The sequence below is a fragment of the Electrona antarctica genome, assembly GCF_951216825.1.
Source record: "Electrona antarctica genome assembly, chromosome: 22".
Classification (NCBI taxonomy): Eukaryota; Metazoa; Chordata; class Actinopteri; order Myctophiformes; family Myctophidae; genus Electrona; species Electrona antarctica.
This window is the reverse complement of record NC_136805.1, coordinates 39,543,849-39,646,415: the sequence shown is the minus strand read 5'-3', so window position 1 is coordinate 39,646,415 and position 102,567 is coordinate 39,543,849. Positions and strand designations below refer to the sequence as shown.

Genomic DNA, 102,567 nt, shown 5'->3' with positions numbered 1-102,567 from the left:
GCTGCTTGCCTGGGGCCGGCCCTGCCGCCCTGCACTGCCTGCAGTGGCCATGACCATGGTCCATGACCGACAGACACACACACACGGGCCTACACGTAACACACCCCACAAAATACCTAATGTATGCATGCCATCGAGTAGGACGGCGTCGCGCGCCGAAAATAGCCGATCTGCAAGCTCACAGCGCGTCGCTGATGCCACGCGCTGTGAGCTTGCAGATCGGCTATTTCCCCCGGTCGTACCACCCACCCCGCCACTGATCACTGAGCAAGGAGGATCCGCTTTTAAGCCCTCCGAAGTTCTGCCTCCGCCCACCACCGCGAACACGTTATTTATTGTGTCTTCGAGGCAAAGAAAGAGGCAACGGACATCACAGTCAGTCACACGACACGGATCGCTTGCTGTGTAGCCTAGTAATACATATGTGTTGACCAGGCTGACCATGGATGGATGCAGCATGCGGGCGTCGTTGAGGCGGAGGAGACACGTTTAACGACGGATAATCATTTATGGAAATGGTCACACACATAACAAAAGGTGAGGGAATTTTAACTGTACTACAGTAGTAGTAGTAGTAGCAGCCAGCCTCATATAATTATGTGAATGATGGTTTCTGCCGTTTCCTGTTTTGTTCTGTTTGAGTGTTTTCCCTCTAGCGCTGATATTTGATCATCACAGTAGTTCAGAATAGATCTCTAACACACACCGTTGTGTGGTGTTATGTTTATGTTTTACAAAGCTATACGAAAAACAGACGCAATTAAGTAAAACTATAGCGAAACAGAGTGTTCACTGAGCGAACTATTTTATGTGTATATACAGTAGGTTTTACCGTTTTACTATTTTCCATTCGGGGTCCTCCTGGACCTCCTCCCTCCATACTGTACATGTTTCTCCCTTCTTTTTTTTTTAACTTTCTTTTCATAGAAGTGTATATTTGTACGTCTTTAAATGTTCTGATGAATTGAAAATGGAGGACCCTGATGTATAAACAAGTCTTAATTAGTTAATCATGGTTTCGTCCTCCTCAAAGTAGCAGTTTTTGTATTGACTTGTGCTTTTCGTTTGATATGTACCGGTACCCATTCTGCACACTGTCTGTCTCTGAAATAAAAATGTTCAATCAATCAATCAATCCGGGGCTATAGTGGGCTTGGTTCATACTGTCCATTGACAAGTATTGCAAGTATTGCATATAAGTCAGTGGTTCCCAAACATTTTCATGTCAAGGACCCCCAAATTGACACTAATTATCCCACGGACCCCCATTTGAAAAGATAGCCTATGCCAGGGAGTGATGACATGCATCAGTCTACGGACCCCCCATTTAATGGCATTTCTATCTCTGGGACCCTTATTCGAGAGATGACTTCCGCACACCCGGCTCAATAGGTCCTGGCAGAACAGCAAACGTTTTAAAGGAGGAGAGACCCACACACCGACACTTGCTGGTTCAAGAGGTTTATTTTGATAAGAGTCGTAGCGGCCTTTCGGCCTTCTTCAGGCATCTTATCTCTGGGACCCCAATTTATACTGTAAAATCAATGGTTCCATTTGTACACTCTCAGAGTTACAGACCCATGGCCTGGGCCGTGGCTCAGCGGTCCAGGCACCTTGGCTGGTAATCCAGTCTGGCAGCAAAGCTGCCAGACTGGATTATCCTGACAGCCTTTACTGCCACTGTCACCCCCCGTCTCTCTCCCCATTTCCTGCCAGCCTACTGTCTATCCCTCCAGAAAAAACATAAAATAAAAAGGCGAAAGCAAAAAAAGAAAAAAACATAAAAAAAGAGTTACAGACCCATACGGGTCCATTTGGTTCCAAACTATCATTTAGCATGGGAACTTCCTCAAGGACCCCTGGGGGTCCCCGGAACCCCTGGCCTAAGTGCTTGTGGTAATGTGGCAATATTTATTTAATGGCAGGTCCAGTGTGGATCTGACAGGTGAAAATAGGAGAGTAGAACAGCCCTAGCAGGCTGTTCTGGTCATGTCACTGTGTTGACCAATATGCTGCTGAAAAGATTCCAGACTCCACACAGAGGGCCATTCATTTCAGGACTTTCCCAAGTACTTGCAAGTTTCATACTAGACAAGTACTGTATTATTATTACACTCCTCTATAGTCTTGAGTCAGAGCCAGGCAGAAACAGACTAAGAGATACACCTGTAGGCTAACCCAAGATTTAAACTCTCAGAAGATGTATAGAACAAAGAGGAGATCCGGGCACACTTAATGTTAAAAGGAGGAAAACTTTATTGAACCGACATGTTTCTCAGAACCGACATGTATTAATTCAGGTCGTTTTTTATAAATTAAATCCAAAATAGTTTATAATATTTGGTAGTTGACATCAAGCAAGTATGAGAAATCAGGTGAACAACCCATTTAGGCCTGATGTCGAAATAAATAAAAAGTCTTCTGAAAGAATATATATTCAAAGATTTGTGCCACATTTTCACGATTTTTCAAAAATAGCAGACCTACACGCTCGTAGCGCGCCACTCGGTGGCGCACTATGAGTTTGTAGATCTGCTATTTTTCAATAGCTAAAGTATAACATAATGCTTAGTTAAAACACCAAAACGGGTTCCCGTCCAGAATGGGTTAAGAAAGATTCCATGGCACTCGGCTCAGTTAAGTATTAAGAAAGTCATGGCTTTCAGATTCAGCTTGGCAAAGAGAGCCTTCATCAGGGTCCAATGACATGACATTGGACCCTGATGAAGGCTCTTGAAATACGTTGGTCGTTTTTTTCTTTTTTTACTTTGCCAAGCTAAAAGCTTTTTAATACTCAACTGAGCCTATACTACTACAAGGGAAGGAACTTAAATGTGTTTACCTACTTTTGAACCCTCTACAATGAGCACCTGTTTTTCAAATTCTGATCACTACGGACCCATGCAGTGAATCCTCAATGCAATGTAAATAATATTTGTTAGTTGAGTTGATTATGTCCTCTTTTTTTGTCACGTTTTGTTGAAGGTTACAGAAGTCAATAAGGTGACATGGATATCAGTGACTGTAGTGCCACTACAGGGACTTGAGCGGAAAATGACCTGTAGGAATGGGCACCGAGGGACAAGTGACTACTGCTTCCAGATGGACCCCACCACCACCACCAGGGTCCCTGAGCAGGCGAATGGTGTGGAGATGGTGGCAGAAGCCATCAGCTATGACTGTGAGGAGGGGCCAAAGTGCAACCATGAGACCAGAGACTCAGTGCCCATGCAGGGGGCAGTCACGGCACCCGATGGGGGCTGGGGCTGGGTGGTGCTGGTTGCCAACATCCTTGTAATGGCTCTGACCCTCGCCTTCCCCTCCTGTGTGGGGATCTTCTACACAGATCTCCAGAATGAATTCCAGGCCACCAATAGCGAGACGTCCTGGGTGCCTTCCATTATGACATCGGTGCTTCATGCCGGAGGTACTGTACTTCCTAAGTGGGTCTAAGAACACATTTTTCCCCTTGAGAATGGTTGGCGCTTGAGCAGGCGCGTCACCCCCATTAACTGTGAGTACGTCGGTCGTGACACCCCCACTCTCACAGATAGCGGATTTCATCCCCCCACTTTTGTTCAGTGTTGGGCAGTAACTAGTTACTAGTAATATATTACTGTAATATTATTACTTTTCCCAGTAACGAGTAAAGTAAGGTATTACTCTGACAAAACGGTAATATATTCACTTTGTAAAATTAGCACATATTACATATTACTTTAATGTTTTTTGTTTTGTTGGCTGTTGGCTTGAAAACATTTTATTTAAAAGGTCGAGAGAGATTGCTGCTTTATTTTATAACCTTTTAGGGTGATTTGTGACTTCTTCTTAATAGTATTGTTCAAAACAATTGGATTCAGTTCTAAAAGAAGCTGACTAAACAGATTGTGTTGTTGTACATCCCTTTTTTGCGGGTGTGGGGGGCGCAAAAGTAATATGTAATATAATATAATATGTAATATATTAGTCTTGATTCCAAGTAATAAGTAATGTTATATAACTTTTTCTAAGGAGTAATAAGTAATATAATATCGCCAAACGGACGTCAGCAACAACTCCGTTTCCCCTCTTGGCCCATTTTAACGTTGACTGTGCCATTTTTGGCTGTGGCTTGATGGCCTGTTGCCTAATGCCTCACACTTGCACAACGTCTTGAATCAGCCAAATGAGTTCTACCCTAAGCAGTAAAGCTGAGACTTTGTCATATAAGATTTATTGGAGAATCATGAGTGTTGCCTGATGAAGGTCTGACGACCGAAACATGGCTCAATAAATCTAACTCAAGTGAAGACAATGTGCGGGATTCCTTTTTCTCTACTTCTCAGTTCCAGTTATCCGACGCACCTGTCCATTGTAGGTGTGCAGAAGGACTTTTTCTTATAGAATCATGAGTACAAAATAAAAGTTAGAAATCTCCAGGTTTTCATACAGAATAGCATAAAACACCAATGAACAACAGAAAAAACTGATTTATTTTTCTCTTTTCTTTTTTTCCCCAACTGCCTCTTTAGTTGTCCTGTCAGAGCTCGTTTACCAATAGTGCGCAATGAGGACGTTTGGAACTAAACGTCCTGAACAATAATATGATGCAGTGATGAAATGCGAGGCAAACCACAGTTTGATTTGTTGAGCAAACATCTGAGACTTAAGTGCATTTTAACAAGAGTTAATGGATTAAAACAAGCACACGTCATGACTCATGTGTGCATAGACATTCCACACACACCGTGATCCGCAAACTCAAACCTTTGTTCAATAACAGCTATACCTTGAACCTAATTGCGAGTATTTCTGTTACTGTAATAGTGTGTAGCTCTTTGTCCTCTAATGTGTATTTAACTAAAGCCCGTGTCATTATCTACAGGTCCTTTCTGCAGTGTGCTGGTGGAAAGGTTTGGTTGCCGAGCAACAGTTATGATGGGCGGAGTCTTGAGTGGATTTGGAATGATCGCTAGCTCATTCACCCATTCCATCATGCAGCTCTACGTCACCGCTGGGATCATTACAGGTCAGAGACCTTTGACAGAGATGCCATCAAAACACAGCTGATTGACTTGTTTGTTTTGTTTTTGTTCGCTAGAACAACAGTTACAGTATGCCAGTCTGGCTGATGTATCAGCCATTATTTGACCAGTATCAATCAACCTGGTGTCCCTGACGTCGCCTGACGTCGAAATTAAAAAAAGAAAAAAAGTTTTCTAAATCATGAAAAATTTCGGAAAGATTTGAGGCACATTTGAACGATTTTTCAAAAAATAGCAGACCTACAAGTTCATAGCGCGCCACTCGGTGGCGCGCTATGAGCTTGTAGATCTGCTATTTTTCAATAGCTAATAGCCAAAAGGGGTTCCCGACCAGAATGGGTTAAAATAGCAGCTCACAACACCTTACAACGTGTTTGGGTTGTGACGTGTTGCTATATATCTTTGAATAGGGCTTAAGTGGTAAAATAACCAAGTTGTTTTATCTATCAAAAAGATTTTTATTAGAATCTTTTGCTAATATTGCTCCCAAATACAAACTTTGATTGAGTCAAATACGTTTTTCAAATTGATTAGAAAACATTGCACTTGTAGTGGCCAAATCATCAATAATTGGTGGTCAAGGTCTTTCCAAAATCAGGATCAGCATCGGTCGGGCTCCCGGGTTCAATGTTAGAAAGGAGGTGCTCCAACATCTCAAGGAGGTGCTGTATTTTACTCTGGGCCTTTAAAAGAAGCAAATTATAATTTCCACTATTCTGAATGGTATAACACATTTTCACAGTATGACGTAAGAGCAAAATGGCCTCCAGGTGAATGTGGTCAATTGTCCATTGTGTCAGTTAGTTACTTGTCACTCTCATTATTCCAGGTCTGGGGTTCTGCTTCAGCTTCCAGCCCGCTGCGACCATTATTGGACATTACTTTGTACGTCGGCGCACGTTCGCCAATGCCATGTCCTCCACGGGCACGGCTCTCGGCCTGTGCACGCTGCCAATCCTGGGTAACTACCTCCACGCAGAACTGGGTTGGCGCGGAAGCTTCCTGGTCCTGGGCGCCCTCCTACTCAACTGCTGCGTCTGCGGAGCCCTGATGAGACCCCTGGAGCCCCCCAAGCGCCGCGGCCGGCCCCTGATGATGAACCACGACCCCCCTAAGCTCGAGGAAAAGGAGAAGGTTGGAGCGACGACAATGTCGAGCTACGTTTTGACCGTCCTGAACAAGCACATGGCCTTCGACTTGTTCCGCAAGAACCTGCGGTACCGCGCATTCACCATTGGCATCACCTGGATGATGCTGGGATTCGTGGTGCCACTGATATACCTAGTGCCGTACGCCACGGCCTATGGCATGTCGCAGGGCCAGGCTGCGCTGCTCCTCTCCATCCTGGGCGTCGTCAACATCGTGGTGAGGCCGCCCGTCGGCATCCTCTTCAACCTGCCCTTCTTCAAGGGCTGTCACGTCTACGTGTTTTCCGCGGCCCTGCTGGTGAACGGGCTCAGCAACTGCATCTGCTGCATCGGGCCCAGCTTCCCCGTACTGCTGGGCTACGTGGTGACATACGGACTGTCCATGAGCCTGGTGGGCTCGCTGTTGTTTACCGTGCTCATGGAAACGGTGGAGATGAGCCGCTTCCCCGCAGCGCTGGGCCTGATGGCCATCATGGAGAGCGTCACGCTGCTCATTGGCCCCCCACTGGCAGGTACTGTAAACACATCTTAGGGGCTTTAATAGAGTCAGATCAAGTGCACAGTCACACACATTCCCTGAATAGAGCGGACTTTGAAGTAGCGCTATTTTAAAGTCCTCCAGTCAAAAAAAACGTGTAGACCATTCTCCCTCCAGACCCCTAAAGCTGTGGATTGACCTCCCCTCAGGACTGCAGTCACCTCCCCAGAGTCCAGACTCCACCTCACCCCATAGCACTTTAGTTGTCTTACTATACTAGTTTGCACTCAATTGTTTTGACTGTGCGCTCCATTCTCATGACCTTTTATCATGTTGTTTATACCATGTAAGTCACTCATAATAATCATTATCGTCCTTTAAGCATTTAGCTAAATGCTTAAAGGACGATTTCACCACTTTTCAACCTATCTTTATATAATTGGTACTCACTAATGTTAATGATAAAATTGCAGTAGGTATTGGATGGAGCCCGCACACCATGGGTATAAGAAAGACGTTCTTTATTGAAAATTCTGACAACGTTTCGATCTATTTGATCTTCATCAGGTCATCAATGATAAAATTGCAAAAAACATTCCTACTCTGCCTGTGTCTCATAGGAGGGCTGTGGACAGTTCAGAAACCCGTCATCCAGTGACATCATCGTTAGGCAGATTTATTTTTTAAACAAGATTATTATCGCAAGAATGATGGCTTCCATTATAGCATGGTAACCTTTCAGGAATAGAAAGCCTGCAGTTTCTATTAGCTTGGATTCCCCATCGATGTTGTCACTGGAAGATGGGTTTCTGAACAGTCCACAGCAGTCCTATTGGCTCCGTTTGGAACCTCAATATCTACACTGCTACGCTTAACGCTTTAGCTCCGAGATGAGGTTCCGTCCCGTGATATCCCTGCCCAGGTCGAAATGGGGTCTGGCTGGGTCAAGCCCGTCCACAAACAGTGAATTAAACCACTTTGTTTCCAAAAAGTAAACGTATCAGAACCGAGATACAGTTGATAAACTTAGGGCCGGCACGTAAAATCTTTAGTCAGGGGTGAAACAACTGCTTAAATCAGGCTTTAAATAAAAAATAACACCCGTGTGAACTGAGTGGTGCAAGGTCTTATATAGACTGATCAGCTGTGGTCTGACGTAATGTCAGTGACCATAGTAACCATGCTAATTTTTTTGGTACGAACACGGGTACACGGGTACAAAGCCAGTTGTTGGAGTGGTTTGCACCACTCAAAAATGTAGTCCAGTCAACCCCCGTTCCCATGCGCAGTACTTCTTCCGTAAGATTGCATTGGGAAAACCGGGGAAAACATGGTACTGGCTGACAAACAACCGTTTTGTAAGCCTTCAAATTTTACATGCCAGCCTTACGTGTATCAACTGATATGTTTACCTTTTGGAAACAATACTGCGAAAAGGGTTTAATCCACTCTTTGTGGACGGCTCGACCCCATTTCGACCTGTGCAGGGATATCACGGGACGGAACCTCATCTTGGAGCTAAAGCGTAGCAGCGTAGATATTGAGCTACAGTCCTGTGAGACACAGAGTGAGGAGACAGAAATGGTGCTATTTTATCATGAACATTAGTGTGGACCAATTATATGAAGATAGGTTGAAAAGTTGTTCCTTTAAATTGTACATGGAAGTCAATGTGGAAGTCAATATACAGTCCTCGTCAGCAAAATAAAATGTGCACACTGCACAGGAATTTGCTGTGCACATAAAAGGCTGCACAAGAAGTCTAGAGTGTTCAGCAGTCCGCTCAGGGGAACAACTGAACTGGGTCTGAAGGGGGGCAGGGCTGGGGCGGTATTAGTTGCATTCAAAAGGGCAGACTCTCCTGTTTCACTGCAAATGTCATCTGTGCTTCCCTCACGTTCACACGGCCCATAAGAGTTCACGTATCGACCGCACAACAGTGCTTCAAGTCACAGTGTGATATTCATGTATTGTATGCTATTTGAATCATGGCACTTTTTGTTTGAGTAATTCCAAAAGTGGTAAAGGGGAAATGTTGAAAACGGGTGAGACACAGATGAAGAAGGGAACAGCGATTCTCCCTTGCGTGTGACTTTCTTTTCTACTGTTGTTACTAGTAATATTAATGAGCCCTGTGGTTGTTTTTTTTTAGGTGTCCTGGTGGACAGGACAGGGGAGTACTTCCATATGTTCGCAGTCTGCGGCGCCGTCGTGGCCTCGTCTGCCGTGTTCCTCATGGTGTCATTTTACTGGCTGGACAAGAGGGAAAAGCAGGCTTCGGAGCAGGGCGAGCCCGCGGCCCTGACCGAACCCTCGAAACCTGCAGCCGACACTGCTTCACACTGCGAGTACAGCAGTGTGCCCACAGAGGGAGACAAAGAGCAGGACTCTCGTGCGGAGCACGTCACCAGCAGCAGCATCTGAACGTGATCATCTTATATTACCTCACCTACCACGCCTACCACGCCGCATCAGACCTGAATCAAACACTGTTACCAAGCTGTTCACTTCATGCGTGTTTCAACTCCCTTCACACACACACACCATAAGGATGGAGCTCGGTACAACGTACGTACACTGTAGCACGTGTAGTACTGTACTGTATGCAAGCGTTTGAACGTTTGAGTATCTCTTGTGATTAGGGTGACCAGGTGTCCAGGACCAGGACAGTCCCTCATGTCCAAGACTTTTCAGGTGTCCCACAAATTGAGCCCCTGTCCCACATTGTGACCGGCAGGCATCAGTGTTCAAATAGTGCCCTAATAGTTAGTCCCCTAATAGTTGGCTTTCTGTTGTAAAGCTCCCTCAATTGTCTCTTTTCCTGAAGATGTGTTTGTAAGCCTATACATGAGAATAGGCTACAGTACCAAGTTGGCCATACCACCCATGGCCAAAATTAACATTTTAAATCAAAATGAAAGACACCAGAGGGGTTTAATAACAAAATTATAGGCAATACTAGACATAGGGTCGAATATGACATACGGCATTTTTTATAGCAACTTAAGTAATACGTTGCTATAACACCGACCTGTCCCACTTATCCCACACAAGCGATACTTCTGTCCCTCAAATGAACAGTTTGACTCTGGTCACCCTACTTGTGAATGACAACATAGTACCAGAAGAATTGTCCCCCATCCCTGGCCATTTGGTACTCCAAAGATGTTGAAACAAATGCTGCAAGTATAATTATAAATCTGAGACACACCAACACTACACACCAAAACAAACAGCGCTGTACGTTATAGTACGATATATATAGTACTGTATCATAATATGCTGCTAACCATGTGGATATGATGTCACAGTCCATTATCGAGTAGAACCAGCAATGTCTGTCTGTCTGTCCCTATGTTTAGGCTACCAACAGGGGGCGTTGTTGCACCACACACTTCAGACAAGGTCTGATATATACTACACACACACACACACACATACACTGTATGAAACGAAGCCATATCTTTAATTCAGTCACTCAACCGAACCGAGGAAAATAAGTCTACTTTCCTCTGACTTTAACCAATAAGCTGAACATGGTATTGTGTTTACAAGTTGCACCCAGTATAAGTGGGCAGTTTTAACAGTAACTCGTACACTGTAGTAACTCATACACTGTAGAGCAGATGATGTAAGAAAAGGAATGTCTACACTATACTGTAAACTAAACATACATGTTTATCAATCTGCATGCTTCTCTCATCCTTTCATGACAGTGCCTTTTTCTGTTATACCCCCTTATGAGTTGCGTTTGTACTTGAAAACAATCATTGGATAGGTTGTATTACTCAGAACCTCTGCATTTGTGTTTAAATAAGCATAAATGTTGTCATATTGCAATACAGTTTACATAGGGTTTGACCCATATTTCACGGTATTCTGCGCTTGCTTTTCGATGTGACATATGACTGAAAACTGAACATACAATATATACCTGTGTTTTAGCTGGTATGCCTGCGTATTCCAGGTAGGCCTATAAGTGAATATTACAATGATTAAAGGACCACTTCACCACTTTTCAACATCTCTTTATATAATTGGTCCTCACTAATGTTCATGATAAAATACCACAATTCTTTTCTACTCAGTCTGTGTCTCATAGGAGGGGCTGTGGGCAGTTCAGAAACCCGTCCACCAGTGACATCATTAGGCAGATTGTTTTAAACAAATATTTAGATTTGTCCACCAGTGACATCGATGATGTCACTGGTGGACGGGTTTCTGAACTGCCCACAGCCCTCCCATGAGACACAGACCGAGTAGAAAAAAATAATTGTGGCATTTTATCATGAACATTAGTGAGGACCAATTATATGAAGGAGTGTTGAAAAGTGGTGAAGTGGTCCTTTAAGGAGGAATACAATTCCTCATTATGAAATGACATTGAAAGTACATGATGGTGTGACAGTGTCTTCTCTGCAATTAAGTATTTTTGTAAGGGCTAGTATTACTTGGGCCAAATTATACCTTTCATATGAATGCATTATTTATACACTATGGGAAAATAAAGTAAATGCGTTTATAAAACATGTTTTCTTTGCATCACCAATTCACCATGCATTATGTTACGTGAGCTTTTCATCATTATGATCTAGTGCAGCGGTTCCCAAAGTGGGGTCCGGGGACCCCCAGGGGTCCTTGAGGGAGTTCCAGGGGGTTCCCAGCTAAATTATAATTAGGAACCAAATGGACCCTTATGGGTCTGTAACTCTGAGTGCACATTTTGTACAGTCTGAGTTAAATTAACATTGATTTTACAATATAAATTGGGGTCTCAGAGATAGAAATGCCATTAAAGATGGTTCAGTTCAGTAGCCTAATGCAGGTCAAACTGGGGGTCCTTAAAATTTGAGAATCACTGCTAAGCCGTAAAAATATTCTCTTATTGGGGTCCCTGGCACATCTTTTCAAATGGGGACCTATACTCAACATTTCTAACATAAAACGTTGGTGTACTCAACATGTCCAGGTTCACAATGGCAAGTAGACTAATATGAGGCAAAGTCCACTACTGCTTGGGAAAAGCTGTGAATGTCAGTCTATATTTTTATATTTGGGTCGATCTGGATTACATTAAAGTGACAATTTAACAACTTTTAATTCTTTGAAAAATAAAGAAATAATTTAGAAAAATAGATAAAGTGCACCTCGGTGTACATGCAGGTCTCCACCAGGGCAGGTCAGGTTGTGGCCTCCTGGTGGCGCTATAATAGGCCAATGTGAAAAGGGTGCCATTTCTACTTGCGCCTTGGATGGCAATTATTTGAGACATTTTGTTCCAAAAATGGGTTTTGCAAAAGTCCACCTGTAGGTGGCGCTATAACAGGCCAATGTGAAAAGGGTGGGCCTAGTAGGAAAGTCTGTGAAAGACTTCACGTAAATGGCACGCTGCTTTTTGTTCAAAACGGGCCAATCCTGCAAACTTTGAAAGCCAATGTTAGCCAATTAGGATGGAATATGAAATATCGGACAGATCCATCTTGAACACATGACTATATATATATAATCTTTATTTCAGACAGTAGTCCATATCACATAAGATCAATGTACAAAAAACAAAAAGACAAACATGGGAAAAGGATAAAAGCGAGCAATTAATACAATACAAGTACAGTAGTGCATATAAAAGTACTGACCTGCCTAATCAGCAGCAGGCTGCTGAGCCAGTGCTTACGCAGCCTGGTCGTGACCCGGTAACAGCTCTTCATAGGGTTCGTTAGTGCCACTATGATGCTGTTACAAGACACCTCCAGACGTTGCATAAAATTGTACATCAGTTTTCTTAACAAAGCATCACATGTGGGCACACCAACAGAAGTAAACAACTGACTGGCACTGTGCCACCTAGGAACATGTAGCAGTAACCTCATGGCATCGTTATGCCACTCTGAGCCGTTGCATGTTTTTTATTCTGTACGAGGACCATAGATGGTCTGTGTACAGAGGGGTGACATACGATCTAAACAGGGCACATTTTACGTCTACTGAGCACATAGAACATTTTCTTAAAAGCATATTGGCCTGAGCATGTATTTTGCGACACTGTCGCTGGATGTCACTGTCATCCCTGAGATCCTCAGAGAGGATATGTCCAAGGTATTTTAATTCCTTGGACACAGCTAGAGTGGCATCTGAGAGACAGAATGCTGGAAAGGTGGATTTCCTGTCCTCTCTAGATCGAACAATCATAATACAACTTTTTTTGGCATTATAAGTAATATCATGCTCTTTCAATAACTGTTGTAACCCTGCAGTATATGGGCTAAGTATAACCAGATCATCTGCGTACATGAGATGATTAATAACACTTTCCCCAACAATACAACCTGTTTTACAAGCATTTAACTGCCTTGATAGGTCATCCATATAAACATTAAATAGAAACGGGGATAGAATCCCACCTTGACGGACCCCATTGCCCACGTGAAATGGGATGGAGACCGCATTATCACATTTTACCTGGAAGGTTTGCTGGGCATACCAATAAATAAGAATTCTGACTATGTACATTTTAAAGTAGGAGTAAAAAACTTTTACTTTTGAACAACAGTAATGCATTACGCCGGGGCTCCACCGGGCGCGTCGCGTCACACGTGCGTGCGTCAAAAAACGAACCGGGGCAATTTTAATGCAGTCACGCAACGCAATTATGATCATTATTAATTAAACATTATTGTGATTTGTGATGAATGATTATGGACCAATTGTGACAGACATACCTGGCACTGGCCCATCTTGCAACTCTGCAAGCAATCTGTCAATTCCCGCACGAGCCTCCCTTCTTGCTTTTTTGCTCAGGCCAGTTAGAGCAGGGACTATACTCATGGAGTAGTAATACATCTCGTCTTCTTCTTTTGGGATATGTGGTTTTGGGTCAGCTGATTTTGGGTTTGAGCCTGGTGTGTCAAGTATAGACACACCAGACAAGTATAGGTGGTCAATACCAGATTGTGAGAACACTGACCCAGTTGACCGTAACCTCTTCTTTTTGGTTTGATTAGCGGTTACAAAGAGGCTGTACTCTGGGCCAGCATCTTCCGCCGCTGGGATGCGAGTGGTGGAGGTGGGATCCACTGGCCTGCTCTGTTCTGGCCTTGTTGAGGGGTTGTTGAGGGGCCTTGTTGAGGAGTCTTGTTGAGGGGCTGCTGTTGGCCTGTTCTGGCCTTGTTCTGGCCTTGTTGAGCGGACTGACTTCGACTTCTTTGATTTGTTCCGTGAAATCATCTCTAGGCTCAGGCTGTCATCTTCTTCCACTGGGATAGGAGTTGGGGTGTTGGATGTATGTTCTGACCTGCTTCCATGTGGGGAAACTCGTATCCCAGCAGAGGACGCTGATAGGGAATCGGGTGATTCCATATCAACTTCCTCTGCTGGAGTTGTAGATGTATGGTCAGGGGAAAAGGGACTTGATTCCAAGGTCAATAAAACTTCCTCTGCCTCTCTCAGCAACGTCTCTTCTGGACTTTGCTGAACTGATGGGTGGCTGCGCAGACTATTTATGGATCTGTGATATAAAAGAAACAAATAATTCACAATGTTACAATGCACACAAAAAGGATATCAAAACAAGTGGGCTGTGCACATCTGACAAAAGCATTAAAAACCACATGGCTACAGCATTTCGAGGACTTATAGTCCAGGAGCTAGGCCCAGCCCTCAAACTATTTTTTGATACCTTTTTTTCACTATTATTTCCTGTTAGCATATACCTTGGGGAAACTTTGACAGGAAAAGACTCGCTCACCGTATAGAAAATAGAAGTAAAACTCCTTAAACTGAGACTTAGGAAAATATTTTTTCTTTATTTTAACATGCTCATAAAGTGCTCGTGCTCAAAGTGCTCAAATAAAGAAAAAATATTTTCCTAAGTCTCAGTTTAAGGAGTTTTACTTCTATTTTCTATACGGTGAGCCAGTCTTTTCCTGTCAAAGTTTCCCTTATGTTTTTGAGACCACCGCTACCGTAGTCAAGTTTGGAAAGAAAAAGGACGAAGAAAGGCGCAACAGTTTTCTCAGTGCTTCAGCATATACCTTGGGCCATCTCAAAATGAAGGGACCACCCCCAACTCAGGCCGTTTGGTTTCAGGGGCTCTCAAAAACCCCTTTTTTGGTATATGTCTCTGGCAAAATTGTGTAATGGCAAATATTAATTCACTAAAATTACATAAATACACATGGAAGTGTGACATTTGGCATGAAGTATCCTGGCACATAGGGGTAAGTAGCAGAATAGGATTTTGGGGTTATGTTTCATTCCTTCCTGACTGCCAGTAGGCAGTAAACAATAGTGGAATATGCCTCTCGCGCTCCGCGCAGGTCGAGTCTTAATATAAACAAAGTAATGTGACGTGTAGGCTGCCCGAGTGCCCGTCAAGGGGCCAGTGAGGCTATTCAACATTGAAGCTCTGGGCCCTAGTGGTAGGAGGAGGGACGACAGGCGGACCTGTGGATTCATGACCGGGAAACCCCGTGCAGCTGGGCTTTAACATTGTGTCGTGACGTAGGACCATCACTCCAACGTCACTCAAATTTGAGGTCCGGAGGAGGGACTTCCGGCAGTCTTCCGGGTGCTTCAAAACGCCACTGAGCAACTTCCACTGACATGAATAGCTGGGGGGGCGGAGCTTCGCGCCAGTTCAGTCTCTATCCTTTTATATACTCTATGGTGCCCGTGCGTCCCGGCCTCTTTGAACTTCTCGCTACCTGACGTGAGTATCGTAGTACTTGTACGGTATTACCCGGCTGAGGATCGAACCCCCGGCCTTCCAGTCTCAGGGCGGACACTCTAACTACAAGGCCACTGAGCTGTTGATGATATCCAGGGCCCCTTACGGGTGTGCAACTTTGAGTGTACAAAATGGAACCAAATAGACCCATAACCATAAGGATTATGGGGGTCCTTGAAATTAAAACATTTTAGAGCCACTGTACTACACTATGTGGAACAGATCCTTAATTAGTATAGTTGGAACCAATTCATCTGTCTGCTGTATGGACAGAGTCGTGCGCCAAGTTACATCGGAAAAGGGTGACATGACAAACTCACTAACAAATGAAAAATCACACCCGTGTGAACTGAGTGGTGCGAGGTCTTATATAGCCTGATCAGCTGTGGTCTGATGTAATGTCAGTGACCATAGTAACCATGCTCATTTTTTGGGTCCCACGTACAGGTACACACACGTACAGGTACACACATACATAGACACAGACAAAGCTGGTTGTTGGAGTGGTTTGCACCACTCAAAAACTGACAAATCAGACATATGACAAACTCACTTCTAAATCTAAAGTTGACCTGACTCGCCTTCCTCCACGCTACTCTGCTCTGAAAAGAACCACCATTTATAACTTATACAAGCGAGCTGATGAATTCTGGAAAAAACAAAACCCTATGATGAAGGGCAGGGATGGTTGAAAACGAACAGGGTTTTGAATCGAGTGTGGTCCTCCTGCAGTCCAGTCCTACCAACCTCACTGGTTGATCTCCTTGTCACTGGAGAGCATCATGGACAAGAAGCGAGTTCTATATGAACATGATGCCTGATTGATGTGACTGTGCATTTTGTTCTGCATGGTGCAGGCTGGTCACAGGTCTGTACACTGTTGCCTGTGAGTACTCACTTGCCTGTGAGTGTGTACAGGGTGGAATACTGTAATGGATTGTGACTGTGTGTATTTTGTACTGTATAGTGCAGGCCATTCTATAATGTGTATACTGCCGTATACCATTGTTCATTACTGAAATTGTGTAGATTTCTTGTAAATTAAATAATGCAGATGTTTAACAATAATTTAAATCTTGGTCCATTTGGTTTCATTTTATTCTCTCAAGAGTTAAAGCTCTAATAAGGGTCCATTTGGTTACCAACTCTCCATCATTTAGCTTGGTACGTTAACTTGATCCAAACAAATATTTGTATATTATAGTATTTATATTATATTATAGTATTTACATTATATATAAATATAAAAAAATATACTTTTTACAGTATAAAGACTGTACAAACGTGAAGTAAACGTTCAAAACCACTGCTTTATAGTCTCTCTCCCTCCCTCTCTCTCTCCCCCTCCCTCCCTCTCTCCGTCTCTCTCTCTCCCGAGTGGTTAGCACCACTCAAAAATATAGCCACATATAGCCCTTTTGTGATGTACTTACTTTTTGCTCTTCGTATTTGAAGTCAGGAAACTTAGTTCTTTGTACCATTTTGGTGGGTTTCCTTTCTCTGCAGCACCTGATCCACTGGGCGTGGGCAGGTTCTTGTACCTGACAAAGGCGTCCCGTATTGACTTCCACCTGTCTCTACATTGCTTTTCTGTAATTAGAAAGGGGGGGTCAAAAACATGCCGTTTCAAATTAACACTTGACTGTGCTTATTTCTATCTCATTCTTTACAGATTCTTGGCAACTGGACACGACTTCGCAAGTCTGGCATTCAACTACCGTCTGGGCAGGCTAACTGTGGCAAACTGTGTCCACCAAACATGTCAAGCCTTTGTCAAGAGGATGATGCCAACACAGATGCCTACACCTACAGAGGACACATGGCTGCAGATGGCAGAAAGATTTGAACAGCGCTGGAACTTCCCACACTGTATTGGTGCATTAGATGGGAAGCATGTCCACATTCATGCACCCTATAATTCTGGAAGCATGTTTTTTAATTATAAAAAAACATTCTCCATCGTTTTGCTGGCCCTTGTCGATGCTGAGTGACTACCGTTTCCGCTATGTTCAAGTAGGAGATTATGGAAAAGGAAGTGATGGCGGCATCTACAAGAATTCTCCACTTGGGATGGGGATGCAGGCAGCAAGCATGTTCCTGCTGATGCCCCTTTGCCAGGGTTTGTAGATAGGCCTATGCCATACGTGATTGTGGGTGATGCGGCCTTTCCCCTGAAACCGCACCTAATATATAGGTAAAATATAGACCGCCAGAAGAGAATATATAACTACAGGTTGTCTCGGGCACGTATGGTGGTGGAGTGTGCCTTTGGCATACTTGCGGTGAGGTGGAGAGTATTCCACACCAAAATACACATGAAGCCTAACAACGTAGATCAGGTCATCCTTGCTGCATGCCTCCTCCACAACTATCTCACCCACCCCCGTGAGATCCGGGCCTTCATGAGGGAGGTGGAGGAGAGAGGATTGGCCCTCCAACAAGCCACCAACATTAGTGTATGTAGGGAATAGAAATTCAAGAGAGGCCTTAGAAGTTAGGGACGATTTCTGTCTCTACTTTAACCCTGCAGAGGGCAGTGTGCCATGGCAGGAGAGAATGGCGTGCCAGGAATACTAGGCAACCTTTGGAATTAATTGGAAGGAAGGAATTTGGAACTAATTATTGACATATGACTACATTGGGGTGAACAAGGTTCAAATTAAAAAGCAAACTAGATAAAGTGCCCCTCGGTGCACATGTCTCCACAAGGATTATAGCGTTTGTGATATTGTGAAGCAGACAGGTCCGTATTGATCACATGACTGTAGAGATAGTGTGTAACTATTTGCGTGATGTATGGATAAAATCTGTATGAGTAATATAAAGAAATGTGTTTTGCAAAAATCAGCCTCATGGTTGCGCTACAGGCCATTGTGGAAAATTTGGGGAAGGGTCCATTTGGTTCCAAACTATCATTTACCTGGAACTCCCTCTAAGGACCCCTGGGGGTAGCTGGACCCCACTTTGGAACCACTGCTGCATTAGGAGATGAGAATCTGTGCACTTCACATGGGTGTGATTTTTTTTTCACCCGGCCTGACTGTCATTCTAATCAATGACGATTTGTAAATAGTTGTAAATAATGTTGTAAATGGTTAGAAATGCAACATATTTTGTTTATGTTTAATGAAATGAGTGCACTCAAGTTAAGTAGTTAACAGAAAGTTAATAAAAGTGTGCTTGTCACAAACAAGTTTGTGGTGATAATATAATTTCACTTTTGTGTACAGTTGAATGGACAAGTTGTTGGTCACTGTTGTTCATGTAGGCTATGAGATCAAATGACAGAAAAATAAATAATCGTAGGCCTATGTTCATTGGATACACCAAGTAAGTAACTAATAATGCTAGTGCATTTATATTGTTTGTAGAAATGTGTTTAAACTTTGTCAACATACCTGTGTGGCCGAGCAAAACCGCAATGGCAGCAAACGACTCTGAAGTAATCTTCCTGTACATAGGATGTCTGAAATCATATAAATGAGGCCTTTTCTCGACCTCATAAATTAAACGATACTCATCGATTTCCAATTTCGGCAATTTCGGTAATTTCCCCATAGCTGCAGAGTAGCGAGCAACAACCATAAACAACGTGACATAAACTTTAGAATGGTACTAGGACCCAAGAGGTGTCCAAACGGTTCCTGAAGAAATATATTGATTTTATTATTAGCTTGCAGAAAAAAAACACATAAAAGCAGGTTTCAATGCAAGGTCTACGAAGAGTATTTAAAAGCCTGTGGCTTGTTTCCATTGGGGTCCACAATATTTTAGATATTCACATTTAGCATTTTTAATTGATTACAAGAGGACCCCAAAGTAAAAATACTCTATATGGAGGCAATATACGCGCGTATGGGGCATACGCACGTAAAAAAAATAGAACCGATCCTATTTTTAGAGCACGCGTAGGATGGCCCGCGGTATTCCGTGCGTCTGGCGTAGCTGGTATCATTGACATATATTGGTCCTATCCAAACGCGCTGTACGCGCGCAGTAAACGCATACACTGAATTGAAGAGGTGTCGAGCAAGGCCTTATAAAACATTAATGGCCCTATCTTGGGCGCCTTACCCTTTATCCCTAAACTTCTTTGCCATACTGTAGCCTACTATCTTGAAAAACATTTTGATGAATTGAACATGGTGGACCCTCTTGTAAACAAGTGTAATGCTTAATTGGGTCGTCCACTCACAGTTAAACTCTTAGCCTGCCGCCATTAATTAATCCCTCGATTGCGTATTGCCATGGTTTAATCACGCGTGACACTTACTTTGAAGAGCCAAATATCCGTAATCGCATTTTACTATGAAACCATTCCGTGTGTGTTGACGAAGCTGGTGCTCGTTCTCTCGGTCGGTGGTGGAAAAAGTGGACCGCGAGTATCACAGCGCCTGCTACAGGCCGTTGAAAACGCTTGTCTGGGACAAAGCGTCCTCTGCAATGTCGCTTCTGTGCATAGAGTATATATATAATAGAGACTGAACTGGCGCGAAGCTCCGCCCCCCCAGCTATTCATGTCAGTGGAAGTTGCTCAGTGGCGTTTTGAAGCACCCGGAAGACTGCCGGAAGTCCCTCCCAGGACCTCAACTTTGAGGTCCTGAGTGACGTAGGGCAACTGAGCGCTCAACGTTAAAGCCCAGCTGCACGGGGTTTCCCGGTCATGAATCCACGGGTCCGCCTGTAGTCCCTCCTCCTACCACTAGGACCCAGAGCTTCAACGTTGGAAAGTCTGCCTGCCCCCTTGCTTCTGTGAGATAAAGCCGTCTGAAAACAGAGCCGACAATGTTAGTGGATGCGCGCGCATTTTCAAAATGGCCGCGCCCATTGTGTCAGAAGCATAACAAAGCTAACTGACGGTAGATTTCGATACGATCGTATTAAAACATGCATTAATGAATACATCGCTGTTAAAACGGCTTTTCCGTTTGTGGCAGGCTACAAGATTCTACGTTTTAAAATTCCTATGTTCCTGGCGGGTAAACGATTAACAGTCTTTGTATTGAGTTTGTGCTTGAAATGTACTGTAATTCTGCAAACTGTTAATAAATATTTCAATCAATCAATCAATTTCAAAATGAAATAGTTCAACTAGCTGATCTACATCAACACATTGTGAGCCGATTGGCTATTTGAACTATTAAAAAAAAAAAATGCAAATGTACACTATTCTCTGAACTATTTGCCTCTGACTGCTCTTTTTTCCCAACTCCCCTTTGATTGATTGATTGAAATATGTATTAACAGTTTGCAGAATTACAGTACATTTCAAGCACAAACTCAATACGAAGACTGTTAACTGAGTGGACGACCCAATTAAGCATTACACTTGTTTACAAGAGGGTCCACCTTGTTCAATTCATCAAAATTGAACACCCTTAGACACCAGCACTAGCTTCAGTGTTCAAATCTCATCCAGTCATGGCTGACTCAGTCTGGGAAGCTACTTTAGTTTCAAGCTACATACATTTGAGCTGAAGTTGGCCTCTCCTGTAGGAGATCCCATATATACATTTACCGCTCTTGTGTGTTGAGTCGAAAACTCTTGTTAAGCACTTTTTAACCCATTCAGGCCTGACGTCGAAATTAAAAAAAAAAAGTTTTCTAAATCATGACAATTTTCGGAAAGATTTGAGGCACATTTTAACGATTTTTCAAAAATAGCAGACCTACAAGTTCATAGCGCGCCACTCGGTGGCGCGCTATGAGCTTGTAGATCTGTTAGGGTCCATGCTTTTACCTTTAACCTACAAGTAGTCTCCCCCTAATGGAATGAAAATAAATGTGAGCCCTGTTCACACTTAGGCTAGCGTAATGATTAATGCATTCAGTACAAGTATAGTGTTCAGACCAGACCACAGTACAGTAGCTCAGAGACCTAATGCCATCATTCCAATTGTATAAATTATATTTAGTTTACTTGCTTAAAACCTCTTGAGCCCCAATCCCCCGTCGGTGGGAGCAGAGGCTTTCCACCTCATGAACAGCTCTCAGTGGGTAAATGGGGCTGGTCAAGGTCTTTGGTTCCAACTCCGATATTTTTGATTTTCCCTCCTGGACCCCCTGGGGTTTAAGAGGTTAAATAACATGCTCTATAAAGATTTTAATTAGTACATTGAATAGGCTACTATTACTCCAATACTATAGTAATCCAGCACTTTAACTCAAGTACAAATTTGACTGAGCAACTGTCACTTGTAGTTTTGCTGCTGGGGTTGAGTAGCCTATACTTTGTCCACCACTAATAACAGATAGAACAGGCTAAGATGATAATAACCGAAACAAACAAATTCCTTGGGCCAGGTATTAAAACTTTTAATATACAGTATATCTACTGGTATCTGTATTTTCTTTCAGTATGGTTTGTGTACAACAGCGTCGCCCTCCGTGCATGTCTATGTGTATGTGAGTGTAAGCAAAACAAGACTCAGCAGCAGGTAGAGTAGGCTGGCAGAATGTGTTATGCTGGCAGAAGGTGCTGTTGAATTCTGCGCAGCAGTTTGCGCAGCAGTTTGCGCAGCAGTTGTCGTAGTTGTAGTTGTTGTCGTAGTTGTAGTTGTTGTCGTCTTAGAGTTGCACTTATCCCGTTCACAACAGCTTGGTTCGTAGCCAAGAGCTGGGAGTTCCCAGAGCGAATAAAATACACTACTGCTGCGGGCTAGGGTCCCAAGAAGTTTGTCGAGTTGGATAGCACACAGGTTTGCAGATGCACAGCCAAAAAGGCCTATAGGGCTGTGTGGCACTACAGTTAAACAAAAAAGAAAAACGTTTTCACGTTCACATTAGCACAATCTTTATCAAACTTTAAGTTTAAGTCCATTTGTTGATGCATGAGTTTCAGTTTATTTCCCATTCCTTCAACATTCCCTGCAAACTACTCAGATCTTGATGTTGCTTTCAACAGTCATGTATTTAATGCATAAGTCAGAGTACTGTTATTTTGTAAGTACCAACTGTTTATGTCAGTACATCATAAAACTGACCAAAATGTTTATATTTCTGGGAGAATAATTTCTGAGTTATTAGTTATAACACAGCATGGATCTTGAAGTGAGAGCTCAACACAACTTGAGTCTGTCCCTGTTACACTTTCCCTGTTTATTCAGGTTGTCTGAAATAATAATCTGTGTACTAATAAGCCTTACCGGAGGACATACACCGGTCCTCAATTCCCACACATTGTACTATGTTGTAGCATTCAGTGTCGCTCTGGCTGTCACAGGAGTAGCATTTCAGCCCATTATTCTGTGGAGTAGGAACTGAAAAGCGAGCAGATCATTATTCTATATATTTATTTTAGACTGAGATTAAATATGCACTGTGCAAATCAACTGTTGATTAATCCAGGCTGCTGACAGTTTAAAATTATTTAAAAGATTTAAATTTATTTAATAGATTTAAAAAAGTTAAAAAGATTATTTGCGTTGATAATATGTATGCGTACGTACATTTAATACATCTGGATTTAAACATACATGTGTTGCAGCATGATTTTAATTCAGTCTCAACTTTGTAAAGGCGGTAAACTGTACAATAAAGCTGAAATGAATAAATATGGAAATCAGACCTAGTTCTAACCTCTTTTTCACACATAATTTTTTTTGATTGCAATGATAGTGTGAACAAATTTACATACCAGTCAATGTCTCAGAATTACAGCCATCTTTATCACAACAGAAAACGGATGCAAATCCAGCCCCCCATCCCAGGTTAGCTGAAACATGTGTGATGCCAGTCTCGCAGGTGTCAGCTGTTACACATTGCTTGAATGTATGGTTATTAACTGGGCTGTCCGTCCCTGTCATTTCTGATACACAAAACGAAGCCAATATTTAATAATGTAATAATGTAAGTCATGCATGTCATTATAAAAAATCACACCCGTGTGAAGTGGTGCAACTCCGTGTGGGGGTCCCTGGGGGGGGGGGTTCCCACAGGAACGACCCAGGGTGCTGGCCGGATTCCGGCGAGCCACCCCGTCTGAAACGGTTGAGAAATGAGAGTTACCGTGTGGGGGTCCCTCTACTGTACCCTCCACTGTACTGTACTGTACTGGCACACCCGAAATCACCATATATATATATATATATACAGTTAATATGTGCGTACGTTTGTGTTTGTGTTGAAAAACAACCATGCTGTTTTCGTGCTCAGACGCACCCACCCAGCCACCCACACACACAGTCACTTAAGGAAGTGTTTGCACCACTTAATAAAAATAACAGAAAAAAAAATAAAAGTTAAATATTACCTTCTAGAGTAGCTGATAGACAAAGCTGGTTAGCAGCAGAACAGTTTACCAAGACTTCGTTTCTGCACTCGGCGTCAGTGCAGTTGTAACATTGCAGTGCATCAGCTGCATTGAGGAACATTAGATTCATAATATGTACAATGCTAACAACTTGAACTGCTAAGTTTATTACCTTGTAATATTTGAATTAATTTTCATAGTTTTTCACAGCACAAAATGTCATTAATATTGTCAAATAAATGTAAGAAATTGCACTTGTAGTTGTAGTTGTAGTTGTTGTCGTAGTTGTAGTTGTTGTCGTCTTAGAGTTGCACTTATCCCGTTCACAACAGCTTAGTTCGTAGCCAAGAGCTGGGAGTTCCCAGAGCGAATAAAATACACTACTGCTGGGGGCTAGGGTCCCAAGAAGTTTGTCGAGTTGGCTAGTAATAGCACACAGGTTTGCAGATGCACAGCCAAATTGGCCTACAGGGCTGCGTGGCACTACAGTTAAACAAAAAAGAAAAACACATTAGCACAATCTTTATCAAACTTTTCAAGTTTAAGTCCATCTGTTGATGCATGAGTTTCAGTTCATTTCCCATCCCTTCAACATTCCCTGCAAACTACTCAGATCTTGATGTTGCTTTCAACAGTCATGTATTTAATGCATAATTCAGAGTACTGTTATTTTGTAAGTACCAACTGTTTATGTCAGTACATCATAAAACTGACCAAAATGTTTATATTTCTGGGAGAATAATTTCTGAGTTATTAGTTATAACACAGCATGGATCTTGAAGTGAGAGATCAACACAACTTGAGTCTGTCCCTGTTACACTTTCCCTGTTTATTCAGGTTGTCTGAAATAATAATCTGTGTACTAATAAGCCTTACCGGAGGACATACACCGGTCCTCAATTCCCACACATTGTACTATGTTGTTGCATTCAGTGTCGCTCTGGCTGTCACAGGAGTAGCATTTCAGCCCATTATTCTGTGGAGTAGGAACTGAAAAAGCGAGCAGATCATTATTATATATATTTAGCTTAGACTGAGATTAAATATGCACTGTGCAAATCAACTCTGTTGATTAATCTTGGCTGCTGACAGTTTAAAATTATTTAAAAGATTATTTAAATGTATGTAATAGATTTTAAAAAGTTAAAAAGATTATTTGCGTTGATAATACATTTGTGTATGCGTACGTACATTTAATAAATCTGGATTTAAACATACATGTGTTGCAGCATGATTTTAATTCAGTCTCAACTTTGTAAAGGCGGTAAACTTTGTACAATAAAGCTGAAATGAATAAATATGGAAATCAGACCTAGTTCTAACCTCTTTTTCACACATACATTTTTTTGTGTGAACAAATTTACATACCAGTCAATGTCTCAGAATTACAGCCATCTTTATCACAACAGAAAACGGATGCAACTCCAACCCCATGGTATAGGTGAGCTGAAACATGTGTGATGCCAGTCTCGCAGGTGTCAGCTGTTACACATTGCTTGAATGTATGGTTATTAACTGGGCTGTCCGTCCCTGTCATTTGTGATACACAAAACGAAGCCACTATTTAATAATGTAATAATGTAAAAGTCATGCATGTCATTATAAAAAAATCACACAGTGTTGGAATGCTGTGTGCGCACGCACACACCAAAGCGCCGGGAGCTGGCACTTTGGTGTAGGCAGGCACAGATAACAAGGAAGTAATACAACATTTTAAAATGTATAATTTGCCTCTGTCTGGTATAGCTGCTGAAGCTAATCCAACAAAAATGAGGATGCAGCGAAGGTGCAACAAAAATGAGGATGCAGCGAAGGACACACACACACACACACACACACACACACACACACACACACACACACACACACACACACACACACACACACACACACACACACACACACACACACACACACACACACACACACACACACACACACACACACACACACACACACACACACACACACACACACACACACACACACACACGATAAAGGGCACAGGTCTCCACCAGGGCAGGGTGCCGGCCGGATTCCGGCGAGCCACCCCGCGTCTGAAACAGTTGAGAAATGACAGTTACCGTCCCTCTACTGTACCCTCCACTGTAGCCTACTGTACTGTACTGGCACACCCAAAATCACCATATATACAGTTAATATGTGCGTGTGTTTGTGTGTGTGTTAGGTTGCGCACAGGTGGTGAAAAACAACCATGCTGTTTTCGTGCTCAGACGCACCCAGCCACCCACACACTAAGGCTGTCCCCAAACATTCAAGGTTCGAATGTTCGCTCGTTAGGGTTGGCACTCGAATCTTAATTAATGGGCTTGAACCATTCGTTTTTTTATCGTGTTAACAAATTTACATACCAGTCAATGTCTCAGAATTACAGCCATCTTTATCACAACAGAAAACGGATAAAACTCCAACCCCATGGTATAGGTGAGCTGAAACATGTGTGATGCCAGTCTCGCAGGTGTCAGCTGTTACACATTGCTTGAATGTATGGTTAACTGGGCTGTCCGTCCCTGTCATTTCTGATACACAAAACGAAGCCACTATTTAATAATGTAATAATGTAAAAGTCATGCATGTCATTATAAAAAATCACACCCGTGTGAAGTAAGTGGTGCAACTCCGTGTGGGGGTCCCTGGGGGGGGGGGGGTCCCACAGGAACGCACCCAGGGTGCCGGCCGGGAGCCACCCCGCGTCTGAAACGGTTGAGAAATGAGTTACCGTGTGGGGGTCCCCCTACTGTACCCTCCACTGTACTGTACTGTACTGTACTGGCACACCCAAAATCACCATATATATACAGTTAATATGTGCGTATGTTTGTGTTTGTGTTGAAAAACAACCATGCTGTTTTCGAGCTCAGACGCACCAACCCAGCCACACACACACCCACACACCCACCCACACGCACAGAGTCACTTAAGGAAGTGGTTGCACCACTTAATAAAAATAACAGAAAAAAAAGTTAAATATTACCTTCTAGAGTAGCTGATAGACAAAGCTGGTTAGCAGCAGAACAGTTTACCAAGACTTCGTTTCTGCACTCAGTGTCAGCGCAGTTGTAACATTGCAGTGCATCAGCTGCATTGAGGAACATTAGATTCATAATATGTACAATGCTAACAACTTGAACTGCTAAGTTTATTACCTTGTAATATTTTAATTAATTTTCATAGTTTTTCACAGCACAAAATGTCATTAATATTGTCAAATAAATGTAAGAAATTGCACTAGAAGGATGAATATTGTCCAATTTATTTTAATGTCAAATAAATGTAAGAGATTGCACTAGATGACTAGAAGGATGTTAACCAAATAGAACCAAATGTGACACAATTGATATCTAGTCGATTTACCTGCATAGAAGAGGCTCCAGGTGAGACACAGCGTCCCCAACAGCTTCATTTTGAAGGAAAGGATGTTAGATCAGTGATGGTGCTACTAGTGTCTACACCTCCAGTCCACATATGATGTGGCTGTTGTAAGGATCTAATGCGTGATTTAGTGATTTAGAATTGGATATTTGCCTAAACCGACTGTAATGGAAAGCACCTAATTTTTTTGGATTAGCGTCAGCAGCTACACCCTGGGTAATTAGTGTGTCACACACACACACACACACACAAAGTCAAAGTCATACGATTTGTTGGAATGCTGTGTGCGCACGCACACACCAAAGCGCCGGGAGCTGGCACTTTGGTGTAGGCAGGCACAGATAACAAGGAAGTATTACAACATTTTAAAATGTATAATTTGCCTCTGTCTGGTATAGCTGCTGAAGCTAATCCAACAAAAATGAGGATGCAGCGAAGGTGCAACAAAAATGAGGATGCAGCGAAGGACACACACACACACACACACACACACACACACACACACACACACACACACACACACACACACACACACACACACACACACACACACACACACACACACACACACACACCCTAACCTATACATCTAAAACTTCGATTCCCGCGTGTTACAATGGTGACATGGATCGGATTTCCCCATGGCAGGAGGTGGGGTGTGTGTGTGTGTGTGTATGTGTGTCGGGGGGGTAGCAGAGTGGCTCACAGCCTCAACCTGATAGCCTCAAGCGTCTAATATCTCCCCCGAGTCATAGGCATATCATATCCCTTTGGCTTAGTGGTTAAGATGTTCGCTTTCCACACGGGAGTGTTACATAATACATATGCAAACAGGAGGGGTAGACGACGAGGGTCAGATCTTCATCCTTCAGCTGGTATTCCGGGCATTACTGAAGCATCCACTACTACTCGGGACAAGCTGTGAATGTCAAGACTACACTCGTGCCCGACTGTGATGCCCGACCGTTTGTACCGTAGCTGCCAAACCTGCGCATGGCTGACAGCAGCAGGGAGTGGTTCCCCATCACCATGTCTAAGGTCTTCATCATGTCTAAGGCTCCTCCTTGAAGTCCTTCATTGTTCAGCACCGTTTCCTTAAACTTCTCTATGGTGGAGCAGAACTTTTCTCTGCCAAAAACATCTGGGGAAAAAAAGCAAACAATAATTGAATACAGTATATACTTACCGTATGCATTTTTTTGTAGTTAGTCATTAAATTGACCTGATGCTTTAGTAACCTCAAGCCCTTCAGTAGCTGCCTTGGTTGAACTCGACAACGTTTGCAACTGGACTGTAATTCAATTACAAAGAAAGCCATATGCATGTTAAACTTTTGCTCATCCCGGTCTCCAATAAACAAAAAGTGAGAACAATCCCTCATTAAACTGACCCGTTGTTTCAGCATCCTCAAACACTTCAGAGTCGCTCTCCAGAGGTTCAAACATTTCAGAGTCGCTCTCCAGAGGTTCAAACATTTCAGAGTCACTCTCCAGAGGGGCGAACAACATTCCATTTCCTTCTGCGCTGCCACACTCAGCCTTGGATATCTTATCATACAATCTGTGAAAATATGACATATCACCACTAAAACCTCAAACAATCAAACTCAGATAATGTAAGGACTGAAGGTGCGTTCAGACTTGAATTTAAATATTCGCCTCGGTTCGTCCCGTTTGTGCTGCGCCAGGTCGCGCCGCACCCGTTCGCGGCGCTCGCGCAACTTCTTGTCTTTGCATTAACTTTGATGTAATCGCGCCGCTCTAACCATCCAAGTCTGAACGCACCTTAAGGGCTTACTTTCCAAGACATGTTATAACGGCAAGATATCTTGGTTTCAGAGATATTAAAATGATTATATACAGCTGTATATCTATATTTTGTGTGTGCGCCCGTGGGCCGCATGCGGCTCCTGCTTAATGTATCTGCGGCCCGTCATGGTCAGACCAATACAAATATAATTAGTTATTTTCATTGTTTTGAACAAGATTGTAGGTATTGTATTGTTTGTTCCAAGAGAAAGTGATATGGTCTGATGTCGCTGATCAGAAACATATTTTCCATGAGTTTTTCACTAACCTTTGAAGAATCACCCGGTCGCTTTAAAAAAAGCACGTCGTTTCTCATAATGTCGAGACATATTCCAAAACCGCCATCCAAAACAAGAAGCGAGAACAGAGCGACCCGGAGGCTGCCATGATTCACCATAGGATTGCATTGTGACTCCATTACCCAGAAGCCCTGAGAAGCGAGTGCCGGTTATTGTTTTCCGGTCACGTGATCCAAGCGTGTGACGTACCCGCGGAAAACCTTGTATGTCTTAAAAGTTATCAAAATCTCGTTGTTGGGAGGGAAAGAGGTCTTTATCAATTAGGTCGGGTAACTCGTGTTTGGGGGTCAAAGTGTTACCACTTACATATTGTTTTACCTGTGATAATCTGTTCAATATTTTCTCTTCACGTTTTGTGAATGAAGTCACATTTTGTAATTTCATCATTAATCGCAATGTTTGTGTTCATTGATGTTTGGCCTTATAGATGGAAATGTGACTTTTTACTGTGTGTTTCCTTATTTTTTAGACTAGTCGTGTAGTCTGTTACAAATTAAATTTGTAAACGTTTCAATATAATACTGACATTTTTTAGCTTGTGGCCCTTGAACTTTTGCAATTTTGCTGAGTGGTTCCTGAGCCATCTTAAGTTGAGTGGCCCTGGCGTAGAGCCACGCCACGCCAAAGTGGCACCGCCACTGTGTGTGTGACTTGCAATGTGTTTGTTGAGAGGTAGGGCATTCATTATTTATTAACCAAAATCCATAGACCAAAACAATGGACAGGCAAATATATTTCCAGAGCAATTGATACAATCCAAACCTGTGTGTGTGTGTGTGTGTGTGTGTGTGTGTGTGTGTGTGTGTGTGTGTGTGTGTGTGTGTGACTGGTGTGCGCAAGGGGCCATTTATTCTTTGGGCTTTCTGCTGAGAGGTAGGGCATTCATGAATAGATTTTTGGTATTCAACGTTAAATACCTAAAAGTAGTCGAATAGTCGATTATTCGCTGGTGAAATATGTTTTTCATCCAAATGTCATTTATCATAAAAAGCTGTCTTGCAAGCTTTGGACGTCACGACACGTCTCCAATCTAACTTGCTTGTGTTCCATGAATTCCATCTTCCTGTCCTGCTGTATACGCTGTACAAACCTCACGACAACTGGACTGGTTGTGGCTTGTTGTTGTTTGTTTTTTTTTATTTAAATTTTATCCCACGATTTTGCAACCCAGTTTTTTCACCCAGTGCCAATTATCTAATTATCCTGGGCGCTACACTTCCTCTGCCAACCTGGGGGGGGGGGGGGGGCAGCGGGGGGGCAGCAGCCTCCTTCTATGCATGAGGAGTCCAAGCTGCTTCTTTTCACCTGACAGATGGAACACATTATTCCGACCAGTTCCTTTCCCCTCCATCAGTCTCCGTGGCTGGCCAGGGGGAGGTAGTTTTAGAGACCAGGATTACTGCATGTTTTTGTGAGGGTACCTACCCTAGGGGACACGGGGAGAACATGCAAACTCCACACAGAAAGGCCCTTTCGCCAACCCCACCTCGGGTATGGGCACTGATGACGCGGAGGAGGGAACACGCCCCCAGCGCCCACAGCACAGTGCCCACAGCGGGAATCGAACGTGTGTGGCTTGTTGGTTGACTTGCTCCACTGTTGACACTTTAGTTGCACATACAGTATGTATACCTCACAATGGTGAAGAGTACCCCTAATGGCAGACTACCAGCAGAAACACCCTGCACTACTCGTTCTCATTCACACCACCAAATGGAGGGTCAACTAAACTCACAACAGAGTGCTTTTAGAAATGGATATAATCTTACTTATAATTGTTTATAGGATGTGTACCGTTTTGTCTGTTTTTGTCTGCCTTTTATTTTTCAACTTTTATTGATCCTGTATTTAAGGTTTGTTTGTTTGTCTTGTTTTCTGTTGTCTTTTTTCTTTGGGGTGAAAATTCAATGTCTTTATTCTTGTACGTTATACTTGTGGGGTTTATTAAGAGAAGCTGTTAATGCCACCATTTATTATTTTCCAACTCCAGTATTTCAATAATGCTTCTGTGAAAAAAACAATAAACAAAGAAATGGATATAATCTTCATCTTTTAATGCAATATGCTTACCGCTGGCAATATGCTTACCGCTGGCAGAATCGAAGGTCAGGGCAGGTGGCTCGGTCAGCAGTAACATATACATAGTCGTCACTGTACTTCGCTTGAAGGTCACTTTGGAGGACTGTCAGGGCCGAACGTGGAGTGTGCCCACTTTCAAAAAGTTTTGTTAAAGTCTCAATAGCCTTTTGACCAACGTCTCTGTGTTTCAAAGAGCCAGCCGAATATATGTCATGGTTGTGGATGTTCTGGAGAGTTATCACAGTTGGATACTGTGGCATGTGTAGGTCCTTACTCCTGAGACAAACGGCACAAAATATGTTAGCCTTACATTTGTGGAATAGTTATGGAATGACGACACTTATTGGGAATAAACTCACTCTGACTTTCTGCCGTCTCCTCCAGTGACATGCTTGACGGTCAGAGTCATTTTAGCTGGACAGTCAGTGTTTTTTGACGTCCTTCTGGTGGTTGACGTGTCTGATCTCACATTCACATGGTGCTGACATTTGTAGACCATCTGAAACATATATAGATATTATATCAACCCATTGTACTACAATAATAATGTTTAATTGTTTATTGAATGGATCCCCATTAGCTGATGCCGGGGCGACAGCTAATCTTCCTGGGGTCCATATAAAATACATACAAAAAGTACATAAATACATAATTACAATTTATTCTATAAAATTAAATGCAACATAAGAATAACGGTTGTTGTTTCTCAGCTGTAATTAGTTAGGTAGTCATGATGGTTTACTTTATTACCTTACAGAGAACCTTTTTTCCTGTACATGTTTTTTTGCAGGTGACCCTCCATGTCATGGGGGTGCAGCGTGTCCTCAGAACCCACTCTTTTGCTTCTTCATCGGTCTTCAATGTGAGACGTATGGTAGCACTAACTGCAGTATGGTCAAATTCTGTCTGCGTCTCCTCAACGGAGCACACATGATAGTCAAATCCTGGTGGCAAGCATTTCTATCAAATATAAATTGAATGATGTTATACAAGGTTTTATCTTGAAACAAAGTTCATGCAGCAGTGGCATCCCAAGGCAAAAGCCAGTTCCCCCAGTCAGTACAATTAATGTGAAAACGATGGGAATACTGTAGGTGCCAATGGTCTGAAAACCATGGAATGTTAGGTGCGAATGGTCAGTGTTTTCCATCTCTCTTCAGTTCCCCCAGCCTGCCCTTCACTGAATAGAGAGTATGCGCATGCTTAAAGTGAATGGCACATCGAGTGGCAAATCGAGTGGCAAAGCAACATGCCAAGTGAGTTTAACATTGTTTAACGTTGTTTAATGCAATCAGATATGACTTTTCTGTGTGGATGGCTGGGCTGTCAAGGCCAGAAAGTAGTTTTTTGCCACTCAGTAGGCGTTCCTGCATAACTTCCTGGTTTGATGATGATGTCACGCGCATACCCTCTATATCAAAACCATATGAAATGTACGTGGCTTAACCTTGATGGAAAGCAAACAGCATTTCTAACTAAAACTACTAAACCTACCTACAAATAAATCAAATGTAAACCGAAATGAATAAACCCAGTAATGCACGTTGTGACTGACCTGTAGGGCAGGACATTGAGAAAGATCAACATCTCCACATGGAGTTGTGCTTTCTGAAATGGTACTGTGAAGACAGACGAGAAACACATTGTTATGATGCTTAAACTAAAAAAGAAAGTTGTGTCTCCATTTGTTGAAGCTTCACACAGTAGCCTACATTTAACTAAAGAGATTCAAAACAAGCCGCTGGATTTTTATTGCATTATATAAACATAATATTAATACATTATTATACATTATATAGCCTACAAAAGAGCTTTGTGAGACATTTGATTTTCATAATTATAGAACTTCAGCTGATGAAGTACATTTAACTAAAGAGATTCAAAGGACCGCAATGGAAACAAGAACTGCACTCTGTCGAGAGCCTACTTGCGCGTTGCACACAAGTAGGCCATTTAGTGCGCAAGCAGAGCACGCAATTACTGTCGACCGCTACGAACCTTCAAATCTCAGCCTCTCTGTAAGATTGAAATTAAATACTAAAGTCGGGTTAAAACTGGCTGTCAAGGGTGACGTAATTACGATATGTTTCAATATTGGTTGGGTAACAGGTAACGTATGTCTACATGTATTGAAAAGTTTGTTGTTCAGTGAAATTGCTGACCACCCAAAAATGTTCAAATTAAAGAGACTTTTTGGTGTATGTATTTCCACATTTCCAGAAACCATGGTTCTGACAAAACAGGAGAAAAATGGAGCATATCAATACTCAGCATTTAAACAATAGTCAGGTATTGCAATAAATCAATTAACTCAAAACATCTAACTCAAAGCATAATATAAACAATACAATAAAGAAACAAGGGATAACATTTTGATCAGTGACGTATGGCTTGGGTCTGGAGTGGAGAACTGTGTGAGTGAACTGTGTGGAGTGAGTGTTTGTAGGGGAGCACATGGGGTGCGTTCGGAAATGCGCACCGGGAATGTGGTCAGTTTGTTGAGTGTGGTGGGCGGTGACGTCACAGTGTGCCTTATTTACGAACGACCACAGCTGTGACGCATTCACACCGCCGACACCGGACAACCCCAGCTTCAGGGTAGGGTCGCTCAGTGCGGGCACTCGGCACACCCGGTGCGCAGCGCACTGGATGTTCGAACGACAACGCACCAAGTGCACTGAATAAACGAACAACAAGAGAGCACACCAGTGCGTTCAGGGCGCATTTACGAACGCACCCCTGAGCTGACAATGGCAATCAGCCCAGAGTGCTGATGGCAGACACCTGTGGGTGATTGGTGCAATTGTGGTGGTGGAAGGGGAGTTGAGTTGTGAATGGTTTTGTCCACCAGAGGCTGCCATTTGTATTGCCTGAGGAAATTCTCAACAACATCTAAGTTGTAAGTTGAAAGTACTATACTGGTCGGCTGGCTTTTTTATGTGCGTATGCTTGGTAGGTATATCGGGTATGTCGGGTTATAACTGGCACGTGCATCCATACCAGCACGACCACAATACTTGCACGCTCTGCTTGCACAAGTAACAAGACCCCAGCTTTAATGCATTGTACGATAAAAACATAATAGTTACATGATATTTGTATATAATACCTCATTGAAGCCGTTGAATTCAGCATTGATTCCTTCGGTTGTGTGCGTTTTGGCAGCATGAATGAGATGCCTCGGTGGGTGTGATCTTGGCTAGGTCACAGGCACAGGTTCAGACGCGCCTCCTACATACATTTAAAAACATGAGAAACGAAACTTAAAGGTGGTGCAAATTAAGTACTCACATTTTGTATTAACACATTCTGGACGGGAACCCCTTTTGGTGTTATAAGCATTTATGTTGTACTTTAGCTATTGAAAAATAGCAGACCTACAAGCTCATAGCACGGCACCGAGTGCCGCACTACGAGCTTGTAGATCTGCTATTTTTTGAAAAATCGAATCAAATCAAATATTTTGAATATATATTCTTTCACAGTGAACGTTTTTAACTCAAATCTTTGCTTCTGGGGGGTCCCTGGAACAACAAGTTTTCAGATGGGGTCGGCGGCCAATTGCATATAATTTTTGGGGTCCTTGACATGAAAATGTTTGGGAACGACTGACATAGAAACATAGGTTTTTTAAAAAAAAAAACTGGCAGGATTTAGAAGACATTTGTTTAAGTAAAAGTATCAATACTGGAATTCAAAATTGACTTGAGTAAAAGCACAATAGTATTAGTAATAGTATTTGTAAGAATAATCAAAAAGTACAATATTTGCAGAGATGTAGTGGAGTAGCAGTAAAAGTAGGCTACTAAAATACTCCTAAAAGTAAAAGTAGGCTACCTCAAAATTGTACTTATTAAGTACAGTACTTGAATAAATGTACTTAGTTACTTTCCACCACTGGGTACAATGTGACTGATAATGTAATGGAAAAAACGAGTGTTCAATACAGTAGTAGGCTAAATTAATATTAGGGTTAGCACTGCTGCAGTCAGAAACTGAAAACCAGGTTCACTAACATCAACATCAAATCGAACGACATCACTGACACGCTTGATGTGGCCAATTACTTAAACATCTTCTTTACAAACATAGCAACAACTCTGGTTAACAAACTGTCCTCTAAGTAGTGTACTCAAGTACTGTACTTGAGTACAATTTTGAGGTATTTGTACTTTAGAGTATTTCCAATTTTGAATAGCCTACATTTAATTCTACCCCACTACATCTAAGAGGCAAATATTGTAGTTTTACTCCACTACAATTATTTGAAGACTTTAGTTAGGCTAATAGCTACTTTGTAGATTTTGATTATCATTACAACACAGAGAAACCACTTCAGCCCTATATACATTTTGGCGATTTGAAAATAGCCGATTAACAAGCTCATGTGTCGCAATGCAAGCTTGTAGATCTGCCATTTCAAAAGATTTTAAAACCTTTTATAATACCTTGTGAAACGCGACATTCTGCATTAATGAGTACTTTTTACTTTTGAATTCCAGACTTTCACTTGTATTAATAGTAAGTAGGTTGGGAGAGGCTTATTGTCGGTATATCAACCAGTAACACGGAGGAGTCTGTCCCCGTTACAATGCGCTATAGACCCCTGGGAGATTGATACTGGAGGTGGAGCGCCACAGCTACCATCAGTCCATCAGCCCCCAGTATTGTATACGCCGAGTTGGTGGTGCCCGGGATCAAACCCATGACCTTGTCCAAAGGCAAGAGCTCTACCGACTGAGCTACCCGGACACAAACTTGTATTATTTAGTATTATTTTATTTCTTTACTTAAGTAAAAATGTAATAATACCTCTCTAATATTTCTATTTCCTACCAAACAAATAATGACAATCAAAACAAATACAATATAGCCGTTCTTAAAGGGATTGTGGAATATATATATATATTTTTTTGTAATTGTTTTTAGGTTTTCTGAGCTCAATTGCACCCAAAAAACATGAAGTTAACATTATGTAGATTTGCGGTGGTCTGGGGTTTTCTGGCTCAAACAAGTTCTCTGATTTTCCTGCTGTTTGTGATGTAAGAGCCATCAAATCCCATATATGTCAATGGGATTTGCCAGCAGATGTCACGGTTTTCACGGCTTCCAAAACCCCAGAGAAAACTCCAGACCACAGAAAATCCACTGAATGTTCAAAGTTTAGGTGTTTTGGGTGTAATTGAGGTCATAAAACCTAAAAGAAAAACGAAAAATAATGAATACATTTTAATGTCATGAAACCTTTAAATAAGTAACCAAATGAAGACCCCCTAATATTAAGTACTAATATTTCTCAGACCTTTATTCACTAAAACTGTTGATCTTGAATTTCCAAAACTTTACTAACAAAAGTGCTGGGAGGAAACAGAAAATAAAATAAAGCATGTTTAAAAATAAAGCATAACAAAACCATTAGAATGCGTGCTCTACTCAGGGGGAGTCTTGGAGTGTAATCTCTGTAGCTGGGTGCAGATTCTTGAAGATACAAATGAAAAACGTAATATCCGCACTCAGTAGGCTATAGTCTCTTATGAGCTTCTTTATTTTTTCATTATTTTATTTTTATTTTTTATGAACACACAGCAGCAGTCTAGCTAGAGAAACGGACGTTTCGGCACGTCAGCCTTCCTCAGCGTTTCAAACTTATGTCTGACAAAGGTGACAAATATAGTATAGGCTAGGGAAAAAAAGCATACAATGATAACCTTAAATGGGAATATTTGGGTCTGGATTACAGTAAAGTGACAATTTAACAACTTTTAAGACATTTTTAATACCTTGAAAAATAAATAAATAAATAAAAACTGCAGTTGACTTTCCCCCAATATGGGTTAAAGGCAAAGGCAGACCCGTGTTGGAATCCCAAATAGAGGGTATGTGCGTGACATCATCATCATACCCAGAAGTTATGGGCGACTGTGGCTCAGGAGGTAGAGCAGGTCATCCAATGATCCATGGGTCGGCGGTTCGAATCCCGGCTCCTCCTGTCTACATGTCGAAGTGTCCTTGGGCAAGACACTGAACCCCAAATTGCTCCCGATGTGCTGGTTGGTACCTTGCATGGCTTCCGCTGCAATCGGTGTATGAATGTGTGTGTGATGGGTGAATGTAATGCACAATCTATGTAAAGCGCCTTGGATAAAGGCGCTATATAAATGCACCATTTACCATTTATGCTGGAACACCTACTGAGTGGCAAAAAAATACTTTCTGGCCTTTACAAACAGAAAAGTCCTATCTGATTGTATTAAACAACGTTAAACTCACTTTGCCCACTCGATTTGCCATTCACTTTATGCATGAGCATACCCTCTATATGCAAACAGGAGGGGTAGATGACGAGGGTCAAACCTTCGTCATTCAGCTGGTATATCCTTCGATACATTATTGTATGCATCCTGGGTGGGCATTGCTGCAGCATCCACTACTATACTCGGGACAAGCTTAGGGGCAGCGGTGGCCTAAGGGTTAGAGGAGTGCCCTTGTTGCCGAAAGGTTGCCGGTTCGATTCCCCGGACGGGCAGGAAAAACCTGGGTGGGGAAGTGATTGTCATCACTCACCCAACACTGCTGAAGTGCCCTTGAGCAAGGCACTGAACCCCCAACTGCTCCCCCTGGAGCTGCTTAGTGGCCAACAGTATAAGACTCAGCTCCCAGGTTTTGTGTGTGTGACTGTGTGCGTGTCTGTCTATGTGTTTCTATGTGCAGGGCGTTGCTGAAAATGAGCACCTGTGCTCAGCTACTTCCCTGGGTAAATAAATAATTAAAAAAAAAAAGCTGTGAATGTCAAGACTACACTCCATTCGGGTAGCTGTTGCGATGGTCCATGCTTGCCACATTCTTCTTTGGCCTCAATGCAGTGAGCCGACCTCTGCCTCCAGGCTTGACCCTTCGGCGAGCAATAGAAGTCAGCTGTGCTGCTGCTGCTATCGTGCCCGACTGTGATGCCCGACCGTTTGTGCCGTAGCTGCCAAACCTGCGCATGGCTGACAGCAGCAGGGAGTGGTTCCCCATCACCATGTCTAAGGTCTTCATCATGTCTAAGGCTCCTCCTTGAAGTCCTTCATTGTTCAGCACGGTTTCCTTAAACTTCTCTATGGTGGAGCAGAACTTTTCTCTGTCAAAAACATCTGAGAAAAACAACAAAAAAAACAATAATTGAATACAGTAAATATACATATGTTTCATTTAATTTAATTTCATATTTATTTATTTCATTTCAGTTATGGTTTTACATGATTATATTCATTTTACTTTGTACTTCTTTTTTACATATTCCATACCAGAAAAGAAAAGGAGCAGGAAGAAGATGCATCTTATTTATACCTGCCCCTATATGTATTTGTTTTGTAGTTCGTTTTCATGTTTTTGCTTATAATTAGTAACCTCAAGCCCTTCAGTGGCTGCCTTGGTTGAACTCGACAACGGTTGCAACTGGACTGTTATTCAATTACAAAGAAAGCCATAAGCATGTTAAACTTTTGCTCATCCCGGGCTCCAATAAACAAAGCAAAATGAGAATTACACTGACCCGTTGTTTCAGCCTCCTCAAACACTTCAGGGTCTCCCTCCAGAGGTTCAAACATTTCAGAGTCACTCTCCAGAGGTGCGAACGACATTCCATTTCCTTCTGCGCTGCCACACTCAGCCTTGGATTCCCGTATGCTCTTATACAAGCTGTGAAAATATGAGACATCAATTCACCACTAAAACCTCAAAACAACCAAACTCAGAAAATGTAAGGACTTACTTTCCCAGACAATATATCTTGGGTTCAGATATATATGTATATATATATATATATATATATATATATTCTTTTTTGTATTTTATTTTTGTAATAAACTACTTTATTATGTTGCATATGTACTTGTTTTGGAAGTTTTTACTGTTTTTATTATTTATTAACCAAAATCCATAGACCAAAAAAAACAATGGACAGGAAAATATATTTCCAGAGCAATTGATAAAATCCAAACCTGTGTGTGTGTGTGTGTGTGTGTGTGTGTGTGTGTGTGTGTGTGTGTGTGTTTTACTGGTGTGCGCAAGGGGCCATTTAGGCTTTCGTCACAACACGTCTCCAATCTAACTTGTCCTGCTTATGTTCCATGATTTCCTGTCCTGCTGTTACGCTGTACAAACCTCACGACAACTGGACTGGATATGGCCTGTTGGTGGAGTTGCTCCACTGCAACATCAGTTGCATACAGCATGCCCTTCACAATGGTGAAGAGAGCATTTTCTATCCTGCAAGTCAACGTAATGCACTTTGTTCCATAACCACTTCCAAGCAGCTTGGAGGACATGACAGGAGCAAAGCAGCCTGGTTGCTCCGGGGAATGCTCTGCACAGTGCCCCTCTCTCTCGCACTATCATCACTCATGCCCCTCATGCCTGTTCTGGCAGCAACTCTTTCAACAGCTGCAGACCCTTAAATGGTTACCTCATCTTAACTTTGAGTGAGGATGACCCCTAATGGAAGACCACCAGCACAGCGGTGTGTGAGAAGCAGAAACACCCTGCCGTTCTCACAGACACAGTCCATATTGCCAGACGAGTCGATGAAATAAAGTTCACCACTGGGACTCGTCCGATGCACACGCTTCATAAGGGGGTGCAGACGGCAACAAGAGGGGTACCTGCGGCTGACGTCGTCAACTTTGCACAGGTGTCGCTACATGTGCGGTTGTACTGCGCAGCTTGTCTTTCCAGGGCAGCAAGCATGACCAATAACAAACCAATAACATCAATATACAAACAGGCTATAAAAATCATGGATCAAAAACCGATGAGATGGTATAAAAAATAAAAGAAAGGTTAAACAACCTTTTTAATTTTGTGGGTTTTTTTCTACCATGAAATTGTTTTTTTAAAATGATTACATGGTCATGTTTCACCTTTGTTCTCTGGACTGGTCTTCTTGAGCTCTGGTAGAGAAACTACACAAGCCTCAACAAGTGGTAACTGTATTGTTCCCCAGGTGTAACAATTATTTCGGGACAGTCTGCCTTCTCGGTAAAGGACAGTCTGCCTTCTCAGTAAAGGACAGTCTGCCTTCTCGGTAAAGGACAGTCTGCCTTCTCAGTAAAGGGTGCAAACCTTTGGAACTCCTTGCCTATACGAGTCTAAAACTAGAGACGGGTGGTAATGTGTTCTACAGAGGACTCAACACTATGGTTGAAATCGACTGTGCTCACTAGTTACCTGAGTGATTACGTTTACTTTTGTTTTATAGGTCAATGTAATGGGTATTGTAAGTTTGTTGTCAAATATTATTAGTATGGTGTATATTATTAGATTAGATGCATCTGCATGTATTTGTTGTAAACGATTGTTTTTAGTAGAGGTAGTTCAGATTTGTATAGAAAGGCCTAACCAGGGACTGGGGTTACAAATAAGCCTTGGCTATAAACCCTATGTACAAGGCAACGGGTTCATGATTTGACAACTTGATACATTGTTTTTTGTATTGTCCCTGTTAAATAAACGTATAAATAAAGGAATAATAATAACTAGAACTGCACTGTCGAGTGCCTACTTGCTTGTTGCACACAAGTAGGCCATAAATGGCCTACTAGTGCGCAAGCAGAGCGCGCAAGTACTGTCGACCACTACAAACTGTCAAATCTCAGCTTCTCTGTGAAAGAACATTTTAAATATTGCCTCTATATGTATATGTAATTTGTAAGTTGATTAGCGCTAGCGGTATAATGTGGTTACTTTGCGTATGCCCCGTTTGATGCGTATGTATCATAGCAGCATATGACGTCAGGGTATAACTGGTATAACTAGCTCTCAATGATGACGTAATAAAGATGTGGATTAAAGGACCCAATGCCAGGGTGTAATTGGTTTTCGATGGTGACGTAATGCCCCTATGTATACATGTATGTAATCTGACACCACTGCCATATCAAGCACAAGTAGTCATTACGTCATACGCTGGCACGGTGCACACACATCAAACGGCGACATACGCATCGAAGCACTGGACGAAAACTATTACTTGCACGCTCTGCTTGCGCAAGTAATAAGAAATGATTGGCCCTGCACTCATGCCATACTCCTTTGTAAGTGACTGTTTTGCAGTCTGTTTAAAAAGACAGTGTACTGATTATCAATTATCTGATATTTACTGCCTTATTTTTCTGTTCAGTGTTAAATACACTGAAACACTTGACGCCATGGCCTGTACTACTGTACAGTAGTACTGATGAAGCTGTACTACTCATTCACAATTTCACACCAAATGGAGGGTCAACTAAACTCACAACAGAGAGCAAATATTAGGAATGGATATAATCTTCATCATTTAATGTGCAGTATGCTTACTTCTGGCAGAATCGAAGGTCAGGGCAGGTGGCTCGGTCAGCAGCAACATGTACGTAGTTGTCACCGTACTTCGCTTGAAGGTCACTTTGGAGGACTGTCAGGGCCGAACGTGGAGTGTGCCCACTTTCAAAGAGTTCGGTTAAAGTCTCAATGGCCTTTTGACCAACGTCTCTGTGTTTCAAAGAGCCAGTCGAATATATGTCATGGTTGTGGATGTTCTGGAGAGTTATCACAGTTGGATAATGTGGCATGTGTAGGTCCTTACTCCTGAGACAAACGGCACAAAATATGTTAGCCTTAAATTTGTGGAATAAATTTGTGGAATAGTTTTGTTCGAATGGCGGCACTTATTAGGACAAAACTCACCTTGACTTTCTGCCCTTTGCTACAGGGATACGATGGACGGTCAGAGTCATTTTCGCTGGACAGTCAGTGTTTTTTGATGACCTTCTGGTGTTCGCTGTGACCGATCTCACATGGTGCTGACATTTGTAGACAATCTGAAACATATTTACATATTATATTTCACACATTGTACTACAATAATGTACGTGTAAATTGTTGTTTCTCAGCCTTCTGATTGGTCCCTGACTGACTAACCAGCAGGCTCTTTCTGCCTTGTTCCACCCTCGTTCCGCCTTGTTTATGTTGAATTTGCTAAAACATCATTTTTGGAAAAATAACTAAAAACAAACATGATATGCCCAGTCACCGTGCTGCACCTGTGATGTTCCTTTTTACTGACACAAAGTTTAAAATAACAATTGAGTGCACAGGATATCAATAAGAAGCAACTGAAAAACATGTTATTTCAATGGTAGTGGATGGAGAGAGAGAGGATTTTTGTCCAACCACATGACTGCAACCAATGGGTGCGAAGAGGGGCACAACCAGGGGCGGGACTTGACCAAGGGTGAATTATAGTTAGGCAGTCATGATGGTTTCCTTACATTACAGATCGTCCTTTTTCCTGTCGTTGTCTTTTTGCTGTCGACCCTCCATGTCATGGGGGTGCAGCGTGTCTTCAGAAGCCACTCCTTTGCTTCTTCTTCCGTCTTCAATGTGAGACGTATGGTGGCACTAACTGCAGTATGGTCAAATTCTGTCTGCGTCTCCTCGACGGAGCACACGTGATAGTCAAATCCTGGTGGCAAGCATTTCTATGAAATATAAATGGAATGATGGTTATTCAATGTTTAACCCATTTTGACCTGAGATCAGATTCTAAAAATGTCTTCTACATCCTGACAGTTTTCTGAAAAAGCTATGTTTCTATGTCAGTCGTTCTTCGATTTAAAAAAAATAGCAGACCTACAAGCTCGTAGCGCGCCACTCGGTGGCGCGCTACGAGCTTGTAGATCTGCTATTTTTCAATAGCTAAAGCATAACGTAATGCTAACACCAAAAGGGGTTCCCGCCCAAAATGGGTTAAGCCATGGAACATTTGGAGATGGGCATGGAATGTTCGGTGATAATTGGTCATTAATGGGGCAAAGAACTGTTCCACTAGTCTACAACAAATAAAGGATAGAGTACAAGGTCTGCCTCCTTAGCCATTAGTGCAGTGGTTACCAAACCTTTTTCATGTCAAGGACCCCCAAATTGACACCACTTAGCCCGCGGACCCCCATTTGAAAAGATATGCCAGGGACCCCCATAACTAAGAGAAGATTTTTACGGCTCTAGCAGTGATTCTCAACCCGTTTAATTTCAAGGACCCCCAGTTTGACATGCATATTAGTCTACAGACCCCCATTTAATTGCATTTCTAACTCTGAGACCCCAATTCATATTGTAAAATCAATGTTAATTTAACTCTGAGAGTGTACAAAGTACAAACGGAACTAACGGGTCCATTTGGTTCCAAACTATCATTTGGCTGGGGACCCCCTGGAACTCCCTCAAAGACCCCTGGGACCCACTGCATTAGTGCATCCACAGTAACGCCCCTTCCTATCTAAAAGGAACTCATTGCCCCCACAACCTCCACTCTGGACATTCAAACACACCTAAAGGCAAAAAGACGAATCTCCGCACTATGGGGGAGCGGGCCTTCTGCTCAGCTGCTTTAAAAAGGGGACTAAAGACCTTCCTTTTTAACAAGGCTTTTTGCCTAAATGGACTTATTATGCTATTGTGCTTTTATAACCTTTTTAGCCGTGTGTATTTAGCCACCGATTAGAATGCATCAATTGTTTTTAATTCTTATTTTAGTCCCTTTTAAAATATTTCATTAAATATGAAAGCCATGGAACATTAGGGCATGGAATGTAACTGATAATGATCTTTAATGGCTTTCTTTGTCTCCATCTCACTCCAGTTTTAACCCCCAGTTCAGTCAGACAACTCACGGAATAGATTTAAACAATATTTATTATAGAATGAGAATACAAGTGTGCATGTGATATTTATCTTGGCGTTCGGCTCTGCTGCATTTACTCCCTGCTCGGCACGATTAACCATCATAAACATTTAAGGGTAGGGAGATAGATATACAATGAACCCCCCATGGGGGACAACGAATAGCAGAGCCCACTGGTGGTGCTGGGGAGGCGGTGGGAGCAAACAGGCGCATACCAACAGTCCGGGGACAAATGACAGCAGGAAGGACAGAGACTGAGGTGAGCTTAAATAACACGGCAATTGGTCAGCTGTAAGAATGAACATGAGTGTAGTACCATGGTAATACGCATGCATATGCGCCCGTGGCAAGGCCCGTGACTGACTGAACTAACTCCGCAAGCTACGTGTCATTCAATACACTGAATATGAAAACCATGGAATTTGGGCTTATAGCAAACGGCATTTTTTACGAAAACGACTTCCTACAAATGAATCAAACATAAACTGAAATGAATAAGCCAAGTAATACACATTGTGACTTGCCTGTAGGGCTGGATATCGAGAAAGACCAACATTTCCACATGGAATTAAGGTCGGATGTTGAACAAACGTGCGTTGAACAACATCTCCACATGGAGATGTGCTTTCTGCAATGGCACTGTGAAGACAGACGAGAGAAACATTGTCATGATGGCTTTGGCTAAAACACAGAATTATGAATGGCCCGCAATGGAAACAAGCCAGCAGCTTGGCAAATCCTGTTGTGTTGATTTCATCGACTAAGGGCCGATTCATACTCCTATTTTAGAGCCGAATAAAAGTCGGTTCGGCTCTGTAGAGCCTACAATGTGACGTCATTTGAGGTTCGGGGGGGGGGGGGGGGGGGGGGGGATACCGTCCTAAAGACGGCTCTTCGGTGCTACTGAAAATTTCTGACGAGCCGAAATCATTTCGGCACTACAGCACCGAAACAGCGGTAAAATAGGAGTATGAATCGGCCCTAATACTATGACGACTACATCTTTTCACTGACGAAAACTAAATGGAAGCAAAATGAAAACTATGCTGATGGCTAAAACTAAAGCCATATTCGCAAGAGACTAGTATTCCAGCCAGGACCCCAGGTAAAAAAATAATCACGGAGGACGTCTGTTTTTTTTAATCCAGTACGACTCATCCATGTCTGTGATTTACTCTGTAATTACAGGCCAAATGACCTACCATATTTCAGCAAACACCGGGGTCCTATGATAATTGTAGTCCCGTGCTAATCGACATCTCAGAAATTTGGGGTAGAATTTAGTTTTCACTGATAGTTTTGAGAGCGTCTGGATGCAAATTCAGCTCATAACTGTACACAGCATGAAAACAGAATGGTCGGAGCAATTTGGTCTTATCAGTCAGGTTAGGTTGAGGGTACTTTTAAAAATCAATCCCCAGCTAAATGATAGTTTGGAACCAAATGGACCCTTATGGGTCTGTAAATGTGGGAACGTACAAATGGAACCTAATGGACCCTAATGGGTCAATTTGGTTCCATTTGTGCACTCTGAGTTAAATTAACATTGATTTTACAATATAAATTGGGGGTCCCAGAGATAGAAATGCCATTAAATGGGGGTCCGTAGACTAATGCATGTAAAACTGGGGGTCCTTGAAATTGAACGGGTTGAAAATCTCTGCTAGAGCCGTAAAAATCTTCTCTTATGGGGGTCCCTGGCATATCTTTTCAAACGGGGGTAATACATTCCACAGGACTAAAATGTGACTAAAACTAAATTAAACCTATTCAAAAGACTATATCAATGTTTCTGTAATCATTTTTATCCACTTCAACTAAACAGGCACTAACGTGGAACCCACAAGGAAAACGGAGCAGAGGGAGACCCAAAAACACCTGGCGAAGGAGCACAGAGCTAGATGTCAAACAGAAGGGACTGACGTGGAAACAGCTGGAGAGGATGGCGCAAGACAGACGAGGGTGGAAACGACTCATCAATGGCCTATGTTCCGAAAGGAATACAAAGGCCTAAGTAAAGTAAAAGACTATAGGACTAAAACTAAAATTTTCTGTCGAAATAAACACTGCTGATAAAGTAGGCCAAGTACAAAACTACAGAAATGCATATACCACAATGGATTGTAGTTTCATAGCCTACATTTAACAAACAAGCTTCATAATCATACCTCATTGAATTCAGGCTGAATTCAGCGTTGCGAGATGCATTCCTTCTCCTCCTGCAACTGCAAGTTGTTCTCCTGTGCAGGTGTAGAAAAAGTACTATATTTATTCCAAGCTGCTTCTTTTCACCTGACAGGAAGGAATTTCCCCGGCCGGACGTAGCGCGTGGCCAGGGGGAGGTAGTTTAGAGACCAGGATTACTGCATGTTTTTGTGTGAGGGTCCCTACCCTAGAGGACACGGTGAGAACATGCAAACTCCACACAGAAAGACCCTTTCGCCAACCCCGCCTCGGGTATGTGCACTGACGCCGCCAGCGCCCACAGCGTACAGCAGTTAAAATGTTAGGTGCCTATGTTAAGTTTATCAACTGTATCTTGGTTCTGAATATGATACCTTTAATTTTTTTAAACTTGTGGACAGGCTCGACCCAGCTAGACTCCATTTCTACCAGCGCAGGGATAGCTTTCCTCAGAACCTCATCTCAGAGCTAAAGCGTAGATAATAGAGGTTCCAAACGGATTGATTGATTGAAGTATACACTGACACCACGCTAGACAGGAACGCCCAAAAACGTCACATCCGGGGTAAGAATTTACCCCGGAATTTTCTATGGCTACCAATGCAACTTGGTCCAATCCTTAATCACATACGGACAAACATCTATGCCGATGCCATCTAACTTGCGGAGGTAGCGTGCCTTGTCCACGGGCAACAGATCTTTCAACGTATGGCATTGCAAATACGCTTGATAATCGCTACTCTGCTCAATATTGTTTTGAAAATGCCGCAAATTGCATTGCAGTGAACGAGCGAAAATCACAACTTCCCCCGTTTGTGGGCGGAGTCAGTTTGAGGCGCTGTTTACGCGCCGTGGTGTCAGTGTATGTATTAACAGTTTGCAGAATTACAGTACGCTTCAAGCACAACTCAAAACAAAAACTGTTAACAGTGAGTGGACGACCCAATAAAGCACTACACTTGTTTACATGAGGGTCCACCTTGTTCAATTCATCATAACATTTAGAGACGTACAAATATGCACTTCTAAAGAACAGGTAAGGAGGCTGGTCAGCACTAATTAAGTGCTACCCACAACACCAGAGGGAGTTCAACAAACTATGTGCAACCCAGATTCGGCACAAACAAGGGACTAAAGTAATTTCGCTCCTATGGCACCAAAATGTGGAACGCACTAACAGTCATTAAGACATGTGAATCCCTTGACTCCTTCAAAACCGCTCTTCAAGGTCACCTACGGACGGCTGCAATTCAAAACTGGGCCCCGTAAAATCTTAATCCCCCACCTACCCACTCCTTTTTCCCCTCGCTGTATATGTTTTTTTCCCCCTTTTATGATTTCCTGTTTTTGGCTATATAGAAGTGTATATTTGTACGTCTCTAAATGTTATGAAAACATTGAACATGGTGGCCCCTATTGTAAACAAGTGTAATGCTTTATGGTGTCGTCCACTCAGTCACAGTTAACAGTTTTTGTATTGAGTTGTGCTTGAAATGTACTGTTAATACATACTTCAATCAATCAATGTTGTTTGTCCCCCCTTTTTACCTCCTCTATGATGATTTCCTGTTTTTTACTATATAGATTTGTACGTCTCTAAATGTTATGAGGAATTGAACAGGGTGGACCCTCTAAGTGTAATGCTTTATGGTGTCGTCCACAGTTAACAGTTTTGCATTGAGTTGTGCTTGAAATGTACTGCAATTCTCCAATCTCTTAATAAATACTTCAATCAATCACTGTTTACATACTAGTCTGAAAAATAAAAGACAAGCAGAGACAGGGTGAGTTTGACGTGTGGTTTTGTTGTGTTAGTGTAGTCAAAGCAAAGCAAAGCTACTATATTTACCCAGGGTAACTGGACTAAGCATCAGATACTTGTTTACAGCCAGGCCCTGCTCATAGAACATTTCATGGTAGTGGTTCAATGCTTTGCTCAAGGGCACTTCAGCGGTGGTAATTTTAACGTGCCGGTCCGGGGATACGAACTGGCGACCTTCCGGTATCAAGACCGCTCCGCAAACCGCTGCCACATAAAAACAATTGACCCTGACGTGATTTGAACACGCAACCTTCTGATCTGGAGTCAGACGCGCTACCGTTGCGCCACAAAGTCTTGTCCACTGTTGTTGTACCAACCTGGTCTGTGTAGTTTGACCTCGCGGTATTCTGTTATATTTATAGCATGTGATTCTTTCTTTCACAATCCCACATTTGATCGATTGAATACTAAAATACTAGTAGAACGCCTGCGGTCTCAGATGCTGTCTTAGCAGTCTGCAGAGGAGGAGGAAAAAAAAGGTCTGCTAATAGGATTTAAAAGCCCAGAAAGCCTATGTATGGCTTGTTTCCATTGAGGTCCTTCCTTGTGCGTGTAGTCAATCGAAAAAAATTACAAATGTGTGTGTCTTCAGCATGCAGACAACTTAGTGAACACAGTCAGAGACGATTTTGAAATAGAAAACACTCTGCAAGGAGAGCGCCATTTCTTCTTCTTCTTCTTCGTCGTCTTTTCTTTCTCTCCACCTATTCCACTTCCGGTTATTTTCTCCTTCTTTACCGCCACCCAGAGCCCGCCACCTATTGATGTGGAGCGTACGTGAACCAAAACGTCTGATGACTGCTGACAAACCATAGACATAATTAATGACTCAGTCTAACAATGTCTGCCAACGAATCAACAATAAACACAATGAATACACTAATACAAAAAAATACAAAAGAATAATAATACATATTTAGTATTATTATTAGTGTGTTATTTAGTATCCTATTTATATTGTTATTTTTTTTCACAATATACATTGGGGTCTCAGAGATAGAAATGCCATTAAATGGGGGTCCGTATACTAATGCATGTCAAACTGGGCGTCCTTGAAATTAAAATAGGTTGAGAATGTTCTGTTAGAACCGTAAAAATCCTCTCTTATATGTGGGGTCCCTGGCATATCTTTTCAAATGGTGGTCACGGTCGGTGGGCTAAAAAGTGTCAATTTGGGGGTCCTTGACATGAAAAAGTTTGGGAACTACTGGCCTAGACGTTTTGTCCGGCTTTCTATCCCTATACTAGTGGAAAAAGTATATATTTTTTACTCAAGTAGTATAGTAAGTATCAATACTGCAATGCAGAAATACTCTGTTACAAGTAAAAGTCTGGAATTAAAAATGTATGACCTATAGGTCATACATTTTTAATTCCAGACTTTTACTTGTATTAATAAGTAGCCTATAATAAGGTCGGGAGAGGCTTATTGTCGGTATATCAGCCGGTAAAACGCAGGACTCTGTCTCCGTCACAATGAGACCTGATGGAGGAGCGCCACCATCAGCTCTGGCTACTACTCATACGCTGAGGCTAAGTTGGTGGAGCCCTAATCTGAGTTCCCAGAAGTTTTATTTTTCGCCACTAGGGGGGCGAGAAAGACAGTGGAGCCCGGGATCGAACCCGTGACCTTGTAGACCTCGGCAAGAGCTCTACCGACTGAGACACCCGGACACAAACCTATATTAGCATTTCTTTACTTATTTGCTTCAACATCTCCAGCACCACACAACTTACAAGTTTTACTAATTATACCATTAACCGCAATTTAAAAACGTCACTCACAATGTTGAATCAACCATAGATGCTCAGTATAACCTGAAAAAAAAAGAAAAAAAAGGGCTCCACTGGGGTCCAAAATAGGTTCATAAGTTAAAATATTAATTTGTAATACAGTTGAAGAGCCTTATAGACAGAGGTCTTGCAGTTTACATGAATATTTAAATGTATTATTATTATTTTTTTACTTCCAATGTAGCTTTTATTTATGTCCAGAGTATACATTGTGTATTTTTATTTATTATGTTTATTGTATTTGACTACTGTATTATTTGATTGGTAAAGGAAAGAAGAGAAATAAATAGCATTTAAGAGGCGACCTTGGCCTTGTGTGCAAACAGTAAGGGAAGATGACATGGTGCAATATTTCATCCTTTAGCTCGCTGGTTTCCAAACTATTGAGGTCGAGACCCGAAAGAGAGATTAGACCCGGCACCCAAACTAGTGAAAATAGCAGATCTACAAGGACACACGCAAGCTTGTAGATTGTTTATTTTCACTACTTGAGTCCTTAATTATTATCTTAACTTTATTTTTTATTTATGGACTTTTTCGTTTTAAAATGTATAAAATATATTGGGGAAAAAAAAAGAAATACATACATTTTTAAATGTAGGAAAAGAAGATGGGATTTAGTTTACTCGAGTCGTGATCCGTTAAAAAAGGTCCGTGTGACCCACAAATGGGTCCCAAGTCCGAACCAACTGTTTGGGAAAGTGGTGTACTGTGTGTGTCCTGGCATATCAAGCTTGCTGCTGCAACCACGGGGACGACCAGTCCCGAGGCCTTATGGCTCGTCTGTCAGCGCGACCTCCATGTTGTCCCCTATACATGACCTGCTGCGTGTCAAGATGTGGTGAGGTGATGAACTGTATGTCCAGGGAGCGCCCGTCAAGTGTAAAGTCCTTTAATTCTTTCCTGGCGTCCTCTGCGTCTGCCCTTTTTTCGAAGATGACATCTGCAGTGCACAGACTCCTTCTAGACCGGTCGTAATGAACCATGGCCTTCTTCAGATAACCAAACCTGGAGAAAAGGCCCTTGAGGTCGCGATCGGATACTCTAAGGTCGAGGTTTGAGACATGGAGGTGGCCTCCAGTTTCCAAACCGGGCCGGTTCTCAACGCTGCCGCCAGCGTTGAAGTCACCGTCGGGACTCTGTTGTTTAGGCCTGCTGTTGTATGACGGCGGTCTGCTGTGACCGGCGCCACCGCCACCGCCGCCATTGTCATGCTGCCGCTTATCCGGAAGCTGTTTAGGCGGCCTGCTGTACGGCGTCGGTCCTCCTCGACCACGGTTGATGTTCTTCCTCATGGTTATGGGACCACCGCCGCTGCCACCTCGGCTGCCTAAACCTCCTCCAAGGCGACCGCCATCATGGCCATTACTACGGATATCGTGGCCTGCATTACGACTATCGTGGCCAATACTACGGATATCGTGGCTTGCATTACGACTATCATGGCCATTACGGCTATGACGGCCGCTGCCCGAGCCCCCGGCGTGACCATGGCTTCCTCTTCCGCCTCTCTGGTCCCTCTGCTGCTGTTTGTTCTGTTTGATAATGTCGTCTAAGGACATATCCATTTTGTCGCCCAAGGACATACCGCCCATTTTATCGGCCATATTACGCCTGATCCCAATAATGATAAACGACTAAACGTACAAAACAAGTACACCCTGGTGCGCGACCTAAGTTAGTAAAGAGCAATCCGCGTCACAAAAAAATAACAAGTATAACACGTAAATACCCAAATAGCACGGTACAAACTGCGATGAACTTGCGTTGTGCAAGCTTTTATATTGGTGGCGTGACATCAGACTTTGCTCTCAGGTGTCGTCACGTCACGCCGATTGGCTGAGAGCCACGCTTTTCAAATATAGAAATATAGCACTCAGAGTGCAACTTATTTACCAGAATAATTGTAATCCTAGCAATGGCCGCTGCAGAGGCTAGTCACTAGAATGGGCTCAGTGGAACCAGCTATAGGCCAGGTGGAACTTCATATTTGGGCACATCTATGATGTCAATCATCTATGACAGGGGTGGGCAACTTTGACGATGGATAGGGCCACTATATTTCCTCACTCACTCCAGAGGGGCCACATTGCATATTACTGTTCTAGCAAAAATAGCCGATCTACAAGCTCAAAACGCGTGAATTGGAATCCTGAAAAGTAACATTATTGAATTTCAAATGCCTTTCAAATTACTTTAATTATACTTATGTACTTTATAAACTAAATACAAATACATTGGACATAAAAAAGACATAACATTTTAATAATACTACTCATTAAGCTACTATAATTTAGACAGAAGTAATTCAAGCGGGTCATGTTTTCAAATCAATAATATATCAGTATTGTGATATTAACCTGAGGGCCACATTAAGTGATGTTGGGGGCCGCATGTGGCCCCCGGGCCGCCAGTTGCCCATGTATGATCTATGACGTATCTATGACGTATTACTACATATTTGGGCAAGATTTCAGCCTGATCTGGCTGCTATTGACTGCTCTCTGTCACCATCTATTTAACTCTCTCCCACACATCACGTCCACTTGGCGGATGAAGGTGGACTTTCCGCCCATATTTGGACCTGAAGGGCGTGGGCGGAGACCAGGGCGTTCGTTAGTGATCATTTCGGAACGGTATGAGTTTCAGTGATGGCGTATTGCAGTGGGAGCACGTCTGACATAATGTGGAAAAAAGTTGCCATTTCTAAAATTATGTTTATTTCCCAATATTTCAAATGTATTAGAATGCAGTGTACACACACACACACGCTTTTTGTCATGCCAGCTATTCTTAGGCCACTCATGGTCAGTTTATGCACATGGCCCAGGCTTCCGAATATCAGTATGGCAAATCTACAGCGATACCCCAGGTTTGTTATACTTCCAAGTAATGGTTGATACTTAGAATGTTTATCTTGGAATGCCTGGTCGATGTACAAATCAAAGACACACACACACACACACACACACACACACACACACACACACACACACACACACACACACACACACACACACACACACACACACACACACACACACACACACACACACACACACACACACACACACACACACACACACACACACACACACACACACACACACACACACACACTTTTTTTAGAACCGGCTGGGTAACATTTTATCCAGCCTATCCTCACTAATCCCGTGCCAAGGGCAGGGCTAGACATTAAACCACTACTCCTATATGCTTGATCTGCACTTAGTCGGCCATCAAAAATAGCCGATATATGTGTGAGCTTGTGCTATTTCCGTGGCGAAACTATATATATATATAATTTGTAATTCTCACCTATAATTACATGCCCAAAATAGGGACGCAAGGGCCACTGAAAGTGGTTAAAAAGAAGTGTCGCCATGGTGATCTGGGTGGAGCATTCTTCGACACAAAAGAATTCCAAAACACATAAAGTGTACGAGTTGATGGGGCGTTGTCCCACAGAGGAACGCACTTCCTCACACACTTCACTCACCTTTTGTGACTTTGGGTGTTTTGTTTTTGCGACATGACTCACATGTCCTTTTTATGTGACAGGACGCCACTGATTGACATTTATCCATTGACCGTCAATGCTTTCCGTGTCCCACACGCCACACCTGCAAAGTCACAATCAAATATTAAAATAAAATCTTTCATTCAAGTAATGCACTCAAGTAAAGTGCACAACTCTGCCAAAGGACGAAACATTTCAAACAAAACTCCTAGAGGTAATATCATGATAAGTCAGGAAGAAAATGTATTCATCCATAAGGGTAAAAGGCTCAGGGTTCAAGGTATCATCGGAATAAATGTGCCCCACATGTGCTGCAGTAGTTCGTTTTAGTTTCACTTCGTTTTTCAGTTTGGTAATTGACATATAGTTTAGTTTTAGTCTTAGTTTTAGGTATTATAAGGACATCCTTCATTTATAGAAGCTGAAAAGGTCAGGGTGAAATATATATTATTGTATTTTACCTAACCCATTTTGACCTGAGATCAGATTCTAAAAATGTCTTCTACATCCTGACAGTTTTCTGAAAAAGCTATGTTTCTATGTCAGTGGTTCTTCGATTTTTCAAAAAATAGCAGACCTACAAGCTCGTAGCGCGCCACTCGGTGGCGCGCTATGAGCTTGTAGATCTGCTATTTTTCAATAGCTAAAGCATAACATAATGCTAACACCAAAAGGGGTTCCCGCCCAAAATGGGTTGAGTGTGAGTAAACTAAATTGCTTGACATGACGATATGACGCATCTCCAGACAATTGTTTGCACATCAACCTGTCAGGTAGAATATTTAGTGTAGCATGTAGATGCCTGAACTGAACTGGTGTATTCATAAACAGACTGGCACGTCACTGTGATATGGGCGTGTATTGCCAGCGGGCAATCAGGGGTGTGAGTGACGAGACAAAACACACACAAACACACACACAGAGACATTTTCCGACACATAACATTTTCTCGCAGCAGGAAGGCATCATCTGACAATACAAGGCAGCTGAAATGGAAGGTTTACAGTCTGGAGTCAACAGCATGATTGAAAAAGCTGGTGAGATACTGTATTAGCTATTATTTGCCTTAATAGTAGATTACAATAATAATAATGATGATAATAATAATAATTGTGACAGTTATGGCTCAGAACCTATAGCTAATATGGTTTTCCACTCTACACGTCAATTTAAGTCTGAGATTGTATTAAATAACGTCACAAGTTTCATTGTCAGATTAGATGGTGCGTAACAGGACGAATGAGCACTAAGGACGAGTGGGCAGCTTGATGTAAAAGTGGCTATTTGGTCCAAAATGTAAAATATATTTGGAGTAATGTAAAGTATACATTAGATAGAACATGATTGAACATTTGACCATTAAAGTCAAATATTTCTTCAATTGCTACAAAACCTGTATATCACTTTGAGCATTAAACGAGAAGTTGAAGTGTAAATTTAGGCTAAGGTCTGGTAATAATATACTGTGCATGTTCAACTTCAAACCATGTAGGCTATACGACCATTCTTCAAATATACTGTATATATATTTTTTTTTAACATTTGACAAAAAAGGATTTTGCATCTAGGTGCCCACTGTTCCTCATGCTCACTCTTCTAGTAATCAGACAGGGTATGAGGAAGAGTGGGCACTAAAAACTGTGCAGTGGTATAAAGTAACTAAGCTGTGTGAGCTTGTAGATCTGCTCTTTTCAAAAGGTTTTAAATGCATTTTAGACATGATAACTTGTGAAAGGGTAAATTGTGATTACCAGACTTTTACTTGTAACAGAGTGTTTCTACATTGCAGTGTTGATACGGTTGGTAAAGAAGTGTGAGAAATGTTTTCCACCACTGGGTCAGTGCATGTGCATTGTGCAATGATGCCTCTGTACTAGCGCTTTCACTTCTAGTGATTTTTACTAGTTGACTAGTTGCCTAGTTTACTAGTCGACTAGTTGTTTAACTACCCATTATGTAAAAAGAAAAAGAAAAACTGTAAATTGGTGACTATAATCTAGCATTCTATCTGATCTTGAGGCCTACAAAAACAGGGGGAAAAAAAAAGTTTTTATCAACTAGTCCCAATGGGGTCAACTAGTGGATTTACTAGTCGACTAGTTGCTTAAAGCCCTACTCTGTACTCCCCAGCGGACGCAGCACAAGACAAGGTTGGCGAGTTACTCGGAGGAGGAAAGAAGGATGAAGCGGCAGCAGCAGAACAAGGTGATTTGATTTGAGCCGTCCCAAGTTTCTGAGTCATTATTTTAATAGAAGAAATGGACTACAGGAGATGGCCTTTAAAACCCATGAAGCACAATTTTGCACTAATATGTAGAATGAACGTGGCACTTGAATTAATATAACGCTTTCCAACTGGTTTGACATTATGTCCCACAGAAGGTGTTTTAATCTACTTTGGACCCTGTTTTTTTTTTACTCTAATTTTAAAATTGTATACCCGTCTAGTCAGATGTTTAGTTTTTTTTACCGCCAAATACTGTGTTGCTGGTAAATAGTGAACGATAATGCTTCTTGAATCTGGGAGAGTATAGTGTCATTTCTCCACTGAAATGTGGCTGTTGTCCCATCCCGTCATCGTCCCCCAGGTATCGGGGACAAGATCTCTGGAGCCATTGGGGATGCAGTAACCGGTGCGGCAGCGGACAAGGCAGCCGACAGCACCATGGACAGTGTCATGAGCTTCGGGAGCTCATTGTTTAAGTGATGTCCGTACCTCGTTGTTACCCGTTACCTGTTGTATGAGAATAAAAAACAAATCGGAATAATCACAAGGCTGCATTGTCATGGGTTTATTGTAGGGTTTTGTTTTTTTTCCATAAACAAAAAAGTTAATAAAAAAATGTTCCCCTTTAAAAGCAATTTCAATGAGGACAAGGACTCCTTGTACACATTAAGGACCTTCTCGATGGTGTTACTGCTCTATAAAATAAAGCTTAAGGGGTTAAACGGTGTCACGTTTAATGAGAAAATGTCGAAAGGTGAAAATAAGTAAACAAACACCATCCTAACAGTGTCTTTGAGGTCTCTTTCTACTGAATATGTTTGTTTGGGGCGGGAACCCCTTTTGGTGTTTTACCCCTTCAGGCCGGGAACCCACTTTGGGGTTCTGTACAGTATTCCAAAATGTAAAAAAAAAAAGAAAAAAAAAGGATGCTGCTATATAAATATTTGAAGTTTTTCAGAAAACTTAGGTCAATAAATAACCTAAATGGGTTAAGCTAAGGTGGAGAGATATATTTTCCGTTGTAGCGCCCACGCTGTGGAAATGACCTTCCACCTCATGTTAGGAGTTTCCCAAGCCTTGCCTGTGTTTAAGTCACTTGTACTCCCTTATATATTTTTGCAAAGTACACACAGTAAAAGCTGTGAGAGTCACCCAAGGCCAGGGCTGGGTTCTGCCTCTCATCCAACTGCTTGTTAAAACAGGTTTGATAGTTTGATTTGACACAGAGATGCATACTTTCCCTGACAGATCTTTGTGTGGGTGGTGTAGGCCAGATCCGAATTGGATAATGTGGTTTGTCTAGAGCAGGGACGGACGGCCCTTTGCAGAGACGGAGATGAAGTAGGGACCCCCACTACATATTGCATTCATGTTAAATGGGTGTTTTCAGACATTTAACCAATTCAACCATCAATATTTTGTAAAATTGACCTTTGGCTCGGTACTTGGTCTGCACTTTTTAACCATCTACAGTACACCAAAAATAGCCAACAGGCCCGTTCAGGGATGCAGCTCTGCATATTGATGAGAATAATGTCAGAGGGTTTGTCGTTGGCTTAGTAAATTAGGTTTAAATGTGTTCCATCTTTTTGGTTCCCTTTGTTAATGGTATGAGATACCAGGGTTGTGGCCCTTTCGGAGCAGGAACTCTGGGGGGGGTGGGAGGGGTAAAATACAAATTTTTGTATGTTATCTTTATTTGACTCATACGTGACTTGAAAAATGTAATAAAGAAACTTTGATAAAAATTTAAATATATATATATATATATATATATATATATATCCAGCCCAGCCAAATTGTCAATGTCACAGGCTGTCATCTGATCATTTTCACCAAGATGTACTTTCAAACTCTCGAGGAGCATGAGGATGAGAATACCTACAGGCTACAGATACCGGGAGAGATGTTTTAGGATAGCTAGATTATGTAAATATAAAAACGAGGGCCACTTTATAAACTGGTTGTAGATTAGATTTCATGTAATATCAATGTGTAATTCAAATGATCCGATAATTATTAATTTATCCTTTTTTTAAAATCATTGTCTCTGTCTGCGTGTTTAACATGTATTACAAATTTACAATTAGGCCTGCCCTGAATCTGATTGGCCAAATGTTGACTATAGTCGACTGGTAGTCAAAAAATGCATTATTTAATGTTTTGACTGACATTGCTTAAAATAACAACATGTTATGCAAAAGAGGATCATTCCATTTGGGCTGTGGGGGGTGCATAATGTCTGAAACAACATATACTTGCTTGGTTTCTATATATAAATCCTATTTGGATTTGTTTTCCTCGAGTCGACTGATCGATGTCAGGCCTAATTACAATAAACAAACTAGAAAAAGTGCCCTTCTGGGCACAGGTCTCCACCAGGAGGATAGGAGTGTGCGTGTGATGCTTGGCCTGTTGTAGCGCCACCATGAGGCTGATTTGAAAACTGTTAAGTGGCATTTCTTCCAAAACCTAGTGGGAATATGCATGCACAGTTTCACCACAATCGGACGCTGCGTTGAGTAGTTGTGGTGATTTGTACAAAACGGGTACAAAGCGGGCTACTCCTGAAAAGTTTAGAAGCCAATCGTAGCCAATGAGGGTGGATTATGAGAAATCAAACAAACCAGTCTTGATCACATGACTATGGAGCGCATGTGTACCGATTTGCGTGAAATTTTGATAAAATCTGAAGGAGTAATATTAGAAAATGTGTTTTACATATGTCGGCCTCCTGGTGGCGCGATAAAGAGCAGATGTGAAAAATTCCAGGCAAAGGTTTTTCTTTGGCCTCTAGGGAGTTGGCATACAAAGTTATCCACAGATCCATGCAGTTAGAGGTAAAAACACTTTTCGGCCAGTTATAGCGCCACCATGAGGCTGAGTTGAAAATGTTCATGTGGCATTTCTTCCTCGGCCTAGTGGGAATGTGCGTGCACAATTTCACGGAAATCACATGATGTGTTCATGATTTGCAGCATTTAGTTTGAAACGGAGCACTCCTGCGAACTTTGGAAGCCAATCTTAGCCAATCAGGATGGAGTCTGAGAAATCTGAAAGACACTTTTCGTTGAATGGCTCTAGAGAGACTGTGTACTAATTTGCGTGATGTTTGGACAAAATCTGTAGGTGTACTGTCCAAAAACTTGTTTTGCACAAAGCGGCCTCCTGGTGGCGCTATAACAGGCCGTTCTGGAATTTTTGGGGCAGAGGTTCATCGTTGGCATCCAGGGAGTGTGTGCGCAAAATGTGGCATCGACCGGGTTAACGGTGCCAGAGATTAGCTGTTCAGACGGACGGACGGACACACTGACGGACGGAGTGCAAAACATACTCTCTCCCCATGCCTTCGGCCTGGTGGAGACAATAAAATACAAATAAGAGCAATTGGTGAGGAACTCAACAGAACATGGACATCTGTCTCTTTATTGAGTTGGCATCAGTTAGTCAGAAGTTGAGAACACAATAGCTGCGGAAAGAACTGCTGTTGTTGAAAACCTTTTTTTTTTTTTCTGAAAGGAGGCTTTAACTGCCAACTGATGCAACATACAGTAAGTCCAGTATTCAACAATGCAACAAGTATTGTCTTAGTGATCTCTAGTCACATGTTTGCTGTCCCCTGCTGCTCAAAAGGGTGCATTGCAGGTTATATCTCAGAAAATACAATTTGTTTTCTATGTGTGTGTCATAGCTTACAACATCGATGAGTACAATGTTGTACTAACAAAGAAAGAGAAATGGAGGACAAGGATCGAGAACGCTATCAGGTCAAAGTGTGTGTGTGGTTCCTTCTGGAGAACATTTAACCTCTTAAACCAGGGGTAGGCAACCAAGTTTGTTCTCAGGCCAATATCGCTCCAGGACATTATGTGGGGGGCCGGACGCGAAACATTAGAGCAATATCTCAATTTAACATTAAGACTGTTTTCACCCTCATGCCAGCTGCTCTCCCCGCACCGTCACTCTCCCCACATGTATCGGTAGATTATAGGTATAATAAACCTTCTTTAGGTGGGGATAGTTTCTCAATTCGGATAGAATAGCCTATATGTGAGACTGTCGGTCTGATATTGTAAAAAAAAAAAAATCCAATCCAAATGATCTCACGGGACACATTTCTGGGGGGACAGATTTGGCCTGCGGGCCACCTGTTGCCTACCCCCGTCTTAAACCCCATATACTTAGTCGGCCGGAGTCCCTCAGGGGTTTATACTATCTACCATCAAGCCATGGACCCCTTGGATGAGAGAGAGCGATGAAGCAGGGACCCCCAACTAAGTGTTTTCAGACAGTTAACGACTTAAACTCTCAATACTTTGTAAACTTGACGTTTGGCTCGGTAATGGTTCTGCTCTTTTTTTCCACCTCTACATCAAACCTCTTCGTCAAAAAATAGCAGATCTACAAATGCTATTTTCGGCTAGTGTTCCCCCCCCAGAATAGAGACGGGAGGGTATAGGTTGTGGTTAATGTAAAAATGAAAACAAAACGACAAAAATAAAGTCTGACACAGATGTGGCGGCCCCCCCCTGCAGTATCTCTCCCGGAGCCTCTGTTGAAGACCTCTGCTCTACACCATATGTCTTTGCCGGAAGTTCACCCCAGAATAGGGACACTAGTGTTCAAGTGGCATCCTCTAATTCAGGACATTCTGAGACTAACAGTTCGTTTGCCCTTCAAATACGGTGGCAACGCGTGAACGAGTGTGTCTGCCTGCCTGTCAAGACTCAGCAGCGCGCCAGGATCTCTGCGATGTAGCCGTTGCTTCTGGCAACAAGCTCCGCCTTCATCCTCTTAAGCTCCGCCTTCACCTCGTCGTCAGTCATGGTGTCGGCAGGAAGCAGCTTAGCTTCCTCCAGGAAGCGGTGGATCAGCGACTCGCCCTCCTACGCGAAGAGAGATGAACGAGAGGATTCAACCATGGCTCAGGGTTGACGGCCTGGGCATTACTGCCGTGTATTCACATTCACCAACAGGACTTAACCCAGTCTGGGCGGGAACCCCTTTTGGTGTTAGCATTATGTTATGCTTTAGCTATTGAAAAATAGCTAAAAAAAATAGCTCATAGCGCGCCACCGAGTGGCGCGCTACGAGCTTGTAGGTCTGCCATTTTTGAAAAATCGAAGAACGACTGACATAGAAACATAGCTTTTTCAGAAAACTGTCAGGATGTAGAAGACATTTTTAGAATCTGATCTCAGGTCAAAATGGGTTAATTCAGCGCAGCATCCCTATTCTGTTATTACTATGGGTGAAAACTTTCCAAAACCTTTCAATGTGTTTCGAAGATAGTGGATTTACAAGCTCACAATGCATCACAACTAGGGTTGTCCCGATCCCGATCACCTGATTGGAAATCAGGGCTGATCATGTCATTTTCAAATGATCAGAATCTGATCAGGAGCAAAAAAAAAACATGACCGGTATCCATCCAATATTATTGTCGGATTTTGTACTATTGTGATATAAAAAAATCGTATCGGGAAAAATCGGTATCGGCAGATACTCAAAATCAAATGATCGGAATCGGATCAGGAGCAGAACAAACGTGATCGGGACATCCCTAATCACAACACATGAAGATCGTGTAGATCTGTCATTTCTTCCAGATGCTCCACTCGTATGTATCGATTGTTGATCGGCTATTTTCTTCGGAAACTACAGTAAATTTAAGTTTACCAGCCAATATACAAAATTACAAATGGCATCTTTCAGTTGTTTATTCACTTGAATCAACAAAATACTCCCTTACAACCAATGTAACTTTAAAAAAAAAAAAAAGATTTTGAGGGCAAGTCTTTTAGAAAAGAAAAAAAATCACACCCGTGTGAACTGAGTGGTGCACACACTACGTCACACACTAACCATAGCAACCATGCTCATCTGTACGTGGCCCCACGTACAGGTACACACATACATAGATACAGACAAAGCTGGTTATTGGAGTGGTTTGCACCACTCAAAAAAAAGAGAAGTCACACCCGTGTGAAGAGAGGGCGTACATCATCATGGTGTAAAATAGGCACTAAGCCGATTTGCTCAGACACTATGACGTAAATTCTCCATTCATTGTCAATGGGAATTTATTTAGTTTGTGTAGGATGGAAATCTACACCAATAGCTGAATATAGGAGGGGCTAGAACACCTCAAGAAATATTACAAAACAAAATTCCAATGTATCATTTGTGATTGAGGCAAATATGACTACTTTCAAGGCAGTTGAATACCGTCGCAAGGCACTGTATATGGAACAAAACAATAGCCATCTGTTTAGTAAATGGTAGACTTCAACAAACCTGTTTGTCTGAGCGCCGTCTCTTGGCCTCAGGCTCCTCCCTCTCGTCTGACTCCGCCCCCTCGGGCTCTTGGAACTCCTCCAGCTCGGCGGCCTTCTCCTTCGCCATGGCGACCACCGACGGCGGGAAGCTGGCGAGCTCGGCGACGTGGATTCCAAAGCTCTGATCACACACACCTGTGTGCACGCACAACAGACGACTGAAGAGTCGTCATGTTCCTGATAGGTTTCCTCCCCCCCCGCCCCCATCACTCATCTGTGCACTTCTCACAAATACAGAGAGTGTCTTCAATATTTGTGAGAACCCATATTCTTGGTTATATGATGATAAATAGAGAAACATAGCCAATCTACAAGCTCACAACACATTGCGATGCAATGCATTGGTTGGTTGAATGTCTGCGAGATGAGCTAGAACACTGCCATAGATGGCTCGCCTTAAAAACATCTTGGTCGATTACACACTTGAGCCCCAATTGATACTTTGTCGCATAAAAAGCGTTGTGATGCGACATGCTGTTGAGCTTGTAGATGGGCTATTTTCGCAATTAAACCCTGTCTGTAGTTAGTTAGCTCTTTTTTTCTATTTACATGAGCTCTCTTCCCCAAAAATAGGGAAATACTACAAAGTTGCGACAGGTTGTGAGCTTGTGGATTGGCTATTTGCGTCAAATGTTAACCCCCAGAATTGATGGACTAAATACTTTATCAGCAGTTACAAGGACTTGTTTCCATTGGGGTCCTTATGTACTCAATTCATCAAATTATGTACTCAATGGGCTATATGCACACAACCTCCGGGCTGCTTGCCTACTTCCTTCAGGTGATGCAAATTAAGGCTCTGTTCCATCCAGCCGTTACGGGTCCATTTGGTTCCATTTGTACTCTCCCAGAGTTACACACCCGTACGGGGCCATTTGGAACACACTCAAGGACACTTTGATGGTAGCAGAGTGTTTCCAGTGAGCCAACACAGCACAATAGCAGCACCCTGACTCCGTTTGACCAGAATGGAACAGAGCCTTCATTAGTATCATCGGTAACACCTGTGAAGGAAGTTGGGAATGGCGTGTGTGTGCATAGAGCCCCATTCATCGAAGATGAACGACATGAAGCTTTCAAGCGGTTTCAAAGAACGCAGCCGTCATGGCTCCAGCTCCACGTCGTGCACGCACCTGGCCTGACCCTGTACAACATGGTGATGTTGTCCTTGGTGGTGAGCGCGGTGACGTGCAGGTTGTGCACGCTGGCCTGCTCCTTGGCCAGCGCAGTCAGCTCGTGGAAGTGGGTGGCGAACAGACAGAAGCAGCTGATCTTGGAGGCGATGTGCTCGCTGATGGCCCAGGCCAGGCCGAAGCCGTCGTAGGTGGACGTGCCCCGGCCCAGCTCGTCGATGATGATGAGAGACTTCTCTGTCGCGGACCTGGAAGCAGCGGGTTGGTTTTAGTCGGAAAAGTGGACATATAGACAAGTCGTCTTCTTTTCCTGGACCAGAGCTACCTACCCTCTACCAGTATACCTCATCTTCTTTCACGCCTACTAATATTAACTATGATTAGGCTTTCTTAAATCATTTATTTTATGCACGTGTGACTCTTTTTGAGACAGAGACCGTCATGGCGGCAAGACTAACTGTTCAGGAGAGTTGAGTTATGAGTTAATAGCACATACTAGAGCATGTCATAAATGCTTAAACATGTAGCTAGGTGTAATGTTAGAGACCACGGAAGTTAACCTTTCAGACCCGTTTAATCAACTCGCTGTTTTAGACATTACTCTATAAGCCATATCTCCAAAATTGGTGGGTGAAACTGAACAACCAATGTGTCAATTTGAAGTAATTGCAATAAAAAAAAACAATAATACCTATCCCGACATTTGCCCACACTTTATTTAGATTACACAGACAGGTCTCCTCTCCTCTCCTCCTGTGTGTGAACCAGATGAGATCGCGTTGCTTGGACCTGTGCGTTGATGGGACATTTAGATTTAAAAGGCGAACGGAGGGAAGTGTCAAAGTGTGGATAAAAGCACGGTTGTGCGCAAGTTCCAAGTTGGAACCCCTCTCGTTGTGGGAATGACTAACGTTAGCTTCGCGTTAGCTGGTTAGCAATTTAAGGACTTTTAAGACTTGTATAATACCTCAACACTCTAAAAGAAAAAGACCATTACTGCATCAAAAGTATTGTTTAATAATATAAGAAAGAGGCAACAATTGTGAAAATAGCCGATCTACAAGTTCACAACGAGCTTGTAGATCGGCTATTTTCACAATATTTATCTGTGGAACCTATTCTATTGCTTGTCTGGGTGGGGGGGTCCCCAGTTCAAATATGATTACTTTGGGGGGTCACAGCCTGAAAAGGTTGAGAACCAGATATAGACTACCTGAATATTCCTAAAATTGTTAGCCTACCACCTTGATATAAAATAAAAATGTTGTAACTTGTATTGCGTAACCTTATGTAACTATTCATTGATTCACTCATATACCAAAATCCAAAAAAGGGGGGGGAAATCACACCTGTGTGAAGTGAGGGGCACTCACTTCGCATTATCTAACGTTTGCTCAGTAGTTGCTGATGCCTGCTCAGGAGGTTTGAGTGTTTGCTCTGGGCATATTAGTAAAGCCGAATTTTTTCACAAAAATATATTAACACTTCTACTGCGTACTACGCGTTACCCGCATTTTAATCAAATATTCTACGCTACCAAGATTGTTTTATTATCTTTAGATCATACGCTGAAGTATTTGCAGCTTTCAACGGCGAAAATCCGGCGAAAATTGGTCCGTCGGTTTGTTATGATCATGAGCACAGCGGCCATTACAATGCTGCTACATGATCCTCCTTCATGAGGCAATTGCAGTCCAAACAAACCCCCGTTCACTTACATTGGCCTCAATTTCCCAGAAGCCCTAGCAGCCCAGCGCATGGGTTGATTTCTGCTTTCGTCATAACATGAAGCTCTATCCACCAGCTCCGCAGCAAAGACAGTATTTTTAATTATTAAAATACGGCGATTTAAACACATAAAACAAATGTCGGGTATAGCGTATTAAGCAGGGCATATAGTTTGATCAATCAATTTAAAGCCCTCAAAGTGTGAAATAGAGTAGAATAACTATCCATTTAAGTGGATAGTTCAAAATAATTTAGCTTTTACGTTAGACTAAACTGGATTGATGAAATTAGATTAAACATAGATAAATGTTTTATAAGTGTGTGTGTGTGTGAGCCTTAGAATGGTAGCGGTGTGTGTGTGTGTGTGCATGCGTGCGCACAAACTAATTGCCCAGCTTGGGGACATGTAAATAAACTTGACCTCGAGTGCATACCTGAGAATGGTAGCGGTCTCCAACATCTCGGACATGAAGGTGGACACTCCTTTCATCTGACTGTCCCCTGCTCCCACCCTGGCCAGCACGCTGTCAATCACACTCATCTCCGCCTTCTCACAGGGCACAAAGCAGCCAATCTGAGCCATCAGAGAGATCACGCCCACTTGGCGGATGAAGGTGGACTTTCCGCCCATATTTGGACCTGAAGGGCGTGGCCGGAGACCGGGGCGTTAGTGATGAAACGGTGTGAGTTTCAGTGATGGCGTATTGCAGTGGGAGCACGTCTGACATATTGTGGAAAAACAATATTTCTAAAATTAAATTATACTGTATATTTTCCCCAATATTTCAAATACAGAGAATCTGTGTATTAGAATGCAGTGTATGTGTATATACTATATAGAGTAACATATATATATATATATACACACACACACACACACACACACACACACACACACACACACACACACACACACACACACACACACACACACACACACACACACACACACACACACACACACACACACACACACACACACACACACACACACACACACACACACACACACACACACACACACACACACACACACACACACACACACACACACACACACACACACACACACACACACACACACACACACACACTAGGGCATTAAGCAACTAGTCGACTAGTTGAAAAAATAAGTTTATTTATTTTTATTATTATTTTTCCCCCGATTTTGTAGGCCTCAAGATTTACAGGTAGATTATAGTTATAGTCACCATGTACACAGTTTTTCAATGTACAAATATTTATTTCCCAAAAAATAATGTTTATTTTTTTACATAATAGGTAGTTAAACAACTAGTCGACTAGTAAACTAGGCAACTAGTAAAAATGACTAGAAGTGAATGCCCTAATATACACACATACAATACATTCCACACACACATATTTTCATATACATGCACGTGCCACACGCACGGAGCTTGAATCCAACGCGACGTTTGGCGCACCTGTGATGATGTAGAAGCTCTTCTCTCCCTGGGTGAAGCTGATGTCGTTGGGAATGAAGGCGGTGTCGGCGTCCGTCTCCATGCAGGGATGTCTGGCCTGGCGGAGCTCCAGGCGCCTGCCGCCGCCGCCGCCGCCCTCCTCCAGGAGCGTGGGCCGGACGTAGGGCACCGGGGCCGAGACCGACGCCACGGCCAGGCTCACCACCGCATCCAGCTGGGCCACCACGTCGCTCAGGGTCTGGAGAGGATCCACGTAGCCTGGTTGGTTTAGAACATGGAATAAAAAAAAGCAGTGGGGTTTTCTTTTTATTCGGCATTCGACCACCATTTGAGGAGGTTTAGCCTCTCAGACCCAAAACTGGTCTTAGAATATTTTGTTGTTGCAGAAGGAGGAGAGGACACTGGAGCAGCACAGACATTTAGAGCCTTTTATTAGGTGCTAGTATACAGGATAACGACTAACGTTTCGACCTATGCGGTCTTCATCAGAGTCGTGACTCTGATGAAGCCCGCATAGGTCGAAACGTTAGGTCGATATACCGACTACCGAGTACCGATCCGATACCAGTGTGTAATTCAAACAAATCTAGGACAGTGGTTCTCAAAGTGAGGTCCAGGGACCCTGTAGGTTCCTGGGGGGGGTTCCAAATGGACCCTTACAGGTCTGTAAATCTGAGTGTACAAATGGACCCGTCATAGTTATGGTGGTCCTTAATTAAAAGGTTTGAGAACCACTGATCTCATTTCATTAATTGTTAAGGTGCAGCTCCAAGTTGGTAAATGAATAATGTAAATAGTACAGTAAGAGTTTAGAACAGTCGTGCAACATCACTTGAAGCATTCAAAATATGACTGTAAATGAAATATCACGTGATAAATTATGTGGTATCGGAATGGCATAGACTGGCATACTCGCCGACACCAGCATCATTAGCAGTATCGCCAGCTTTTCCGTTACTGGTATCGGAACACGAAATGCTTTTGTTTGGTTTGAAGATGACGCGCAGCAGGCGATAAAATAATCTCACCTGAGGCGATGCTGATGATCTCTTTGACGATGGCGTTCTGAGCTTGCTCGTACTCCTCTCTGCTCTTGGTGTACTCCTCGTTCAGAGCGCTCAGCTTACTGTGGGCCACGTGCACACACATGAACACACACACACACACACACACACACACACACACACACACACACACACACAGAAACGGACATGGTCAGAGTGTGCATGGTTGGGCTGTTTTGCAGGAGTGTGTGAGTGATACAGACCATTTCAACACAATGTATCTTGGAGATGGATAAAAAAAAAAACAAGCAGTCAACGATTTACATCATTCAAACAAAGACTAAAAACTCAATTGTAGCTTAGCTAACAATGTCTTCGCATTGCGCATAATAAGACATTCCCGCTATTTGTTTAATGAGTTTAATTCGCCGTTTTAAAATTAAAAAGAAACAGCAGATTTATCCAGGAGCTGATGACGAGGCTGTTGCGTTATGATGACGAAACCGGAAATCAAGTCATCATCTGGGCTGCTAGGGCTTCTGGGAAATTGAGGCCAATGTAAGGGAACGGGGGGTTTGTTTGGACTGCAATCGCCTCATGAAGGAGGATCCTGTAGCAGCATTGTAATAGCCGCTGTGCTCATGATCATAACAAACCGACGGACCAATTTTCGCCGGATTTTCGCCGTTGAAAGCTGCAAATACTTCAGCGTATGCTCTAAAGGTAATAAAACACTCGGCAGCGTAGAATATTTGATTAAAATGCGGGTAAAGCGTGATTCGCAGTAGAACTGTTAACTTGTGTTTCCGTCTGACAGACCTGTTGGTGAAGCGCACTCCGTTCTTCTGCACGTCCAGCGTAGTGAACTTCTTGTTGTTCCTCAGGCCCTTCTCCTCCTTACAGGTCACCCTCAGGTAGAAACCCAGCATGGCATTTGACTCCAGCTTCACCGTCTTCCCTGCATCCAGTCCTACACGCACACACACGGGGGACACACAATGGTCGCCAAGGACTTATTTAACTTCTTTTTCATGATGTCCTGGAGCGCCAAGGACGTGTTTTTCGTGTTTTATAACATGGTAAAAAAATATATATATATATAAAATAAAAAAATATATATATGGTGGCGGTCTGGGACTTTTGGCGCCCCCTGGTGGCGGTGAATAGCAAACATCTTAACCCATTTTGACCTGAGATCAATTCAAAAAAATGTCTTCTACATCCTGACAGTTTTCTGTCATGTCATGTCGTTCTTCGATTTTTCGAAAAATAGCAGATCTACAAGCTCGTAGCGCGCCACTCGGTGGCGCGCTATGAGCTTGTAGATCTGCTATTTTTCAATAGCTAAAGCATAACATAATGCTAACACAAAAAGGGGTTCCCGCCCAAAATGGGTTAAGTGATTCTCAGATCCTACACAGTGCGATAATAACCACACGACACCCAGCATCCAATGTGCCACGTTGTGAGCTTGTAGAGCTGCTATTTTCTGCAAAGATATTTAGTGCAGAGGGACAAATCAGGGGAACTACTTCACCAGGAACCCCTGGGGGACTTCCTTTAACTACAAATATAGGGTTTAGATAGAAATTAACATGAATTGATTTGATCAATCAATGACATTTTGGTAAATATAAAAAGAATCCATGCACATCTAAGCACCTGTATGCAAACCTACCACCCCTCCACAGAATCCCACCAATGGGCTCTATGCCTACACGCCATTTTGGAAAGAACTTGGGCCCCTTCCCAACTTCCTTCACAGGTGTTACCGCTGATACTAATGAAGGCTCTGTTCCATTATGGCCAAACAGAGTCAGGGTGCTGCCATTATGCATGTTGGCTCACTGGAAACACTCTGCTACACCAGTGGGTCTCAAAGTGTCCTTGAGTGGGTTCCAAATGGCCCCATACGGGTGTGTAACTTGGAACTCTGTGTGTACAAATGGAACCAAATGGACCCTTACAGGAAAGGGTCCATCTGGTTCCATTTGTCCACTCTCAGAGTCATGGGGGTCCTTGAAACGTTTGAGAACCACTGCACACAAAATGGAACAGAGCCTTAATTATTATCATGGGTAACACCTGTGAAGGAAGTAGGTAAGCGGCCCGGAAGGAAGAGTTATTCTGTGTGCATATAGCCCATTGCTGAGGGATATCATATTACCCATCTGGGCTTCAGGCACAGCTACTCTGCTACACAGTCATAATAGATGCTCAACACCCAATGTCTGTGTCGTACCCAGTTCTCGTGCTGCGCTGTTCAGAACCGCCTTCATGCTCTTCTCCAGGTCGTCCATGTTCTCTCTCAGCTCACTCAACGCCGGGTCAAAGGAGGCCTTGACCAGGAACTCGTGGTGGTCCACCTTCACAGACATGTACAAACAAATCCATACATCAGCGCTGTAGTCCAGGTTCTTTCAGACGGTATACCGTAATTATTCACTGCGCGACATGCGCACGTATAGGCTATACGCTTGTGTGCGGTCAATGGATGAAATGATTAGCAGCCCCCAGACGGTATACGCTTTTTTCCCAGCGAAAGGAGCTCCCGCACACAGTCTTCACTTATATAGCAGCCGTTTATTAAGCCGAGTTACAACGTTTCGGTCTCACGACCTTCATCAGGTATCATACACCTTTTTCCCCCCCAAAAAAACTTTGGCTCGACATGCTACATATATAGCCTATAGAGTGTCGCAGTCCCACCCCCTACCAGGGCCCAGGAAATGATTCTCCGTTCATTTTCCTCATAGACTTTTCAAAATGTATTTATTTAAAGACCTTTTAAGCGTCGTACAAAGCCAACTCTTGTCGTGGCAAATCATGACAACAAACACAATTTTTGGGCCAAAAAAAGAATTAGAAAGAAGAAAAACAGCAGGTTACAACACTTTTTTTGTTGTTTTTCTTCTTTGTAATTATTTGTTTGGTCCAAAATATTGTGTTTATTGTCATGATTTGTCACGACTCGAGTTGGCTTTGTCCGCGGCGTAACAGTCTTTAAATAAATACTTTTTGAAATGTCTATGGGAAAAATGCATTGGGATTCATTTCCTGGGCCTGGCGTCGTCATGACTGCGACGCTCTAACGGTAGAAAACTGCAGCTTCACACCAAATGTTCAGATAACTCATTAAGACTGGACAAAATGCCTTCTAAATCAGTGGTTGAGTTCTCAAACTTCTTCGTGCCAAGGACCCACATTTGTATTTGGATATATTTATATTAAGATCTGCTATATTCAGTGCATGACACCAGCATGCAACGGCGTACAACTCAGGCTGTACAAGATCAATAACAGGGAATCCCAACATTGTGGCTCAGTGAGACTGACCTGGTTCATGTCCAGAGTGGTCTCTACCATCTCCTGGTACTTGACAAAGTCATTCATCAGGTCCCTGAAAGGAGACAGGAACACTGCCTCCATCAGTGCCCCGTAGCTGCCTGCAAAACACAAATAGAAACACAAACATAACACACATAGCTTTGTTGTCATAATGGCTTTCCACGATTATGGTCTTATAATGCCACCGGTACCGTGACTGAGTGAGCAGTGGACAAGTGTTGATGTCATCGACTAAAACTAAGACGAAAAATGTTCGTCGACTACCTTTTTTCACTGACGAAAACTAAATGGAAACTAAGCTATGATGACTAAAACTAAGACTAAATATACAGACAATTTCGTCAAATAAAAACTAGACTAAAATATTAGGAAGGGACTAGTGGACAAGAGATCCAGTATAAGTCATTTTACAATTAGTTTCATGCTGAAAATAGCCGATCTACAAGCTCACAATGTGTCGCGCTGCGACAGTTCTACATTCGTTTTATGTATAGGCTGGCAGTGACATAACAAATAATATAATATTGCACAATATTGCCTTACTTTAGATGAACACCCTTTGGTCACTGACAGTATGTATTTGTATTTTATTTCTCAAATCTGAGCTTTTGGCCAGACCATTCACACTGCCTTTGCCAGTGACCAGATGGGATCTGTCACAGATCTGCGTGTTCAGACTAGCAAGTGAAATCCAGCCTGAATCAGATCTGTGCCAGATTGGAATCCGATTGGTTTAAATAAGTCTAAACGCAAACAAGTCACCTACAAGTCACATGGAATCTGATTTAGATCAGGTTGTTGCATTCAGACCGAGACCGATACCCTCAAATCAGATTTGAAGCCACCTCTGAATGTGACTCAAGTCACATTTGTAAAAGATATGATTCCATATGACCCGTCTGCATTTAGATTTCAATCTGGACCATGTGGCACAGATCTGACTCAGGCTAGATTTGGCTGCCAGTGTAAATGGGGCCTTAAGTGAAACGTCTACACGCGTACCCGAGTATCTCTCCAGGGCCGTGACGAGGCCAGGGATGTGGCCCACGGCCTGGTAGACGCGGTAGCAGTCCTGCAGCGTGGCCGAGCGCCGGTGCAGCTTCTTGGACAAGCGGTGGAGGTCGGGGAAGCGCCGCAGCAGGTCGTCCTGGCACGTCTGCCTCAGCTCAGAGTCGCACACGAAACTCTCCACCAGGTCCAGCCTGCACGCACATTTACACAAGAGATCTTTTCCGTGAGCCCCGAATAACACCGCATCTGCGATTTTGTGAAACAGCGTGAAAGAAGAGCCCCCACACTAGCACCGTTTCCTGAACAATTAGCACAACACAATATGGAGAATTATGAGGGTTAGGTATTATCATTTTAAACCAACACACAGCCAACCGGTTGAAGAAAATCACAGACTGAGGCTTTAACCTTTAGTTGTATGAAATATCTCAGACCATTATGTTATATTGACAATGCTTCTGAACTTCTTCTGAACTTTTATCCTAAAAGAAAATAACAAAATAACCTAAAATAAAAAGTAAATTAGGTTTAATATTTATAAAAACATTTTTCAAAAGAAGCAGAAATTGCTCATCTACAAGGCAGCTCTCATTGCGATTAATTTACGATAACACATAGAAAGTTGAAATATGGAGATACAAGGTTTCTGGCTGACTGCAACGATAAGAGATATAAAGTGGTTTAATAAAGTTGAGGGGCCTACTTGACTATGTAATAATAATGTATGCACATGTAGCCAAACAAAGCATCATACAAAAGCACAAAAGACTTACTGTTGCTCCCTCCGTGTAGCAGCAGCATAGGACGTACATTTCGTCACCATCTCATGTCCGCAGGCCAGGGGCATGAGTTATTTTTTTGAGTGGTGTAAACCACTCCTACAACTGGCTTTGTTAGTTTACGTGTCTGTACGTGTACACGTCTGTACCAAAAAATGAGCATGGTTGCTATGGTCACCCAGTTCACACGGGTGTGATTTCATTACGTCAGCCATTACGTCAGACCACAGCTGATCAGTCTATATAAGACCTTACACCACTCAGTTCACACGGGTGTGATTTTTATTTTAGTTTTACGTTTCGGGATGCAATGTCTTCCATGTTACCTTTCCTCTATCTTGGTCTTGTCCATCAGCGGTTGCTTTATCCATTGGTTGACCAACCGCTGGCCCTGCGGTGTTCGGCACTTGTTCAACAGGCCAGCCAATGAATGGGCTCCGGTCGTGTCATCAGGTGAACCCTGGAGAACGAAGGGGATCCAAAACGTCAGAGGAAACCAGGCGAGGGATTATTGTCACTATGCGCCGAGTACTCATCATTCATTCATTTGTACCATCTTGAAAAATGTTGAATCATCTTGAATGTTTGTTTTTTTTTAATAATTTTTATCCCACGATTTTGTAACCCATTTTTCACCCCTGTGTCAATTATCTAATGTGATCCTGGGCTCTACACACCCTCCGCCAACCTAGTCCCCATATATGGGGGACATGGGGAGAGCAACAGACTTGAACTCATGCTTCCTTCATTCCTGAGTGTCCAAGTTGCTCCTTTACACCTGACTGGGGGGAGTTTCCCTGGTTGGACGTAGCGCGTGGAAGGAACACGTTATTCCAAACAGTTCCTTTCCCCTCCATCAGGCGCCCTGGCTGGCCAGGGGGAGGCAGTTTAGATACCAGGATTACTGCATGTTTTTTGTGAGGGTACCTACTACCTACCCTAGGGGACACGGGGAGAACATGTAAACTCCACACAGAAGGGCCTTTTCACCAACCCCGCCTCGGGGCAGTGGCAGTGGTCCTCAAAGTGGGGTCCGGGGACCACCATGGGTCCTTGAGGGAGTTCAAGGGGGTCCCCAACTAAATGATCGTTAGGAACCAAATTGATTCTTATGGGTCCATAACTCAGAGTGTACAAAGAGTGTACACTCTCATAGTTAAATTAACATTTATTTTACAATTTACATTGGGGTCCCAGAGACATAAATGCCATTAAATGGGGGTCTGTAGCCTAATGCATGTCAAACTGGGGGTCCTTGAAATTAAAAGGGTTGAGAATCACTGCTAGAGTCGTAAACATCATCTCTTATGAGGGGGTCCCTGGCATGATATCTTTTTAAATGGGGGTCCGCAGGCTATAAAGTGTCAACTTGGGGGTCAACATGAAAAAGTTTGAGAAGCACCGATGTACAGGATGTGAGACCATGTCATTGGGTATAATGAGACCAGGCTCTGACCTGGAAGAGGTTAAGAGCCATCACTGCAGCGTTGTCCAGTCTCATGTACTGGCCCAGGTCCAGGGTGGTCAGCCTGAAGGAGTTGAAGTTAGTCTCATCGGACAGCAGGTCCAAGAAACGCACCACAGCCGCCAAGCATGACATAGACACCTGCACATGACGACACCACAAAACACCACACAAAACGGTATTCACAACTGAATTTCTGGGCTGCCTTTGACAGGTTTGTTTTCGTGCTCCAGTAGAGGTCAAACAATTAATCGACAGATCAATCAATTTTTGACAATATGCTAGATTACATTGCTGATGACCACCACTGTTTTTACATCGTTTCAGTGCTATAAAAAATTATAATCTAGAAGCCCACAATGTACCGTGCTGTCCTCTTGTAGACTGGCGATTTTCACAGCATGCTGCCATTGGTCACTGAAGTACAGAATAAGGCTTACGTGGTTAAATATTGTAGTCGTTTACCTGTTTGTCTAACTCGGGCAGTGTGCCGCTTGCCACGGTCTGACCTTTCTTGGCTCTGAGCAGCCGGTTCAGGTCCTGCACCATGTCCTTGCTGTTGAACTCTGATTTCTTCCTGTCAGAGACCAGCATACCTCCACGCTGCACCACCTGCGCAGACACACATCGTTATGATCATTACATTGTAGAAAGATCAGACCCTTGATTGTTCACACTGTACTCAACAGAGATTCAATGAGCTGATAGTCTCGCGTGGCCAGACAACTATTCCACAATCTCCACATGCTATAGTCTGGAACTACAACTCCTGAAAACTTTTGTTTACGAAAATATATCTTAAAATATCTTTTTGTATATATTCTTTCCATTTCTGCAAAGCAGCAAGCTATATATGCTTACATGATTTTGATTTAAATTCATATACATTTGCGCGACTGTAAAGACCCTTGATCATTTTCAGAGCTTCCGTTGCTCCAGACTGTATGATGGAAGCATTTGGAAATTATGGGAGGCAACAGCCTTGGCAGTCTGGCTCACAAAACTAATGGGCTGGCCTGGGGAAACGCAATACTCAAGAAAACACAAAAGGGAGGTGATTCTTCATAACGTTCTGGAATATAGATTCCCCAATTCATTTTAATTGGGAACCGTGCCTTTGCGGTGGCAGCCCCTGAGCTGTGGAACAACCTCCCCCCATATTAGAGCTGCTCAAACCATTGACATTTTCAAATGTCCATACTCAAAACGCACCCTTTTTCCCCATTGGCTTTCAATGTTATTTGATTTGATATGCTATATGTTTTTCTATGCTCTGCTTGATGTATTTGTATTTTGCTTTAATTTATTTTGTTGCCTTAGATTCAAGATTCTCATACAGTGCATTACCTCTCGTAACTTGGTGCCATCACTGTTGCCGTCTCCCTGGACTAGCAGACACTCCTTGGGGCCGATCTGCACCAGCAGGGACTCCAGGTTGGAGAAGGTCTCGCTGTCGGGAAACTCGCACACTCCCATGGTCCTCTGGGCTGCGTCCACATAGCCCACGCCCACCGTGCGGTGTCCGTCTGCCCCGGTGGCCAGGCGCACGGCTACCACGCCGGCACAGCCCTCCGCTCCCACTCCGCTCCCGAACAGAATCTCCTCAAACTGAGTCAAGTTCCCCGGAGACGCCTGAGGATTGTTGGAACACACGACATGAGCCCCGGAAAGGAAGCGTGCACTACTGTAGGCCTGTCGCAATTATTACAAAATTGCAATTTTGTTCTTGCCAACAACATGAACTCTATAGATCTCATACACATGCTCATACACACCTCAATGGAAACAAACTAACCCATTTTGCATTGATTATGGTGGGTCAGATTATGGTGGGTCAGATGTTTGTTTGACATACAACTACTTTTGTTTTTTCCATTATCAATACAGACATCAATAAATCAAGCGTCAGAATCCATTCATCAGTATAATCTGTTGAACATTTTACAAAACAATGTATGTTTAGTCAACCTAAAAGCCAAACATGAATGTAATTTGAATTTATTTATCACAATTATTTGTATGACATTTAATCGTCAAGCAAAATGACAGGAATCGTGACAGCCCTACGAGGGAGGCACTGAATAATAAACAGAAATGTCATCATTAATGCACAGAACTTTGGTTCACCTTGTACTCAATTCTCCAGTCTTGCTCTTTGCTCTTGCTGCTGTGGTTCTTGTAGACCTCCACTCTGTACTGTCTCACCAGCAGTAGGTCTCTCACGAAGGACTCAAAGTTCAGCTTGCTCAGGACTACACCCTCTAACTTGCGGCTTCCTGTCAAACAAACAAACAAACAAACAAACATGCAGGCATGAATGAACACATAGACATAATGTATGCCACAGACCATGAACATGTCCTGCAAACCATGAAGCATTGGCTTCCAGTTGTTCCAACACTGGTGATGGCCAACTAGTCAACAAAGGTTCCGCACTTTCAGGGCAGGGCATGATGATCCAATCCAATTCCTCCCCTGCTCACAGACTGCGTTCCTGACTTCCTTCCACAAAACACCATGGACAACGCTTTGGCCTATACCTAGACCCTTCTCCCTCCTGGCTCCCAAACTGTGGAATAAACTCCCAATTCTAGTCTGAAAACTCACCTCTCCTCGTATCACTTCTTTCAACAGATGCTACTTTATCCCTCAACCTTTTTTGATAGATGCAATGGAAATGCAACCTCCTGACTCCGCCAGATTGCTGCAGTATTGAGTTCACAAGTTCCCTCCTCCTGCCTGGTTCTGGTCTCTCTCAAGCAGAAACGATAAACTGGAAGCAGCGGGACAAAAATGATGATATCTCCATAATACTTTCAAGTTGTAGTCTTTACATTTGCACTGTGGCAGCGCTTCAATAAGTCATCAGTATCTAGCGGCCGCATACGTCTCCGGTCAGAAATGGTCCGGAGTGCATCTTCTCTGCCCGAGAGGGACGAGATGGGAGCAGGAGGAGGAACTCACTGCTGCCACCAGCTGGCGGAGTCAGGTTAATGGAAGTGAGCCATTGGGGCTTTTTGGGGTTATCCTCTAAGCATCCTTTTGTATAAATCTGTACCTCTGTTCTTGCATCCTTTTGTAATAAAGTAATCAATCATAATTATGATAACTGCATGGCAGTATTGATACTTTTACTTAACCAAGTAAACAACAGAATGACTATTTCCACCCACCACCACTGAACCGGGAACCCTGCAGCACACTTTTAAATCACTCTGGATAAGAGCATCAAGATTGCAATGAAAACATGTACGCAAAGCATGAACACATGGAAATGATCTACGGTATTTGCACGCAAAGCATGAACACCAATATAAAAAATAATGTACTGGCTGCATGCAAAAGCATGACCACATGAACTAATGTCTAGCAAAGCATGAACTTAAACATGTCCCGCAAAGCCACTATGCATAAAATTATTATAATATATTGTGCATGTTTGATTGAAATTGTATTCACAGTTTGTACTAATGGGTACGTTCCAACTGAAGTAAAGGTCAATACAAAAACCATAGATATATATCTATGACAAAAACTGCTAAGAGGATAAAAACCAAAAAAAAGCACTAAGACTTGTTTACATCAGGCCCTGATGATCAGGGTCCTCCATTTTCAATTCATCAAAAAAAAAATGACCCTGACGTGATTTGAACACGCAACCTTCTGATCTGGAGTCAGACGCGCTACCGTTGCGCCACAAAGTCTTGTAAGAACTATACGTGCAATGAACTTGTACATACTAGATAACCATTATTAGGCTCTGGTTCATAGCACTAATACCATTGCAACGGTATTAGAGCTATGGACCAGAGCTAGCCATTATTACACAGTATTAAAAATCGATGTAGTGGATTTATCCGATCGCTTACCCGAGCCCAGGTTTTTGATGACCGCGTTTGTTTTGAATACCTCCTTGGCCGCGAACACGGCGTCCTTCCCGTGCACGGTGTAGTAGTCGTTGCGGTCGAAGATCCTGAACGTGGTGTCGGGTCTCTCCGGCATGGAGAAGTAGAAGTTGAGGAAGCCATTCTCCGCTGCGCTGTCCATGGACATGTTCTGCTTGGGCTGCACCGCCATGCTAGAAACTCCCGCGTCTGTCAGGGGGACGCCGGAAATGACGTCATATTCTTCTTCGTGGGGTTTTATTAACCGGAAATGACGTCTGGGCGCGCGCTCAAGCCACCCTCACTTCCGATCCGAGGGTTTCAAAATAAAGTTCCACTTTCCAAGGACAGTACACATCCACTTTGGTACAATAGCCTACAGTGAGTAGTAGGGTAACAGGTCAGGTCGCCCCAATTCCATCTCGCCCCAGATTTTTTCCGCCGACCTCACGCCGACAGCTCGGTGCGGCGGTTCTTGTATTCTTTATTTTGTTTTACTGAGAATAAGGTTAGAAATAAGTTTAGGGTTAGGCATATTTTTACTGAGGTTGAGGTTAGGAATAAGGTTAGGTTTAACCGTTTAAGCATAATTTACTTAGATTACTTTAGGAATACCAGGCCGCGCTGTTCCGCCGGCTGTGCGCCCGGGGCGAGTTGGTAAAGGGGCGAGCAGTACTCTTTGTGTGTGTGTTTTGTTTTGTTTTGTTTTGTTTTGTTTGTTTGTTTGTTTATTTGTTTATTTATTTGTGTGAAGTCAGAGCTGTAAAAATACAAATTTCGACATTGATATTGCACTGCATTTCCATTCTCTTCATTCCAATATCTCAGCAAAAGTAAATGGTTGTCTACAGTATCAACCATAATAACATGATATAACAGATAGGGTCAACAAATCACATCTGAAGGTCTTCGGCTCTAAGAATGTACATGTATTCAACAAATTGAGGTCCCACCGAGATTTGAACTCGGATCTCTGGATTCAAAGTCCAATGTGCTAACCATTGCACCATGGGACCGGTTGATCCTGAATCAGCACGGTAATTACCATTTTAAAGGTTAAAGTAGCCACAATTGATCAAGAACTAATGAATGTGAGTTGTGTTTGATAGCGTTTCCCTGAGAAGAAAGGAGCTAAAGTCGTTTTTCATACATTGCTGTTTAATTTAGCTGTATTAATATCACATGCCAGTTATGTTAAAAACGAAACAGTCCTCACTCAAACATAACATACAGACGGTCATCGCCGGTCATGAGTCAAGTCTATCAAAGCGGGTGACTGACATGCATAACTTTATGGTGGCTAATAAACGGTAAACACAATAAACACAAGCCTGGTCCAGTAAATTTCTATACACATTTCGTGCGACATTGTAGAATTTACCTAAAGTTCAGGTCCTACCGAGATTTGAACTCGGATCGCAGGATTCAGAGTCCTGAGTGCTAACCATTACACCATAGAACCTTGTGTATACGCCGATGGGTGTGGTCTCAAGTTCTGGACAACTTTGTTGAACTCCTAATATAAAGTTGCTAATGCGGTGAAGAAAAACATAAATCCATGTAGCAATACCATATGGCATAGATATCAATATTCAATTAAATTCAAATCAGCTTTATTGCCATGAGAAAACATACGTTTACATTGCAAAAGCGTCAAAACTCAAAATACAATTAAAACAGTTGAAAATGGGGAGTAGCACTAGCATAGCCTGGCTAATAAACCAGACTAATATCACACAACACTGTCGCAATTTTTTTTTGCCAACGGATGATTCAGTCTTGTTTATTAACCAGGCTAGCACTAGCATGCAGTTGGAGGGGGGTACAGGGGTGTTCCTTGTATTTCTAGAAAAAAGAAATACAAGGAACACTGACAAATAATACTCTGGGAAATGCCAAGGTTAAAAATCTTGAATGAAAAAATGTCCCAGAATGTTGGGCATCATCATCGTACCTGGAAGTTATAACACCTAGTTGCAAAAAACTACTTTCTGGCCTTGACAGCCAAGGGGGCAGGCCAAGGGGGCAGGCAGACTTTCCAACGTTGAAGCTCTGGGTCCTAGTGGTAGGAGGAGGGACTACAGGCGGACCCGTGGATTCATGACCGGGAAACCCCGTGCAGCTGGGCTTTAACGTTGAGCGCTCAGTTGCCCTACGTCACTCAGGACCTCAAAGTTGAGGTCCTGGGAGGGACTTCCGGCAGTCTTCCGGGTGCTTCAAAACGCCACTGAGCAACTTCCACTGACATGAATAGCTGGGGGGGCGGAGCTTCGCGCCAGTTCAGTCTCTATTATATATATACTCTATGGGGCAGGCAGACTTTCCAACGTTGAAGCTCTGGGTCCTAGTGGTAGGAGGAGGGACTACAGGCGGACCCGTGGATTCATGACCGGGAAACCCCGTGCAGCTGGGCTTTAACGTTGAGCGCTCAGTTGCCCTACGTCACTCAGGACCTCAAAGTTGAGGTCCTGGGAGGGACTTCCGGCAGTCTTCCGGGTGCTTCAAAACGCCACTGAGCAACTTCCACTGACATGAATAGCTGGGGGGGGCGGAGCTTCGCGCCAGTTCAGTCTCTATTATATATATACTCTATGTTGACAGCCCATACATCCAAATACAATCTGATTTTATTAAACTGCATTAAACAACGTTAAACTCACTTTGCCACTTGATTTGCCACTCACTTTATCCATGTGCATACCCTCTATTCAGTTATTAAGCTGCAGGCCGTATACAATTAGCCTGGGTAAACCCACTCTCCCTGCTGGACAACACCGCAGGCAGAATGCAAATCTGGCGAGGGGGGAGGGGTTTACCCAGGCTAGTATACTATGTCCCAGGGCCGCATTTGCCCGTAGGCCACACTTTGAACAACCCTGAATATAGTCTGTCGTGAAGGTTCTATGGTGTAATGGTTAGCACTCAGGACTCTGAATCCTGCGATCCGAGTTCAAATCTCGGTAGGACCTGAACTTTATTTGATGAATTGAACATGGTGGACCCTCTTGTAAACAAGTGTAATGCTTAATTGGGTCGTCCACTCACAGTTAACAGTCTTTGTATTGAGCTTGTGCTTGAAATGTACTGTAATTCTGCAAACTGTTAATAAATATTTCAATCAATCAAAATCAATCAATCAATGTCTTCCCTTGGAAGACAGACTATATTCGGGGTCTGTCTGTGGCGGCCTTTCTCTATTGCAAGGCCGTGTTCACTGAGTCTGTACTACATGTATTCAACTTTCTTCTGCGAATCTGTATCTGTAGATATTGTCATTGTCTCCACCAGGCCGAATGTCTCCACCAGGCCGAAGGCATGGGCAGAGAGTATGTTTTGCACTCCGTCCGTGTGTGTGTGTGTCCGTCCGTGTGTCCTTCCGTCCGTCCGTTACCAGCTAATCTCCGGCACCGTTAACCTAGATGCCAACGATGAACCTCTGCCCCGCATTTTCCAGAACGGCCTGTTATAGCGCCACCATGAGGCAGCTTTTCACATGTGTTACCTAAAACTGCACCGATCTGCGTGAAACGTTGCATGCACACTCCCTAGAGGCCAAGGACAAACCTTTGACCTGCATTTTCCGCATCTGCCTTTTATAGCGCCACCAGGAGGCCGACTTTTGTAAAACACATTTTTGGATATTACTCCTCCAGATTCTGTCCAAAAAACTCACAAATCGTTACACAGTATCTCTATGGTCATGTGCTCAAGTCGGATCTGTCCGATATTTCATATTCCACCATTCCATAATTGGCTATAATTGGCTTTCACAGTTTGCAAGATTGCCCCGTTTTGAACAAAAGCCTCAAATCATGAACACAGCATGCAATTTACGTGAAATCTTTCACACATTTTCTTACTAGGCTGAGGAATATATCCCACCCTTTTCACATTGGCCTGTTATAGCGCCACCAACAGGTTGATTTTTGCAAAACACATTTTTGGAACAAAATGCCTCAAATCATCCAATTGCCATCAAAGGCAAACATGTTTATATTACCCCTAAACATTTTGCCAAACATCTCACACAGTCCTATCCTCCTGGTGGAGACCTGTGCCCAGAAGGGCACTTTTTCTAGTTGTAACTGTACTGTACTGTAGGCCTACTGTGAAAGATCTCAGTCTAGTTGGCTCGTCACTACGGTGCAGGTCAAGTCGTGTGAGATCCTGCGGGCCCCACCACGGGCCACGGGAAGCTATGCCATGGCTGTACTTTGTACTTTGAAATAAAGAGGACATCCGAAGACGTCTCTCTGCCTGTTGTTTAAGTTTGTTCTTGCCTTTTCTCTCAGGTTGTTCGCAGCTTTGTTGAAATTTCCTGTGCTACTGATGTTTAGGCCGAGGTAAGTATAGTTTGTGTGTGTTCTAGTGCCGTCGTATTTAGAAATAATTGTTAGTTCAGGTGGTTATGTCTTTTTTGGAATATGTCTGTGAAAATGTGTGCAGGAGGTCAAGGTCCTGTTGTAATCCTAGTAATCATTCTTTGTAAATAACAATAAGTTGGGTCAAAGTGAGGTATTTGGTAGTTTGGTCATTTTACAGTAATCTGTCTATCTGTAAAAACAAGTGCCCATAGCATGATATCGATATGGCATGTACTTTCAAACCAAATGATGATCTTCTATTGTATTTCTTAATTCACAAGATGATGTCTGGCAAAATATAAAGTGATGTCCTATTGTTTTTTGTGTGTTTTTGTTTATTTGTAATTGTACATGAAAAATTAATAAAATGTAAGCTGAAAAAAAAGATGAAAAAAGAATTAGAGTATCACCAGCAGATGGAAGCAGAGTCTGCAACATCAACAGCCATGACAAATGTTTTGATTGATTGATTGAAGTATTTCTTAACAGTTTGCAGAATGGGTACATTTCACATGAAAAGCACAACTCAATACAAAGACTGTTACTGTGGACGACATTGTTTACATCAGGGTCCACCTTTTTCAATTCATCAGAACATTTAGAGACGTACAAATATACACTTAAAAAAAGGAAATCATGCAAGGAGGTAAAAAGGGAAAAGAAACATATACAGTAAGGGGGAAAGGGGGTGGGGGGATTCAGATTTTACGGGGTCGCCTGCGGTATATAGTAGAATTAGTATTACTGTATGTAATGTCTGTCTTGTGACGTGTAAGAGACAGCAGGGGCGTAAGGTTCGTAAGGTGGCGTAAGGTTCTTAAAACGTCAGGGGGTGCTCCCCAGCCCCGCCTCCCAGCCCCGCCTCTCCCCCCCCCCCCCCCCCCCCCCGACGCGTTTAATGTTGTTTAACATTGTTTAGTACAATCAGATAGGACTTTTCTGTTTGGATGTATGGGCTGTCAAGCCCAGAAAGTAGTTTTTTGCAACTTAATAGTAGGTGTTCCCGCATATATAACTTTCGGGTACAATGATGATGCCCAACAGTGTGGAACATTTTTCAATCAAGATTTTAACCTGGGCCTTTCCCAGAGTATTATTTGTCAGTGTTCCTTGTATTTCTGAAAAAGTTACACTCTTTAAAAAAAGGCTAAGTTACACTCTTTTAAAAAAAAGGCTAAGTTACACTTTGTTCACAGCAAACACCTGACAAAAGACCATCTGTTAATGGTGTAATGCCAGTGCCACTCAGGTATAGCCTGGCTTGGCCAGCCTCATAGCGGGGATTCACTGAAGATTCTTCCCATGAGGCTGGCCAAGCCAGGCTAACTCAGGTAGGCTATATGTCAACTTGACATATTACTGAGTAGCAAAGGACATTACACCATTGCCATTACACCGTTAAATTGTCAACAAATCATCAATATCACTTTGCAATATAATGCACTGTGTATGCATGACTTTTTTTAAGACCAGACCTGATAGTGGTTTATTTTTTGCACCCAGAGTTAAATTAACCACCTGGATGGCGGATTGCTGTGGATTGCAATGTGTGTGTGTGTGTGTGTGTGTGTGTGTGTGCATGGGTCACTACTGTACCGGGGTGGAGTGGGATTCCCACCTTCAACCGTGGGAAGTGAGACGACGAGATGCACACACACACACACACACACACACACACACACACACACACACACACACACACACACACACACACACACACACACACACACACACACATCTGACCTGGTTCATTCTGATTTGTGGGTTGTCCACTTCATGGTCTCATGACTGACATTTCAAGGAGCTGCACAGAAATCAATCTGTTATGGTTTATTATGACATAACTCTCATGCCCAACTTTCTTTTTTTCTTTTTTAGAAGATGCTTCTCATTTTACCAAGGATCAGCTAATCATAATGTGCTTTTTTCATGTCTTTCATGAATGTGAGCGACCGTAAACACCAGTAAAATTGTACTATACCATTATCAATTGCACAATCCACAACATAGGGTGCCTTTAAAACATAGTGTGGACTAGTGCGCAAAATGAGTTTAAGGTGCATGTAAATGCTGCCTCAATAAATGTGCGTAATACACATTTGTATGTATAGTATATGTTTGTGTATAGGTATAGAAAGGTACATCTTTGTGTATGTGTGTGGAAGAAGCAGGCATGCAACAGGCCATACGAGTCATACGACTAACTAGGGCACTTACTAGGCAACACTAATAATGTACTGTAAATCACTGTAGTCTATCTAGGTCTCACCTAAGCATAATATAAGTTTAATTTGTGATATATTAAATGTAGTGATCACTGATCATGAATGCAATCCATTGAACATTTCAGCCCTTTGTGTCCAGGCCGGGGCCAGGGGGGCTGTCACCTGCATGCTCGATCCTTAATCATAAGATGAGATCAGATGAGATAAATCTTATTTGGGTACAGGTGTCATTGCATCAGTGAGACTCAGTGAAAGACATCTGCCCCGGGTCTCTGAATTAATAGGTTAATAATAGAGAGTATGCGCATGCTTAAAGTAAATGGCACATCTAGTGGCAAAGCAACAGGCAAAGTGAGTTTAACATTGTTTAATGTTGTTTAATGCAATCAGATAAGACTTTTCTGTGTGGATGTATGGGCTGTCAAGGCCAGAAAGTAGTTTTTTGCCACTCAGTAGGCGTTCCTGCATAACTTCCTGGTTTGACGATGATGTCACACGCATACCCTCTATATGTGTGTTCAGTCTATACAATATATACATATATACTGTAAATGTACATGTATACAGTCTGTGAGTGAATCTATGAATCGAATTAATATATGAATGGACAGTATACTGTATATGTACAAACTATCAACAGTGAACATGAGAATGAATATATTGAATGAATATATATATATATATATATATATATATATATATATATATATACATATACACACACACACACACACACACACACACACACAGCATGTACTGTACTGCACTGTATTGTACACATCATACAGGACAGCCAGGCCCTATAGTCAAGTATTACAACTTTCTCTGTTCAAATAAATACACCCTAGGAGAAATACGCAAGAGTGTAACGGAAGCTTAACGGAAGCGTAAACAGATGCGGGAAATTCCGTCCGATCACGCTACGTTGTTTTGCCGTGCAATTCAAAGAGCGGTGTGTACCACAGGTACGCAGGTGTATGTTGTGAGGTACGCAGGTGAATGCGAACGGGTGCCAAATGATCGGAAAATCAGCGGATAACTTAATTTGCATTGATCCACGCCCCATTTCACACCATAAAAGGCGTCAAGCATGACTCAGCAGACAGCAGTAAAAAAAAACAAAAAAGAACTATAGGCCTTACAGCTCAAACGAAATAGAGGTCCTCCTGACGGAATGCAACAAAATAATGATATTTTCCAGTATAGTGGCTTCACAAATTAAAATAAAAATGATTGCTGGAAAGAAATTAGGCTATATTAGGAAATTAAAAGAAAATGATCTGACCATGTCAAGCGCCGGAGCGACGACCACCACCTGCAGTCTCTTTTTTTACATCCATATACCATTACATTTGTGCGTGATTCTTTATATTGTCTATAGCCTACCATTAAACTATATAAATCATTTTCCCAAGCTTACAAAACGGTGAACGCTGCTCCGCACCGCTGCAGCAATGTCAAGCTGACTTACGGTATAAAATGCAGCTTTTTTATTTATTTATTTAAGTTCGGGACCAAGGCAGCAAGCTAGCGTATACTTGGCAATTATATTATAAAGCCTTTTCTTTTCTATTAAACAATTGCTCACTCACACCTTTGCAGAGGTAAAACATATATCCGATATTTTTATCAGAGCTGCATTGATTCATGCGGGGAATAGATTAATATCATCTCACTGTCATCTGTCTGAATGCCATGTGGAGAATGGATTTGTTCTGATCATGGACACGTAGGCATAGGCCTATGGCTATTTAAATTTTCAACCATATACGGCGGGTAGCCTCCTCTTTGTCAGATCTGAGTGCAGGTTCATTTCATGATGTCGTCATATTAAAAATTAAAATGATTCACGGGACATTTGGCACCAAACTTGATTGATCTCATGATGAGATCAATGTAGTAGCCTACAGCCTAGCTATAAGTTCCCCATATTATAATTAATTAAGGTGCACTGGCTTAAAACTATGACTGGCCGAATTGCACGCGCTGATGCAATAATGTGGACTTCTATATTTCTATAGGGCTAATTAGCCCTCGTGACTGCTGTCTGTCTGTCAGACCGGCATGTCTGTGAACCATAGAAATAATCTGTTCTGTCCGGGCCAGGCTCGCCGTTATATTCATTTTCCAATGTGAATTTCACCCAGATTGGACTGTCCACACACACACACACACACCGACAGTGTGACTCAAAGGAGCTCCGTAACAAAACAATTTCAATAGGCCTACTGCAGGCATTACTACACTAAACAACGTTGGATTCGTACAGTGCAGAATGCAGATAAGTGTATGTTCTTATAATAATTGTGAGTTTGTTTTTTAACATGTAGCGCGAGTCCGCGAGAGCCGATCTACAAGCTCACAACGCGTTGCACTGCGAGTAGAAAGCTGTCAAGTGAGCAGCGCAATCGCGCATGCTAGAAATATCCTAATAAATAAATAAAAAGGTGTCGGGCTTGCAGGGGCAGTTTCTGTATGGGACTCTAGGCTAACCTGCCTCTAGAATGCTTGCATTTAGGCATACAAGTGATACTTGGCTTTTATATAAGCTATCATTTTTTTTATGTGCTGACCAATGTTGACACATGCCTACATATTTTATCTGAGGTTTGGGGACTTTTAATTGAGTCAGCATGAAGACTAAAGCCTTCTGAATAAATCTACGCAAGCAGTACACGACCCTCTGAGGTGGCGCAGCTTTTAGCGGAGATTCCGACCATCCGACGTCACCGTCAAGTTCACGTTGAAGTTCATGAATTCCCACGTAATGTGGGAATCGACGTAAATGCCTGTCCGCTCACGCTCCGCTCACGTTACGTAACGGTATGAGCGTAAACGCCGTTGTGAATGAGGACCCTAGGTGAGGAGGTTTCCTGCGCAAATAAATTCAGATTTTTGAGTGGTGCTAGCCACTCCTATAGACAGCTATGTGTGTCCCTGGATTATGTGTCTGTCTCTGTGTCTGTCTGTCCTTTTTTTTATCATTGAGCTAATAGAGCCTGCCTGCTTGCTCAAGGGATAAATTGAATCTTGATCATCAGATCAAAATTCGTGTCGGATCCGGCATCCAGGTGAGACCTTTGACGCGAGCTAAATGTCTCAATAGAAGAGCAGGGAGTCAAAATACAACCACCCCGGCAATTGTATAAGTTATATTGTGTTAACATACAGATTGGACACAATTACAATTTACTCATACAGAAAATGTTACATAGTGTCGCTTTAATGTGTGTCATCCATCGGTCTCATAGTCTCCATTATAATCAGTGGCTACAGCGGTGTATTGGCCAGGAAAATACTTGATGGATGACAGCGATGAGCATCCGTTTGGGAGGATATTCAATGATCTCTCCGCCAACCATCTCCGCCACCTAATTGTACTCTTACACACTGATTAGTGATTAATAACAGTTATTTTACTGACGATGATTTACTGCTGAATGTACATCCTCTAGAAAGTATCTATGAGGAACCCTTATCCTCATAGATCCCCCTTAGGGCGACTGTGGCTCAGGAGGTATAAGGCTAAATTGGTCACTAAAGGGGATCGGGCTTTTGTGGTTAAGGCCCCAAGGCTCTGGAATAGCCTACCAGAGGAGCTGAGACTAACCAAAGTCTCTAACACCCTCCTAAAGACCCATTGTTATAGAATAGCCTTTGCATCTCCCTGATTTGTATCTGTGTTTGTTATTTTGCATTTTCTATTGTTATTTCTTTAGCACCTGTGATGTATTTTGACATTGTCTGACTGTTCAAAGCACTTTGTAACTTTGTTTAAAAAAGTGCTATATAAATAAAGTTTTATTATTATTATTATTATATTATTATCAGGTCGTCCAATGATCCATGGGTCGGCGGTTTGAATCCTGGCTCCTCTTGTCTACATGTCGAAGTGTCCTTGGGCAAGACATTGAACCGGTGTGTGAATGTGGGAAGTGACGATGCTGGCGTCGACTGTTTGCCGCTTCACCTCCAAACGAATGAACCATATTGTAAAGCGCTTTGAGCACTTGGAAAAGCACTATAAAAATGCAATTCATTATTATTATCTGAGGAACCCAATGACCATACTTGAGTTTGTCTCGCATGTCTCTGCACCTTTCCCGGGCTCGCTATACACTGTTGTCCAGTCAAATGAAAACAAAAATGTGCAAATGAATGTATTTGTTTACGTAAGTAACTAACTAAAGTCTGGAGATGTAACGTCTGTTTTGTGTTGTTTGCCGTTAAACCGACCAATAGGGTGGGCAAAAAAAGAAGGGAAATAGAAGAAAAAAAATAGAAAATAGAAACCCGGAGAAGACGCTGTCTGTGTAGGTGCAGTTCAGGTTCAGTACAGTCTCTTGGTTGTATGTACCAGATCATCCAACATACAGTACAACATACAGTATGGCCCCAATAACATACTGTAAGCCCTTAACATCAATGCTACACCTGTGCTTACCCTCTATTATGAAACGTGGAACATCCTCTGTGGCCAGATCAGATATTGTGCAGCGATAAAGTGAATGTACATTATGACACATGGAACATCTGTATCCAGATCAAATCATGTGAACTGATATCTGAATATCTGGCAGCACTGTGACCATTGGCCCCTATTGCTGAAATAGGACCGTTTTCTTTCTTTTTTCTTTTTACCTCTATTGCCGAAATGGGGCAGTGGGTTTGTGTGTGTTAAATTCTAAATGCTCTGAATGTGGGTCATCGTTCTAAACAGTAGAAGCGATTACTCTCATTTTACTAGTCTCAACATGTACCAATAAAGAGGAACCTCGAACCTTCAGAAATGTCATTGTTTTATACATTTGGATCTAAAATGTGAAATGATTGTTATTGTATTTTTGAGTGGTGCAAACCACTCCAACAACTGGCTTTGTACCCGTGTTTGTTCGTACCCAAAAAAAATCACACCCGTGTGAACTGAGTGGTGTAAGGTTTTATATAGCATGATCAGCTGTGGTCTGACGTAATGTCTGACGTAATGAAATCACACCCGGATGTGATTTCACAACTGGCTTTTTTTGTGCAGAAAAAATTAGCATGGTTGCTACGGTCATCCAGTTCACCCGGGTGTGATTTATTTACGTCAGAAATTATTTTGAACATAGCAACCATGCTCATTTTCTTCTGCACACAAAAGCCAGTTGTAGGAGTGGTTTACACCACTCAAAAAAGAGCATGGTTACTACGGTCACGGTTACATTACGTCAGACCACAGCTGATCAGGCTATATAAGACCTTGCACCACTCAGTTCACACGGGTGTGATTTTTTTGTATTACTGGTTGCATGGGTCAGCTAACATTTAATACAAGGCTTCAATAAACTGTCATCCTGTTGTAGTACCAAAATGACCCTTGTGTCATGAACCTGAGCAACATGTTACTAACGTAGAGAGTTGTTTGTTATGAATGTTGTTTGCTAAAATGTTGGTTCTTGTACACCCTGTTCTTTGGCTGATCGATTCTCTGATTGAATACTGCCAAGGGTAAAAGGATAGGTGGCCACTATAAGGGACGCCCAGGCACCTCGATTGCAAGATGGGCTGTTTTCTACTAAATGTAAAAAGAAAAAGAAAAAAAGTAATGTAAACATGCGTAAACATGCAACAATTAAGGTCTAATATTTCTATTGCTACAAATTGCTACAGAACCCATATATCCAGTCATTTTGGGGCATAAACATCGTAAAATCAAAATAAACAGTCTCAATGACTGTCTCAACGAGACCACATCACCCCAGTTCTGGCCCCTCTCCATTGGATCCCTGTTAAGTTTAGAATAGATTTTAAGGTGCTTTTATTTGTTTTTAAATCACTTCACGCTCTCTCTCCCTCCTACCTCTCTGACCTAATTGTGCCCTACGTCCCATCTAGAGCATTAAGGTCTGCGGACAAGCTGCTGCTGGTCGAGCTCACGACTAGTAAGAGGAGCAGGGGTGATCGTGCTTTTGCGGCTGCGGGCCCCAAGCTCTGGAACATGCTGCCCCTCCATATTAGATCTGCCGAGTCAATTGGGGCTTTTAAATCCCTCCTCAAAACTCGTCTGTTCTCCCACGCCTTTAACTGCACCTGGTTTACCTGTATATTGATTTCCTGCTCTGTGCTATTGTATGCTCTGTTTTATATTTTATTGTCTCTTTTTTCATTGTTTTATATTGCTATGCTCTACTGTCTTGTTTTACTCTGTTCAGCACTTTGGTCAGCCTTGGCTGTTGTAAATGTGCTATACAAATAAAGTTTGATTTGAATGCATGCATGCACCAGACTTCACTTTCCAACCCGTATGTGACAATCCTTTATTCCCCTAGCATACATGGGCAACTGGCGTCGCAGGGGCCACATGCGGCCCCCATTTTCACTTAATGTGGCCCTCAGGTTAATATCAGAATACTGATATTGTTGATTTGCAAACATGACCCGCTTTAATTACTTCAGTCTAAATTAGTAGCTCAATGGCTACTATTAAAATGTTATTTTCTTATGTCCAATGCATTTGTATTTAGTTCATAAAGTTAACATAACTATAATTGAAGGCATTTGAAAGGCATCGGAAGATGCCAATTCAAAAATAGCAAAAAATTATAATCTGGATTTCAATTCAAATAATAGCAAAAATAGCCGATCTAAAAGCTCAAAACTCGTCGCAGTGCGACGAGATTGTAGATCGGCTATTTTTGCTACGACATTAATATGAAATGTGGCCCCCTGAAGTCAGTGCGGAAATACAGTGGCCCTCTCCATCGTCAAGGTTGCCCACCCCTGCACTAGTGGTTCTCAATCAAGGAAATTTAAGGAAAGACCATTACTGCATCAAAAGTAATCAACAAATTATATAATAAAAACTGGTCAAGCATTGGCCAAATTGTCAAATAATATAAGAAAGAGGCAAAAAAACAACAACAGTAAAACCGAGTAACACTAAATGTAATGTCTGGGGGGTCCCCAGTTCAAATATGACTATTTTGGAGGGGTCCCCAGTTCAAATATGACTATTTTGGAGAGGTCCCGAGTTCAAATATGATTATTTTTGGAGGTTGTAGCCTGTTTTGCCAATTATTTGGGAGCCCACTTGCAGTATCCTCACAGCCCACCAGTGGGCCCTGGCAAACAGGTTGCGAACCACAGCTAAAAAGCACAAATGCACTATGAAGAACATAAAACACAAAGTCATGGTGCCCTCACAGTATCACGCCCATGCAAAGCACAATCAAATCCATATATGCAAACAAACATGCTGGACCGGTATACCACAATACTAAAGCCTGCACACTGTAGAACTCAACTAAACAAACACACAGTCACACTGAACATACATTGTCCCGCCCCAAGCTTATAGGCAGAGAACGGCGCGTGTCATCATGATGAAATCGCAGAATTGCTGTGTCATACGACATCACAGAATCATTGTCATGACTCATATGACATCACAGAACCCGCTGTGTCATATGACGTCACAGAATTGCTGTGTCATTATGACATCACTGAATCGCTGTGTCATATGACATCACAGAATCATTTGTGTCATATGACTCATATGACGCCACAGAACCCGCTGTGTCATATGACGTCAGAGAATTGCTGTGTCATTGTGACATCACAGAATCGCTGTGTCATATGACATCACAGAATCATTTGTGTCATGACTCATATGACGTCACGAGAACCGCTGTGTCATATGACGTCAGTAAATTTCTGTGCCGTTATGACGTCACAGAATTGCTGTGATGCCACAATGACAGCGATTCTGTGATGTCACGTATATGTCACTGTGAAAATGAAACAATGCACAGAAACCGAATCGCTGAGTCATTTTTTTATGTTTTTTTTGTGGCTTTCGCCTTTATTTTATTTAATTTTTTTATGGAGGGACAGACAGTAGGCTGACAGGAAATGGGGAGAGAGATGGGGGGGTGACATGCAGTAAAGGCCGTCGGGATCGGGAGTCGAACCCGCGGCACACTGCCAGGAATACCAGCCGAGGTGCCTGGGGCCAGACCATTGCGTGCCTTGTTGTAAAATGTAAATCCTCATAGCTACCGGCATAAAAGAAGTCGCCACACTCCACACGGCACCAACTTCTTCTCCACTCTTATCTGTCGTGCTCCTCAGTGTTGAAGTGCTCCTCAGTGTTGAAGCAGCTGGAGGTGTGATGTGTGTGTGTGTGTGTGTGTGTGTGTGTGTGTGTGTGTGTGTGTGTGTGTGTGTGTGTGTGTGTGTGTGTGTGTGTGTGGACGTGTCTCTATCTGTGTGTTTGTGGTGCTTCAGGCCATGTGGAGTTAACACCATTAGTACATGTGCCTGGGGGGTTGCAGGTGCTATTTTGGAATTGGAGTAATTAAAGCCGGTCATGTTTGCATGATTGGAATCAGGGCCAGCCCTCTCATCAGGCATCATGAGGGGAGGGGGGCATCCACCAAGCAAAAAAATAAAACACACAGTGCTTTAGAACACAAGGGGGCCATGGTCATTGTTCAAAGGGGCATCACGAAAAATCCTGCCTAGGGCACCAAATTGCTCAGGGCCGGCACTGATTGGAATTATAACAGAAATGAAATAAATATATTCCAATATTAACCTGAGGGCCACATTAAGTGAAGGTGGGGGCCGCATGTGCCCCCCCGGCCGCCAGTTTCCCATGTATGGCACAGGTAATAGTAATAGTAAAGGAAAAAAAGAGAAAGAGAGAAACAAGAGCAAAAACAAAGTTTTACATTAATAGGATAATAAAAATAGATCAGTGTACGTACAATTCATATACATGGCAGGGATATTAATTACACCAACAGCATTTACTGTATGAGTAGCTGCACTTGCAAATCTGTCGTCTGTATGTGGTCTTCTGACTAACAAGGCCCCCAGGCTCTCTGATCACCAGGAGTTGTAGGTATATTTCCTTGAATAGAGCCAAGTAATAAATAGTTGAAGCTCCTTCCAGAAGCATAGGGACTAGAATACTGCTTATGTTGCTATACACATGAAGTATGCTGATTGTACTAATTGATTCAGGCAGAAACTGGTTTTATTTTGCCTCAAATGTTCCGAATAAGTGTAGGGTAAAGAAAAATCTTTCATGCTTTATTTCGGTCAGATTTTCTTAGATGTTTTACAACTCTCACACATACTGAAATATGGGCTGAGGTGTGTGTGTGTGTGTGTGTGTGTGTGAAGGAGCCAGGGAGGGAGTACTGATGTTATTACGAACCATAAATCTTCCATAGAAAATGGGATATGGATCCATGTCATGCAAATACTGTGTATATCCTATAAATCCTGTACGATCTCGACCCACACATGCCTTACAGCCAGAGAGCAGTACGGTGTTTGTACGGTAGGCATATTGACTGCCCGTTCTGCCTGGGTGGTAGCAGACTTTCTGGCAGGGCAGGCCTCTGTGCATGAGTTAATCCGATTATTATAGTTTCACTGGAGTTTCAGTAGGTCTCTGCCCATTCATTCAGATGTTAAAAATAGCAGACCTACAAGCTCGTAGGGCGCCACTCGGTGGCGCGCTATGAGCTTGTAGATCTGCTATTTTTCAATAGCTAAAGTATAACATGATGCTTAGTTAAAACACCAAAAAAGGTTCCCGCCCAGAATGGGTTAAAGAGGAGATAGGGGGAATTTAATGTCCAGTGTTGGACCATTGACCTTTCCGCAATTACGGAAAGAAAGCGGAGAAATTGGTCTTTTGTTTTGCAACACATTCCATTTTACGTAAGGCCTGTAAATCTCAAATCCCATTTGCTCCATTAAAAAATAAATGATTGAATAATTGATTTCTGGGAATTGCAGTTACTGCTACAATAGACCACGTTATACAGTAGTTATTATAGCATGTCTTGAAGCCATTCTCCATGAAATGTTATGTTTTGCTTCTTAAAAGCATCTCTATGGGGCCATTAAAAAAAGAAAAAGCACCACAATGAAGTGATTCATTACCGGTGTAATGTAATTGTGACGTGTACGGTTAGAATACTGTACACGTAGAGAGCCGAAGCCTGGCTGCGTCACAGAACAGAGGACTATTACCTCTGTTACCTCTGATCTACAAGCTCATAGCGCGGCACTCCGAGCCGCGCAATGAGCTTGTAGATCTGCTATTTTTTCAATAGCTAAACTATAACATAATCCTTAAAAACGCCAAAAAGGGGTTCCCCGTCCAGAATGGGTTAAGTGACCTGGTCCGATCTCTGCTGTGACACAGTGCTCTGGAGTCTGTGAAAGAGGCCAGCTGGTTCCGCTGCGCATCCTTACACGTCCGCTATCCCTCCTGATGAGACACATGATGCCTCGAGCGTGTCCCCGTCACCCTGGCAACAGTGGAGTAGTCTATGCAACACCGTGGCCACTTCAGCATGTCCGGGAGATTAACCTGGAGAGGGGCACATGTGTCACAGTACGATTTCAATCTGAGGCTTATAAGAGACATTCATTAGTATTTTGTGCGTGAGTGTGTGCGTGAGTGTGTGCGTGCGTGTGTGTGTGTGTGTGTGTGTGTGGGGTATTGTGTCTAAAAGAGGACTATCAGAGGAATAGAATAAAACAAATACTGTAACAAAAATATACAAAAGCATCACAAAATGACGATCTCTAGTTCATTCGATCTCATCCATGATCCATCATAGCTAGTAATATTACCAATCTAGACAGGAGGAAGCTTAATTTAGGAGAGATAACTAACTTTGTTAGAGTCACCAGGCCTCTAAACATTGCTTTTGAGATTCTTGAGATTGGTCCTTTTTTTCTTCTTTTTTTTTTTACATGTTTATAAGGCACGCACTTCCTCTTTATTCAGACCAGACAGTATAGTAGTAAAAAAAGAGAGATGGAAAAGCGGTGTTACTGCATTATGATATGTCATATCAGATAGTCAGATTCGGACTTGAAAAAATAGTCACACTAGACAACTAGACCACATACTTGACTCTTGAAAAGCATGAAGTTCAATCACTGCGGGCATGCACATGATATAACACGAGTCTCATTGACAATACTTCACAATTCGTATCTTTCCCCACAAATGAATTTGTTCCCCAATTACGCCATTTACACGGACTTAAAGGTTTGTGCGCTTGAGTTTCAGGAAAGGATGGGCCCCCTCACTGTACACTGGATAATCACTGTACACTCCACGTGAAGAAGTCATGAGTCTCTGCTCTCTGAAGGTATTCTAAGAACAGTAGTGCTTCTGAAAGTGTAATCGGTTACAGGTGTCAAGTGAAAAACGACGAGTCCCAGGCAGTGTTGTTTTCGTCGACTGCTACTGTTGTTTTCGTCGAATACTATGACGAAAAATGTTCGTCGACTACCTTTTTTCACTGGCGAAAACGAAATGGAAACTACATGAAAACTAAGCCATGATGACTAAAACTAAGACTAAATATATTGACAATTTCGTCAACAAATAAAAACTAGACTAAAATGTTAGGAAGGGTAGTGGACAAGAGATCCAGTAAAAAAAAAGACATTTTAAGTCATCAAGTCATTTTACAATTGGTTTCATGCTGAAAATAGCAGATCTACAAGCTCACAACGCGTCATTGTGAGCTTGTAGATCAGCTATTTTCAGCAATTGTAATCAGTCATTACGACGGCATCAAGGCCCGCCAAAATACATTTTAGTCGACTAAATCAAGACTAACACTAAACCATTCCAGGTGACTAAAATGTGACTAAAACTAAATTGTGTTTCATTCCAAAGACTATGATTAAAACTAAAATAGAAATTTGCTGCCAAAAACAACACTGGTCCCAGGGGTCCTGACTAAAACTAAAAGTGAAGCCTCAAACTGTATGTTCCTACTGGCTGCTATCCGGCATTCGAACCCGGGTCCCGGTGTAGAAGCCACATTTCTACCACTTAAATATCCCCAGAAGCAACACTTCCTCATAAGGGGCAAATTCATACACAAATGAATCATGAATGTATCAATAGTTCCTGTTAATTAATGGTAACGTCACTACGACTTAACCAAAGTTAATATAGCCTATCGTTCGTTTCACACGTGGTGGATTTGTAGATCTGCTTTTTTCAGTGGCTTCTATGCCCAGGAATAGGATGAGTGCTCATAGGCAGGTAGTAGTAGTAGTAGTAGTAGTTGTGGTGGTCAGGTCACATATCATATGAATTCATGATACATTGATTTATACTAGTAAATCATAAATTAAGCGTTAATTGTGTATGAATTTGGAAATGTTACTCTTTTTTATTTTTTTACCAACTTATGACTGAGCTTCAGTTAGGCAATAGGCTACTGACAACTATACTATACTATACTATACTATACTATACTATACTATACTATACTATACTATACTATACTATACTGTCAACCAGTATAGTTGTAGCCTACTGTATAAGTGTCCAGTGACCTGCTGTCCTAAACCCAAATGGGTCTCCACTCCACTCTGCAATGCAGATAACTTCAGATAAAGTTACCTGAAACCTGCCATAGGCCTATCTATTTTAACAATCTGTAGATTGTTAAAATAACGTTTTAAATAACATACGGATTGTAGCTTTAACTCATTGGTGACGAGGGTTTTGCTTTGGTCATCACGGTTGTGACGAATTGGGAAGTTATGCAAATAGGGCGGTACTACGAACACAGTGGACACCGCCTGCCTGTAGAAGTGCAGGCAATATAAAAGCCTGCGTGCTTTAGACATGGCACAGTACTAGGCACAGCCGCTCCAAGATCTATTCATCACCATTACAAAAAAAATACATAGTAAATACTACATTATTTACATAGACCCATTTCCTCCCGACCAAAAAGAAACATGAACGGCCACTGCAACGGCAACGACATAGTGGCGGAGTTCCACTGCAACAACAACGGCAGCGGCTTCGGCGAGCTGTCCATCGAGGCGATGAAGTCGGCGCTCCAGCGCAAACACGAGACGTCCCGCAAGGAGGCGGAGGACGCGTCGCGGCAGTCCTCCCTGGAGGCGGAGGACGCGTCGCGGCAGTCCTCCCTGGAGGCGGCGGTCAGCACCATCCTGCGGGTGTTGGGCGAGGACACGAACCGCCAGGGCTTGTTACGCACGCCGAAGCGCGCAGCCGAAGCCTTGCAGTTCTTTACCTCGGGCTACCACGAAAACATCCACGGTAATATTAAGACTTATTATACCTCTGGTTGCTGCACTGTCTGCAAGTCTGTCCTCGGTGTCCTGCAGGCTGCAACACGTCTGTTTGTTTGAACTACTTTCATTCCTGTTGTTGTAGTTGTGGTCTCTTTTAACCACTTTCATTCCTGTGTTTGGTCTCTCGTTGTAACCACTTTCATTCCTGCTGTGGGCATGTCATTATATATAGGCGATTAAAAAAAGGGTTTAATACAACTTTAAAAATGTTCCCTCAAAATTAAAAAAAAAAAAAAAAAGGCCAAATTGTTAAATGGGGCTTAAACAAAAGCTAGTAGTCTATACTGGATTTTAATGTATTTTGGCTATGGCAAATCTCTCATTCACTCACTCACTCACGACTCACGAACGAACGAACGAACGAACGACTCACTCACTCACACACACTCACACTCACTCACTCACTCACTCACTCACACACACACACACAAACAAACAAACACAAACACACAATTATTATCAATTCTGGTAAATAAATCATGTGACATCATTATTTGTCATCATATTTTCTCAGTGTCATGCACACTATAACCTGTTGTTATGGGAAACTCAGAAAGAATGTTTGTTTCAAGTCTCAACTGTTTGCTTCATGTCTCTCTTGAGCTTAGCCCAGATACCCTGGGTAAATATAGATTTAATTTAATTTCATTTCATTTCTCTGTGAACAGCTTCTCATTAGACCACATCTAAATAATGTAGGCCTACCTGGCCTACTATACCGTAATGTGAAAGCTGCAATAATCTGTGATTCGAACCCCCCCGTCTCTTGTATGCGAGACCACTCAAGTAGAGGCAAACACCCCCCCCCCCCCTTTCCCAGGGGAGATCATTTGCTCTTATAAGGAGCTTCAGGGGAGTGCTACTCAACCAATTTTATACCTGACAACAAGGGTCTACATTTCTCAATTTAAGAGTAGGGAGACCACCTCCAACCACTGCAGATCTGCTAGTACCATATTATTAACAAGTCTAACACACTGTTTCCCAAACCAATTTTTATGGGTCAGGACTTGAGTAGCCTCGGAAACCTTCCAGGGAGAAAATAAATCTTTTCCTAAAAAAAAACGCAAAACGATGCGTTGTGCTATTTTCACTAGTTTGGGTCCCAGGCATCTAATTTCTCTTTTTATGTGTTTGTGTCCATAGACATCATGAATGAGGCCATATTCGACGAGGACCATGACGAGATGGTAATAGTGAAGGACATAGATATGTTCTCTCATTGTGAACATCACATGGTGCCATTTTATGGCGTGGTAAGTGTGTGTGCCTCTGTGTGTGTGTGTGTGTGTGTGTGTGTGTGTGTGTGTGTGTGTGTGTGTGAGAGCGCGCGCGTGTGTGCGTGTGTGTGTGTGTGTGTGTACTGCGTGCATGTGTGTGTATACTGCAGTATAATATCTTAATGGAAGAGCTGGGAGACCACCTGCGACCACTGCAGATGTGTCAGTTATTTTGTATCAACATACGGATTGGTTAAAACGTTTCATTCTTTAAAATAAGTCACGGAATGCAGCTTTAACGTAGCTCGTGCGCACCGAGATGCATTCGTGACGTCAGTGATGTCATTTTGTATTAGTGAGCCTTTGGTACATGCTGTGCGATCTTTGACCGAGTGTCTACTGTTATCGCTTCTAGGTACATATTGGGTATCTGCCAAACAAAAAGATTCTCGGACTAAGCAAGCTGGCAAGGTAAACCACAAACACACACACATACACACACACACAGATGCATGGACGTGTACACTCTCTCTCTGTCTCCCTCTCTCTCTCTCGCTGTGAAAGTGTGAAAGTGGCCACAATGTCTGGTTGTACGTTGACATTATTGCCGACTGGCTGCGTTCTTCTGTTATCTCAGTGCATTTCTCTGGTGGCTTAAACTCTAAGCCCTGTGGCCAATATCACCGTCCTCTCACCAGCCTGTCAGGCCATGAGAAAATCCCGTCGGACCTGTGGGAATCACACCGATGTGATCACAGTCTCTGTCTGTCTCCTTCTTGTCCATTTCTAGATCCACAAAGAGAGAGAGAGAGAGAGAGACAGTGTAATGCTTAATTGGGTCGTCCACTCACAGTTAACAGCCTTTGTATTGAGTTTGTGCTTGAAATGTACTGTAATTCTGCAAACAGACAGAGAGACAGACACATCAAAGCACTGGGCTCTTATGCAAAGGTGGGGGTAAAAAGACACACTGCTTCGTCAGCTTCTGGAACAAGCTGAACCCCCCTGAGGTCATGGGTTCATTATGGGACATTGGCGGAGGGCATAAGTCGGAAACATCCGACGAATAGTGTACCTTTAGTTCTTCCCACTTTAGTGAATGATTTATAGATGTTAAGAGCCCGGGCGCCCCTGATTTGGATCAACAGAATATCTGATCGTGGACTAACTAGCTCTTTCGTTCTGGTTGCAGGGTTGTAGGGGCGTTCAGCAAAAGGTTTCAAGGTAAGAAGCACATTTCGATTACATGTTTCATAGACTTCATGCTTAGGAGTTCATGTGCGATTAGGACATTGAGGTATTAGTATTAATATTGCAGAGGGAACAGAGGGAATCCCCCACTTGTCACTGGGGGGGAGATATTGGTCTCATGAGCTTCGGGCGGGGCTTCATGACAACCAGGGTCTAAATGCCTCAGTGGAAGAGTAGGTATAACCTGACCTGAGATGGGGCAGCAGAGAGTACACTGGGTTCCCCCCTCCTGCTCCCATCTGGGAACTCTCAGGCAGACTTGATGCCCGGCCACAAAACGGCCTGGCCAATCAGCGGCAGCTAGAAGCGGGATCAAGGCATACACAGTGCAAGGACAGTCTAAGAAGGATGAGACGCGAAGACCGTACGGGCGACGCCATGTTGCTTTGGAAGGAAAGAAACATGCGCAGTTGAGACCAAGGAAGCTGAACGCGGAAGTGTTGGCTGCATATAGCCCATTGCGCATGTTTCTTTCCTTCCAAAGCAACATGGCGTCGCCCGTACGGTCTTCGCGTCTCATCCTTCTTAGACTGTCCTTGACACAGTGCTGCCTTGATCCCGCCTCTAGCTGCTGCTGAAAAAAACTTCAGATGTACTAGTTATATATATATATATTGCATTAATGTACTCATACTCATTGAAGCTATGAAATGTCATCTATTGCGTTTCGTCTTGATGGCTCAACATTCTTGTCTCCTTCAGTTCAAGAGCGACTCACAAAGCAGATTGCCACGGCAATATCAGAAGGTCTACAGACAAGGGGGGTTGCTGTGGTGATAGAGGCAAAGTGAGTCCAACACACACGCACAAGCACACGCGCGCACACACACACACACACACACACGCACGCACACACGCACCAGTGTTTACAGTCGAAGCTGGAATGTGACAAACGTTCTAAAGCTGCTCAAAATATTGCAGCAGTACACAAAGCACATGTTGACCCCATATGAGCGTGTCAACACTCGGCGACCCATGTTGAAAGACTTGTGTGTTTTGTGTTGCAGGCACATGTGCATGCAGATGCGTGGCGTCCAGAAGATCAATGCCAGTACAGTGACCAGCACCATGTTAGGTTTTTTCAGAGAAGACCCCAAAACCAGGGAAGAGTTCCTCACACTTATAAAGAAGTAGCAACTAGGCATGTACGACTGACTCCTTTTATTTATACTAACTGTAGTGGCGTGCCGGTGTGGTGCACTGAACATATATAGCAGATCTACGAGGACACAAGCAGCTTGTAGATCGGATATTTTCAGTGTGCGACACGATGCACATTAAAGTATAAAATAAGGCATAACTCCACAGTGCTTGTACGTATTTATCATTTCCAAAGGTCAGGAGTTCTGATGGATCCGCATTTAGCTTAAAGCTGCAATCCATAACTTTATATTTAGTGAGTAAGATGTTGTTTTGACCAATCTGTATGGAATATTATGTTCTCGCTGCCTGGGGGACCCGGATTTGAAATTCGGGTTGGTTGTGAAAGTTGTGGATTGCTGGTTTAAAACCCCATGACCAATAATATGCGGTATGAATCTGGATCTATGTAAGCGCTGCCCCTGGCTTATAGAAGGACACACACACACAGTCACACACACACACACACACACACACACACACACACACACACACACACACACACACACACACACACACACACACACACACAGCCTCATCAGAAACGGTTTCCTGGATTTCCTCTTCATAGATCTGGTAATCATGGTCTATCTTGTTACTAGGATCACTGACAATCAGACACTGTAATCCATGGTGCCTTAACTCGTCTCTGTTGGAGACCATGCCGTGCCATATTATAGGAGAATAGAATAGTTAGTTAATTAATTAAAGTATAAATATATAATGTTGCACATGCCTTAGATTGATGGGGATTTTTATATTATATGGATTTCGTTTTTTTTTGTTTCCTATGGTGCTCTTTGTATTTAGTGGTCATTTCATAGAAAGCGGCAGGCGATCCACCTCCGACAGTTCTCGCTGTAATGAACGGCCATCAAATAACAATAAGCACAGACTTGAAATACTTGATAGATCCATTTACACTTGTAAATATTTGTATTGTAACAAATTACGTTTGTTTAAAATGACGCATTGTGCGTGGTAAACGTGTTTTATCTGGTTTGTCACCTTTTCAGACAATCTGTCACTCTTGTCTGGCATCATTTTAGTTTTTATCAGACAGCATTGTATAGTGTTGCTGTTGTATAGTGTTCTCTGGCAAAAATAAACTAATATAAATACAATAACGTGCGTGCGTGTGTGAATGTTACTTGAGTAAAACCTGTAAACCGAGGCAAAAGGTCAATCAAGGCCAGTTTGCTTAATGCTAATTTGGTGTGAAACCAGGCAACATAAGCCTAAGTGATGGCGGTGTTATCTTCTGTCTCGTTCCCCAGCAACAGGGCACAACAAAGGTAATACGGGATAATATCGTAATGTAATTGAACAATCTACTACCAAGGATTCTTGGAACCACATGATTAGCATATTCATCAAGCAGCCACAGTAGCTAGTGGCTTGAGCCAGACACAGAATGATCATTGATTTATATTAATCAATGATTGATAGGCAATTGAGCACAACAAAGGCAGCTCTACAAGCTCATATTATACAACGTTGCATTGAAAAGTGTTTTGAGCTTGTAGCACATTTTCACGTGAGTGTTGTAGCATGGCTTAAGTGGTTAATCAGGCTAATTGATTTATTTGATTGAAAGATCTATTAGAATGTGTTCATATTGGTTCGTTGATGTA

At 42.6% G+C, this 102,567-nt stretch overlaps 5 protein-coding genes and 3 long non-coding RNA genes across 16 annotated transcripts; 3 read left to right on the top strand and 5 right to left on the bottom strand.

Moving 5' to 3' along the window:
• The first annotated feature begins 391 nt into the window (after positions 1–391).
• slc16a5a (solute carrier family 16 member 5a) lies at positions 392–10,764 on the top strand. Of its 2 annotated transcripts, none has more exons than XM_079493409.1 (5): positions 392–537; positions 2,993–3,427; positions 4,865–5,008; positions 5,854–6,684; positions 8,803–10,764. In XM_079493409.1, the coding sequence occupies exons 1-5, from the start codon at positions 510–512 to the stop codon at positions 9,072–9,074; spliced, it is 1,710 nt and encodes a 569-aa protein (XP_079349535.1). In that variant the 5' UTR covers positions 392–509; the 3' UTR covers positions 9,075–10,764. The 2 variants fall into 2 exon arrangements, with proteins under 2 accessions (XP_079349535.1, XP_079349536.1); XM_079493410.1 differs by having other exon boundaries at positions 2,986–3,427.
• Positions 10,765–13,118: 2,354 nt separating this feature from the next.
• Positions 13,119–18,887, bottom strand: LOC306915792 (uncharacterized protein). Of its 2 annotated transcripts, none has more exons than XM_079493420.1 (3): positions 18,774–18,881; positions 16,809–16,965; positions 13,119–14,154 (listed from the first exon to the last, which is right to left on the bottom strand). In XM_079493420.1, exons 1-3 carry the CDS (start codon positions 18,832–18,834, stop codon positions 13,344–13,346), a joined length of 1,029 nt encoding a protein of 342 aa, XP_079349546.1. In that variant the 5' UTR covers positions 18,835–18,881; the 3' UTR covers positions 13,119–13,343. The 2 variants fall into 2 exon arrangements, 1 of the variants encoding a protein (XP_079349546.1); XR_013788879.1 differs by having other exon boundaries at positions 13,604–13,665; positions 18,774–18,887.
• A 3,078-nt stretch (positions 18,888–21,965) lies between these two features.
• Positions 21,966–23,732, bottom strand: LOC306915799. Its single transcript, XR_013788881.1, has 4 exons — positions 23,627–23,732; positions 23,012–23,182; positions 22,521–22,634; positions 21,966–22,117 (listed from the first exon to the last, which is right to left on the bottom strand). It is a non-coding gene; the product is annotated as an uncharacterized lncRNA (long non-coding RNA).
• Positions 23,733–23,921: 189 nt separating this feature from the next.
• Positions 23,922–25,131, bottom strand: LOC306915800. Its single transcript, XR_013788882.1, has 3 exons — positions 24,995–25,131; positions 24,503–24,616; positions 23,922–24,109 (listed from the first exon to the last, which is right to left on the bottom strand). It is a non-coding gene; the product is annotated as an uncharacterized lncRNA (long non-coding RNA).
• A 2,700-nt stretch (positions 25,132–27,831) lies between these two features.
• LOC306915791 (uncharacterized protein) lies at positions 27,832–48,590 on the bottom strand. Of its 7 annotated transcripts, XM_079493416.1 has the most exons (10): positions 48,226–48,590; positions 46,071–46,142; positions 44,427–44,541; positions 42,491–42,700; positions 41,907–42,040; positions 41,541–41,807; positions 38,740–38,885; positions 38,595–38,647; positions 28,242–28,257; positions 27,910–28,160 (listed from the first exon to the last, which is right to left on the bottom strand). In XM_079493416.1, exons 2-10 carry the CDS (start codon positions 46,073–46,075, stop codon positions 27,925–27,927), a joined length of 1,182 nt encoding a protein of 393 aa, XP_079349542.1. In that variant the 5' UTR covers positions 46,076–46,142; positions 48,226–48,590; the 3' UTR covers positions 27,910–27,924. The 7 variants fall into 7 exon arrangements, with proteins under 7 accessions (XP_079349540.1, XP_079349542.1, XP_079349543.1 ...); XM_079493414.1 differs by lacking the exons at positions 38,595–38,647; positions 38,740–38,885; positions 41,541–41,807; ... (3 more) ...; positions 46,071–46,142; positions 48,226–48,590 and adding exons at positions 28,410–28,579; positions 31,215–31,481; positions 31,565–31,704; ... (2 more) ...; positions 34,315–34,436; positions 37,108–37,138 and having other exon boundaries at positions 27,832–28,160; positions 28,242–28,310; XM_079493417.1 differs by lacking the exon at positions 38,595–38,647 and having other exon boundaries at positions 28,242–28,310.
• A 5,525-nt stretch (positions 48,591–54,115) lies between these two features.
• LOC306915798 lies at positions 54,116–55,971 on the top strand. The gene is made up of 3 exons (XR_013788880.1): positions 54,116–54,259; positions 55,353–55,427; positions 55,811–55,971. It is a non-coding gene; the product is annotated as an uncharacterized lncRNA (long non-coding RNA).
• Positions 55,972–58,836: 2,865 nt separating this feature from the next.
• msh2 (mutS homolog 2 (E. coli)) lies at positions 58,837–77,817 on the bottom strand. The gene is made up of 16 exons (XM_079493399.1): positions 77,570–77,817; positions 75,828–75,976; positions 75,048–75,332; positions 74,166–74,312; positions 73,692–73,841; positions 72,562–72,695; positions 71,448–71,647; positions 70,434–70,543; positions 69,340–69,463; positions 67,917–68,067; positions 67,122–67,219; positions 66,094–66,351; positions 65,083–65,287; positions 62,921–63,168; positions 61,747–61,922; positions 58,837–60,335 (listed from the first exon to the last, which is right to left on the bottom strand). The coding sequence occupies exons 1-16, from the start codon at positions 77,775–77,777 to the stop codon at positions 60,177–60,179; spliced, it is 2,802 nt and encodes a 933-aa protein (XP_079349525.1). The 5' UTR covers positions 77,778–77,817; the 3' UTR covers positions 58,837–60,176.
• Positions 77,818–96,932: 19,115 nt separating this feature from the next.
• gch2 (GTP cyclohydrolase 2) lies at positions 96,933–100,927 on the top strand (the record flags this gene model as incomplete). The annotated part of the gene is made up of 6 exons (XM_079492386.1): positions 96,933–97,287; positions 98,469–98,578; positions 98,958–99,013; positions 99,735–99,766; positions 100,496–100,580; positions 100,801–100,927. Exons 1-6 carry the CDS (start codon positions 96,960–96,962, stop codon positions 100,925–100,927), a joined length of 738 nt encoding a protein of 245 aa, XP_079348512.1. The 5' UTR covers positions 96,933–96,959.
• Positions 100,928–102,567: the final 1,640 nt, after the last annotated feature.

Excerpts from the sequence above, each read along its gene's own strand:
- slc16a5a (XM_079493409.1), top strand. The coding sequence starts at position 510 with ATGGAAATGGTCACACACATAACAAAAG. Across the intron at positions 3,428-4,864 it reads ATCGGTGCTTCATGCCGGAG|GTCCTTTCTGCAGTGTGCTG; the intron begins GTACTGTACTTC and ends CATTATCTACAG. Across the intron at positions 5,009-5,853 it reads CACCGCTGGGATCATTACAG|GTCTGGGGTTCTGCTTCAGC; the intron begins GTCAGAGACCTT and ends TCATTATTCCAG.
- LOC306915792 (XM_079493420.1), bottom strand. The coding sequence starts at position 18,834 with ATGTACAGGAAGATTACTTCAGAGTCGTTTGCTGCCATTGCGGTTTTG. Across the intron at positions 16,966-18,773 it reads GGTTTTGCTCGGCCACACAG|AAAAGCAATGTAGAGACAGG; the intron begins GTATGTTGACAA and ends TTCTAATTACAG. Across the intron at positions 14,155-16,808 it reads TCAAATACGAAGAGCAAAAA|ATCCATAAATAGTCTGCGCA; the intron begins GTAAGTACATCA and ends TTTATATCACAG.
- LOC306915791 (XM_079493413.1), bottom strand. Across the intron at positions 42,701-44,426 it reads CTCGATATCCAGCCCTACAG|AAATGCTTGCCACCAGGATT; the intron begins GCAAGTCACAAT and ends TATATTTCATAG. Across the intron at positions 42,041-42,490 it reads GAAAAAGGACGATCTGTAAT|ATTGTCTACAAATGTCAGCA; the intron begins GTAAGGAAACCA and ends AATATGTTTCAG.
- msh2 (XM_079493399.1), bottom strand. The coding sequence starts at position 77,777 with ATGGCGGTGCAGCCCAAGCAGAACATGTCCATGGACAGCGCAGCGGAG. Across the intron at positions 71,648-72,561 it reads AAGACCAAGATAGAGGAAAG|GCTGGACCTGGTGGAGAGTT; the intron begins GTAACATGGAAG and ends ATGTGCGTGCAG. Across the intron at positions 60,336-61,746 it reads GACGGCGCTCAGACAAACAG|GAGGGCGAGTCGCTGATCCA; the intron begins GTTTGTTGAAGT and ends CTCTTCGCGTAG.